Source organism: Saccostrea cucullata, unplaced genomic scaffold (genome assembly GCF_032062105.1).
Source record: "Saccostrea cucullata isolate Sc308-1 unplaced genomic scaffold, CSIRO_AGI_Scuc_v1 ctg15, whole genome shotgun sequence".
NCBI lineage: Eukaryota > Metazoa > Mollusca > Bivalvia > Ostreida > Ostreidae > Saccostrea > Saccostrea cuccullata.
The window spans coordinates 1-144179 of record NW_026938676.1 but is presented as its reverse complement, the minus strand read 5'-3'; the positions used below and the strand labels follow the sequence as shown (position 1 = coordinate 144179).

Genomic DNA, 144179 nt, shown 5'->3' with positions numbered 1-144179 from the left:
TCTACATTAACATAAACATTTATTTTTTCTACACTGGACTAAAAATAGATCAAGAATTCCCAAGAACTGAATGTTCACTCGCCTTAATTCTCAGGGGAAACTGCTCTTGGGGTAGTGTAATTTTCATATTGTCCTCAAAACAGCAATTATTGTATGATATTGCTAACTTTTTATATGAAGAAGCATGGTGAGACAGGTGAAAGGTAAAATGTCAATTGAGGTCAAAAATTTATCTTAAAAATAGAAGTAATTAAACAAAAATCCGTAATAAAAATCCTAAGTCATTAACAAAAATATTTTCCAACTTTCCTTGCATATTTGAACATTATTCCATGAATAAAAAAAAACTGTAATTTATTTTCTGCAAAATAAATCAGAATTAAACAGTTTGGGTATTTTACGAAATTAGAAAGTATAAGACGTCATTTTAATTGCCATTCTGAGTTAATTAACACATTTCAAATTTAAACGACTTAATTTTCCGTTTTAAAGTGATCAAAAAAGTGTTGTATTGTCATTTTACATAGTTGTACTACGCTCAGTAAAATATTCACAAATCCTTTCTCCTATGTATACGACATTAAGAATTAAATAATTTGAAGAAAAAGATGAACATCCGCCATTTTGAATCGCCATTTTGACTTTAAACTTACAGCTGCGCCATCATTCAATTGTAGAATAGTGAGATGCAGAGGGAAAAATACAAATCTGCAGTGTATGGACATTTGCAAATGTAAAATCTTGAAAAAGAAGAATATAGAAACAATAGACAAAAAAATCAGAGAAAATTCGAATTAAGTGTAGAAACGACTAAATTTTCTGAGTTAAACTAATAATGTTACAGATATTCACTCATTACTTCTCCATTTTGAACGACATTACGAGAAAATTAGAAAAATTGGATGTCCGCCATTTTGAATTGCCATTTTGACCCCTTTAACGCCATTTTCATGAAGGCCAGCATATTTTTTCGGATTCAGCATACTCGAAATAGGTTAAAAACTATGCTGGACCAAATAATAATTATTTGCCGTTAGAAGTTATTTCTAGCCTTCTTTTTAAAATTCAGGACCAGACTATAAGTACAGTGAAAAATGAAATCTGATGATAACGAACTTCTTGCCCAAATTCCAACTGCTCAGTAGAAATCAGGAGCAGAGCAATCTCGAAGGAATTGAAAACATCAGAGGTGGGAACAGGTGTCATGGACCTTCGACAACTTTTCAAGAAGTTTCTTGTACATTTTATATTATAGTCAATATCGCAAATTGAATAAAAACAACAAAGCTGGTAACCATCACCAATAGAAGTTTTATTGGTAACACAACAATACCAACACGTCGTCATCATTCTGCCATTATAAAATCAACGTGGAATTTGCTTAAGTATCACATACAAAAATATATAATTGTAGCTACTTCATTTTTTAGAAAGAAAGAGAAGTTTTGTCGACAAAAAAGAAATACAGAAAGAGACAGTCACACAGTTTTGATAGGAGAACAATCTAAGACTCATTAAACATGTACTTAATATGTAATAACATTAATTCTATAAAACATCGGGTGGGTTGGATTTCTTTTGAAAACACACAGAGAATCAACGATTAGCAATATCACAGCTCCTAACAGACTTAACTGGAAAAATGTATTATTTTTTTTTTAAATCGTGTTCCCTGAGCCGTTCTGGAATTCTTCATACCAATATTTTAATATATAAAATTCACAGCGACTGGTTCAGTAATCAGTCACGTAACACGTGCTTGTTGATCCAGTCAAGGTTGTGACGCGGGTAAACACACTGGGATATCCCTTTTGTTTGCAGTCTTCGGATCCCCACGAGACCACTCCCGTAATGTAATACTTCCCGTCATAATTACAAGACATCGGGCTCCCAGAATCGCCCTAAAAATAGAAAGGAATCAAACATAGGCTTTAAGGTGAGACATTTATGGTAATGAAAGTCAGCTTTCAGTTGGCACTTCACTTGTAAAACGGATTTATTAAATAAAGGAAAAAAATGTTTTCTACTGAAATAGGTGCATTGATTTTTTTTCTGTGGTCACGTAGAGAACATATACCAGAATTAATCTCAAAGGAATTGTCACTACAGCTATTACAAAGACATTAAACTATTCTTCCCGCCAAGTCAGCAAAATAGAGCCGATTTTGATGAACTGTAATCCGAGAAGATTTGTTCATTAAATACAATTCAGTTTTTCCTTCAAATTGCGCGAAACATATACTCCCCATGGATATTCTGACTAATTAGTCATTCTGCTACATGTATAAAATCAAGTTTGTTGACGAAGAATGCCTGGTATGGCGAAAACTATGATCATTATGCATGATTTGCAACTTATTCTAGTACAATGTGCCGTTCTTAGAATAAATCCATTTCGAAGATTAAAGAAACCTAGAACAGTATTTTGTATTTTTGATTCAAAGTTTCTATTAAGATCTATCACAGTTCGTTATCTTCAAATTTTGATGAAAACATAATGAAAGCATAAAAAAAAGAATTCCAAGGATCTTCCAATAAGTACTAGAATTGCAAAATACGGTTTATGATAATGATTTTAGGAAAAAAAGTTTTGAGGATCAAGAATATAAAGAAACGACTTTCACATAAAAAAATTTTATACAGAAATTTGTCTTAGGTTAAAGAATTTATTATGTAGACAGTAATCAAAATTTTTACAACATCTCCATGTATTTGTCCCATAGCTTGTAACGATGGTACGTAATAAACTTTATGCTCATATCAAATGTACATTTTTTTTTGAAATTTCAAATACCTGACTATTTTTCTGTTTTGATAATATACCTTGCATGGTCCATGTGTTCCGTCCCCAAAGCAGAGGGTATCGTCATCTAATTCAGTTTGCCAGAACTCTCTGCACTGAGTGCTACCTATGACGCTACCATGAACTTGGCGCAAGAGTGTGCGATCAGTTTCCCCTGCAATCAAGATAGAAATTGTTATTGTTCAGATAAGGTGTTAAATTAAGCTCAATATCACTGATATTGCTTTCATTCAAGTTAATTCAATGCATAGACCGAACAGAGGAAATGGTTATTATTAGATCTCTCACACAGTTTTATCATAGTTTGAGGTTCTTGACATTATAAGCGAAACAGCAAGAGAGTCGTATATATTATGTACATAAACATCCTGCCAAATTATTTTTCAACTGATAATACCAATGATAATTTCTAGGAAGAGTACAAATATTTTCAAGATGAATGAATGCAATGCATTACATCTGATGAACTGGTAGACGTTTTGGAATATTTTGAATTTAATAATTCCCCGATGATTATATAAAACATGCATAATGAACCTAACATTCATGAAATGAAAACGTTATTATAATTTCACTTTAACATAATTTTAAAATATATATTGAAATTAACAATTTATATGTAAATCATTGTGAAAAAAAGTGCAAATCGAAAATTGAGCAAACATATATAAAGAGTTTTCACTTATATTACAAAATAAATAAAAATTAAGTTTATATCAAAACAAGTTTGTTATTACATAAAAGCAATTCATTGTTAAGTCATAAACAATCTACGTAATTTTATAGTGACATCATCATAGGTGATCGACGTCTTCAACACATTAAATTTATATCTTTGAAGTTTCCAAAAAAGTATTTCATGAGTTTAGTCTTTAGTATATAAAGTTCGTCATTTTTGGCTACAACTTACCATCCCTCCCAGTGTATCCCCACCCAGTCACCCAGCACTGTCCCTTTCTCTCGACATCAAACAGATCTACTGTGTTGTCCTGCATGATTGGTTCCCTCTTGTCGAAATCGTTCCCAAAGAGAGGCTCGCCGACAGAGGGCAGACAGATCGGGCGTGTATAGGGAGATTGAACGTCAACGCCTGAGTCTAACTCCACTAAGGCGATGTCATGGGCATAACGTTTGTGAAGTGGAGTAGACTGGTTCTTTCTCATGTCTTCTTTTTCATCGTAGGCTATGTACAGAGGATGCTGAATAAAAGTTTATCAAAGATTATTTAAATGACACAATTCACTTGCATTAACAATTGTATTTGATCAACTTAATCTTGGTATCATTCTCATTCATCAGTAAGAATGTTTTTTAAAATCAAAGTAGAGTGTTACCTTTATAATAGATCTAATGGCGATGTCCTTCCTGGATGCCTCGTTTCCAGTCATATCATGCATTCCAACTGTCACCCGCCATTTCTTTATGTTGTTATATGCTCTATAAAATTTTATTTAAATATTCTTAAACAAATACTCATGATAGTTATCTTATCTTTAAATATAATATTATTTATTAATCAATGAATAATAAATAACACATTCTGTAATTTTGGTAAGTGAATTATTACCCTTTGAAGCAGTGGGCGGCAGTGAGGACCCAGCGATCACTGATGAGAGATCCCCCACAACCATAACCCCCACTCATGTACCGGAAGGACACCTGCCAGGGCCATGCACCTCTGGGTGCCACTGTCCCTCCCACGATCCTCTTGGCGCGATGTGAAAAATAGGGTTTACCACAATCTTGTCCTATGGGGTTCAAGATGAAAACTATTTTTGAATGATTTCAAGAACATATTTGATGATAAATATTTTAATATTGTTTATTATGAATAAAAGTTTTTACATAATTATTCACCCTATTCTCTTTAGAAAAGTACTCAGACTTACAACTGTGGATGTAGGTGAAAGCCTGTCCACTTCTCTAAAAAAATATTACTTGCCTTAGAAAGAGAGGGGCATTCACCTTATAATTTTATGGACTTACTTCTAGGGACTTCATTGGACATGAATCGGGGTTGGTCTAGTACGAGTAGGTCGATCAATGATTGTGTCGGGGCCGGGGTGGTGGTAGTGGTGGTAGTCGTCGTCGTTGTTGTGGATTTGCTCTTCATCATTTGCACTGAAATGTAGGTAGACAATGATTCAATGAACATTTCATTTGTTTGTAATCTGTATGAAACTTATTTCATCCAACCATTAGTAGCTCTTGTTTTTATTTTCAACGTTATTGATTGCATTTTGACTTTTAAGAAACAGGCTTAACATTGTCTTCGATAGTTTTTTGCACTTTATCATATGGTAAAGTGTTGCAGTATAAAATTTTACCCATTTTTCGTTCTTCACAATTAAGTTCTAAAGTACTATATCATGTCAATAAAAGCGAAGAAGAGTTTTCTCTTACTTCTGTTACAGCCTCTGACTTACCAACATTGTCTGGAGCACAACACTTCATTCCTCCCCCGGAACAGAGGGGTATTCCCCATTTGTGTATGTATTCAAACTCACACGTAGTGCCACAATATCCTCGTAAGTAGTCGCATATTTCTATTCCTCTTGTTAACGATAACACTGTAAAAAAGAATTATCAATTAATAATAAGCCACATTGCGTAGTATAATTAGTTCAGTTATATATCAGTCCCCAAGGTCAAGAAACCGACTTAGACTTAAGTCAAAATTTCAATCATCTATAAACATTTTAATATTTTTTAAATAGAAATCTTAAATTTCATATAATTGCAGTGTAATGATTCAAAATAATAAAGTTATTTTATTTTGTACTGCTTAACTTCTAAATAATCTTAGCACCATATACATTTTTTTGACTGAATCTTTAGATGCTTCATGATCCCGGGGACAGATTCCTAAAAAAGGTATGAACAAATTTTCTTTACAGTAACATAATAATGCAAGACCATTAAATTGTTTTTCTACAACAGTTGTTCCAGAAAACCCGCGTTAACAAACAATGAAAGACATCAAGATGAAGTTGGATTCATATCTGCAATGTCTGATTCCTCAAAAGGTATGAATAAAACTTCATAACAGTACCTATGATAATGTTGCAAGGTTAAATTGTTTTTCTACAACTGGTGTTTCAGAAAAACCTGCATTAACAAAGAGAGACATTATATCGTTTAAATTTTCATATGTACTTGAATTCATTTTCAATAAGAAATTGTTAATTTCTTTTGTGTAAGCAATACTTGATAAATTGTGTGGGAATGGAATACGAGTTATATAAACATGATTGTGAGATAAATCGCTGTTTATATAGAAATTTTCCTCTATGGTGAAATTTTCTGTGGGAAGGTGTTATAAGAAGAAGGGTTAGGTTGCTGTCAAAATGAGGACTTTGTGAAATGATTATTACGGATCTATTAAAGGAAATTACTTATTTTTAATTTCCTTAAACAAATTTACAAATTAATCATTTTTTTGTATAACTGCCTAATAACATTTATCACGATAACACAGTACTTTTAAAATATGAAATGCAAAAAATTTAAATGCTATGTATGTATGCAGAATGCATTGCTAATGTTTTTGTTTCCATGATGGAGTTTTCTCGGATCTGCAATCTACAATTCTGAATAATTATTCTATTTTGTCAAAATTATTTAAATCATTTTATTTATAAAGGGAATAATTTTCATGTTTCTTTTTTCATTGTTTTATTCCTTGATTAGCTTTAATTTATGACAATTAGTGTAGATTCCTTACTTGATTATAATTATGTGAATTGTAAGAAATTATGAGTTTTAATCAACGATACTTCAAATACCATTGATTTAATCTATCACTCTCATTAAATAAAGCACATACTTTTTGAAAAATCAAGATGTGTCTTATAATCAGTAAAATGAGTGCCAGAAATGTTGTGTTTTACGAGAAAAACAATTTGCTCCTAATTTACTCCTATGTTCTTATCAGCTAACCCCCTACAATGAAGGCTATCTCTGGAATCGATCTTCTTTGGAATTTCATTCAGAAAATGCTTCAGTAGCTAGAGCAATGTCTGAAATAACTCGTAGTGAAGGGGCTAATTGACAAGGAGATTCCACTGGATTTATGCAGTATTCCGATGTGTTTCCGATGATTCTATTAGATGACAAAGCTAGTAGATATAGGTTTACATCTGCGGATCCTCGTTTACAATAAAGATTGAACGAGAGAACTCCAAGCAATGTCACATCTTGTCTTTCTATTGAATTTTTCTCTTTTGGATTAATAGAGAATAAGAATTTTAGTAAATCTAGAAAGAATAACCGTGCTTATTACCATCTTAATTCTAGGTGCCTTATGTAAAAAGCCAATATTTCACGCATTTTTTCTCTTTTTCTTATAATTCTGCTAACCAATTATAGAATTTGAATTCATTATCGTCCAACAATTTGCAAAAGAATCCTAGTTATTTCCTTCATGCACATCTATACTTAGGAATGCCACCAAAATAACCGCTCTATCATCCTTAATCTGATTAGTTGATAAGGATTCTAAATTTTCCCCCAAGAAGAAACATACAGATGTAGAATGACCTTGGATGTTACCGCTATCAGTGGCGATATCAGCTGCCGGGGTTTTTGACATGTATATTACCTGATTCACGTCACCTTTGTAATTATATAACATCGAAAAAAATTAACAGTATGTCTAATCCATAATTTCTTAGTTTTCTGATATCTTAAATTGGAGAATATTGTTACTGGTAATACTAACTGCACTTTTATGCTATGACTTTGCTAATATGAAAGATGCGTATAAGGCTCGATACATACATTTTCCTGAATTAGCATTAAATTAATATCCTTATTTGCATTAGTCAAAAAATAGAAATTATGTCGCATGCATTGTTTTAAGTTTAAATTCGTTTGACATGTTTAGTTTTGACTCAATTAATTATTGATATTAATATCACATGGCTAACGTAGAAAAATGACTAACATTATAAAACTTACGGATGTACATCATTATTAAAATTTGTGGTTTTCGAAAATAGGTTGCACGTATTTTATTGAGTTAAATTAAACCATAATTTAGAAAATATATTTATTACGCTTTTTGTGACAAATGGACCAATTTTAATATTTATTAAGTCTATCTTTTTTGTGAACCGTACAATCATGTGATATTTTCTAAATTTTTTGCTTGTGTTTTGCTTTTCATAAATATGAAATTTATATAACTTGTCATGTGGCTTTTTTAAATGTCTTATGAATTAATGATAGTATTTATATTTATATACAGAAAATTTAAAATATAAATACTGTTTTGTTTTTTTTGTTTTGAACATATTTTATTGTATTAAACAAAAGGATTGGAAACAAGTTCTTTCAACTTACGAGTTCCTCTCCTTTATAAATTCCTTTATAAATACTCCTCCAGCTTATCAAAAAATTAAAGAATTTAGAATTATATTTAAAACGTTGCTATTGCCAAAAGAATTTTCTTTGAACATATGATCGAAAATACTTGTTCTCACTGTTTATTTTAATTATACTAATTGCTCGGCCATTATTTAAGAAATGAAATTAACACGAATTTCCTTATTTATCCGATCATGACAAAGAGCACATTACAGGTATAACCAATCGCCAGATGATGCTTTCTCCTCCATGACAACTGATCCCTTCTCTGAAGTTTTTGAGGTGCTTGTTTGCTATGCTCTCAACTTGTTTTGTTTAAATGGATTGTAAGCTTGACTACTGTTTTTTTTCTCTCTCCATATTCCATATCATATTTCAATTATCTGTTATAGAGCTTTATAATACTGACCGTCTCATTGGCTGGCTAATACATTTATTGGGACGATTTCGTTAGTATCAAATCAATGAAAACAATCTTAAATTGTCTCTCAAAAATACGACAAATTAGACAAAATAAATAATTATCGAGTGTATCAACTCAGTTTAAGTTAAGTTTCTCCCTTTTATAAATTGAACATCTTGATTCTTCCTTGGACTTTATTTATTTATTATGACATGAGTACATATTTTTTTCTTAAAGTACAATTCTATATTAATTGTTTAATACTGTTGTTTTAATGGTTCCTCGTGGACTACTTCTGTATAAATGATTGCCAATAACATATTGCCACTTGCATATATGTGAAGATTTCGTCTAATTTCAACGTTTAAAAAGTTACACGTACTTAAGATGAAGGGTCTCATTTGTGGAAATCTTCGGTGTTCAATTACAATGTGATAAAAAAAAATTAATAAAATTCGACGCATTATGTACAAGATCGTGATGTTAAGTGTTACATTTGTGTAATTGATTACACAAACCCACATATATAACTGTAATAAATTACTCTGTTATTCTGACAATTCACACCAAAGCTATACGTATATTTCAGGGGTTTATATTGATTAATATTAAGAACAGAATAAAATTGTGAAGAATAAAAGAGATAACCAAAAAAAAAAAAAAAAAACATCAAGCTTAAAAAGATATTGTTTCTGTTGCATTATGATAAATTTAAAACCAAAACTTCAGCAAGAACAAATGACGATGATACGAATTAAGTTAATGTCACATTCTCTACATGGTCTCCACAGGGCTATATGATTAATATATTTCATTAGTAATGTCGACTGTAAGTTTTACATTAGAATTCCTTTAACTTTTCAAAGTAGGTCAAATTATGATGCTTTTATGTGAATTTTGAGATAAAAAATATTATAATTAAATAATGTTAATGACAAAAAGAAAAAAAAATGGACATCTCATTCTCTTTGATGTGTAGCTAGATTCATTGACTTACAAGGTTACATCTCAAAATATCTTGACAAATGTCTAATTCAGTATGCAGTAGTAAATTCAAGATACTAAAATTTACTCACCAGATGAAATAACTGCAAAGGAAAGGATAAATTCTGTTTTAGTCATGGTGAGAAAATCAGGGCAATTTTTCTTCTCCTCTGTCGTCTTAATGCAAATAAATAGACTTAATTACAATTATATTCCAATTTTTATACACGTTTGAAGAATTTCCGCGATGCTAAAAACACTCCTCTATATCAAAGGAATAGAGAAGCCACACCTCTTTTTCCAAATACGGTTCTTGAAATTGTGAAGCACACAACAGGATTAATTTACATATCAATTTACATATCCATTGGTTAATTTCTTTTTAAAAATGCAAACACCGTCAATTTGTAGCACTGTTAAAGTATGGCGATTTCTCTGAGTACCGCTCTTGGCCAGTGGTGAGATATATTAGTTTTCTTAATATATATCACAATGAACAGCAAGATATTGATGAAATTCAGCTCGCCCAGCATTTATTACTCGATGCCTCTGCAAATCAAATACTTTATTGGATCGCAATTAATTTTACACTTATTTGTACTATTGTTTGAAATTATCACTTCTCTTTCTCACTTTCACCACAAAGATTACTCTGCCGTGGTTTGAATCAATTCTGAGTTAATGTGAATAAAATATGAATTTTACATTCGAAATTTGTTTTTCGTAACTAAGACATCATTATAAATGGTACTATCGAAAAAAAATCTTCAACATAAAAAAGCAGTAGGCATTAAATTAATAGGTTGTAAACATGCATCGAACGTATAATTATTTATTAAATATTGATGAATAAAACTGGTGGAAAAAAATATTAGTAAGGGACAGGATTCTAAACTACTAGTATTTGCCTTTCTTATATTTTTTATATTGTTTTTATTTTTAATTCACCTTCTTGTCACTTGACAGCACTAAATTTAGTCCTATATCTTCTATCGTCTGAGGACTTTGACATTATAACTTTATTGCGCCTTAGGCCTTTAGAAAAACCAACATTTTTGCATCAGTGTAAGTGAAAAAAATGACCCCCAAATTAGAATGTCAAGAATATGAAAAATGTTTTTCTTAAAAATAACATTTTCTACGATTATGTTATACAAAAAAGCTGTCGATGTGTGTGTGTGTGTGTGTGTGAGGGTGTGTGTGTGTGTGTGTGTGTGTGTGAGGGTGAGGGTGTGTGTGTGTGTGTGTGTGTGTTGTGTAGTAAGATTTTGAAACAAAACATAATGTAGGCAAATGACCTACAAATCAGAAATTGTCAATGTCAAAACAATCATACTAATAAGGCTGGAAACGGAGACATATTCATAGCAGCAAACATGAACTTAAACAAAGCTTCACTGTCCAAAAGTCTGACAAATTTAATTTCATTGGTTTTAATTGATTTATTTATTCTATGTTAATAAAACAATTACTACATAAAACATTTAATTTACAGACCACAAATTATGATAATTTGACAGATGATATGTTTGAAGATAGGAACAGAATTTATTGATTGCGTTTTTAAAAATTGTTGGATATATTTACTATATAAAATATTTTCAAATATCGATATCTTTAAGATATTTACAGCTTGATTATCTAAAGTATTTGGTAATCAAGATTAAGATCATTTACTGGTTAACCAAAGTATTTAAATGTTATCTTCCTCGTTTTTACCAGCTTCCGATTTTTCCTTACTTTCTTTCTTCGTTTCGTTGCATTTAATAACACCATACGGATTTCCCCTGTGACTTCATGAAAAAACAAGAGTATCAGATAAACGCAGTAATCTGTTAGTTTCCTCGTCATAAATATAGCTTTTCAATAGATACGAATATTAAAAAGCAGAAAAAATAGGAGTGGAGTTTGCACTCTACCTCTCAAAAATGCTCAGAATGTTTTTAAAAGGATGACATTCTAAAAAATCTACCTTTCGTCTGCGTTTAAGTTTTCTGGAATGAAATATCGGGAGATAAAGAACAGTATTCAAGCTCAAACGTTCATTAAACAATGCAAAATAGGTGCAGAGGAAACACAGACCTCCAAAACATCAGAGGTGGGATCAGGTACCATTTATTCTGGAAACAACGTACGATCCCTTTATTAGTCAAATAAGAAAAAGCCAGGAGAAATAAAACGAAGAAATTAAAAGGTTAATCAAGAAACTTCGATTTATTTTAGCCCACAGTTACTAAGAGTAATCTTTTTTTTTAAATCAAAATGCTAAGATATTCTTTTTGAAGAGCTACTATTTAAGATATGGCAAGAGAAGCCCCAACAATGATGACAAAATGGAACTGTAGCTATCAACATTTGAAAATGTATCGTTAACTTTCGGATAGATCAAATGTAAAACAGTAACGTACAGTAGTTATGTACACATAACTGTGTTAAGTGTTGATATCATATTTTGTGGTTTGTCTCCATTATATCCATATTCATTTCTATCCAACGACAGGCCCTTTCATTTCCCTAATGGAACGAAGCAGTGAATTTATTTTTTTAAACTTCAACAGACATTAGGTGCGTCCTTTTAGAGAATAATATCAGGCTTTAGAATTGCAGATGGATGAACCCCGTCTCTGAATAAACATACAATGCAAAATTTCGTTTGATTGATTAGCACATCAATGCTGAAATGTTAATTAAACATTATTTGATTAAAATCTTGTTCAATTTAATGATTAATAATGTTTTTTGCAATTTTAATGGTATGTATGGTGTCCCATAGGATAAACATGACCAATAACCTAAAACACAGTGTCACAGTGAAATATGGAAAGTACGAACAGCATTCAAGCTCAAAGTCCATTTAAACGAATTGGGAACAGTGCAAATAGGGACCTCCAAAAACATCAAGAGGCGGGGTCAGTAGCTATGGCGGAGTAAGCACCTCCTGTCGACCGATCACATCTGACTGTTTTGTGTGTGTGTGTGTGTGTGAGGGTGGGTGTGTGTGTGTGTGTGTTGTTTAACGTCCCTCTCAACAGTCGTTTACTCGCATGGATACGCCGTCGCCTGCAGGTGGAGGGCTGCAAATTTATATTTTCACTGCGCACTGATGGTCATTGAGCTGTGAGGGTTCCTTTTTCGTGCCAGAACCTACTACAGCACGGGAACTGGGTTCATGCGGTCTCATCCAAAGGGCTAGTCTCCACGTCTCGCAGAGGATTCAAACCCGCGACATAAGGATCAGCCCCTTACTCTGCGAGTCTAGAGAAGACCCGCTAACCACTGCACCTAGCGGGTGACCTTATCCGTCGAATGCTCCTTGTCAATGATTGATAAAGGGGAAAATCAGTTGAAAATTCAGTGTAAAAGTATTTGCTTACTAATATGTATGTGTAAAGTCATTCAGGATTTGACAATGATTGTTTTGCTCATAATGTCAATGTATCGACGATGCGACTTGCAAAATGATGACTTTATACGAGACTTTTGATCATGTTTCATCAACTAGTTGGTTAATAACTTGCCTCGTTTAAAATTGATCTAAAGGGTGTATCGAATCAACTGGGAGACTTTAATCGCATAGGCAGGTGATTATGGTCGATTTCTACCTAAGTAAGGGGAGTTAACGATTTTTTTGAAATGAAATATAGCTAAATTTTAAATATGAACATGTGTCAGACTATATTTAACTGTCGTGTTGAAGGTCACAGCGATTTTTTTCTTATGAAACAGTGTTTGTTTTTTTTAAATAAATTCTGTTCATATAAATGATTTGCTAATAACAGTACAATTGGTACCAGTTGGATAGTTAAATCAGCTTCTTTTAAATTATTAAAGGGCTGATGTCTATAATGTCAAACGGCCTGGACTTGATCGTGGGGTTGTATTATATATTTTGGTTGTAAATGTGGTGTTTCTAAGATAGTAAGTCACAACTGATTTAAACAACTTCTCGATTTTTTTTTTCTTTTCTCTTTCCATACTTAAGTATATTAGTGAGGAGTAAACAACGAGGCAGTATGAATTCTTTTTATGTTATTATGTGGTTTTTGATTTTAAGTAAATTTAAATCATTTTACATGTAAACTTTGGTCAAATCAGTTTCATATTCCAAAACAAAAATTTTTTTCAGGTATTTCTGTTATGCCTAAATTATTTTTTAAAGGTGACAGCAATGTGTCCCTGTACCATTTAGGTCTATTGTTATCACAAAACCTTAGTTACATTGATAGCATTGTAAACAGCTTCTTTTTGAAAAAACTATTTAAAATCGGCTGGACACACCTTTCAAAATTGTATATCACATTTATCAGGCCTGGACTTGAATACGCTTCAATTGTTTGGGTTGTATAATGAAGCTGTTGATAAGTTGTTCCAATTTTTGTTGAGAAATTTTATTGGTTGGCTAATAAAATTTTGTATACAAAATTTAATGGTAATTAAATTTTGACATTGTTCCAAACAAGTTTTCTATAATACCCGAATTTCTAAGTTATATAAAAGGTCTTTTACATCAGTGGATTTAAAAGACAACATTTCGAAAAAACTTTACTACAGAATAAAAAATCTGTTTTTCATTTGGCAAACGTTATACAAATATAATTTAAACTCAGACACAACTGTATACTTAATTATGATTTCTCAAAAGAAATATTATTAATAGCTTTATGTTCATGTGGAAAGTATATTTTACCATTTCTTCTTTGCCTGCAGAAATTATCCAAACGCTAGGAATAATCTTTTCAATCGCCTATTTTTACTTGACGAATTGGTCAATATTGACATAAGTTTGTTATTATGTGGTGATGTAAATTTGCCTGTTGAAACAAACACATATATTTTTGCTGCTGTGCATAAATTTATTGACGAATCTTGTAGATTTTAAATTGTTATATTTCTGAATATATTCCACTTGTATCTCTTTTGTATTTATATCTCTATGTACTACATGTATTTTTATTGCATGACATATAGTTATATTTAAGGAGAGGAACTTAACTTGTTTCCATTTTTGTTTAATACAATAAAATATGTTCAAAACAAGTAAATTTGTTTTATAAAATATATATTCCCAGCTATAACTGATTCTGTATTTTCTTATATGGTTTTAAATGTAAGCAGATTCTAATTTAATGATGACATTTCTAATATTAGTTTTAAGATCTCCTGTATATTTTGTATTGAATAATATTCATACAGCATGCAAAAGCATACTCGAAATGCAAATGATTGAGTGAACTTGATTAGACTACAACAGAAAGCAAACTGTGTATTGAATTACGCAAATGTGTAATTAACAAGACATTGACATTACATGCTAACATTGATTAGTAATATCTAAATCTTAACGAGGTCGTAAAAATATCGGAAATATAGAAACCTTACGGGATTTCTTTACTAAATAATAGAAGTGAATCAATTTTATTTACCCTTCCAAATTTTATACCCGTATTTTTAGTTGAATGAGGTGGTGACATAACAATGCCAGAAGTTGAACAGCATCTCATTAAGTCATAAATAAGTCGTTACCACTTGTATATGTACAAACAATCAATTCAAAGCTTGCTTCGGCTTTGTATCATTGCGGTATAGCAGTAACGAGTATTGGATTCTAATTGGACTGGACAAAGCGCTGCATAAGCAATTTTATAGAATTTGCTAAGACTTCAAACTTTATTTGATATTCGCGTTGATCACTGTCATAGAAAATACTCTTAATACTACTATACCTAACGTGTCAGCTTATACAAAATAGCCTCATTAGTTTTCCTGAGATATTTAATTAGATTAATCTCATTAATTTCCTCAGTCTCTGGTGTCGACAAAAAAAAGATAGCTTAAAGATCCAGATAATTATAAGAAATAAATTTCAAGTTCCTGTAAGATGTAACTTTAACTTGCATGGACATAGATTTGAAGTTTATATTTTCTGTGTAATATTACGACTTATATATTTTAATAGCATTTCACACAAAAATGTATTAAAAATTTTATTTCATCTAAAAGATATAAAAACTTCAAATTTTTAGACGGGTTTGATGACACATCCTCGGACTTTCACACATTATAATTGTATTATTAATACTAAGAAAAAATGTCAATCTTGTTGTGTATAAATGAAAAATATTAAAAGTATAATCCAGAAAATCCAGAGTAGAAATGTTCGAAAGCAAAACATACACACAGTATATTGTCCGTCCTTTTAGTTGTGGTGAGCAGACTTTTAAGAAATAAACAACAATGTTAAAAAGTTCTCTAAGAAATGAACTTTTAGCTGGTCACGTTATCAAATCCTGTGAAGCCCGAAGGCACGGCCAGGAACACGTTAAGTTCCAAGACAGTACCGTTGTCAGAAACATTTAAAGTTAAGCACTAAAAATGGCTCGTTGTCATGAAAATACAGGTAAGGTTATGACAAAAACTGTCCGGTGTCACTACTTTAGAAGACAGGTCGTGAGCAGTTTTTCATTTTTTTAAGGTAAATAATTTCAACCAATGTCTGAAATTGCAATGGGGAACAGGACTGACACCCCTTTTGGTGTTGTATGAATTTCAGCCGTTAAGATGAAGTAATAAAGGAGGAGTTTGCGTTGGCGATATTAAACCCTGGTGAAATCAAACGTAGATTTCATTCATTTTCCTTCTGAGATGTTATATTTTTTTGTAAATGGGATATCATATATATACCAATTGATGCAGTCAGTATCAAGACATGTTATAAGCATTTACGGGAAAAAATAAAACAAATAAAAACTGAAATATTTGATTTATTATAATTTATGTCCGTTGTCATGACAAGATACGAAAATTTAGTCCGTTGTCATCGGTCCGTTGTCGCTACCACAGGCACCTGAAGTATGGATAATACCCCCCTTTTTGAATGAAAAAAATGTAAGAATGTATAATATCTCGAAAAGAATGGCCCCATTCGGTATAATAAAATTTTTTATTATACCGAATGGGGTCATTCTTTAAACGTGAGAAAAAGTACAATCTGTTTGCATATAACGACATATAGATGTGTTTGACGGGGAAATTTTATATTTTCGAGGTATTATACATTCTTACATTTTTTTCATTCAAAAAAAAGGGGGGGTATTATCCATACTTCAGGTACCTGTGTCGCTACTTGACTGTACGTATACACTAGGAAGTAGGTCGAATTTAGTTTTTTAATCAGGCACGTAGCATCGTTTCTGAAAGTGGGGGGGGGGGCAACCTGAGAAAATTTTTTTTATTTACCTAAAAAAAGATGACAAGCAAAAAAAACGCATTTTTTTTCTTGTCCAAACTCGAAAATCCTATTTCGTGGGGGAGGGGGGGGGGTGGTAGTGGCCAACTTTTTTTCAATTTAGGCCAACTTCGTTTAATAACTTCCATTTTTTTCCCATATATCCTTGCTATGGATATACTGTGGTAAAAATTTGGGGGGGGGGGGGGGGGGCAACCATGTTTTCAACGGACATTTTCTATAGTAAAGGTAATGTTGGGGGAAAAAGTGGAGGGGGTAGCCCCCCCTGCCCCCCCTCCCTGTTGCTACGTGCCTGTTAATGCATTGATAAATTTCAAACATGCCTTCAATAAATGGATGAACTAATCAGTCATAAGAAGCTAAACGAATGCTATTTTCTTTATTTCATATAATGTTCAGCTTTTGTTTGTAATATGTATATGGGCTTCAGCCTTTTTTCTTAAAAAAACTAATTTCAAAGTGAAGGAAGAAATATGCTCGATAACTCTCGATTCCTGCCTACATTTTGCACTCATTTTGTTTAATATTAATGGCAATTTGGCCATAAAATCGTTTTTAATACAAAGAACAGTTAAGTGGTAATTGATGAATTGTTTTAATACCAGCACTATGGCACGCCAAATTCACAAAAATGAGCTAAACCTCATAAGTTTCACAATTGATAAACTAGGTTTATCGACTGTAAACTATAGTTTACAAACCGTAAACTATAGCTAACGATTCGTTAAGTATAGTTTTGATCTGTAAAACTATATTTAACGGTTGTTAACTATAGTTTACGAATGCTAATCTAAGTTTATCTGTCTGTAATAAGGGTTAACAATAGATTTTGTTGATAAACAAAGATTCACGTTTGTAAACTATAGTTTACAATCGTAAACTATAGTTAAGAGTTATTAATCATAGTTTCACAAATCGTAAAACTATATTTTATCAGATCGTTAACTATAGTTAACGGTTTACAAATCGTGAAACTGTATTTATCAGATAATCTATGATTACAAGTTACTACTACATGAATAAGAAAAATACAAATTTTGACCAGATTGCAAAATAATACAAAAATGAACCCATAAAAAGGATGGGTTGAGGGTTTTTCCATCGCACTAACAGGGTAACAGAAATGGCGCAACAAAAACAAAGATTTTTTTTATTTAAAAAATCCGTAAGCATGGTAACTATCCGACGGTTTAAGATCAAATAGATTTCTCATAGCGGCATGAATTGAATTATAAATGTATCTTTGATAATTTTTTTTTGTTTTTTTTTTTTTTGTTTTTTTTTTGTCTTTTTTTTTCTATAGGCCTAAACATATCTATGATAATATTGTTTTTGTCGTTTTTTGTCTATAAAGTATACAAAGTCCCGCCCCCCTTGAAACACAAAAAGCTTTGGTTTGAATTTTTGAAAAAAAAAGTCCATATCACCTGTAAAAAAATAATTTTTGTTCACGGGGGGGGGGGGGGTGTATTTTCCGTTTTTCGTTGATTTCTTTTGTGAAAAACAAAAGTTTTACCAAATCTTTATAGTTATCTCTCTTTGTTTTCCCAAATTAGTAATGTTTTATGAAAATTTATATAATAATCTAATAAAAACAATATTAAAAATCCTTCGAATATTTTAACTTTTGAAAATTATAACTTGGTTGTAGGCGGAAAAACAATATGTATTCAAATAGCATAGTATCTGTTATTATATATATTATATTATTTTTATCATTGATGAACTAATCAAAGATTTTATGCAAACGTTAATTTAAGAGCTTATATCTCAAAGTAAAAGATTCCCGGCAGTCATTCAAAAAATTCTTTTAGGAGTGAACATCCTCTGTCTATACCGTTTACACCTACTGTGTGCCCCTTGTCTTGATCGGGAAATGTACCGGAATCCGTCAATGTGTAAAATATGGCCTAATAATTACTATGAAAAACGTCAGTCAGCATTTGACTTTATGATAAATTGTATTTGCTGTCAAGATCATTGCTTCGACCACGGAACTTTTGAAATTATGACTTTCTAAAACAAGACTTTTGATATTCTTGTTTCAGCAACTTGTTTGTCAATAATTTAATATATACGTATTAAAAATTTCTGTATTTTTAAGTTCGTGTAGATCCAATATTTTATTTTTGTTTTACTGATAATATTTCAGGAATTGTTATACGTTTGCACTCTATATATTTAAGAACATCAGAGAATAGTAAGCACGTTCGGGTATATACACTACTCCTAAGACGACCCCCCAAAAGATTCAAAATTTTCTGCAAAATGCTTTCTCTTTCTTAAGAGTACATATACATTTGATCATTTTTGTTATACACGTATTTATTGATCAGTCTGACTAAATCCAGCCCTTACTATTTCACTTCTAACAAAGCGAAATAGGGACTAGCTTTAGTCAGACTGTTTTATTGATAAACTTATATGTTAAGAAAAAGACACCGGACCAGAAAAACTTAACATGTACTGACAACGGACATTTTGCTTTTAAATTGCGATTTCTTAAAGCCTGCTATTAAGAATAGGCTGTCAGTTGCCTAACACATGTAAAATTCAGTTTTTCTTCATATTTCAAAATTAAAGGACAATTTTGATAAACTTTACGTAATAAATATTGAATTTTCAGGCTGACGATCATGACTTCACACATGGGCATGTGATTGCCAACGCAAACTCCTCTTTTATTACTTCATTTTAACGGCTGAAATTCATACAACACCAAAAGGGGTGTCAGTCCTGTTCCCCATTGCAATTTCAGACATTGGTTGAAATTATTTAACTAAAAAAATGAAAAACTGCTCACGACATGTCTTCTAAAGTAATGACACCGGACAGTTTTTGTCATAACCTTACCTGTATTTTCATGACAACGAGCCATTTTTAGTGCTTAACTTTAAATGTTTCTGACAACGGTACTGTCTTGGAACTTAACGTGTTCCTGGCCGTGGAAGGGCTTCTCAGAAGATTTGTTCACGTACCAACTAAAAGTTCATTTCTTTTAATCTATTTTTTTTTTTTTTTACATTTTAACATTTCTTTTGAACTTTTTAACTCTGTTGTTTATTACTTATATTTACCTTGGAGACGAATAAAGTTCTTTCGAGTAAAACTGCATTTATTACACGAACGGGCCGCCGTATTGATATGTTGTGACGCGCAATGACCTAGAAATTGTTTGGTCTTAAAAAGTCACTACGCTTCAACATTTGAATGTTAACATTCATTTTAAGCAGTTCAGTCCAGGAAATATCTGTATATATATTGAAAGAACAATGATCGCTGCTAAGAATAATCTTACTATTTCATGACTCCTTAAAATCAAAGTCAAAAACGTTGGTATCGTCTGTTTTTGTATACATAACTCAAAAGGAATTTCGGATTAAAAAGGTAAGTGCGGTTTTGGGCTAGGATAACATCGTAAGAAGATTAATATTTTTAAAATATCCATATATTTTATTTATTTTACTTTTCTCATCGTTAATAACTTAGAAAAATTCCAAAACAAGTTGCACCGTGACTGACAGAAATATGTAGACAAAATATCACCGCGCTCTGTGATTCGGTCGCGCCATGACCTCTGACCCTCAAATAACATTCACTTAGAATTGAACATATTTTCTCTTTAATAGGTTCATCGATGAAAGATATTTGCAAATATAAATATTAACAATTGAACGCACCCGGTGAATCGTAAACATCAACAATTACAGAGCTCGTGCCCAATCGCAACTTCTCGGGCCTTTCCGACTAGCGAAAAAACGACCTCGAATGTATTAGGTAGACGCCATGACACCCCCCCCCCCCCTTCGTGATCTTTGAAATAAATGCATGGATACCTTTTAGTTGTGGAATATGGCGTTAATTTTAATCAATGTAATGATATAACCTAAAATATACTATAGAAGGGACTTCTAACTCTGTCTATTCTATATATGAAAAATCAGGAAATGTAAAAAAAAAATTAACATCCGATGATGTTTATATATACTTTCGAGGTTGTTCTTCCGACCTCTGACCGAAATACCCGAAATGATGCAATTGAGCTCTTGCCCTGTTTACATACACTGTGTACGTTTCACAGGTGTGATCAATTTACTTAACTCTGTACACAACATTCAGCGCGGAATGACAATACTTGTGAAGGGGTTTTGCTTTCTAACATTTCTACCCTGAATATAATTATTTTTCTGGATTAAATTTTTAATATTTTTCATCAACACACAAGATTGACATTTTTCATAAGTATTAAGAATAAAAGTAAAATTTGTGAGAGTGCAAGTGTGTGTCAATCAAGCCCATCCAAAAATTTGAAGTTTCAATAACTTTGAGATAAAATAAAAATTTTAAAAATATTTATGTGTGAAATTGTATCAAAATATATAATTCGTGATATTATACAGAAAATCTTAACTTTAAATCTGTGTCCATGCACCTTTCAAGTACATTATCTGACACATGCAACGACGCAAGTGATGTAAGACTACAGTGGCTTAGAATTAAGAAATATTATTTTGAAACAGGCTCATAACACAGTTAGTATAAACACCTCTCCTTCGAGGTAGGAATTTCAGTCTTTAATGTAAGATTTGGGCTGAAAGAGATTAATTACTTAACGGAAAATGAAACATGTACTTTGCGATTTGACCTTGACGATATAGAAATAAAAAATTTTTGACAGTATTATCAGAGAAGTGAAATGTAATGCACAGAATTGAATCGCAGGTATTCCGTTATTAATTATTCATTGCAATATCGATGCTTTATTTACCAATAAAGAAGATAATATTTTATGAAAGTTTAGTTATAATTAACTTATGCATGACAGTTCAAAGCTGATGAATGTACGATATACAGATATCTTTGAAATATTATTAAAATTTTGAAGTCAATGACATTTCTTTCATTATAATAAACGTCGACTATCCATTTGTTCTACTTTTCTGAACTTGACGAATATTATTTTTTTTTTCAGGTGATATAATGATAGCACTGACCTCAAGAAACAATGTTTTATGATATTTACCATTTACTTGATGTGCTGTATTTTTCAATAAGAAAATGAAGCAATGAATATTTATTTGGACTTACAAAACTAAATTTAATAGTTTTATTATTATGTAGTATCTAGTTAAAACAGTACCTTCCAACAGTATACAGATTAATACATGTTAATTCATATAATTTTTCGAACATTACTAGTACTCGTATATGCTGAAAAAACCATCGGTCAATTTTGCGCTTTGTTCCGGGAAAAGAAAAGTGGGTGTGTTTTGAGAAGGTCCAAACAAATTGAGTGTAGTATCAAATGAGAATGGTAGAAACACCAGCCAGTTAACAATCATTAAAAAAATACTTTTTCATTTGACAGATTTGAGAGATTGATGTTTTTCATAGTTACTAATTATTAGTTAATTATTTATAAACTAAATTCATGACGGATTTTTTTCGTTATTCCCCGATCATGACAAAGGGCACACGGCGGGTGTGACCGGTCGGCCGGGGATGCTCACTCCTCCAGGGCACCTGACCCCACCTGATGTTTTGGAGGTCAGTGTTTGTTCTGCTCCTATTTGGTATTCTGTTGTGGACTTTTGATTTTGAATACTAATCGTTATTTCCATATATTTAATAGAATCAACGCTTCATCCTTAAAAATCTTCATCTAACGTAACTAAGAATTTGGAAATAATACTTTGTTTGAAGGAAGGTTTTAGATTAATCTGCTAAATATAGCAAACTAATGTTATATAATTGTAAAACGTGCGTAAATTCAACTTTGTGCGGGGTATAAGAATGACATTTTCGCACGCTTTGTCATCATCCATCATTTTATGAAGTAAATTTCCTCCGAATTTTTGTTCCTCTAATTTACATCAATTCATGAAAACAATTTTTATGATAAGTTTTTTTCGCTTTAAAACTATTTAATTTGATAACAAGAAATATCTTCTAAATCCATAGAATCCTGTTTGCTTCCATATGATAAATTCACGTAGAACATAATTCTAACACTGTATCTATGCCACAGGAGAACAGATCTGATAGGAAACAACTTGTTTCCTATTGACATGAGGTGGGCACAGATTTGACGAATAGACAAGTGTTTTTTTCCACTGCTTATTTCAACTCTCTGCATTTAACACAGAATATCTAGTATGTTGATGGTTTTTATCTTAAATAGTTCTAAATATGAGAAGAATAATTAATCATTGTCCTAAATATATGTCCCAACTTATCTAGGAAAGCTAAATAAATCGTGCCTTTGTTGATGGCCTTAGAATTATTCAATCTATAATCGATATAATAGCCTCCTTATTCGTGATTTCTTTGACATAGCTTTGAAATGAAAAAAAAACAAATTAAGCATGTTATATGTATATACAAGCCCACTAATCTCTTTTTGTCAGATGTTCTTGTAGAATATACTTACAGTGATTAGTAAGATAACCTATCAATTTGAATTTTCTGGTGTTTATTTTTTATCCATATATCTGATCAATTAATTGCATTCACGGCGGATGAGGCCGCTAAATAGGGGATGCTTAAAGCTCCTATGCACCTGATCACATCGCTTGTGTTTCATGGTGTACATGTTTACCTTGTACACTTTGTGTTTGTTTTCTTTACCAGATCCGCCGAAACATGGCTGAAAAATTGCTGACTCGGCGTTAAAAAATATTCAGTCAATCTCTCAATCTTTACCAGATTTGTCACTATTTGTTAATCTCACGTACATGTAAGATCAACTTATATTGCAAGTGTTAAAAATATATTGTTCGAAAGTAGGACACACCCTTAAATATCGAATCAATTGTGAGGCATAAACTCCGTATGCAGGCAATGATGATATCTTGCTCAAAAATAAGTTAGTTGATGGAAGAAAACTTTAAAAGAAAGCAATTTTTTTTTTTATCATACCATCAAATAGTCTGACCTCTCTTATCTAAATACAATTATTTCCTTTCGATATTATATGTTTATATACTTCACTGACTCTTCTTACCTGTCCAATTTAAATATTTTATGCAGTTTTTCTTTCAAAACCAGTTTTTCCCTCTTACAATTTCTATAGGCACAGTGAGTACTTTGAAATTCATAACTTTCTAATACAAATACTTTTGTGTATCATTTAATTGTTTTTCGTATCAAGATACTAGATGGTAATTGGCACAAATAATCATTTTGATTTGGCATGGAAGGTCCGGGAAAAGAAATGGCATGTTATTTCCTGGATGAGTATCACGTTACTGTATAATTACCAATAATGGCCTATTCACATCAATCACTGATAGTATGAGCATTTGACAAGGGCGCCGATGACCTCCAAAGAATGATTAAAATTGGAGATCGCCGGGTTATTATGTTAAGAAGGAGGGAATGCTGTAATATTTTTCTTGTAAAATTTCTATAACAAGAATTGAAGTGCTTCTAAGTCATTGAAACTGTGATAACTATTATATCAGAATCAACAACTCTACACCAAGATGAAGCTTCTGCAAGGAAAAATTAACATTACATGAACAAAAACGATAATTGACGGGGCGTACTTTTATCTATGATATTATTCTGAAACATATGGAGATAACGAAAAGTTTTAAAGATCAAAAGTTCATAAAACAATACAGAATAAACGGAGACCTAAACATTAATACATACCATGGATGAGAATCCGCTGGACCATTCACACCCACGTGTGCTCTTTGTCATGAAAGGAAATAACGGAAAAATCAGTGTATAAATAATGGACTAACACTTTGTGTGAAAAACGTCATTCAGCATATTTGACTCAGTGATAAATTATATTTGCTGACAAGGTCATTCTATCGACCATAGAACTTACGAAATGATGACTTTAAACAGAAATGCTGATATTCCTGTTTCATCAACTTGTTTTTCGATAATTTACCTCGATTTAGAAAATGCTCATAAGTATGGCATGCTCTTGCAAATCGAATCAACTAAGATGTAAAACTGTATGCAGTTGATGAAGTTATATTGCTGCATAAGTAAGGGAAGTTGACCATAGAAAAGTTAAAGACACTAAGTTTATCATATAGCTTGGGTTTAAGATTACCATTAACGTCTTTTTCAAGTAAATTATTCAAGTATGAAACAACCGTGTCAGACTCTGTGATATCTTTTATCTCAAGCTCACCATGATATATCGTATCGACATAAGAATGGAAAAATACCATTGTTATTTGACAATACGTTGTCGATTTGAATGGCGAGTTGAAGGCCACAACAAGTGTATTCTTCTTTTCACACATAAGACTTTGCACAAATTATGCTTCATATGAATACAAAAATAGGTATGTTAATAACAGGGCGTAATTGGTATCCATAAAGAAATCCAATCCATTTTTGGAAGACCTGGTCTCTAAAAAACATAATTAATATTTTCAATCAGAAATTCAAGTCAAAATTTCAAATGTGTGTACAAGATAACTTTTGAAATATATTTTTTTGCAAATGCACAACAATATTTTCAACATATAATTAAATCTGAATATTATACAAACCAACAATTTTTTGTAAACGTATGTGTTATAAAAGACAAGTTATTCAAAATAAAAAAAAGTTTTTTTCCCGACTTAAGTCTGTGTTTGATCAGTTTATGGATCATCCTAAACATCTCCTGAGATATATCAATAATAAGGATTTTTATTGAAGTATATCAAGGTTATTTCCTTCAGAGTAGCAGCAAAGAAATATGACAACAAAGACAAATAAACATAACCTTTGATGTCGGGAAATTATCACAATTTGTTCCTGTGTGTATATTGAGAATGTTTTCAACAAAACAGTTTTGCAAATAACCAATGACAAGGTAAGTAAATATAAGAGTCCTCACTTGAGTTTATGGCTGAAAAAATATTGGTCATTATGAAAAAAATCCAGAAATACACCATGATCAACCATGACTTTGCTTTTCTTGAAAAAAAGATTTTTAAAGAATTTTCCTATATATTTCATGTAAAACTTTCACGGTACTTAAAAGTTACCATTCAAAAAGCTTATTTAAGAAAATTATGCATTTACGCAAGATTTTTTTTCCGGCTAAACAAACTTGTGTCTGATGAAAGGTTTCTTGATCATGTCCTAAAAATCACTATCTAAGGATGCTTCCAATAATATGATTTTTGGCTTTGTTAGCATATCAAGGATTTTTAATTTTTCCTATATTTCTATGTAAAACTTTGGTCAGCCATTGTGGCCCCGCCCTACACCTGGGGGTCATGTTGGTCTACACTAATGCTTCATATAAATATGACAACAAAGACAAATAAACTTAACGAGAACAAATTCAATTTTGATGTGCGGCAAATTATTGCAATTTGTGGTTACCTTATATAAATCTTTCAGCTTAACGATTACAGCAAGCTGCATTTTTTCTAATGTTACACAAAAGTCATAAAATATCTGAACACTTTAAAGGATGTTTGTGGCAAGTTTGTCATGGTTCAAAAGTTGAAAATGTGAAAAGTTTACAGACAGGTAATTAGGCATGAAAAAGAAAAAAGTCGATTAAAAAGTCGATTACATACATGAACGAATAGTGAGGGAAACTGAAAGACGAATTAGAAGGGAGAAAACAATTGATGTCTTTAATCTCTTAACTATCGTGAGGATGTACATTTAACATAAGACAATTTTGAGGTTTGTTAATGTCAAATGTTTGGTGTTTTTGAGATTATAATACCAGTTTGAACACATGAAAATATACATAATCAAGCACTATGAAATTTTTCTCCGCAGAAAATAAATAAATGCATTTCATTATGGGATTATTGTATAAGAAAAAAATTCATCATTTTGGTGAGTGTTAACTGTTAGAAAGATGGTTGAACAGGATCTTTATTAATTAGTTCATTTATTTGTATTTTTTTTAAAACAATAAACAATGAAAACATATATAATTATCCTTCAGTTCATGTACCATTGATCGATTGCACAAATATTTTTCAATTCTTTATTGCAAAAGACATACGTCTTATAGCATTTATACAATATAAACAAAAGAAATAAAGGAAATAATGGCTGGTCAGTTTGTAAACCCTTATGAAACATGCACATATATACATATAAACATTTTAGGTCTTTACAGTTCATATGGAGATGACATGTAATAAAGCAGATAAAGGTATATATATAATAATATAGGAGTAACAAATCAGCAAATGACACACCATTACATTATTAAATCATTTCTAAGCACGAGGGCTTTATATAAACTGAATTACATATTCTTTTACATTATTCACACTTAGCAACTGTATTAATTTGTACATAGATATACCAATAATATTTTTCAAAAACTTTGTACGCAATGTTGAATAAATTGAAACAAGTAAAAAATGGTATTGTCTTCAATTTCTGTTTATTTTAATTTATTCTCTTTTATTTTTTTATGCCTACCAGTTTCAAAAAAGATTATGAAACAACATATATACATTTTTTGTACACCTTTGGTTCATTTTTCTAAATAATATTGCAAGCAAAAATTGTCAATTAAATGTTTATAAATATAACATTTTGATTCTATTTGCATAAAAAAAAAAGAAGAACTCCAAAGTAAACCAAATTAATGCTCTTCAATGAAAAGTTTTCTATGTTAACGTTTGAAACAGTAAAACATAAAGTTTAATTATTGAATACAAGTGATATATTGTTACAGTGTACAGTATGAAAGAATATTTAAAGTAAAATGGAAAATATAACGTAATTTTGAATAAAAGTTCATTGAAACAATACAAACCTGAGCAGTTTAAACAGGGATCTCTTAACATCAGAATTGGGATCAAGTGGTATTGGGAAGCAAACACCCCCTGTAGACCGGTGAGTGTTAGATAAATGTAAAATAAATTCCCTGTTCTACTACAAAACATATTATTATTCTATTCTATATATATTTATTTTGCTTATAATTGTGATGAATTAATTTTAAAAACAATAGGTAGATGATGAATTCTTAATTAAGAAAACAATATTTGAAAAAAAATGTCATAGTTGTTAAAATAATTGCCATAGACGGCAAACGGTTTTCTGCCAGAAAATCATCAATGGGATTTTCTATGTAAAAAAGCTTATGCTATGAAACTTCATAAAATTCAGGAATCAACATTCCGCAATTATCCTAGATGCTTCTGCAATCGCTCTCTAAAGAAACCATTTGCTCCTGTACAGGATTAACCAATCGTGATTGTGTAAAATACTATAGCATTCAATAAAAACACTTTCACCTTAGATTTATATGCAAAGAAAGATAATCCATTTATTCACTTGATATTAAAGGTGAAAAAAAGGATTGATCCTATTAAAATAAACAATACGAAAATTTAAATAGATATTAAAACAAGGATTCCTAAAAATTGCACTTGTGGGATCAGGTGCCTAGTCAGAATTCTTTGTGGACATCTGGATAAAAAATTATGCTTAGAGTAAATTTTCTTGTCTAAATAATTTGTCAGTTAAGGGCAGATGATACAAACAAACTTTTGTCAAAAAATTGAAAATAACAACCTGGGTCATGTTTTGATAAATAAAATGAAAAAGTTTCACCGCGTTGTTTGTAATTTTTTATTCACAATTGCTCAAAATTGGAATTTGAAGTGAAAAAAGTTTGTATAGAATAATAAGGATGATTTCAGAAGGGTAGCATTTTGAATGTCACAAGGTTTACAATTTCTTTTTATTCTAGATATCTATTATTTGCATCAATTTAAATGAAATTATGTCAAAAAATATATACCAATCCAGGCATCCAATTTTTGCTTGTATCATCTGTCCTTAATAATAACAATCACCTTAAATTTATAGACAAAGAAAGGTAACCCAATCAATCACCTGATATTGGTAGAAAAAATGTCTTATTTAAGGTAACACTGATAGACTTTTTTTTTTCAAAATCTTGAAAAAAAATCTTAAAAAGTAATACGGTATTATTGATAGAATGTCATATTTGGTAACAACAGTTAGAAAAGTAACGTAGATTGCTGAAATTGGGGAAAGTTTTTTTTTTTTATCAAATGTAAAATTGCATATTTTGACATCTTAATATGCTGTTCCTTTTTATCTAACTCACTAGTCCACGTGGGTCTTCTCCTTTGCCGGTGGACCTTGTCGTCCTCGTTATTGTTGTCTTATAAACTTTTTTTCAACTCTCTTCTTGTTCTCAAAAAAAATGCAAAGCCAAATCTAACCAATCTGGTGCAGTTTGAGTAAAGGAAATTATTCAAGTTTATTCAAATGATTGGCCACACCTTCTATAAAGGGTGGATAATTTCTATAGAATCAAAATTTAGAGATTCAGTATAAAATCCCCGTGTGAAGAAGAACTGGGTCAAAAAGTTTAAACTTTTGTGAAAGATAATTTATAAAGCAAAGTTTCAAAGATGAGCCAATGGTACAATGAAAGATATGAAGATAAAGAACAGTATTCAATATCCAAGTAAGTTTTTCTGATCAAAATGCATCGCCCTGATCGTAAATATTTTACAGTTTTATCTTTTCAGAATCATTGTTTCAATTTTGATCAACCTTGATATATAGTGTCCTTGAATAGAGTTTGTTTAATTGAAAGACAACCTTTAAAAGACGTGTAATTTATATTTAAAGCTGAAAATAGTGTAGGCATACCCAGAAAATTCAATAACTACTGAATAATCAAAATATTATTCTAATGTAATATAATATTAAATTTATATAATATATAATGTTAAAATTGCCTTTGTTTATATTTTATTGCAGTTACGTGTATCTGTGTTTGTATACTGTACAGACCTGTACAACAAAATTGTAAGTTTCTTTGGCATCTTACTTTCCTGCATGGACAATCTACTGTGGATTTTGATAATTTTTCGTAAATTAATTTTTACTATTATAGCAGTGACAAAGTCCTGTATTTATTGTTTCAATAATTAAAAATGGCCACATTCCTTTTACGAATCATGTTTAGCTTTAAGGAACATAGTTTCTATAATATCAAAGGTTGGAATAGGTGCCACTGAAGAGTAAGTGTTAATAAATGTGCTTCTTGACATGACGGACAATAGGGAATCCGTGGACAATCTACGGTGTTAATAATTTCCTCACAATTAGTATGAAATACGATTTTTTTTTAGAATTTAAAATTTTATCAATCAAAGACAATTCTAATCTAAGTGATGTAGAAAGTTTTATCAAGGAATCGTAGCTTTTTGTGATTACAAAATTATGGTTCAAGTTTTAATCAAATTTAACTTAACGAGGCCGAGTCTAAATATTTCTACCCTATGGAATTTTGATAATTTTTCATTAAATAATTTTTACTATTATGCATGTATTTATTGTTTCAAGATTAAAAATCCAATGTTTTCCATCCTGATTTCTTAGGAGGCCATCTGAAAAGTTGTCCAGTTTTACTACTGGACCCTATGGGAATTCGATGAAAATGCCCCGAATTATCACATTTTTTATCAAAATTATGTCCTCTTTTCCAGAAAGATAATTGAAAAGGTCACATAATTGTGAAATTTAAAAAAGGTAAAAAAATAAAAAAAATAATAAAAGATTTTGTCAAAACAGTGGATAGGATGACCTTTGAAACCTGAAATTGGGACAATTTTAATTTTTTAATGTCAAATACCTCTAAACTCCTAATAATTGGCGTGTCACATTTTCAGATAAGTATGCGTTACAGATAATATTAATTTTGTATTCAAATCACAATCAGGCAGGATGGAATTGAAGTTAGAAAAAGTAAAGGGGTGTGAGGAGTTTGTAAAGCACTGGTGGCACAAAAGGAATGGATTCTAACGATTTTGTAGGGTAAAATGAGGTCTACCAAGAATACATAACAACATTTTGTAGACGAAACTGTGATTTACGTTAATTTTGACAATTTTAAGGGGGGCGGGCGCGCATCCCTTAAATGTGCCACTGACAATATTTCTCAAAGGTGTATTGTGGTACATATGACTGCATGAATTAAAAAAAGCTGCGCAAAGTCATGCGCGCTCGAATTAGAAGCGACCTCTTTATATGTATTAAGTCACTTAAGATATGAAAGACTGTCTGCCAAAAATAAAATAAAAACAAAAGAGCAAAAATTTGTGAACTTATCTAGGTGCCGGTACAATCTTTTTGACCCCTGCTAGATAATCAGAGAAATCGTGCTCAAACGCAACTATCTAAATTCTTATTCCATATTCTACAACCCGTTAAGACAAACTAGAAATTGATAAGCGGTGTCTTAAAAATAAGATTTTTTTCACAAAATCTTTCAAAATGAAGACAATTTTAATATTGTGTGCAATCATTAATGGATATCTTGCATTGAAGATAGATGCTGAAACTTCATGGATTGGACAGGTGATAGAGCAAAAGGTTAAGGAATTTGTCATGGTGGCACAAAAGGAATCTGAGGATAAAATTACCAAACTGGAGGAACATATTCGTAAACAGGACAGATACATCAAAGGCCTTAATGAAAAATTGGAAAAACTTGCAAAAAAGCTTTTGGTTGACGAAAGGGATGATGAAGCCAATGGGAATATGGGGACAAGTCCGAACAATACAAAGATTCTGAGTGAAGAAAATCCCAAGGAAAGGCCAGACGTAAGGCGTCTTATTAAACGCCAACCAGGTAAATAAATAGATGTTCTTCTTTCGTTATTTCTATATACACATATCATTGCTCAAGGGCTCTGCTTGCCGAGCATTAGTTTAAAAGCTTCTACCGCCAAGTTATGGCATTTTAATTTGAGTGTAGATATCTCGGGAGGGACATGAAATGAAATGAAAAGCAAATTACATTTTCTTGTAGTGCTTGCGACTGAGATTGCATTTACCGCCCTGTTAAGCAGTTGCATACAACATCCAAGTGTTGGCCACACCTTCATCTTTGACATAGTAAAAACAAACATTGGTCATGTTGGTTCAGGTTATAACAAATATAGTGGACACTTCATGGCACCAGAGGAAGGCATCTATGTGTTCTCATGGACAGTGGTGGCAGATTTTCATAGTTTTGTACGCTCCCAAATAGTCATTAATGGTTGTGAGTTTTCCTATATTATGACGGATTCAGATGAAATCCATGATATCCACAGCGCTTCAGGCCTCATTACTGTTTACCTTAATCACGGAGATGACGTCTACATCCGCACGCATTCAACTATTCCTGGACATGGCAACGTTTGTAGCGGAGGGATATACGGATTTACTTCTTTTTCAGGATGGAAAATTTAATAAAAGTTGTCTATATCTTTATTCATTACCGAAGTGCAATTCAATATGGCAGATACCTTTTACAAGATTTTTATTTTCAATCCGAAAAAATAGTTGTAGTATGTTTTGATTTTTTAAACATGACAATGAAGTGCAATAAAATATGACAAATATCTGTTACGCGATTATATAAGTTGGACTCTCATTGAGGTTGAATGCTTAAATTTATATACATGCTCTTAACATATTTGATAGATAAATTCAGTATATCTGCTTATGAGAACAACACATCAGGATATAACAAATGAAATGTGGAGATAACAAGGGTTATTCGAGCATAAAGGGTTACTCAAAGAAAATCGAATACCATTTCCTTTAATATTCCAAATTATCCTAATTTTTACGTGACAAACCTGTGTATAAAGTCGGTACCCTACTGCTATGTACTCTAAAAGATTTTTTTGTTTATGTCCATCACCGTCCAAAATCTTGTGCGTGAAAAGAAGAAAAAACTTGCTGTGCCATTCAACTCGACATCCAGATATATCGACGACGTTTTGTCAATTAACAATCCATTCTTATGACGATATATCGCTGTGAGCGTGAAATCGAAAATGCTACAGTCTGTCACACCTGTTATACCGGTATATTCTAATGAAATATATGAATTACGAACATTATTCAAGCTCAAAAGTCCAGTAAACATTACAAAATAGGGACAGAGCAAACATCTCCAAAACATCAGAGGAATCAGGTGCCATTGAGAACTGAGAATCCTCTAGTCCCGACTAGTAATACCCGCTGTATACCTCTAGTCATGATCAGGAAATAACGGGAAATTCCGCCAACAAATCAGTGTATACAATGGCCAAACAATTAGTATGAAAACTTCAGTCAGCATTTGGATATTTTACTTGAAAGAAACATTAATTGTAATTTAATAACCAATATGAATTAATTTGAATTTAATTTGTAATTTGAAAACCAATCAACTTGCCTTACTTATGCAGCAGTCATCACCTGCATATGATATTTTTCTCCCTCGGTTGATTAGATACATAAAAGCATGCTCTATGGATGAACGATTTATAAAAAGAGTTGAATTATTGACAAACAAGTTGATGAAACAAGGGAATATTAGCAGACTCGTGTAAGTCATCATGTCGTAAGTTCTGTGGTCGATACGATTATATTTGCCATCAAATACAATTTATCATTTAATCAAATGCCTACTGACATTTGTCAAACTAATTGTAAGGTCATGTTTTACATACAGAATTGCCAACGGAGTTTTTCGTGTTTTCCAGATCATGACAAGAAGCGCACAGAGGCAGTGACCGGTCAACAGGGGATGCTCACTCCTCCATGGCACCCGATCACTACTTGCTGTGCTTCAAATTTGTATTTTTAAAGGGTTTTTGAGATTGAATACTGTTGTGATCTCCATATATTTCATCCAATTGAAAAAAAAAATACTCTAGTATTCCAGTATTCAAAACCTTATTGATGGTACTATTTAAAACGAATAAAACCGTTCTGAAAGACAGTACTAAACATATAAAATCAAACTGTTGAAAGTTTATTGAAAAATGAAACCTATAAAAGTTCTGTATTACATGTCAGCATTAAACGAATCAAAAGAACAAGTCCTTTGTAAGGTTCACAGAAATCAGCAATACAATACATAGATATTATATTCTACCGGCGAGGCAAAACAGATCCCATGCAGAGTTCAGTGGAAATGTACATGCTTACCGAACAGATTTGCACATTTAAACCTGAAAATTTTAAATTCTACAAAGTTAACTTTATACAGTTTTTGGCAAAATTATTTTACAGCCAAATCCTCATCCCATTATCAGAAGAGAGAGCGTCAAGTATGCTACAAAAAGTATTTCACCTGTGATTTTTGAGAATTTTTGATAGTTGGGGATAATTTAAAATTTGGATTTAAACTTTTAATATAATATATATTTACCGTCTCTGTATCTGCAATTTTACGCCCAAAAGATTGGTTGTTTATTGTTTAATGCCGAGTAGGCAATATTTCAGCCATGTTTGAAGTCCAAAAGAAGATTAATCCTCGTATAATATTCAATTTTTCTAACCACAACTTTTCAGTGCACTCTTGGTTATTAATTAATCAAGAACGCATTTCTTTTCTATTTTGTTATTATATCTATTACATGTAAAAAATGTAAATTTTGAAACATCAGCCTCGATATATATAAATCCAAAGTTAAATGAGTCATACTTAGTATATAAGAATCATAACAGCACGTAAGGATAAGGGTTGCTTGAAAAGTTATTTGTAATAGTATAGTTCAATGCTAGAATTCCGGTCAAGGTTTCCGGACTTTCATTTCCACACTCATGATATCCATGAATCCATCCCAGTTCAGTCCATATAAATAATTGGACTGTCCAAACTGTCCGTTCAGGTTTGACCTTTGACACGCGTTGTGCCACCAGCCCCCTCGACTTAGTGTAGCACAGTTCCTCAGGTTCTGCATGTCATTGTCGCGATCTCTGGTCGTGAATTTCATTCCGTCGGCGCATTCTGTACAAGACCCTGTTGATGTTAATGGGTCTCCTGAAAGAGATGATGGTTAAAGACGACATCTGATCTTTATGAGAGGAAAAAGCATACTTGAATGGTTACTCGTGCTGGTATTGTGAATGAAAACATAATAAACCATAATGAATTTAGTACATCCATACAAGAAAAATATAGGATAATTAATGCCTTGAGACTTTAGCTGATTTTTATTGAGTGTCAAATAAATACTGTATTCTCCACCCGTTTTAAATTCGCCCAGTTACAGTTCTGTTCAAGAAATTACATTGTGTGCTTTGGGTTCGTTTCTTTTTAAATTTGCCAACCTGAAATGAGCGAAAATAAAATGGGGCAAAAATTTCCGTGTGAACAGTACTCATTTCTGGACTTGCAGCTGCACCCATTCCCATGTTGTACTTCCTAGGTGACTTGAAATGAGATATGAACTGCGAACAATAGTATTTTTCTCCCGCCTACCTCCAAGTCAATTTTCAAAGTTAAATATTCGTTTAATTTTTCATATTTCTATAGATATTTGTATGGATTTTTATAAAGCATTACTTATTTTGGAAAATAAAGAGAGATAAATCTATAATATTGTTAAAACTTCAACGGAAAACGGAAAATATTTTAACCCCCCCCCCCCCCCCGTGAAACAAAAATTCATTTTTACGTTAAATGGACTGTTATGTTACTAACGTTTTTTGTGTTTCATGGGGGGAACATATGTTTAATGACAAAAAAAAAAAACGACAAAAATGCTTAGGTGATGTACAACTAAAACACAGTATTTTATTATTTTATATATGTTTCATTTATTTGCGTAAATCCTATGAAAAAATATAAGAAACATTTAATCATATCTAAGTATATTTCAAAATATGGTGATGCTTGAAAATCAAATTTCATTGGAGAAAGACCCCCCCCCCCCACCTTATTTCAAGAGCTGGAATTAGAAATACCAGATAGTTCACTATTTAGCAATGGTGTTAAAATAATCTGTATGTATGTTTATTTTCGCTTAATTACGCGAGACAATGTGCCCGCGAAAATATGATTCTCGTGTTTATTAGTAGTCCTATAAATTATATAAAGCAATCACCACGATTCGTGAAAATTTTGTCTCGCTCATAAAGAGGCAATCACAATATCGCGAAAATAAGGTGTCGCGAAAATTTATTGATGTACAGTACGTTACACTGTTCGTGTACATGTAATATGTTCTTTAGAATAACTAATTACCAAATAAAGTATACATGTAATTTTAAAAATGATTGAAATCTGTTATGTATTCTCAAAAAAGGTCAGAAAAGAAGATAATACCTGCATGTTGCGAAGACAAAAGCTTTTTCCTGGTACTGCAGACAAAAATAATGGGATAAGACCCAAACATTCTGATGGAAGTATTAATATTTAATAATCACTTTATAGACAGACTAACCTCTGTTTCCTACATAGTTTGAGGTATGGAGACGATAGTCCTGACTGGCGTCATCCACAGAGAATGTATACTCGGCAATACCCACGTGACCTGAACTTGCAACCATTTCAATGCGTAGATGAATGTGTTCGTAAAGAGATGTCAGCTCGTGTATGTATTGGTTGCCTATGATTAAGTGGTATATATATATATATATATATATATATATATATATATATATATATATATATATATATATATATATATATATATATATATATATGAGTATACAAGACATGGTTTAAAGGTTGATAAAACATGCGATAATAATAATTATACTACGAATTTATGAATTTAAGAAAATATATCAGCTTTAAGTCGGTCACTTTTATTTTCGAAAATTTTATTTTGATATTTAGTCATAAGAGACAGACCAATCCAAAATTCCGATGTCAAAGTCCCGAAACCATTTTCGTAGTCAATCCAGTCTTTATCAAAGCTTTGTCCTCCGTTTAAGAATCTTCTTTGTATAACCTAGAAAGACCCAGGCAATAAATCTATTTATCAATTTCTTTTTTTGGCGAAGATTGAAAATCATCTTAATGAATCGTGAATTTGTGACACAAGAGATACATTTTCAACTCGGCGTGTTCCTGTTCAAGACAATGATCGCTGATACTTATGTACATTTGATTGTAATTGTTGTCTCACTTACCCTCCATTTGTTCAAGACAATGATCGTTGATACTTATGTACATTTAATTGTAATTGTTGTCTCACTTACCGTCCATTTGTGATTTTGTACCGCGTCCAGAATACAAAGAACAAATTTATTATTGCTCAAAATGAACTTTCTTTCACCAGACACCGAAGTCCCCGCCACAGTTAATGCGCAATCACACTCAAAACAAGCAGCTGTTGTCGTCTGTGATGTTGTGGTAACCTCTGCGGTGTTGTCAGTTACGTTAATTTCTGAACCTGCTGTGGTTGCTGAGTCAAGTAATTCTGATGTTGTGGTTGTTGCTGAATCTTTTGCTGATGTTGAGTCAGTTAATTCTATTGTTGTTGTTGATGAATCTTTAAAGGTTGTTGAGTCGGATAATTCTGATGTTGAGATTGATGTTATATTATTTGTCTGTGTTGTTGAGTCGGATTCTGATGTCGTTACTGCATCCCCTGTAGTAGAACCTGAAAATGTTGTATTTATTGATCAATTCGATAATTTTTTTTAGATTGCCTTGTCAATTGATAGAAAAAATTGAATCAAAAAATTTAATTATTATAATAATAAGGTATGACCTCTCAATATTTTCTAGAATTACATGTACTCCTCACAAAAAAGTTATTAGTACGATCACATTTGATAGCATGAAATTTATGGCGATAACTAACAGTATTCAAGATCACAAGCCCATAAAACAATACAAAATAGGATCAGAGAAAACGTGGACCTAAACATCAGTGGTGCGATCAGGTGCCATGGAGGAGTGAGAATCCCCTGTCGTACACCAGCAGTGTACTCCTTGTAATGATTGGGATGTAACGATAAAATAAGTCGACAATTCAGTGTGTAAAATAATGGCTTAACATTTAGTTTGCAAAACGTCAGTCAGCATTTGTTTCAATGATAAATTGTATTTGCTGACAAGGTCATTATATTGACCGTAGAATTTACGAAATGATGACTTTAAACGAGACTGCTGATATTCTTGTTTCATCGACTCGTTTGACGAGTTGTCAATAATTTACCTGGTTTTAAAAATTGTATTCTCTTGCGTATCGAATCAATTGAATCAATTATAAACCCCATATGCAGGTGATGAAGGTTTATTGCTGCATATGTAAGGGAAGTTGACGATTGAAAAATTAAAGTCATCACTTTTATCATAGAGCTTGTTTGTTACATTACCATTAACGTCTTTTTCAAGTAAAATATCCAAATATGAAACAGAAGTGTCAGACTCTGTGGTATCTTTTTATCTCAAGCTTACCAGGATATATCGTATCGTCATAGGAAAAGAAAAAAAACATTAAGTGACAATACGTCCTCAATGTTTTTAATTGTCGAGTTGAAAGCCACGGCAAGTGTTTTCTTCTTTTCAAGTGAAACGTACGAACAAATTGTTCTTCATATGAATACAAATACTAGTATAGGTCTGCTAAAAACAATCCATGGGAATTCCAATAGATTGTTGGAAGACTTGGTCTCCAAAAACCACATAGATATTGTCAATCAGAAACTCAAGCATCTTTTTAATGTCAACCTCAGAGTACATGTGTTTACAATCAGAAAGTTTTATATTCAAAATAATTTTGTAAATGACAAGGTAATTAAATTTACGACTTCCTTTTTTAATGCAAAAGCAGCAGTCAATGATATCGAAAAGAATGGACGTTAATTTTACGTGGGGAATGGTTGTGTAAGAATGGACGTTAATTTTATATAAAGATATACAAAAATGATCAAGTTTTAAAACTAAAATTAAATTTATTTTGCCAAATGATAGTTGACAGCTTTAAAAGATATCATAAATATGGGCTGGGTGGTTGTGGCCATTTTCATACTATTTTGATCTCCATATAAAGATATACAAAAATGATCAAGTTTAAAACTAAAATTAAATTTATTTTGCCAAATGATAGTTGACAGCTTTAAAAGATATCATAAATATGGGCTGGGTGGTTGTGGCCATTTTCATACTATTTTGATCTCCATATAAAGATATACAAAAACGTTATATTAAATTTATTTTGCTGGTGGTTAATTTGAATTAAGTTATATCTGGTCGTTAATTTGTTGACCGCCAACCTCCCTACAATTCATCTAGGGCTCACAAAGGGTATTATTCTAATTAATTGAAAGACAAGGAATGTTTTTACCTCTTTGGCGCCTAATCCTACCTGAAATTTTCAGGTTTTTTGCACTTTGTATTTCTTGTAGTTACCATCAGCAACTTATTGTCATCATCACTACATCGTATTTATATTTGGTCATTTTTGAATGTATATATAATCAAGAATCGAATAAAAATCTTGTTTTTCGGTTATTCTAATGTCAAATTATTTTTCGTCTCTCGCACTGAAGTAAGTGAGGGAATATGTCCTTTGACAGATTTATCTAATATTACCTTTTTTTCTGTTGCAATTATTGTAATAAACCAACCATGTATTGAAAAAGAGATTAAATTGAAATGTTAATATTAATACCATGAGTATTCACAAAAGACAACTGAAAATCGGTTTTCTTAATGTATTATTTTCGAAATATACCAGCAAGACAAAATTCAAGTTATATAGAACGAGATAATCCCTGTTATTTTTTTCTTTCAAGCGAATGGAAATAAAATTTTCCAAGAAAACAGCAAGACGTCAAAATCCCATTGAATCGGATTGTAAAGAAATATTCGATCTATAGACTGATAATATTAAAACTTAAGCTATAGAAAGATTCCCTGTCAGTCCGTCTGTATTATCACATCTTCGCTAGCCCCATAAATGGGGAGCGGAGTGGACCGAAAACCCTTGGCTAGCGAAGATGGTATTATCAATATTGTGCAGATTTAAAGAATTTCATCATAAACGAAAGAATCTCATAATAATTATATTTTATGCATATAAAAATCTTTCTGAAAAATCTTAATAAAAACATGAACTATGAACTACAGATTTTGAAACCACTTCTTGATTTCATCTTCGATAAGCTAAACACCAATTTTTATGCTATATGACCTTTACTGTGATTCAGGTCTCTCACTGAAATAAAGTTAATTATGTTGATAATGTTGACCTAGGCCCTGCCCCAAACTTCAATGGGCGTAAAACTCTGCTGTGTCTATGAATTAATCCTTACTCTCCTCTTCAAATAAAGGTAATAGAACTATATTATCTACTTACTACACACTACTTTATAATTAATATACAGATCTGTGTCTGTCTAACATACATAAGGTGAAAAGGGAATGGATATGTATACCTATACCTGCTTCATACTTGTATATAATAGTAATGTGTGTACTTCGAAAACTTGTTTAAAATCATTTAGGTCAGTGTCTATCTTATCATCACTTGTCTTTTGAGCTAGAGATTTGTAACAACATTGTCTTCGTTTGTAAGGCTCATTATATAAATTGTATTTTAAATAGAAGATCTTGGATTTAATTCTACAAGTGGTAATCCAACTTATACTCAAAAGTCCCTTTTAAGGAACAAATTCTTCAAAATCATATGTAGTTTTGAATATTTTTAATATCCCAAAGAAACAAAATTAATTTGAACTACCATATTAATATATTGGATTCCAAAACTTCATAAAAATTCTTACAAAGATACATAGCAGGTTCAAGTAAATGTTCAACCAAGCTTCTTTCTTTACTCCTCACTAAGATATATAAACTGTAATGAAGGAGAAACTTCAAGAGCACTGTACAACAATATATTCAAGAAGTGGTGTAAATCAGATATGGATGCTTAAAAAATCCAAGGAACTTTAAGACAATTTAATATCATAAGATTTTACCAAATTCAACAGCTTAAAAACTTACGACTTACACAACCATTCCCCACGATAAATTAAAGTCAAACTTTTCTACCATCAACTTCCCTTCCTTATGCAGCGATATATCTTCATCACCTGCATATGAGGTTTATATTTCTCAGTTGATTCGATATGCAAAAGCATGATCTACGTATGAACAATTTCTAAAACGAGGTAAATTACTAGCAACAAGTTGATGAATCAAGAATATCAGCAGTCTCGTTTAAAGTCGTCATTTCGTAAATTCTATGGTCAATATAATGACCTTGTCCGCAAATACAATTTATCATTGAGTCAAATGATGACTGACTTTTTCATACTAATTGTTAAGCCATTATTTTACACTCTGAATTGAGGACGGATTTTCCCGTTATTTCCTGATCATGACAAGGCGCACACGGAGGGAGTAACCCGTCGGCAAGGGATTCTCACTCCTCCATGGCACCTGATCCCACCTCTGATAATTTGGAGGTCCGTGTTTGCTTTGCTCCTATTTTGTATTATTTTATGGGCCTGTGATCTTGAATACTGTTCGTTATCGCCATATGTTTCATACCTACCTACTACACACTTGCACCTATCGGTATACTGTAGTTTTAGATCATACTTTACATGTCAATACTAGTTTAGATCTATACACACATTCTTGTCTATTGGAATAATTTTATATCATACTTTACCTCTTTTAAAATACTGATATAGATCTGTGCGTACCTACTTCGCCACAATTGTTTTGCAACGTATCCCAGTATCTTTCTCTGCAGGAATTGTTCTGAAAGTATACAAAATTGACGTGGATAGTGTATGATTCCCTTTTGTTTGTTTTAACTTTTTACGTTCTGTTTTGCTTTTTTGTGGTTTTGTTTTGCTCTATTGTTTAATTTTTAAATAAAATTACTGCACAAACTTTTTAATCAAGAAAACTACAACACAATTTAAAGTAAAGTAAGTCAAGAATGTTACTTATTATCTATAAAGAAATTGTAGAAAAGAGAAATATTCTTTAGCACATATACTAGTTATATCGAAAACCTACTCGTTGGAAATGAAATGTGGAGATACTAGTAACAAATAGCGATGACAATCGAAATTTCAGTAAACAGTACAAATCGTGAGGATCGAGACCAAACCAGCCTTCCAAGTTTTAAGTACATGTAGTATCAGGTGCCATGAGGGTGGGAGCCTCCCCCTGTCGACCAGTCGCCTCTGACATGTGCGCCTTGTCATCATTTAAAGACAAACGAAAAACAAAACACGTAGTCTATTCAGTAAGCGAATAATGGCCCCATAATTTGTGTAAAAAATGTCAGTCAACATTCAACCCAAAAGTAGATTTTTTCTGTAAATAATGTCATTTTAGGGTGAAATTCGCGGAATATGATTTTGTTGATTTTAAAGAAACTTGTGTCGACTTGGAAACGTTCGCTCTTGCAAATCATCCGGAATGCTTCAAATTATGATTATGGTATAGTGCGACAAAATAAGGCATATTAATTGAAAAAAATTAAATTGCATGATCACAAATATCGTAATGTTTCATTGTTTGTTTGTCTTTTTTCCAAAAATATAAAACACATACCAGTATATCGGTTATTCGTAGTGTTTTTTTAAATTTATTTCGAGTTCAATTGAAAATATCATAACAAAATAAACGAAAAAACTTTTTTTATTATTATTGAAGAATAAAACGTCGTTAATTGAAGTCAAGATCAACAATTAGTGATGAATCAGTTATTTTTGTAAGTAAACATTTCTTACCATGAGATATCTCCGACAGGTGCTCTCTGGGGAAGCCAAATACGTCCCTGGGTACTCTGTGGTTATTCTACATATCTGTTTACTGGTGCACATTTCTATAGCAATGCAGTCTAAATCCTCCAAACACTGGGCCGCACAATCTTGTTTTGATCTTGTATATGTTTGGAATTTTACGTGAGCGGAATTATTGTAAGGTATTTTGCCGAAAAAGGTAAAATGGGTAAACCTTGTGTCCCCAAATACGACAGGAAATGAAGTAATAAAAACAAAAATAATTAAAAATAGTTTCTTCATTCTCAGAAAACAAGAATCGAAATCATTCAATTTCAAACAGAGATACAAATGTTACATTTACAAAATAGAAATCCAATATCTACAGAAGACACCCTCCAAAGTAATATTAACCAATGATTTAAATGCACGTAAATGCATTACATTTCTCTTTCTAGCTTTAATTGCACATTGATCAAAAGAAATTTATTCTAAATCAATGTATCGCTTGTGAGAAACTACTATAGAGCCTTGTCGTTACTCTTTGGCCATTGGATGAGTTTTTATTAGTTGACGCATTCCTGATTTTAAAACTGATCCAATTTTGCTATAGTATTCCTCTAGCAAATGCTTTTTTGTAATTTTACCTTTCGATTTTTTTTAGGCGGAATCAAGCTCACACGAAAAAGAAACTCAGATTTGAAACATTTACGCCCACACTTACCCTCAAACACAGCATCATGTACACATCCATAGCTATATATGTTGATGGTTCTTGTGCTTTTTTTTTTTTTTGAAATCGCATTTTGCACTACATTTTGAAATACCTTTATGAGACATGATTCCTTTCATCTGTTTTAGACGAACGTTTGACTTTATATACTTGTAAATCAAAAAGAATTCTTTTTATCGGTTTTGATTACGGCGTTGCCACCTCTCAAGAAGTAGAAATTTCTCTATGTTCTCTAAAATGAATTATATGCGTATAACAAACAGTATTCAAACTCAAAAGTCCATTAAACAATACAAAATAGGAGCAGAGGAAACACGGACCTCCAAAACATCAGAGGTGGGATCAGGTGCCATGGAGGAGTGACAATCCCCTGCCAACCGGTCACACCCGCTGTGTGCTCCTTGTCACGATCGGGAAATAACGGAAAAAATCCGTTGTCAATTCAGTGTATAAATAATGGTATAATAATTAGTAAGAAATGTCAATCAGCATTTTACTTCATGATGAATTGTATTTGCTAACAAGGTCATTGTACAATAGAACTTACAAAATGGTGACTTTAAACGAGACTTGTTTCAGCAACCTGTTTGTCAATAACTGACCACGTTTTAGAAATTGTTACGTAGAGCATGCTCTTGCGTTTCAAATCAACTGAGAAATATAAACTCCGTATTCAGGTGATGAAGGTATATTGCTGCTTAAGTAAGGGAAGTTGACAATTGAATATATCAGACTCTGTGGTAACTTTTATTTCAAACTCACCGGGATATATCGAATCGACATAAGAATGAAAATATTAATTAACCATTGTTAATTGACAATGCGTCGTTGATATATTTAAATGGCGAGTTGAAGGCCACAGCAAGTGTTTTCTTCTTTTCATGTATACAATTTTGGACAAATGCAATCCATTCTGACAAAGTGTCAACGTCTTCTTTTTCATCTCTGGCCCTTTACTTGGCGTAATCTTCTAAAGAATCCATAATTCCTTTGTTGACATATTGAAGTTTAAAGGAAAAAACGGATTGCTTTAGCTGCATTTTCTTCAGTAAATCGCAGGGGTGTTAAAAGCGTATAATTTGCAATATCCATACCGGTAACCACAGATTCTAACCTATATTCTGGTGTCGAGGAATTTCTTACATTTTTCAAGAAGATTATTTAAAAGTTTCAAAAAAAAGGAGTAATGTTTGGTGCGAATATGATGAAAACCTAACTGCTGCTTTACATAAAATTGTATTTTTAAGAAAATAATGCATCATAGGTTTATTTTAAGACCGATTCCCATGACTATACGCTCACGTCTCTGAGTATGGTTAACAGATTGTGCCTCTTCCAAAATTGTAAACTTCATGGCCCCAGGGCGGGGATCTAAGGACTGTGTAGTGAAAATGCATGAATTGATTATTGAAAATACATTTGTTTTTTGTTGCTCTACTCTGACTCTGGGTATTTAGTAATGAACACAAACCAAATTCATCTGTGGAAAAGTTGTTCCATAATACTCAGTTGATCTATAAGGCCCGTGGGCCTCTTGTTTTCTTTGGATTTCTTTTATGAAAATTCTTAAAAATGCTAAAAACAATATATTTTTTGGCCGATCTGATGCTTTGCGTCAATTAAAATTATAACGGTATGAATTACATGTAATACACAATATATATATATATATATCATCATGATCATGAAACATTTAAATTAAAAAAAAAACTTTTTTTAAAATAAATGTACTTTTCAAACTGATATATTTATTTACTTATGCTTTTTCTTCTCTTTTGCTTAATCATGATGCATTAATGAATCATAATTAAAAATTTAATATGTTCTTACATTAGACTTTTCGAGTTATAGGACTTAGCACATAAATTTGAACTCGTAAGAGTGTCAACATTAAAATATCACTCTATTGATTATTATTGCATGTCAGAAGCTTCAATATTTAATCTCTTCCAGTTGTGTTTCTTCCATTTTTAAGTCATTTGAGTCACACAAGTGACCTTTTGCTAACTATTTCTGTCCGTCGTCGTGCCTCGTGCGTTAACATTCGAACAAAAATGAAAGTAAGCTTTTTTCTAAAACCCCAGAACCAATTTCAATCAATTTTGGCATATTGCATCTATACGGGTGAACACAAATTGTGAATTTCATGCTCCCTGCCCCGAAGGCGGGGCGATGACCACTTCAAGTAATGCAATCTTTAAAAATCTTCTTTACTCCTGGACATAAGCAGTTCAAGTGTTAGCACAAATGTAATAAGCGTTGAGAAAAGTTGCGCCCTCCACTTACTGTGAATTTCCCGGCCCCTGCAAGGGTCAGGTGTTAGGTATTAGGTTGGGGCTCTATTGATAATAATGTGAAAAAAATACATTTCTTTTAAAATCTAGCTTCTCTGTCCCTGTTTATTAAGCCGTTGAACTATGTATACGGTTACGATCAGAAAGGGGGCCTCTTCCAAAATTAAGAATTTCATGGCCCCAGGATCAGGGGTTTTAGTGTTAGGATTGGGCTCCAATGATTATATAGTGAAAATGCATGAATTATTTGGAAATCTTCTTTGCTCCGTCCCGCGTGGCGCAGTGGTTAGACCGTCTACTCTAGAGTCGCGAATAAAGGAGTTGATCCTTACGTCGCAGCTTCGAATCCCACAGTGGTACACAGAGACTGATCCTTCGGATGATACACCGTCCCATGTCGCAGTAGATGCTGGCACGAAAAAAATCCTTAACTGCTCAATGGCCAAAGTGCCGAGTATATTTAAAAAAATTTCAACTTTCCACCGGCAAGTCTCCATATCAGTGAGAAAATCTCGAGAGGGACGTTAAACAAAAATACAATCAATCAATCATGCATGCAATCTTCTTTGCTCCTGGGTATTATGCCTATGCTCTGTCTACATGTACATATATAGTTATGATGAGCAATGGAGCTTCTTCAAGAATTTTGAATTTCAAGACCCCTGAGTCAGGCCAGTGCTTCTGATGTTTCTGGTGTTAGACGGGGCTCTAATGATTATATACCGATAATTCAGTATTTTAAATGTTTTTGAAAGTCTTCTCTGGCCCTGGGTATAAGACCAATGAACCATGTACATATAGTTCGATGTAGATATGATGAGGAAGAATGCATTTTCCAAAATGAGTAATTTTATGACCCCTTACCAGGTAGGAAGGTCTAATGATCAAAAACTGAAAATGAATTGATGCTTTGAAGTCTGAACTTTGGCATCAATCAAACAACATTATTATGCATGGTGAGCAAAGATCATGCCTTTTCACGCACAAATTGCGAAATATGGGTTGCATTTCATTTCTTTTTTTCTTTTTTTGTAATTTATCAACTTTTCATTTCCGACATTTAAAAAAAAATGTCCAATGAGCCCCGGCGTTGAATATTGGGTGGAAAGGGGGGGGGGGGGGTTCCTGTCCACATTTGTACCGATATGTGTCTTGTACTGGACTGTTTAACTGTCTTAAATTTGTCCGCATTTTTTAACTTAAACAAATCAATATGCAAACATGTGCATTTTTTGAAGAAAATATACAAGAACAAATTAACAAAGCGACTTTACATATGGTGAGCTAGTAGCTACGACACCCACCCACCCTAACATTTGACCCACCCCACCCATCCCCCTTTTTTGCTTTGTTTTTTTTATTTTATTTTATTTTTTTTTTTTTTATAATTTATAAAGAATACACTTTCTTATCACGTATACAAAAAAACTTTTAAAAAGGAGAGAGAGAGAAAAAAAAGGAGGAAAAAAGTTGATAATTAAAATCTGATAAAAAATATATAAACAGTCTGTTGAAATCCAATGTAAGTTATGCCATGATTAACCCCAGAGCATGTGCGTTCAAAAACAAAAAGTATTTTAAAAAAAAACTAAGATTAAAAAATAGATAATAAAATAACACATAGGGTTATTGAAAGAACAAAAAACATACATGAGAAAAAAAAGTGTCCGTGGTGAACTTTCAATCCCAGCAAGTCACGTGACAGGAAGTTGATATTATGTTGAGAATCAAGATGGCGACTTATTGTCGAAAGAAATGAGAATGTAAGATAAATTCAACAGAATGAAGGTATTCGTGGATTTTTTCTAATAATTTGTTACATTGTAATTTTAACTTTTCCTAAAATGTCACATGATGATTTTCTTGATTACGTTATGTAAAAAATTCAGTGATTAAATCTGACTTATCAAATCGCAAGATGATAACATCAATTTACAACAAAACCCAAACTAGTCGTGATCTTAAAAGAAATATTACGGGAAGTCAATTTCATGCTATAGAAAGAATGTGTTAGAATGATTTATTGTGTTATATTTTCTATTATATGAAAATTTAAAACCTATCATGCTTATTGGTATCAAACCGGTACCATCGTGTTCTTGTTTTATCATGTTCATTGAGACACTATCCAGTTAGCAAGTTTAGGAGTGGAACATCTCTTTCCCTGCTGGAGGTCTAGAGTAATTTTTAAAAAGAGGGACTTTCTTGTACAAAACACTATGAGATGTATTTTTTTTATTTTTAAGTACAGTATCACTGGCATACTGTGATACATGTCAATTGATAGATCTAATGATTCCATTTCAGACAGGAATGAATGAGTACAGAGACTACTGGTGAGGAGTTGAACCATGCTGGAGTTTATTAATTGTCATACAGTAGTATGCTGGTTATTTGTTATTTGGAATCTTACAAATCAACATGTTATAGGTAAGTCCTATATCAGAAAATATTTAATATACTGTGATCATGGTGATATAAGCTTTGATTTATATTAGGAGTGAAACGGTTCACCATGGTATTGTTTCACTGCGATATTTTTTCTCGGTTCTCGGTTGAAGAAGGCATATCGTTTCACCCCTAATTTATATTACCTCTAATGGCTTTATTGTCTTATGAATTCCTGTATAAACCTGTATACTGCTCAGTGAGAAATCTAAGGTCAATGAATTTTATGGGAATGTGCGAGGGAGTTACTTTTATTGCCCATTACACAATGTTAATTCATAAAATGATGTAATGTTACATAAAGCAGTCCAATATTGTATATACTACCTGTATATTGTCTGTTTATTGGCTTAATTATGAATGCTGGAGATCCTTTATATAAAATTTATTTAATCAGTGTTGTATCTGTTTTGTCAACTTATTAATGGGAGTGTGTGCAAAGTTATATTTTTCACATATGCATACTGAATGAGTTTAGTGCTACCGTTGTTATTGAGAAAAAGGTAATCATTATTTAACACTCATTGATACTGTTTGTTCGTGAAATATACAGTGTTTGTGAGAGTAAAATAGCCCCACCCCCCAAATAAATGTTTGGCATATATTAGTTTATTCAACACATATATGATAAGTGATTGTTACAAACAAATTATATACAATAATATCATAAATATCTTTAGATTATAATATCTTTTTTGATATCAGATGAATAAGAAAATGTGGGACCCGAATGTTTCTCATTCATAATTAATGCTTATTGCTGTGCATCATTATACATGTTATAGGAACATTGAGATTTCCCATGAATTATAGATAAAGAAGAAATTATTCTTCATAGGAAATCTTGAGTTTCTTCATGTTCTTTGTAGCTAATATAATATATATGGGAAAACCTGTTACAGTGCTTTCATAGAGTTTGTAAATTGTCAAACAGTGGTTGAATGATGCTAACTCGAGTAAAGTTTTTCTTTTTTCTTTAACTTACAACCTCAGGTCATATGTGTTAAAAGATTTAATTTTTGACACACTAATAAATTAATAGAATAGAAAAGTACCCCCCTTATAAAATGACAATGGGAATTAGTTTCATGACACTTGGACCATCTGTTAGTACAGTGTATAACACTAAAATTTTGTGGAGATCTATAATTCTTGTTTCAGATTGTTGGATTTTGTGCAGTCTTTTCATTTATTGCAAATTTGTGTGGATAAAGATCACCTTGTAAAAGGAAAAGTTTATAGACAACTTTTTTTGGTCAGAAAACTTGTGTTTTAAGCCCTAAACCATGTTGACTATAATGTACTTATGTACTTCACTGTCCTGAGAATTTACTCCTTAATTGTGAAAATGAAGAATTCAAACAGCCTGATTCGGTGACCGAGTTGTTAAATAAGACTCCGTTCTTGTTATTATATGACAGTACAATTTATTATCTCAGTGTCAAATTTTGGTACCTTTACAGAAGTCATATAAACTTGAAGGTCATGCACAGTACAAATATTATATGATCTACTGACATATCAAGAATATAGGAACATTTGAACATTTGGATGAGACTAATTTGGAAGCAGGAAAACACATGCATTAATTTCAATCATGAAACACATGCTGTAATCATGGTCAAATAATTCTTGTGATTTCTTTTGGTCCTCAAGAATTTAAAAAAAGAAAAAAGATGTCATTCCTAAAGCAGTAATTACACCGAAAAAGAGTTTTTATTTTCTATTTAAACTAATTCTATATAAACATGGTTAAGTTTAACAAACTTTAAAAAGGAGGTTTAAGCTTTTGAATTTAATAGATATATCGAGAAGTGTTTTTGATCACAATTAGATAAAAGGGGTGTTTTGAAGAGGAACCTGTCTTTAGATAAAGTCAATTATATTGAACTATGGAGATAATCTACTAAAGTGTGCAGTAATTGTTATAAATCTCACCAGGTGTGCTCAGTAATTACCGTGACACGCGATATATTGTCGACATACATTGTCGTGTAATAAGACACCACGCTAAGGTGTCGCTAACCTAGTCAGACATTGCAGCATTTTTGTGGTTTTACAAAGATAGAATTACTGCCAAAGTAAACAAACACTGTCCTCTTGTGTTAAAACCTGGAGAAATACGAATTAATGCATCCAAACTTCTTTCTCAGTAATGCAGTAAAAAATGTGTGTAGGAGTGGGGTATACATATATCATAGGAATTTTATACATTAGACATTATTCAATTTTACTGTCACTGTTAAATTTGAACTGTATATTACATAAAAATAAACAGGTGTAAACCTATTTTGATTTTTTAAAAGATGCTCTTCAGCCTACTCTTGTAATGAATACTATTCAGTGATGACAAAGATTTTTTTCGGATGGGTTTTTGTTCTATATATACTTCTTTCTTCAGGTCATTAACATTACATGATGAGTAAATTGAGAGATATTAGGGTAGATGAACTATGATGAGCAGTGAAATGGATGCGATTTTTTTAATGGTGATTGTGAGGGCAACATTCTTCAAAGTGATGAGCAAGATCAATGAAATTATGTATATCTGTTTTGTAATAAGTTCAGAAATTCACACATGGCCTTAATTTCTACCTCACGTTTTTAGGCCATGTGGATTATTTCAAATGGTTTCCTTAATGCATTTGAGAAGTAGAAACTCTCTCTGTAACAGTATCAGAATGATTTGTCTATAAGAAAGTGATATTCAGTTCTAAGTCTCTACAACAAAACTCTTACAGAATGTTTGCACCCCTCCCCTTCTTAAAAAAAATATGGATTTGACATTGCCGTATTTAAGTACATTGAAACACACTTATTACAAAGTGTCAGGGAGGGTCAACTTTGCTTCATTAGACATGTATAATTTGTGGTATCCAATAAACTTACAATTATTTTAAAGTCATGGGAAATGAAAATCACTTCTGTATAACATGTTCCTTATAAGCATGAAAGTATCAATTCATTATAAATGTGTTTTACTGCAAAGGGAGATTTTGAACTAAATTATTAGTATAAAAATTATAATTACTGACATTTTGGAAGGAAATCTCTGGCACAGACTAATTTGCTCTGGCTCAGTAGGAACCGACTCTCCAAAGATAGAGCAGTATTGATTTATTATAGAGAGGATTTCAGTGATGTTAGGAGAAGAGGATTAACTGTCCTTAGGAGCTTCTACAACATCACACAAGTGACCTCAAAACACATCTACAGAAACTCATTAAGCACAATCTGACACTCAATAAGTGACCAGAGAGATTTTTCTTCCTCAGTGGCTGTATAAGTGAAATAAGCTAGGCTGAGTCATTAATGCAGGGAAAAAAGTCAATTAGTCCTTGGGAAGTGACACAGTGTCCCTGGCTGAACTCTTCACCCACTCTGTGTATTGATTGTACGGGGATCATCCTCTGAGGTACAATGAGACAGAGCCCCCAGTAACAGTGCTCAGGGTATCAGGTGCTAGATCAAGGTGTCCTGGCTCCTATATATACAGCAGCAACTGGGTGACTCTGTGTATGACATTGTCAGTAGTGTATTCCTTGTCTCAGGTTATCTGATCTAGATAGAAAAGCTTCTTGTATCATCATGATTACGAATGTTAAATGTAGTTCATAAAGAAAAAACTGAACTTCGAAAATGAATGAAATAACATAAAAGAGGATGATTTTGTAGCCATTTGTGACAATATTGCGCAACAGAACTTTTATGCCACACATATCAAAAAAAAAAAAATCTGGAAAATATAATTAATTTTACAGTTTAGAAATTTTTATGGCGTCGGGCTTGCCCGATCGTCATCTAGCGATCAGTCAGGTTTACGCGACCGCACATGTCAGTGGATGCATCCGCAATAGAAAATAGCAACAGCTGTAAACCAATTTCTTTTAAAACGTTCACAATGAATAATAACTTGAATATAAAATTAAATCAATTGTATCTTCAATAAATTCTACTACATGTTGCGGTTGTTGCGGATGTATTTCTACAGAGAGGGTGTGCCGAATGACATGAATCACATTTTGGGACTGATTAATGTAATACAAACAATCCTAAATACGATAAAATAATTACAAAATAAACACGAACACAACAAGACTATAAAGATTGAATTTCTTAATCTTAGCTTTACTTTTACGATCTTCAATCCAATTTTATCCGAACAACCAACGATATTGACCAGTTATGCCAGTATTACTGTATTTATCCATTTCCTCCATTTGTTTACCGCGCCCTATCGGAAGTCGATCGTAACATTAGAGTCATGGTTGTAGTTAAGATGCAATCACTATACAACACAACGCTCTGACAGTGGCAATTAATTAAAATAATTTATGAAACCCTTCATATGTCTTCGATTGACTGAAAAGAAATTAGATTGATATAGAGGATGGACATTTCTGAATTTTAGGACACAAGGCTATCAGGCCCTATACTGTATTTGTGTTAAGACTTTTTTTTTTATTATTATTATGTTACCGGAGTTACTCACTTGACCTATCTGCAGATCTTTTGAAATTGTTTTTCTTGTTCGACGCCATTGAAGCCTTTCAGGCTTTTGATTTTTAGATTTATAAGGAAAGCCCAGGAAACAAAGATACCCTTGGAAATATGCTGATGATAAGAAATGATTAATTTTATAGATACTCATGTGACAGAGGGTTAATGAATGCTTATATCATTTCAGTTCAAGGGCAGGTAATCACCACTCCAACAGCAGAGAATGCCAGTAGCATCCCCAGCTCATCCCCTACCCCCTCTCCAACAACCCCAGCCCCACCTAAAGTCACCACCGAAACTGTCCTCACCACAAAGCCAGCCCCCGAACCAGTGATCCCACTAAACATTGCCTATGGACAGGTGGGTCAGAATGCTTCCGTGCCTTGCTTCATTGATGCATTGGACATGTACCCAGACAAGATGTTGTCCACTACATGGAAGAAGAATCATATGTTTATTGCTAATGCTGCCATGGGTGCGGACGGTAAATTGTCGCTGACGTATCTAGACGAGGAACTGAAGAAGAAATTCCAGGTGGAGGAGGACTACAGCCTGGTGGTGACGGAGCTGGAAATGAAGGACTCCTCCAACTTTACCTGTACCGTCATCAAGTTCCAGACAGACCAGCGATTAGTACAGGATGTCATTTACACCAATGTCACCTATCTACTGGTTCAAGGTCAGAGAGTTTTTGTCATGTACTTAACAAAAAGGCATATCATAAAATTTGTCTACTTTCCAGACTAGTAGCAATATCTTAAGGTCTATAAAACTTTGAAGAGAGTTATTGAGATAAAGTCACTTCATGGATCTACAGTTAATTCTCGATAAACCGCCACCTTTTGTAATTTAGAAATCATGGCGGTATAACGAATTTGGCGATGAATCGAATTTTCCATCTTTTAGAAAACAAGAAATAGAGTTACCGTTCTTAGAAATATCATTTAGCGTTCCTATTCTTATTATTACATGTACATGTATATAAAAACATATTTCTGATTAAAAATACTTCAAGTTATTTTTTTAATGTACAATTTCGCTAAAAAAATGTGCAGTTATGAATGAAAGACAAGTACATGTGTATGTATGTAAATATGCACGTCTGGTATTGAAAAAAAACCATGCTGGGTCGTCGTCGTGATATATTGCCGATAGAACGTAAAATAAATTCTTGAATAAATTTATTGTTTATGGCATCATTATTAATGAAATGTTCACAATTTATACCGTATAACTATATTTTCAGCAAACTTTGCATTGTTTAAAACAGAGATCAACGAAATAATATCGTTATCGGCGTACTTTAACAACGACCCCTTTCATGGCGAAGCTGTGATTAAATGATATTTATTAAACAGAAAACAGAATTATGATAGTTCATCTTAAAATTATTGTTTATTTAATTCTTGTTTAATTACTTAATTGCATGTACCTTTTCTGCCTTTGCATGCTTTACAACTGGGATAGCCGTCAACCAATTAGCCGCGCTTCACTGACCACATGCACCTGTGGCGGTATATCGAGATAACCGACACTTAAAAATGGACGTTTGTTGTGAAAACAGGGTGGCGGATGGCGGTATGCGAATTTGGCGTTATAAAGAGAATTTTATATAGCAGGAAAAACGTTCTTGGGAAATCATGGCAGTATTGCAAAAATGGCGATGAATCGAATGGCGATAATTCGAGAATTGACTGTGTGTAGCTAGCAGGCTTCCCTGTTTTTTGTTTGTTTTTTTTTTATATAATGTAATTCTGGTTGTAACACTGTATTTGATTTGGATAAAAAATTTACTTTATATCAAATAAAATGGGTTGCCTACGTCACAATGACTTGCGTCAAAAACGTATCAATCTGCCTGACGTTACATTCAAATTTTGTACAAACTGAAGTCATTTTGTTAGAACAATCATCTTTTTTTCTTACATCAAATGAATGAAAATTAAATTATAAGCAATGAATTTAATAGCTACCCATTTTATATGGTATAAACTGTGTTGGAACAGTTTACGCTTTTTTATAAACCACTTCGCGGTTTATAAAGCGTAAACTGCCCCAACCCACTTTATACCGTATAAAATGGGTAGCTATTAAATTCATTCCTTAAATAAATTTCATAGTGATTAGTAAAGGTAATAAAATTATATGCATGTATTTTGTAGAAAGATCCTAATAATATTCTCTTTTATAAAGTTGCAGTACTTGAAAGTTTTTTTATCTACAACAAAATGGACGTATTGAATGAATGTTTTAACTACAGTGCTTTAAGCAGTTCCGGATTTTAAGCAGTTCCGAATAATTTTAATTAAATAATTAAAATTAAGCAAACATAAATGTTTCTGTTTCTTATGATTCTTTACATAAATGAAGCTTTATGTATTGTCCATACTCTGGATGACATAGCGAGATCAAGAACTCCGTCTATCTTACCGTGTCCAGGCTTTTTGTTTACAACCGCAAGCGCTTAAGTGACGTTGACCGACATTAAACACGTGCTTTCTTGAAAGTAAAGACGTGCTCTGAAACTGTGGTAAGGTGTGTATTTCATTTAAGATATGTGAATGAAACATTGATGTATCTTCTATCTCATGAAATTTCGGTTTCGTTAAAATACGGCGTAAATCCAAAATAAAGAGCAATATTCACAACATCCCATTTTAAGCAGTTCCGAATGAACCATAAACGGGGTTGTCTCAAAAGAGCTGGTAAAACAAACAAGAGAAAATACGTAAACAAAAAGTCAGAAACATGAATTTATTTTACATTCAGAGTTTTATCATAAATTATGTTGATTTTAAAAGGCTGAGAAAGTATTATTAATTTCAAAGTCATGGCTTTAATATTTTCTCTCTCCCCCATATAGCTTCTTCTCTCTCTCTCTCTCTCTCTCTCTCTCTCTCTCTCTAACACACACATGCTGTTTACAGAAGATACTACAAATTCAAAGATCCTTAGAAGAAAATACATATAAACAAATTAATAAAATTGAATCGAGAAACTGTAAAGAATGAACAGATCTCATTAAATATTATACAATGTAGAGTGTATTAATTTTTTTTCAATGTTTGCTATATCTAATATATCACTGAGTCCAAAGAACTTAAAGTAGTCAAGGGAAAAAAAAAGAAGAAAATGTCCTAAATCAAAAGAAAGCAAGAACTTTATGAAACCACCAATGAAACCAAAAGAGGGTTACTGCTAATTACAATGTATGTAGCAGGCCTTCTGATAGCTAGGTCATCAGTGTGCTGAAAGTTTTATCAAATTCTTTTTAGACAATCCTGGATTAAAATGGAGAATTTTTTGCAGAGGTTAATAATGTATATTACATGTGTTTGTTTCCGTCATCTGTCCTTCTGTCAATCTGTGACACTTTGTGTTAAGCCCAGTTTCAAAGAAATTTTTCAATTTTTATCAAACTTCATTTGCTGACACATATAGTGAGAGGTATTCAACTGCTTAAAGATTTGTTTTTACCTTGACCTCACTTTTTTTAAATTTGCAGCTTGCTAACTTTCAAACCAAAAAAACTATTCAAGATATTTTTGTAACTTATACATAATTTTAAATTTGGTAAGAATTTATCAACTGTGTGTATTTTTTTAAAAACTGACTTCCCCTATGGCCTTCAACTTTCTCATCTACTGTGTATAAAAATGATTTATTTTGAAAGTACATGTACTCAAGTTTAACTTTTTCTTCAAACTTCACACACTATATAAAGCAAAGTTTCATGTGCATTCAAATTTTGAACTGGTGATTATATGTTGGGCATTTATGTCCTATTCCTCGTTTTTTGTATGAAATGAACAACAATTCCTTGATTAATTATATTATTTATTTTGATGATTTTTTCTAGTTTTTTCCAGTGCAATTTTCTGATTTTTATGGGTTTTTTTTATTTTTTTAAAATATTTGATAGTTTATTTTATCGTTAATAAAGTTGTTGAAACATGATCTTTTCTTCTTTATATATGATATAATTGATATTCCATTTTGAGCTCAAGTCTTTAAAAAAGTGGGGGAAAATATTATTGTCCCTATTAACTTAAGATCTGATCGTTAAAAATGAATTTTGAGACGACCTCTGTTGTTACAATTATAAATAACAACGATAGGTGGCGAAAACCGGAACTACTTGAAATCATCTAAACTGCTTGAACTCCAGCATATTTTAATTGGAAAACTTCGATTATAAAGTATAATGTTTTAAACAAAATATTAATGTGGCTTGAAAGAGTAAATAAAGGACTACTTATTTCAATGTAGAAATCAAACACAGGTCCTGCATAAATAATTTACCGAGTCCCGTTACGATCCGGAACTGCTTAAATCACTGTATTATTCATGAAGTAAAACAGTACATGTATTCAAATACTGCCATTTTATGTTCTCAGGACATGAAATTCTCGACTTCTTTAAAGCAATTTGCTGTCTCTTTTTATACTTGTTTGATCCTTTGAATTACTTATAAATCACAGCTTCAGGCCTGTTGTTGTACAGTTTTTGATTTTATTTTACAGATGTGCCTTCCCCTCCAGGGCGCCCCAATATCTTAGAGAAATCCTCCCGCACCGCCAAAATCAGCTGGGCCCCGAGTCTTGCTGACAACAACAGTCCCATAATGCACTATTCTGTCAATGTCATGTAAGTCGTAGTACCTTAGATATCATAAGTCGGCATTTAGATCATCTCAGAAGAATGACAGGGATTTCCTGTCTTTTATCTAGAAATTTTAAAAAACTGAAACTTTATGAAAGTTTTTTCAAAGTGAAGGATTTTAAATGCAGGCATAATACATTTTAGAAGGTTGGAAATTGATGCACTCAAAATGAAAAAAAAATTTGAATGGAAATTGTTTGTTATCAGTGTCACTGTGTCATATTTGTTTCACAATGCATGCTCTTCTTTTAATATTTTCACACTTTGTTTGCCTTTGCACTGAGCATTTGATTTATGATTAACTAGGAATGGAACTTTGATAAATCAAGGCAGTAGTCACTTTTCTTCTAGACACAGATGGTAATCAAACTAACTGGGAAGTGCTTCCTAATACAGTTTACATGCTATTTGTTTTGGAAGGTGTAGTCTGGAGCAGAAAAATTTGTCTATATATAAAGCTGCTAGCTCTGAAGAAATGGGGCATGACTATAACCTAGAAAGCAGGCATAGCATTTTATTTTATCTTAATGAGTCTTAATAAATAGAAACTCTTCTGATCAAAAATCCCTCTGAGTGTCTGTTGTTATATAAAATCATCTGTAATACTTCACATTTTGATTTCTTCTCTAGACGACCAAATAACGATAACTGAATCACCAAATAGTCTTAATACATTCAAAATTATTCATTGTTTACCCTTCCTCCCCCCACCAAAAAAATATTGCTTGGTTAAAAGAAATAGATTCAAGGTTTTAAACATGTGTAAACCTTTATATTCTCTATACAGGGACATTCAGAAATATGTAGAGAGAAAACTTTACTTTTTGTAAATGGAATTAAACTGATGTTAAAAGCCTATTTGAGCTATCTCCCCCCCCCCACCCCCGCCCACTTCCAAACATATTCTCAAAATTCCTAGCCACTACATGGCTACAATATTTTACATTAATAAACAAGTACATGTACAAGTTTTAAACCTATGACCCCTAATGGGTCCAAAATTTATGTAGAAATGCATATATAAGTTTATAAACCCATTAGTTTTTAGCTCACCTCTAGGAAGTTGGGGGAGCTTATGTAAAACCCTCGGCGTCGGCGTCCCAGGTTAAGGTTAAGTTTTTTGGAGCAGTTTTCTTTTTAAGTACTTCTGTGTCCTATATTGATTAGACATGCATGGAAGATGGTTCTAGTGTGTTTCATTGTACCAGTCATAGTTTCAGATGCTGCAATTTCAGCAAAGGAATGACCAGGTTAATTTTTTTGAGCAGGTTAACATTTTTGGTGCAGTTTTTGGTGTAGGTCTCATTTCCAAGGAACTATGAGCCTTATGTTGACCGAACTTGCATGGATGGAACATCAAAGGATGTACATTACCAGGCTTGCTTCGGATGCTGAATTTGACCTACATTTTCTGGTTGAGTGAACAGGTTAATGTTTTTGGTGCAGGTCTCATTTCCAAGTAACTATAAGCCCTATGTTGACCAAACTTGCATGGGTGATACATCTAAGGATGTACACTACCAGACTTGCTTCGGATGCTGAATCTGACCTACATTTTCTGGTTGAGTGAACAGGTTAATGTTTTTGGTGCAGGTCTCATTTCCAAGTAACTATAATCCCCATGTTGACCAAACTTGCATGAATGATACATCTAAGGATGCATATTACCAGGCTTGCTTCGGATGCTGACTCTGAGCTACATTTTCCGGTTGAGTGAACAGGTTAAAGTTTTTAATGCAGGGTTCATTTCCAAGATACAATGAACCCTATAATGACCAAACTTGCATGGATGGTACATCTTAGGCTGCATACTACCAGACTTGCCTCGGATGCTGAATCTGACCTACATTTTCTAAATGAGTGAACAGGTTAGAGTTTTTGGTGCAGGTTTCATTTCCAAGTTAAAATGAACCCTATAATGACTAAACTTGCATGGATGATACATCTTAGGATGCATACTACCAGACTTGCTTCGGATGCTGAATCTGACCTACATTTTCTGGTTGAGTGAACAGGTTAATGTTTTTGGTGCAGGTCTCATTTCCAAGTAACTATAATCCCCATGTTGACCAAACTTGCATGAATGATACATCTAAGGATGCATATTACCAGGCTTGCTTCGGATGCTGACTCTGAGCTACATTTTCCGGTTGAGTGAACAGGTTAAAGTTTTTAATGCAGGGTTCATTTCCAAGATACAATGAACCCTATAATGACCAAACTTGCATGGATGGTACATCTTAGGATGCATACTACCAGACTTGCCTCGGATGCTGAATCTGACCTACATTTTCTAAATGAGTGAACAGGTTAAAGTTTTTGGTGCAGGTTTCATTTCCAAGTTAACTATAATGAGCTCTTTAATGACCAAACTTGCATGAATGCTGACCTACATTTTCTGGATGAGTGGTTAAAGTTTTTGATGCAGGATTCATTTCCAAGTAACTATGAGCTCTTTAATGACCAAACTTGCATGAATTATACATCTAAGGTTGCATTCTACCAGGCTGGCTACAGATGCTGAATCTGACCTACATTTTTCTCTGGATGTGTGAAGAGGTTAAATTTTTATGCAGGTTTCATTTCTAAGTAACTATAAGCCCAATGTTGTGCAAACTCGCATGGATGACACATCTTAGGATGCATACTAATGGACTTGCTCTGGATGCTGAATTCGACATACTTTTTCCAGATAATGGACCAGGTAAAAGTTATAGGTGCAGGTCTATTACCAAGAAACTATAAGGCTTATATAAACCAAACTTGCCCAAATGATGCGTCATGGGATGAAAACTCTCAAACTTGCTTCAGATGCTGGATTTTAATCACATTTTCGTGATGAAGAACTAGTTTGAAGTTTTTATATAGGTCTATTTCAAAGTATCAGATCAAAATTGCATAAATTTTCGCATTTTTGGATGTACACTTTTTGTTGGGTAATTGTGTGACTTTGCCTTAATTAAAGACAACATTCGTTGAGGTGAGCTCTGTAATCTCTGATTACCTATGTTTTACCATGCAAATACCTTTTGAGTGGAAATTTTTAGTGAGATGCGAGTTAAGCGATTTGTTCAATGCCCTTAAAAATCAGTATTTGAATTTTAGTGTGAGCTAATTTAGCAATTTTATGGTGCATGGAACATGTAAAAAGATTAGGGATGTCAACGAGAACGTAAAATGTTCATTGCATTTGGATGTATATTTTTAAATATTTCAAGCTTAATTAATGCATTAAAACATTGGTTTTAAAACGTAAAATGTTCATTGCATTTGTACATACAGTAATTAGGGTTTCCTATGCCTCTAAATGACCGTTATTGCCAGTGGCAGTGTTTATACAGTAATTATCGTGACCAAACACCTGATGTACCTACCCGGGCTTTTCTCACCTTCGACTGTCGTCTTCCCTTACATTTAGTTTGCTTTAATTATTTGTTTTCATTGAACATCGTTTAAGGTCCATTATATTTAAACAAATTAAATAATTTTGTCAATTCTCCAAAAAGCCGTAAATTCTCGGGAAAGAGACAGACGATATTGCACGTGCGATTGTTGATTTGGATGCATTTGATTACATGCCAATTAATAATGCAAATGGTTGAAGGCAAATGCTTTAAAAATCTTATGTCCATCGTTGCTCCAAAGTACAACATACTGTATCGTAATTCTCACAGGTGCTTGAGGACAGGACCCCCCCCCCCTTAATACAGACCCCCGGGCCTGTTAGACTTTTTTCACATAAATTATATATGGATGACATATTTGTGATATAATCTATCCTATCAATTCAGAAAATTTGCTTAAACTTACATTTTATAAAAATATCTACCCTCTCTATATATGATTATATAGGGAATGTAGGGTAGATTTAATAGAACGTTTGTTTTAGGTAATTTTTCGAATTGCTTGTATAGATCTTATCACAAATATGGCAATGAAAGATTTTTTATAAGAAAAAAATAGAAAAAGCCCAGGGGTCTATATCGAAAGGGGGGGTCCTGTCCTCAAGCACCTGTGGTAATTCTATGAAATCTAGGATCAAAAAGTGTATGAAGATCGTATAAATCTGCTCTATTATAGGATAACTTGATCAAGATTATACCGTACATATAGCTCAGACAACTTATCACTTGGACATCAAATGCACCAAGAGTTACATTACAATTACGGAACAGATTATTTTTTAAACAAAAACACTGTGAACCATTTCTGATTTTATTTCTCGTATTTATCTGATAAATAAATTGAACTTAAAAAAAATGTTAGATTAAATTTCATCGGTTACAAAGTGGTCATAATTGTTACAACGCATTTGCAGGTAACCCCCCATCGGTTGTATTTCTACAAGAGTTTACAATGTTTTAACTTGTTCATATTTATATACACTTTTACCGAGTACCCAGGTACTCGATCGGAAAAACGTCCGAGTAACCGAGTATCAAAAATTGACCGATTTGACATCCCTAAAAAAGATTAAGGGTAAACTCTACCTTAATAAATTATTTAGAGATAGTAATTACCATTGCTAAATGCCAATTGAAAATTGAATCCCTGCACTAAAATTCTGCTTTTACAATATCATGGATATGCAAGCATCAATTTATGCATTATATAGTGTCTAGATTAAATTGATAACATTGCTTATATTTTGGTTGATTCATTACTCCTTATTCAGAGATTTGTTTGAGACTTGGGTGAGCATTGTGTCCTTTGTCATTTATAAATTTAACATTTGTTGTCTTATCTGGAGAAATTAACAATAATTTTAAAAAGGTTGCTCCATTTACCAAGTCTGTCAAGTTTTCTGTCTATATAACATAGCTAATTAATAGTTGTCTAACATGATTTAATACTTGCTTATTGGTATTTTCTATACTGTGAATTAACTAGCTGGACTTTATAAAGGTCAAGGTAATATGATTCTTGAAGTCCACAGGTTTATATCTGAGAAGAGTTTGATGTTTGCAGAGAGATGTAAAACCTGAGAGTGGTGCGTCATCATGGTCATAGGCCTAGGTCAAAGAGAGGAAACAAATTGATATTCTGCACTTTGATCTTTACAGCTGTATGCTTAGGGATTTTACTGTTTTTTAAACAGATTTTGTTTTTACTTGCACTTATTTGGATTATATTAATTGTAGGAATAATGCGGGTATCAAAGTAAAACAAGTTTCTGTGTTCACCAATGAAAATCCTTCTGCTGTGTTAACTGGTCTCCGGCCCTACACAGCTTACCAAATCACTGTTTCTGCTGTCAACAAAATAGGAACCAGTTTAGAAAGTCAGCCTAGCGATATTTTCTACACTGACTCTGAGGGTAAGAATTTTGCTTTGTTTTACCACGAAAACATGTATGAAGTTAAGGTATATGACATTACTATTAGAAAAGTAATTGGAAATAAATGTTTGATATAATAAATATTTAAACAAACTTCAACCAAGTGAAGGAATGAAATTAAATGTTAAATCGAAATACAAAAGCGAAACTTGTATGGTATTTATCATTACCCAATGAAATCAATGTACATTGTATTTAAAATAAAAAGGATCACTTAGTGTTAATAAATTTATTAACTTGAAAAGCTTCAGTGCATCTGATGTGTCATATGGAAGTTAAGAAATCCCTATTCCTACTTCCACACAGTGAATGTTAAATGTGTATGTGTGATTTCAGTTCCTGAGGTGGCCCCCCAGCACCTGGTGGCTACTAGTAACATCAGCAGCAGAATTCACCTCTCCTGGGACCCCCCACCCAAAGACAAGTGTCATGGGAACCTGGAGGGGTACAGAATACAGTATACCTCACAGAGAGATTTGATCAACAGAGTCATCACATTGGAGGATCCAAAGAAAACTGTAGGTGTATTTTGGGACTGAATACAATAAAATTATGGGAGATAAGACTTAAGTATAAATGATTTTATGATTCATGTGCTTGTGTTACATCTTGTCTGAAGGGGTTTTAGATCTAGCATATACTGTGCTCTTTTAAACTATTTACATGTGTATTTACTTTGAAATCACTAATGTTGGTGGGGTAGGGGATGGGTAATTTTTGCTGTTTTTGAGGTATAAAGAGTTATGAAGAGGTTACATGTACATGAAATTTACATCTATTATGCAAAAGGTTACATGCATATATTTTACACCTAACCATTCTCTCAAATTAGTGAAATGTGAAAGTTAAGGTAGCAATTGAGATTTTGCTTGTTGTTTCAGAGGATCACTTTGTTTGGGTTACAACCCTTTGAGGAGTACGAGGTGGCAGTGTTAGCCTTTAACAATGTGGGGGAAGGACCAGCGGTGAAAAAGCTGATACGCACAGCCGAAGGAAGTAAGATCTCTTATTTTGTGAGAATCAATTTTAGTAGTAGGTGTTTTATTGAATTTAGAAAATATTCAATGCCATGTAGAATTTCAATGTGTTTTATATTCATTCAAAAAAGTTATAATTTCATATACACTTATAATGTGTTTTTATGTTGGGGGAAAAACCTTTTTGAAAAAGAGTTGGATAAAACGTGTGTTATGGTAGAGTATTAATTAATCTCACCTCTTAGTCCCAGGTAAACCTCTGATGATCCACACAAACACACATCCTATGTCTACGTCATTCTTTGTAAAATGGCTGGCTCCAGATCGGGTGAACGGATTTATCCGGAGTTACGAGCTCCGCTGGCAGCGAGACAACGTCACAAAGACAAAGGTCATCTCCAAGTATCTCAGTAACCCCATGTCAGAGCAGGTCACCAACTTAAGTAAGTTATAAAAAACTTTAGAGAAATATGGTAATAGTGAACATGCTTATAATGAATTCATGCAGTGAATTTATTTTTCTTCTCTGTGGCTGTAAGTGAGACTATACATCATAATTGCAACTGTTTTATTAAAAATTATGGTCATTTATCGAAATTTTAATCCACTTTAGCTAACCACCAGTACAGATTTCTTGTGCATTGGAGATAAAATTTAATGAATATAAATATTGCAATATAAAAAATATTTTTATAAAATCAAAATTGTTCGTCCATGGCACTTTGTTAAAAGCATGTTTACTACATCATTTCCATAGAACAAAACAGAAAAAATTTTCAGTAAGCATACATTTTTTTAGAGAAAATTTATATTTTATAATGCAATCTGTTTCTCTGGGAACTCTGGGACTGATTACTAATTAAATTTTGTTTTACACAGAGCCATTTACTCAGTACAGAGTACAAGTAAGGGCCATAACTGGTGGAGGAAAGGGGGAGTTCAGTGATGTGTATCCTGTGTACACAGATGTTGCTGGTAAAAAATCAAGATATAGCTTCTGTTTATCAATAAAAATCTGACTATTGCTGCTCCTAAAATAGAGTTTGATATGACATTTTCTCTGAATGATGCAATACTATATTTTGCAGTTCTTCAGCATCTAATGAGTGATGACATTTAACAATTGCCACACACTGGAGAAAAGTAACCACATTTTGCCATACTGTATTAACATTTTTTCAATGTTTGTGTGTTAAGGACCAAGTCCACCAGAAATAACCAACTTGACGGTGCTGGGATCCCGCAGTATCTATCTGTCATGGGAGCCTCCCAAACATTTCTACAGAACCATAGACCACTACTACATCCAGATCATAGACACCTCTTCTTACCTCCAACAAAGAAGAGCTCTGGAAAATAATGAAAGAGAGGTTTGAAAAGGAGCATTCAATATCAAAACTTAAGTCAGAAGTTGAAAATTAATTCATAATTGTTTATTGGGTGATCTAATTTACTGTAAACATGTTACATTTGGCGATGTATTCTCTTTAGCGGCTTTGGCGGGACGCAGCAACTGCTACATCAAGTACAAAGCTAAATGTCTTGCACATACACACATGAATAAGAACGTGAAGAAATGCGCTAAATCAAATCTACGCTAACTTATTCAAAAGTCAATTTCCGCCAAATATCGTACACGCTAAATATTATACATTTACAGTATTTCAACAAATTTCATTTAAGCATTATTTCTATGCCTTGTTGGTAATTTTTAAAATTATGATAACTGGGTTACTTTTTAAACTATTATTACACGTACATGTTTATAAGAAAAATAGATTTATTGCCTATTGTTGATTTTACTGCATTTAGACTAAATTTATACTTTTTCTTTGAAAAATGCATTAATATTTTGTTAAGTCATGTATAAAATTAAATATTGAAGAGACTGAATATTTTACAGACCATAGTAACTGGACTTCCAACCAACACCGAATACTCACTAAAAATAGCTGGGGTGACCAAAAGTCTACACTCTAATATGCACTACATAGGAGAATTCTCTACACCCTGGACATTTACTCTCTCAGGTGAGGAATTGTTTGGCTCATCACTGTATAGATATCTGTACACCTGTGTACCTGGCTATGTAAAATCAGAAAAGTTATTTATGCATATTCATATAATAGTCCTCATAATGCATATTTACGAACACATTTACATTTCTTTTATAGTCACTGTGCAATTTACCCACATACCATCTTTCCAATTTTGTATTCAAAATAAAATTCCAATTTTGCATTCAAAATTTTTACAACACCTGGTAAAATGGGGCAGAACAATTTAATGCACTTAATTTTGGAACATTTAATTTCAGTCTTTTTAAGACAGAGATGGATTCAGTGTTATTTGCATTTTCTAGGAAGTATCATATCTGTATGAAATATGAAATGAAAATTTGGTTTTAGATAAATACAACAGTACAACTATACATTCATCAGCAATCAAAATTTCATATATTTTTTTCAATCTAGAATTTAATGTGAGTTTCTTTTATTTTCATTAATTCTTTACATCTGGTCATGCTGTATGTTAAAAAGTGCATGAATTCTACTCATCACTATAACATTCATAAGATACTTTAAACATGGTAAATGATCTAAAGTTATAACCCTTTTCTGCATTTGGGGAAAAAAAATTATTGGACCTCTTCTAATAGTTTTTCTTCTTTCCTTCCTCTTTTACATCAAGCTATCAGATTTTTCAACCTTTTTCAAATGAGTTCAAGATGATGTTTGTGTGAAATAGGATCTAAAATCAAGCATATTTGGGACTTAAGCAATGTCTTTGTCTGCCTGCCTTACATTACATTGTAAAAGTCCTCTTATAAACACAATCCTTATGTTTTCTGTATAGAACATTCAGAGGATGGTGAGAAAATTATTATATTCAGTTGAAAATTTATTTTCTTTGCATGATATCAAATAACCTTTTTTTGTCTGTATGTAACTTTTTTTTCGTAATAATTTTATGTAAATATTAATTTGTGGTGAAGATATGAATATGAGTAGCTTAGAGAAACTTGAAACACAGATCATATATCTTGTATGTGTGATGTTCACAAGCATAATCTTTATGTTTGGGAGTTTTGTAATAGTTTCCTGTATATTCTCTTTGTTTTGGGGTAGATGCAGCAAAGGTTGATAAAATACAAATGATTTATAAAAGCAGTGTTGATGTTGACAGATCATTCAATAACACAAAATGGCATGGAGGGACTCCAGAGCATAGACACTTGACGTTACATATTTTTCTTAATAAAAAATGTAACCCATGCCTAAAGTCCTTCAGAGTAAATAATTTGCCACTGAAAGCATCGTCTTAATTAAGCAGTATCCATCACTCAAAATGTCCTGGATTTAATGGCAGAAAATAGAAATACTTATAACTGGTCATTGAATTGTCTGAATTGAAGAGCCTTGTTGATTCCTATGGCTTTCACATTGCACACAGAATTAGATTTGATATGAACTGCACTACTTTTGATACTCAAATTTCATCTTTTGCAAGTTGGATTAAAAAAAAACACACAAACAAAACAGAATCTCTTTAACAGTATGATTTTACAGGTAAATTTTATCATGATTTGTTTGATGGAGCATAAATAATATAAGTTGTTATGAACATGCACATGTGTGAAGTTCAATTTAATTCTGCAACACATCTTTTATTCAGTAAACATAACTTGGAAATTACATTTACCATTTTAAGTCCTTTCCTTGCTATAACTGTGTATAGTATGTTCATATACATCTTACATAGATATAAAAGTACATGTATACCACTTTAAGCTAACATATATGTAGAAATTATATATAATTATTAAATATATCTGTTATTTTAACTTTTAACATTTTTTGTTGTTGCATATAATTATATTTATGTTACTATAGTTACTGAACATTTAAGGGGAGGGAACTTAGCAATTTATCTTTCTTTTTTCAATCATTGCTTTACTTTATGATTTGAATTAGGTTGAAATAATAGAAACCTATTTCTCAAGCTAATAAAAAAGAACAGTGCATATAATTGTTAAGAAATGGCAGCATGTACATGTTCATATATTTAAAATTGAATACTTCAGTTTTATTTACCCGGTAATTGTTTATATGAAGATAATTTCCTAAAAATTAAATTTTTAAATGTGATTTTAATTAAGATATGTATAATGTTATAAGCAGTGAAGTAAGAAAGGCATTGTATTGTATAAATATTTTATGAGATATAAAATTGATCTAGGAAAGGTAGAATATACAAGCTACAACTCTTCATCTTTCTATAACTACTGTAACAGCATATTATATGATTTCTTTCTGTCTTGAAATGAAGATCTCATGCTTAATCATGTTAATCATTGCTAAAAAATATCTATAAACATATCCAATCAAAAAAATGCATAGATTTCAGAATCATCATATTGAATATTCATTATGCTCTCTTTATTATGATAATTGAAATGGCTAGTTGATAATCTGAATTCTGAAGTAATGTCTTGTATGTACAGACTGCTCTGTCTATTTGACAGTTCCCCTCACCAATATGTCCAGGAGCATTATACACCTTGCTAACAGCACCAAGACTAATAGCTACATATATCATAATGAGCCAGGTGATACATAGTCATTCTTAGTTGTATTTCTGTCTGGCTTCTTTTTTATTTGGCCTGCTCTGAGTGCTCTCGTTTTTAAGTTTTGTGAAGTTATTAAGATTTCATGGAATGTGACTGTAGTACCGGTACATAGAAGATAATGCATTTGAATTATACATGTACATTACTTTTTATTTTGATGTAAACTTCAGTCAGATGTGGTGATAAAAACAGCAGTTCAATGCAAATGTTAATCTCAGTATGTATTTGAATTTCAAGCTAAGAGAGAATACATATGATAATGTTGACCTTTTAGAAAAGACACATTTACCGGTAACCATTTAGATTGCCATTGTTGATTTCTGTGTAAAAGGTTATTTTCGCCCCTATTATTTTTGCCCTTTCATGCTTGCAACCATTTTTGCCCTGATTTGAATTCGTTCAGACACAATTCTGTTTTGGAGATAAAAACCTTTTTTTGCCCCATCTGCAATGAGGGCAAAAAATTAAATGGGAGCAAACCTTTCTGTCTGCAGTATTTCTATCCATTTCCTAAATCTGTGGATTTTTAATTTCTTTTCTTCAAACATGTACATGTAAATTTCAAACAACTTGACAGCTTGTCCTTATCATCATGATCATATAGTCATTATATCAAAGTACATTGTGATGTTCACACCAATACTTTGCTTTTTTCATGTATGGGGGGAGAAGTGGACAAGATTCTCATAATATTTGTACAGATTGAATTAAATTCATTATAAGACAAGCTTAGAAAACATTTTCAGTGATTTATTTTTAGGTAAAAGTCTTCTATTTGGATGTAAATACCAAGTGAATATTTATTAAGTTTATTTTAGTATTGGCATGTAATTAAAAAATCATTTTCTGATTTTTAAAGTTTTGTTGGGCCCTCATCATTTCATGTATTTTAAGTGTATGCTTTTAGTGTCACATTTACAGTCTGCTCATGCTGAAGCTTATCAAGATGGTATCTTATCGTTTTACATTACTTCTACCTGTAAATGTATTTTTTTAATTTATTCATCAGTAACTATGGAAACAGAATTTTTTATGGTGTTTATGACAGATCTTATTTCAGCACATGCCATGTACTTCTGGTTAACTTAAAGTTTATAAATATTATGAGGAGTTGAGGAGTGTCTCATAACAGCAATAAAAGTATCATTTCAAACTCAAAAATTTAATGTATTAAACAAACAAAAAAAAAAATAATAAAAACCATTTCTCAACAGCTATAATCACTACACATTCACATTAAATCTCAAATAAAAACAGTTTTAGGGGAGGGGGGGGGGGGGGAGTCCATTGGTGGATGATGGGATGGGGTCAAAATATGTGCTTTGTTGATAAAAGAATGTCTTTACATTTGTGGTTTTGGGACTTCATTTGCAAAATTAAAAAAAGAAAGTATGCTTATGTCACACTTCATTAACTTTCGTCAATTTTATGCTTATATCTACCTCAAAGCTTTGCTTCTCATATTCTGCATGTATTATATATATATTCATTCATATGTCATCTCATTATTATTAACACCACATCTAGTATATGTAATGTATATATCATTGGTTTACATTTACTAACATGTATTTTCAGAAAGGGAAGAAGTGCAGAAATATTCACCAGGAAATCATTCCATTGTCAATTTTACTTCTTTTCCCACTCGCCCACCACCCGAAAATCAAGAACCCATTATGGAAGGTGATTGAGCAACAAATTCTGTAAAATGAATGTTTTGATCCGTAGTGCTCTTTTGTTGTTCGTAGGATTACCCCCTTTTTTTCTTCAGTTAATTCTTGATTCGGTTATGTTTTCGCATGCAGACTTCACAGATAGCATGAAAATTCATTAGTCACTAAGAAAACCAGAGACTGATTTTGAATGTATTTCTCCATTGTTTACCAACCTGACAAAAAGTTATTTGTTAAATATTAAATACCTTTAGTTTGCATAAAATTTACATTTCAGACAGATAACTTTTAATTGTAATGTTTATATATAAGGAAAAATTTCCTTCTCTGAATTAGCACCTCTCATCTTTATTGTTTCATTCTTCTTTCTTTCTTTTTTGTAAAAAGAATTTTTGTTTTTTCAGTCTTGTAATATTTTATGTTCATGTTTACCTGTAACTACACACCACCCGAATGCTCTCATCATTTAGTCTCATTTCTTTCCTCTATATCACATTTCTGTAGTCTCCCATGTATATTTAGTCAACATCTGATCATAAATCTTGCACAAAGCATGCTGTATGTTTATGGTAGAATTGAGTATATTTTTAGATAATTTTACATCCAAAGGGTTGAAGTTTATGTAGTAATGATCTTACTACAAAGTTGAATTGTTAAATAAAAAAAACATAAGGGTGCATCCTGGTCCATTTGACCAGATATTGATAAGGACAGGTATTTCAAGAAAGTCCACAAGTGTAATCGCTATAAACTTGTGAATAAATAGAGTTTTGAAGAAAAAGAATTAGAATTTGTTCAACTGTAGCATTAGGTGGCTTTGAGTTTTTGTTGATATGGTATAATTGCTATTTTTCAGACCCTACAGCAGTGAGTCAGGCTGATGCTGAAGTTGTAAATGCTGGGATAGTAGCAGGGGTCGTGTGTACGATCATTTTCATACTACTCGCAGTTCTAGGATTTATTGGCTGCAGGTAAACTCAACAGAAAACTAGCTTCCTGTAGGTGAATAGGTGAATAGGATGGTTAGAGAAAGACAAAGAAAATTTTGATAATTCTTTTTATCTGTGTTTTAGGTCTCTGACTTGTCGGAAGTATTATCAGGCCGCTTATAATTATCTGGCTGTTCCAACAAATAACAACTCTCCCCCATCAACAGTTATTGTGGTGGCTGATCAAGCAGGTATTATACATCAACATTTTATGAACAGTCAAACTCCATTCAGGAATATAAAGAGATCTTTAAAATTTATATATTATTGAGAGTAAAGGAGAGGTTAGTTAATTGTTTGAAAAAAGGGATGTTATTTGTGAAATTTGTATGATTACAAAGTAAAGACCTTATTGTTCATTTCTTTAATGTGTATGTATATGTTTTGCCATAGAAGAGAAATCTTTCAATGCCCTGAAAGAAGACATAGAGTTGAAATTCCCCACCATAAGGAAGGAGGATTTTCTACAGCATGTCCAGTCCCTGCACGCTGATAGTGACGTGGGGTTCTCACACGAGTTTGAGGTGAGTTTAAGTAAACAGGTTATTTGAATATAGGTTTGAAAATACTTGCAAGTTTTTAGTAGATAGTAGATAAATGATGAGTCACCATGACCTTTTTTTTTACAGGAAATTAATAAACTGACCTCAATCACACCAAGAGCGGATGTTGGAGCTCATCCAGAGAATAAACAGAAAAATAGATATGTCAACATTCAGGCTTGTAAGTTCTATAGAAATATTTTCTATTGGCTGAAAAAAGATCTTGATGAGTATTGACTCGTAAAAATATACCTAAATACTGGATTTAAAAGTTTTTTCTCTCTACTAAAAGTTAATTCAATTTATAATTTTCTTTCTTCAGATGACCATTCAAGAGTCGTGCTTCAGAAATCCATACAAGGTCGACAGAGACAGTCCGACTTCATTAATGCCAACTATATTGATGTGAGAATGGGTGGAAAATTGAAAAAAAAAAAAAAACATGTTCATTTTTATAAGAAGTGAACGTGTACAATGAAATTTAGTTCTTGGGTCATAAACTTTGTAAAATGATTCACATCCAAAAAAAAATATTCCATATCAAAGTTTTCTGGGTATTAGTATAATTTACTGATAGTTTATTGATTTGTTAATTAGTGTAAAAAAAAGCCAAGTACTCAGTAATGCATTGTTTATTACTGGTTGATTGATTTGTTTACAGGGTTAAAGTTTTTGGTGCAGGTTTCATTTCCAAGTTACTATGAGACATATAATGACCAAACTTACAGTGATGATACACAAGGCCCCAGCCTTGCTTCGGATGCCTACCTACATTTTCCGGTTGAGTGAACATGTTAAAGTTTTTGGTGAAGGTTTCATATCGAAGATACTTTGAGCCCTATAATGACCAAACTTGCATGGATGGTACATCTTAGAATTCTGTTGTCATAGTGATGATCACAAAACTGGTAGAAAGGACATGGGTAAGTTTATGGTGCAGGATTTATGTTGATATAATGACCAAACTTGCATGGATGGTACCAAAAAAGGGCCTTTGAAATCTGTTACATTTTCTGGATTAGAAAGGTTAATTCTTTTTATACAGGTTTCATTTGCATAACAAATGTTGACCAAACTGCATGGATGGATGCACACTAATGGACATGCTGAATTCGACATCATTTTCCAAAATATTATAGGTTATATAAACCAGTTGCACAAATGATGCATCAAGTGTGTCTCAATCTTGCTTCAGATGCTGGATTTTAATTACATTTTCAAAATTTAAATATAGGTCTATTCTATCAAAATTGCATAAATTTTGCATTTTTGTGTACACTTTTTGTTGGTTAATTGTGTGACTTTATTTGCCTTACTTAAAGACAACACACGTTGAGGTGAGCTCTATAATCTCTGATTACCTATGTTTATAAGAAGTAAACGTGTACAATGAAATGCAGTTCTTGGGTCATAAACTTTGTAAAATTATTCACATTCAAAAAAAATATTCCTTATTAAATTTTTCTGGGTATTAGTATAATTTACTGATAGTTTATTGATTTGTTAATTAGTGTTAAAAAAAAAAGCCAAGTACTCAATAATGCATTGTTTATTACTGGTTGATTGATTTGTTTACAGGGTTATAAGAAGCCCAGGGCTTACATAGCCACACAAGGCCCGATGCCTAACACCTTTGCAGATTTCTGGCGAATGGTCTGGGAACAGAATTCTGTTGTCATAGTGATGATAACAAAACTGGTAGAAAGGACAAGGGTAAGATTTAAGGGAGCTTTATGTTGATTCCTACCGTCCAAAAAAGGGCCTTTGAAATCTGTTATAGATTTATAAATCAAAGTACTGAAAATGCTGGGAGTCACAGGCATCACATCATCAAAATATTAAGGTCATTAGCTGTGTAACGAATTGCATTTATTTTGTCAAAATTTAAAATTCTTCTTTTGATTTCTTTGTGCTATATCTTCAGATAGGCTATGAGATATAAATGTATTTGTTGTTTTTCTTCCAGAGAAAATGTGACCAGTACTGGCCAGAGGATGGTATAGAGACGTATGGCTGTATACAAGTCAAACACGTCAACACCTTCTCTAGAGCCCATTATACTGTTAGAATATTCTCACTGAAAAACGTCAAGCTTAAAAAGGTAAGTAAGAAATAATTATTGTGTGATTAAGAGTTCAAAAAGCCATGTGATACACAAGTTTGTGACATGAGAAACAAGTTGTAAGATGTGTAAAGAATAAATGTTGTACATGTTTATCAGATGAGTGAGATACTGCACTTGTGCATGGATGTCGAAATATTTAAAAACTGAATGAGATTAAAAACAAATTTAATGATACTGTCAACAAAATTGACCAGTGTTTTAGCAAAATACAAAACTAAATATGAGATATAAGTGGAAGCCTACTAGATAAGTTCCTTTGATTAAAAATCAATATTCAATCCCTGCTTTATTTTTTGCAGCAATTTTCGGAGAGAATAGTTCACCAGTTCCACTATACTGAGTGGCCGGACCACGGGGTACCCGATTTTACTCTCCCTGTTTTAAAGTTTGTACAGAAATCTGCAGCTCTGAATCCTATAAAGGCAGGCCCCATAGTTGTACACTGCAGGTAAACATACTAGGGGCTTTATACCATCATATGCTTTACACAGATGTGCCATCTTCATGTATTATTAGATTATGATGTAATGAACTTTAGCATGCACATGAGACCAGGGAAATTGATACACAATTTTAAAGTACACAACTTACACCATTTTAATTTATAAAATGTTATTTGATTATATATGCATCTATTAATGGTTAATTTAATTTTTTCTTTTTTTGAATCTGAAATACATCTAAGTGTTTTTTTCTATTAGTTTTATAACAAAACAAAATAGCAGATGTACCAACCCAATAGTTAAAATGAATGTATAAAATAAAACATCTTGTTGGTAGTAATGTTTTAAGCAATAATAATTGTAATAGGCAGATTAGTATCTGAAATATTTTGGTTGAAGGTGAAATCAGGACTTGAAATACTTTTGATAGAAAGGAGGGCTGGATTTTTAAGAAATGGGGATTATAATTAATGTGCACTGTATTTATGCTCCTGTTTTATAGAGTCATGTATTAATTTTTACACATTTACGCTTTACATGCATTAGTAATACATGTAACATGAAAATGTATTAATAATCATATTAAGAAATACATCTTTTAATATTCATAATTTAATACACAAATTATTATTCCTATTGGTTTTCTTTTTCTCCAGTGCTGGTGTAGGGAGAACTGGGACCTATATTTTGATTGACAGCATGATTGAACAAATCAAAGACCTTGGCACAATTAATATACCCGCCTTCTTATTACAAATCCGGCAACAGAGGAACTTCCTGGTGCAGACAGAGGCAAGTTTAGGAATCTCCTTAAATTCAATTTCATTGACATATAATATTGAAATGGTTTTATTTTTATGAAATGGTTTTAGGAAAACACTGTAAAAAGAAATCTTTCTTACATTTTTTAGAAAAGTACTTGTAGTATGATGTATTGAATTTAGAATTCTTTTGGCAGTTATGTAACATGTTACATTGAGGAATTATAAACTGCATTTGAAACTTTTTTCAATGAAAGCCTGCTACATTGTATTGGATTTTTTTCAGTCCTTGTAGGATTTTGAATATAAAAACATTAAAAAGTAATCTGAGACATTATTGATATTGACAGGATCAGTACATGTTGATTCACGATGCTCTGGTGGAATACCTCCTCTGTCCCACCACAGAAATCAAACAATCCGATGTAAAAGTCTACACAGAAAAGCTGGCAGAAACCCCACTAGACATAATGCCCTCATTACTACAAAATATATTTCTCGTAAGTAAATATATACAATTTGTTTAGATTGTTTTGAAAGAAAGAAAGAAAAAAATTAAGGGATTCAAAAAATAACAGTTGATTTGAAACCTCATTATCTTAAACTCTAGGGGGCTGATAAAAAAATTGAGATAATAGAGGATTCAGAGGGTATGAAGGGTAAAATAATTGAAGAATAAGTAGTTAAGACTTTCAGATTACTTATCCATGGTATTAAAGATATCCTTGGCATATAATATATTAGTGTTCAGCTGTCATGTATATAAAATTCTTGCATTGAAGAAGAATATGAGATATGTTTTCTCTGTGAATTTTTCTTTATTTTTCCCTCCTTCTAAGTATGTTTAAAAGTTCACTACACTCTATTTGACAGATTGTCACTGCCTACAAACCCAAAGACTCTGACCGGTCTCTAGCTTTGGCTCCACTAGCCCTGGAGAAAAACAGAAACGCCAACTTCATTCCTCTCTACCCTAAACGGGTCAAGCTACCCTTTCTACCCGGTGTGGAGGGATCAGACTACATTAACGCAACATATTTACAGGTGAGTTGTTAGTGAATGGATGTAAATGATTGCATTAACAATTACGTGTAGCTCAGGCATTGCTGAACTTTCAAAATGAAATGTAAGTTCAAAAATTACAAAATACATTTTTTTTTTCATTGAGGCTGAAGGGTGCTACCTTAGTTTGTACTTAACATATTATGAATCACTAAATGTCTTGATTTGCCATAAACACACACACACACACATACACAATAAGTTCAAAATTAAAAAAAATACCTACATGTAAACCTGTCTTTTTCTGTGTGTTTACAGGGTTATAACCACACAGATGAGTTTATTTTGACCCAGCACCCCCTGGAGTCTACAGTGGAGGATTTCTGGAGGATGGTGTGGGACAACAATAGTTCTGTTATAGTCCTCCTCTCCAGGGTCGACGAAGAGGTAAAGAAAGGAGAGTCACTAGCCTAATGTAATATACAGTAAATATGGGGGGAAAGTATCATGATCATAAAAGGGAAAATGTCAAACAATGGAGACTGGCTCACTACTGGACAAAGAGATTCTTAAGAGAAAAACATGAGGAAATTTATCATATGGGCTGAGTAATAGGATTTATAGAGATTCATAGAATTAACAGCAAAGGAAAATTCAAGGAAAAATTGAATCAACATTGGAAAGGGGATATATTAAAAGATAGAGGATTCTCATAGGGAAAAAATCATGAAAAAGGAAAGATCTCTTGGAAGTGATGATACAAAATCTTTAAATATATCAGAATTTTAACTATCACTATTAAGGTAATCTACAAGTGTTCAGATGATACTAAAACTTTGTTCTGCTTTTAGGAGTTCAAGAAGTTTTGGCCGGATGAGACAGACACGGTAGGGATGGATACAGCCAACTTTAAACTGGTTTACCAGGAATCAGAGGAAGGCAGTAATTACACTGTCCTCACCTTCCTACTGGAGTCTACACAGGTAGGTCAAGGTCAATTTAACTTCAAGGTAACATTTCATTGATAACCTACAGTAATCAATTTGTAAACATTGTCACTATTTGTACATGCATACAAGTCAGTAACTTCTTAGAGAGAAGTAATTGTTTAAAATAGGTAGCATAATTATGAATAGTTGGATTATTAAAGGTTATTTTCACCATTTACTTATGTTTAACAGAGCTGTTGCTGGGTATGAATCAAGAGTTCATGAGATGAAATTCCAATGCACTTTTTCTTTTTATATTGGTCTTTGCTGTGCAGTATGCAGTGATTTGTGTATATATTGCATTTATTGGTGTTGGATGATGCAAAAGATTTTATAACTTGAAATTTCAACCAAAATGAAAACAAAATGTTTCCATTTTTCTTGTGATGAAAGGGAAAATACTGCATGCCACATAAGTTTCATTATACAAAAAAAGAAGCAGTGTCAACAAGATTCTCATTAAGAACCAAGGCAAATGGGATAAAATAAGAGGCGAGCATATATAGATTTTCACCCATAAAGTACCTATATATGTATATAATTATCAAATGTGGAATAATAGTGGATTAGATGACTACATGTTGTGTATCATATCTCTCAGTCAAAACTTAATATTTGGAAATATCAGCCCAGTATATTTAGTAACTTGTATACAGGTCATTAGGATAAATTCACAGATCTATGAAACTTAATAAAGTAGGACAGGAAGTCACATTGATTCAGTTAAAGATTTTTGCAACTTTCCTTAGTTAGAGAGTGAATTTAAAAAAAAAAGATTGTCTTTTTCAAATGTTCGTATTAAGTGATTTACAAATTGTATTTCAAAACTTATTGCTAGATTTAAAAGTGGAAAATCCACCCATTTTTTCTGCCACTGCAGATTTATTTCATGCACCTTTTAAAAAAAATACTTAATATTAATAGTAGATTAACTATTTCTTTATGCTTAATGGGAGATGGCTTTAATATGGCTGTAGTTTTTGTGTGTGATTGAAGTTAGGGCTCTCTTTATTTACATGTAAATGGATTATATATTTTTAGGTCACCTGAGTAAACTCAGGTGACCTATTGCTATCTGTTTTCGTCCGTCGTCGTGAGTTGTGCGTTAACATTTGAACATTTTCAGCTTCTTCTCTGCAACCACTGAACCAATTTCAACCAAATTTGGCCTAAAGCATCTATGGGTGAAGGGGAACAAAAATTGTGAATTTCATGATCCCTGCCCCCCTGGGGCCTGAGGGGTGGGGCCAAAACCACTAAAATTAATGCAATCTTTAAAAATCTTCTTCTTTACTCCTGGACATCAAGCAGTCAAACTGTTTGCATGATTGTAATCAGCAATGAGTCCTCTACCAAAAATATGAAATTCATGGCCCTGGGGTCAGGGGTTCTAGTGCTAGGGCAGGGCTAAATAAGTAGATAGTGAAAATGCATTATTTCTTTGAAAATCTTCTTCTCTACTCCTGGGTATTAAGTAAACCAACTAAGCACATAGTTATGATGAGCAAGAGTGCCACTACCAAAATTGTGAATTTTATGGCTCCAGGGTCAGGGGTTCTGGTGTTAGGGCGGGGCTCTATTGATTATATAGTGAAAATACATGAATTCTTTGAAAATCTTCTTCTCTGCTCCTGGGTATTAAGTAAACTAACTAAGTGCATAGTTATGATGAGCAAGAGTGCTTCTACCAAAATTGTGAATTTTATGGCCCCAGGGTCAGGGGTTCTGGTGTTAGGGCGGGGCTCTATTGATTATATAGTGAAAATACGTGAATTCTTCAAAAATTTTCTCCTCTGATCCTGGGTATTAAATAAACCAACTAAGTACATAGTTATGATGAACAACAATGCCTCTACCAAAATTGTGAATTTTATGGCCCCAGGGTCAGGGGTTCTAGTGTTAGGGCGGGGCTCTATAGATTATATAGTGAAAATACATGAATTCTCTGAAAATCTTCTTCTCTGCTCCTGGGTATTAAATAAACTAACTAAGTGCATAGTTATGATGAGCAAGAGTGCCACTACAAAAATTGTGAATTTGTTTGGCCCCAGGGTCAGGGGTTCTGGTGTTAGGGCGGGGCTCTATTGATTATATAGTGAAAATACATGAATTCTTTGAAAATCATCTTTTCTGCTCCTGGGTATTAAATAAACTAACTAAGTGCATAGTTATGATAAGCAAGAGTGCCTCTGCCAAAATAATGAATTTTATGGCCCCAGGGTCAGGGGTTCTGGTGTTAGGGTGGGACGTATTGATTATATAGTGAAAATACATGAATTCTTTGAAAATCTTCTTCTCTGCTCCTAGGAATTAAATAAACTAACTAAGTACATAGTTATAATGAGCAATAATGCCTCTTCCAAAATTTTGAATTTTATAGCCCCAGGGCAGGGGTTCTGGTGTTAGAGCGGGGCTCTATTGATTATATAGTGAAAATACATTAAATCTTTGAAAATTTTCTTCTCTGCTCCAGGGTATTAAGCAGATGAACTACCTATATAGTTATGCTGGACAAGGGCCCATATCTTCCAGAATTGTGAATTTCAAGGCCCCAGGGCCAGGGGTACCATAGAAGGGGGGGGCTGTACTTATATACTGAAAATGAATGAATGGTTTGAAATCTGCTCCTTTGTATTAATCAAATATCAAGGCCTAAGGGTCAGGGGTTCATGTGTGGTAGGGGCACTACTGATTATTGCTGAATACCATATAATCCCTATTAACTGCCTCTATAAGCGTCCCCTTAAGTATTTTGTCTGGAAATAAGGGCCCCCTGTTCAGTGATTAAAATTATCTAGAAAGACTAGTATCGTATCAAAAGTTTGCAAAAATTTGAATGAATTGAAAATGAAACTTGTTTATTATCCAATTTCTTGATGGAAAATGATTCATTTAGCACACTCTGGGTGGATGGTCTTCTTTATTTTGGAGATTCTTTGAATTTATTTTCTTTTTCCAAAATATTTTTGAAGTTAAAATATGATATGAAATATTACTAAGAGAATGCCAAAATAACCGCCCCCTTTTCACAATTTTCTAAGCGCCCGGGGCGGTTACGGTAATAGGGATTATACGGTGTTACTGATTAGTTGAAATGCATTTTTTGTTCCCTTACCCTGCATATGGGTATTAAGAAAACAAACTAAGAAACTGCTAAGTGTATTGTTATGATGATCAATGGTGCCTCTTTCAAAATTGTGAATGCCATAGCATCTGGCTTAATTGTTAAAACATGAATCAAATTCAATCACTGGAAAGTTGTTGCATAATGCTCAGGTGACCTATAAGGCCCATGGGCCTCTTGTAAAAAATAGTTACTTATCTTTTTTTTTAATTGACCTTGACAGATTGGCACATCAATAGTCTTCCTGGTAAAAATGAAACATGTTCAAATGCTTGTAAGCATTCTTTGTCATTATGAAATGCCGACATGTACATGTTAGGGTATTCCAAAGTCTATACATAGATGAAGTAAATCCTATTGTTTTGACCTATCTAGGATGACTACGTGTTGATGACCCGCATCATCTACTGCCCTGATTGGCCCCCAGCTGACCTTCCAGAACACAAAGCATTTGACCTTGTGGAAAGGGTCAAAGAACTGCAGGCCCTTAAGGATGGAGGACCCATCATTGTCGTAGACAGGTGAGGAAGAATAAAGAAAGATGTATTTTCTCTGCTATTCCTCATTATGCTTATGTCAATGATTTAGTGAGTGCATTTGCTCTTGGATTCATTAAGTATTTTTACCAAGTAATGTTTTGACTTTGGTTGGGATTGTCAGGTTTGGTGGTGTAGAAGGAGCTCGATTCTGCATTCTGTCTTCTCTGTTGGACCAGCTGAATCATGACAAGACAATCGATGTGTACCATCTGTGTAAGCTGTACCACAAGAAGCGACCAGGCGTGATAGGGAGTCCGGAGGACTACCTCTACATCTTCCTGGCCATGAACAGCTACATTCAGGAACAGTACGATAAAGAGGTGGCCTCTCTCTCACATCACCTACATCTACGATCTTCCTCTGCCAAGAAAAATGGCACCTTGCCGCGTAGCCCCACTCTCCAGGCCAAAGTGGAGACTACAATCTGAGATCTGTGAAATAAATGTGTTAAAGCACAGTTGGGTGATTAAGAAACTGCACTTTTTAAAACAATCCTTGACCTTGCTGATATTATGTGTTGTAAGTTGAGTTAATAGCTCATATCCCAAACTTGTCAGAAAAAACAATTCATGAAATCTGCATTGTTATGATGCTTGTATAGAAACTACCATTTGTTTGTCTTTTCTAATATCCAAGTATAGGAAAACCATACACTCATCCATATTTGAATTATACAAGTGCCAATGTCATCTGTTGTGAGTTTCCTTTGTAAGTTTGTGTGTGGCGAGACATTAATTCAACACAGGAACCAATGGAAAACTCCAATAGATATTTTTTAAAAAGATTGTTTATAGATGAGTGTCGGTATTTAATGTGACTTCTACGAAATCTACGTTGTGATATATACAAACAATGGATCTAAGTTTTTTGAGGACATGGACCCTACTTTTGGCCAGGTGATGGCCAAATGCTGGATGGACTTAGATGTTTTATCTTTTTAAAAACAAAAGGTTGTGTGAATATTACCATTATCAGCTGTTGTAAATCATCTTACACAATGAAGACTTGATTGTTGTGATGTTTATTAATGGTTTTTTTTTTGTTTATATTTGTATACTTGGTGTTATGCTGCCATTTCAGTCAGAGAAATGACTTGTTTTACTTAATTCAAGAGGAAAGGTTTCAGACACAAGCAAGGTATTCCACATTGTAGTAGGACTTTAGGGAGGGACCGTTTTGTAGAATACCCACCAGTGAAACATAATGTCCTAATGTATCTACTCATTTACCCTCAGGTAATCTCATTTTGGACTATAAAGTACAGTGTATATCCAGTCCACAAATTGAAGGGGTTTTGGGGGTTTTAAGCAAGGATTTTGCTTAAAAAATTGATAGAGGGCTGGGGTGTCTATTTTTATGTGAGAATCACAAATTATTGGTTAAGGACATTATCATGTATCATCTGCTAAACCTGTACTGACCAGAGTTTGTATACAGTATATTGCCTTCTGTATCCACCTGCTGAGCTTGTATACAGTATATTGCCTTGGGTATCCCTTTGTGCAGTAAAAAGAAATGGTGTTATCCTTGGAATTATTGCTTTGTGCCGCCATTGTGTTCTGAGATATGTTGTGTATAAATCCATGTAATGCTAAGCTCCTACATCTAGTCTGTGTATATGAAAGTCCAACCTGTTGAAAAATTTTCAATAATGGTACAATTCATTTGAATAAAAGAATTTTTATAGACTTTTATTATAACTATTCTACTACTCTTGGATAATCTTTCTTTGAATTTATATAAATTATTTAATTTGTTTTAAATCACAAATAGTGCTCAAATCGTTCATTTCTAGAATTTCTTCTTTCTTACACAAGAAAACAATGCAACACGACTATTTCCATTTGTTTTTATGAACTTGAGCTTAATTTTTTATTTTATTTCAATTCATGACTTGATTTGTTTATCAGCTGTTCAGAATTTCTGAAAGGTTGTGGCGTGCCAAAAATAGCTAGATCTCGTAGTAATGCTTTTTGTCTGTTTTATTTTATACCTATAGCGTAGAGACAGCTGTGTTGTAGATTATTTTATATAGCCAAACCTGAGCTGTATTTACACTATCTTTATAAATGTATTACATGTATAAATGTACCATCTTTACAAAAAATTCTAAAAAGTTTGCTTCAAGTTTTATTAGTTAAGGGGTTATACCAATAATAATGCTTGAACCATTCATTGAAATAAATGTACTTGATTGTATTAATGTGAGGTAAAAGTATGCACCAACATGATCAAAATGATTTTTTTTTAAGTTCCTTTAATTTTTTAATAGGTAGATACAGAATTTTTGTTAAAAAGATATAATGGATATTAAGATTTTGTTTTATAAACTAGTTTGTATTTACACAACAGGAGCAATTTAAAACATAATTTATATTACATTCTCGATATTGTGCAAAAAAGCATTTCTTGAAAAATGTAGAGTTTAATTATTCAATAATTTTCTATTTTTTCATTTTTTTGTCATATATTTACATAAACATGTATGTGCATAATGCATTACAACTGCATGATATTGTACAACTTAATCAATTTCCCATGAATTTGAACAGTAAACAATGTCTGCATACATGTATATATGTAGAAATTTATGAATTTACATGTACTGCAGATGAAATATAATCAAAAGATGTTAAGAATTATAAGTTCGTAACAACATTCTCAACTTTGCCATTTATCAATTGTAATTTAAAAAAAAAAAAAAAACAAAACATTTTGTATGCCATATGTTAGATATAAAGAATATTCATTTTGCGGGGGCAATGGCACTTAAAATTTTGATGTAGAAAAGCAAAAAAAGGGCAAAATTAGATCACAAATTCAATAAATGACATTCTAAATTGATCATGCAAGTTGCAATGTATATTGAATATTGATCTTCTTAGTTGTAAGAATTGTTTTGTTGCTGAGTATTGAATATAAAGCAGAGAAGGCTAGTCATTTGTTTAACTAGTAGGATTAATAGGTTCAGTTTTGTAGATATTCATATCGTATAGACTTAAGCAGACTGAGAGATCTATAGTATGTAACTTGTAATTCAGATCAGTGTAGATATGGGTTCCATTATATTGTTCTATATGTTCTTTGAACAATTTAAAATACTTTGCAAATTAGAACCAGCTTTAAGGAAAAAATAAAAAAAAAAATTCTTTACAATAAGTTTTTTTTTTTTGATATCTCAATAAAAGGGGAATAGGTGCAGAATCATCTATATACAAGTTTTTTGAAGGCATCAAAACACATTCATAAAGGTACAGACAATAAAAATGCATTGTGAATCATACAAGACTAAGTGTATAGTACCCATGTTGTATGAACCCTTTTTCTATGTCTATTATTAAATTATCATGTTTCTATGTTAACTTTATTATTAAGTTATTACTTGTATAAGTATATATTACATGCAGATACACTTATGTTCCTATTTTTATATATTTTTCATCCTAGTAATCAAATATTCATCACATTTCTGTAGCTAGATGAAAATTTTATTCTTGTGACAGATTTTTTTTTCAATGACAATAAAATCAGATTAAATGATTTCAATGCAAATAACCAGTTAAAGTATTTTTATCAAACCTAATGGTGGTTTATTTATACCTATTCATTTTCATTGCATACATAATACATAGAGTTTGATTCATTTAGAATGATATTTGAAATTACTCTATACATATGTATCCATTTTATGGTTGTAGCAAATTAAAATCATCATTATACTTTTAAATAGATTTTATTTGTGTAAATGATTTCTAATGGGAAACGTGTTTGCTGGTACTTTTAAACTGGTTCCCTGTGCTTTTAGCATTTTATTTTGAGCAGGTTGTCTAAGAAAGTAGGTTGTATTTAAATTAAGTTGTTGTCGTCCAGTTTTGCACAATGTTGTGCTTGTTGTTTTGCCGACCCGCTGTACTGACACTTTACCCTTGTGCGCAAGTTTTACTCATTTTAAAGGGTCTTCTTGTTTTCATTCACAATTCATACAATATGATTTTGTATTTTGTAATGCATAACCTTTTTTATAATAACGATTAAAAGAACCATAAAACAATTGATAATGTAGTGTTGTTTTCATTTCTTCCTTTAGGAAAGTTGACTGTTATTAAAGGTTAATGAAATAACTGTTATACATGTAAATATCAGCTATTCATCAATAAACTTATCAAGCTTGGATAATAAATAGTTTCAAAAAAAGAATATGAGAAAAATGTACCAATGGTGCTTGTTTATAAACAGACCTATTTTTATATGCATATGAAGCAGATTTTGTTCAAAAGCTTGTATACAAGAATAAGGAAGCACTCAACATGAAGATACTAGTATATATATTGATAATGTATAATCAATTAACATTAGTTATTTCCATTTTGACATATGATGACTTGATATATTCCAGTGAATTTGAAATAAAAAGAAACCACAGTCTGACACATCTATTTAGATAATTTACTGAACAAAGACAATGAGGGTCAACAAACAACTAAATTTTATGACAAATGAGATCGATGATTCCAATTTTTCCATCGTCAACTTTCCTTTTTTGCTGTATATATATCCAACTGTCATCTGTATATTGTGTTTACATCTCCCAACTTATTTGATACTCAATAGCATATTCCGAGTACGATCAAATTTTAAATCAAGCAGGCTACTGGCAGATAAGTTGATGTTACAGGGATTTTAAAAACCTCACTCAAAGTTGGCATTTCGTTATTTCTTTAGTCATTATAATGGCTTTGTGAGCAATAATAACCTATCATTGGGTCGTACATGTAGTTTTGGTACTTTGTTTCATATCCATTGTTAGGCCTTTCTTTTCAAACTGAATTTGGCCACGGAATTTACCGTCCACCTGATCAATACATCTCGTAGGGTTCTCGGCGGAAGTGACCGGTCAACAGGGGATACTGGAGTATTTACACCTCTTACGTACCCGATCTATTGCCAAAAAGAAACATTGTGAAATAAGAAGTCCCAGTTTGTTTGAACCGTGAAAGTGCATAGGAGATATTATGACCCACTGAATAAGTACATTATTCATTACTGAAACCACAGGCACCTGACGTTACCTATTTTTCTTTTAATTACAAAATATACCCCCTACCTAGTTTCAAATTCAAGGGGGTGGGGGTGCCGGACATCCCACCCCGACCCCTCTAGATCCGCCCATGTATTCCTTTGAAAAATTTATAAATTATGAATAACTTCACAAAAATAAATATTTATATTTTGCATAAGTTTCATTTCCATAGTCGTGTCTTGCAATTTATTACACGAAAAAAGAAGTACCATGAGTATATGCTGTAATAGATTTACTAATTAAGAAAACGGGAAGAAGAAATGTCATATTGTTTGATCCATCTTTACATTAAAAGATGACCATATTTAGCGCTTTATTTCACAGGTATTTGATAGCATAAACATATAAACATTTTTTTTTCTAATAACAACAACACAATCCATTTGTATTATAAAAGGCCTATTAAGGGAATATTTATTAACTGTAAAGCATGTTTCGAATGTCAATTACTTGTTCCATATTACTGAGTTATGCACACAATGCATCCTCTTCTTAAACATGCTGAAAAAATTGCAAAAAAGTGACGGGATTCTTTTTTATGACGCAAAAAAAAGTACGACCATCGCCCAACTGCATGAAGAACCACGTACATGTAGGAATTTTTTAACCCTCAAAACGCATCACATATGCATTCTTTTCTTAGTACGTGAACGGATATTATCAAGTACATGTGGGTAGCGAACATGTGTATAAAATAAGTCACAATATCGGACCACATCGAATTTGCTTAATAAGTTTCAAAACAGCTCAGAACCTCAAGGAGAAGTGAGTAAAACTGCTTATTAAGAATTGTTTGTTTTTATATAAACTTTTTAAAACAAGCATAAACTAGTTGTTTACTCCAATCTTCCGCCGCTTTAAGCCTTGGAAATGTCTCTACAAAACGTAAGTAAATTCTTTTTCTTATTTCAGTATTTTCAAGAAAATGGATAGATTTCACGTTTTGTGTTTGTTCATCCTTTCTACTGTTTCCATTTGCATCGTAAATGGCTGCATGTGCGACTTTTCCCGTCGTCCAGATAAAGTATGCATGGCGGATTTCGGTGAGTAAGAAAATATTTGTAAAAAAACAGCATTTTAAGCATGCATGATATTTTTTGATTCCTATGAAATCGAGTTTTATAAGCAGAGAACCCTATATAAATTATAGTGAATATACATGTATACTCATAAATTCATGACATCTTTGTTTATAACTTTGAATCACATTTTTAAAAAAGATTTATAGGTCGACAATATTGCAGATATTTTTTCTCCACAAATTTGCTGGATTAAATCTTCTCAGGTTTGTCTTGTCTTTCACAGTTCTAAAGGCCAAAATCCTCAGAGAGGATTTAGATTTTGGTGAATATGGCGATTTCCCAATTCAGAAAAACTACACGGTCCTGTACAAGAAAAGGGGTATTTTCAAGGTATAAAAATAAATAAGATTTATAAGATAATAATAACTACGAATTTATATAGAAAAATAATTATTTTCAAATTTTTAAACAAAGGTCTTGTCTGACAATATATGGATCAGTGCAATATAAAATTCTAGTTAATAAAAGAGTATTATAAATAGTCAGTTACACTATTCAGAAGGGATTGAAAATGTCTGTACATGCACATGTATTTCTCTCTTCTCCAATAAAGGGAAGCCGTCTCCTTGGTTCTGGTAACACTGCGGTGATCCAAACCTCTGGGACGCCTTGGAACTGCGGAACAACATTTGAATTGAACAAAAAATACTTAATTTCAGGTAAAAATAATCAACACCGATGCTTACTTGGATCAAATCATATGATAAAAATAAAGTTGCTTTTAAATAAATATCAGAGTTGAAATTATTATTTTTAATTTTTAAGGTTTTGAGAGCGATGGATCATTCTTCACAAACATTTGCCAGTGGAACCCCGAATACAACACTGTATTATCTACAAGAAGACGGGAAATTAGAAAGACGTGTCGTGACCAAAGTGGACTGCGTGAAAATGATATCTAAAGTGAAATAATAAGTTAATAATTGTTTATCTCTTACATTGTGTATTGTGTATTTACTGTTCGTATATGGAACACTAAAACAAAAACTATCAGTACATGTGGAACTATCTTTAAATATGATGGAATGTCTACTTGTTCCAAAATATGCTTGCCACAATTATATCATTTTCTTTCAAAATGCTTTCATTTTCCGCAAAAGCATTTTTAAGAGGCGATATTACTGACATTTTGATTGAGTTAAACTGATGTCAAATTAGCAGACGATGAAGCTTCCAACAATTGTAACACAAGTCTAATTTTTATCGTTTTGCTATTTCCTGGTGTGGAATCTTCTGTTCTCGAAGACCACTGTTTTGATATTATGAGATTTTTATACACTTCAGATATATTTTAAACTTTTTGACATTAATTTAACTGGATAATTATTGCTTTACAAATAAATATGTAGTATAAATTATATGTAGTATAAATTATATATTTTAGTTTAAGAAACAAAAACAAAAGATTCTGAGAAGTGTTACCTATTTCTATGATGTATTGGGAATGTAATAAATGCTAATTCTGTTTATAAATAATAAACATGTATATTGACACTACCTGTGAACCGAAGTCAGACCGGTCGGCGGTTTCACAAGTTCAATTGCTTTTCCTATAAATACATCAATACCACTTGCATTTATAAGTATTCTAACGTACAATGTTTTACTGCAAAATATCGAATGAAATCCGGAGAAAGGGCCTACATTACACTGTATTCTTAATCAATCTCCCCACTTTTATTATCTGTATCAAAAATACTTCAAATTTACCCCTCGTCCGGTAAATATTAGTGCAGGGGCAGAAAACATGACTTACAGCTTATACACCCGTGCTTGTATAAAATCTTTTTTGTAGTGAAATAAATGAATGTACATTCTTTGAGGCCTTCGATCGCTTTATACACTGTTATATATTTAGTTGACTTTCTGTGCTGGGTCGAAAAAGATCAATCTCATTAATTCAATGAATCATACGAAATGCAAACATTGCAAATCACAAACCTCCGGTGAACCAGGAGCCTCCAACGAGTAAGAATCCCCTGTCAAACAGTCATATTCAAGGTGACCTCTCGATCTCTATAATATTGATCAGATTGTTCAGATAGTGAAAGGTATGAAAACAGTGCCCTATATATTTACGGCAATAAGGTAGATCATGAAAAACGACCGAAGTGTATGACCAAGCTGTCTGTAATTTGAGTTATTTGTCAGTATAGCATATCTCAGCCTACGGTTTAAAACTGGTCATACTAGGAACTTAAGTGACCGTGCTTACAGAATCATAGCAAGAGTTTTCAGCATTCTTGTTTTGAAGAATCTTGAAAATAAATCATATCTAAGATATTCTAAAATAAGTTTGAGACAGAGGTAGCCTACAGAAGCACAACCAGAATAAACTCTCAAGGCTAACAAGTTTTCCTCCAAATGAGTTAAACTCTAGAGCGCTTTACTTGGGAACTGCTACGCTTTTGTTGGAAGACATAAAAAATATATATATCTCTAACGCCAATTAACATAGATAATTCACTTAAGACTTTCGATCAGCATCATTTTAATATCAATATATTACTATAAATTAATAATTTCAAAAAAAAAAAAAAATAAAAAAAATCCATAAATGTCTTGACTAGCAATATACTTCAGTAGTTTATAAATAGGAAAACTAAAACAAAATCATACGTTTTCTGATTAGGTTTATTTATAAATGTGATTTTAATGATGTTTTAATCTGTGAGAATCCACAATTTTATTAACACGGTCCATTATAACACTAGACTAAGAACATGGAGAAAGTTAAAGATTGTTTTTAACCATGTTAACTGAAGGCCTTTTTTGAACATTATCGTTCACAGTACGGAATCAAATCCGATTTTGGTTCGACGTTTCTTTATCACCAAGCGTCTTTTTAACATTGATGTAGAAGCGTCAGGCATGGCGGTGGAAATCGAGTCTGCAGAGTAAGCTTACTTTTTCTTTCTATTTTCGCATAAATATTAGCAATTATACCTCTGGAAAAAGTGATATACGTTTTCTTGAATTTGAAAAAAACTGAATTTTTAATGCTTCTGATTTCACATGAGATGTAAGAAGTGCACAATAGGAAGGACAATATTGACATGCCATGTTATTGTTAGTCAACCACAGGCACTTGTTTCTTATAGCTACAATAATTTAGCCCTCACCGATATTTTTAATGTGATATTTTCTGGAGAGGGCTTTAAAAACATAGCATCTCCTAGCTGCAGAACTTTAGCATTATGGTTTTATATATTTGTGACGCGCCAAGCAAAAACCTCCCTTATGTCTATTATGACGTAACGTCTAAAGACGCGTCTAAAGTCAACAAGGTAAATGAGACGTAAAAACGCTCCCTTCGGAGAAACTCTCCCCAGCAGAACAAGGGATGTTGTTTTAATTATATGGCATAAGAAAGATGTTTGGGTGTGGTTTGAATGTAGTTTATTCTGTACGAAGTTAGTCTCCGTCAAGTGTCTGTGTGACCTATATCCTTTTCAAAATTATTATTAATAAGTGTATACATATTTTCTAAAGATGTCCAGTGGTGGTTAAAAAATTCCCGTAAGACCGTTTTTAAAATGAAGTTTGTTTGCCCTCTTTCTGTTCAGTATAAAAATAAATTGCTTCGGTAGTTACATGGAATATTTTGAAGGCATTTGAAATTAAAAAAAAAAAAGTTGTTGATTGGATGAGAAAATTCCGGAATGAATAATTTTTAAAAAGATTAGTCGGTTCACCTTAAAAGGTCTTATAAACAAGTTTTTAAAGATTTTTTTTTAATTCAAGCTGCTAATTTCCAGCTGTTTTATCGTGATGCACGTGCAAGAAAAATTAAACAGGAGCATTAAACTAGAAAAGGTATCTTTTTTTAAAAAATTGCGATGCAGTGAAAATTGACCTGAGTTACCTCTCTTAGCTACCCAATTTATACGAAATAAACTGAGTTGGGCAGTTAACTCTGCGGTTTATATATATAAAAAAAAAATCGTAAGCAAACAAAGTAGATTTTAATTAAAAATCACTTCAACAGTTCAAATTGATGATTATAATATTTCAATATTGAAATGTAACGTCAGGTGGATCGATATTTTTTTATGCAAGTGATTGTGCAATAAGGAACACAATTTATATGTATACATGTAGTGAAGTTTAGTTATAAAATGTAATTCTCTATAGATACGACACAGAGTATTTGACTTGGCCACTTCTTCCAGAATTAGCTTTTAGCCGTTGATTTCAAATAAATATTATGAAGAAGGGGCTTTTGAGCTTCTCAATTAATTTTGCTATTTTTTACACCTTTTAATGTTGTGCGCAAAAATGTAGGAAAAATTCGCCCCCTCTCTTTCTCCTGTGTCTGCTCTATCTCTTTGGGGACTTTGTGCAAATTTTGTCGTGAATATATACAGTACGGATGCTCGCATACATTGTAAGTTACAGTCCCACTTTCTAAGATATTTTATGATTGAGAATAAAACAGATTGGACATATGTTTATCGACATTTTCCGGGGAAAAAATGAAACATGCCGTTATTTTGCTTCACTGTTATGTATTCATTATCCGTTTGCTGAGGTTACAGTGTATACACAATACATCGAATGTGAAACTGGCGAACATGATCCATCGATAAAATGTTATAAGTAATATAAATTGATACAAATTGTTTGAACACTTTTAAAACATTTCAATATATTATTATTTTGTGCAAAATTTTTCAAGCAAAGAAGAAAAAATAAGGTGAAAAGGTGATTTTTTATAAACGTTTAGAAAACAACAAACTGAAACGCAGTCTCCAGTACTTATTCAGCCTTTTGAACTGAGGATAGAATGAAAGTTTACATTAAACATTTTAGAGTTATAAATTTTCATTTTGGTGATTTTATTTTAACCTTCAATATTAAGGATTTATTTTACCTGTAATAATTATTTCCCCGACAAAGATTTGACTACCAACATTTTTTGATTTCACATCTACCTTGGAAAATAGTAATCTTTTTTCCTTCTGTTGAATTGTAACATAAAATGAATATCTTTATGCATTTCAAATTATTAAAGTTTGCTACGGATTACACGTAATTCAATAACAAATTAAAACAACTTCAATATTTTTCTTTTTCTGCGAAAGTCGCATTGTACATTCCTACATGTACATACATGCACAGCTATGGGGAGTTTTGTGCAAAATTAGCAAAACTAGTACGGTAAAAATCTGCTCAAAATATGAAAAAAAATCAATGATCGAAACGCTCTATGTTTAAGGAATCACTGTCTAGTTAGTATAATATGCCAGGGCATCAACAATAGTGGGAAACATGGGATAATTTGCATAACGGGCATACTATACTAACTAGACAATGATTCCTTATATTTCCATTTCATTGTGAAATAAAATTACAGATGTAGACTTTAAAAATGCAGACATAGATTTATATTACACGAGGATTCCCATCCCAATTTCAATAGTCATCGCCCACTGATGTCAAACACAACAGTAGTCGCACGAAATTTCCATGCATGTTTGGCCTCTTAGCATCAGACTGAGAGACAGATGCACACAAGATTTGCATGTATATTAGGCCTCCTTAGCTCCTGACCTATTGACCTGCCTAATTTACATTCCGGTAGAATTATTAAGAAATTAACTCTGCTAACTTTCAAAGAGTTATCACAGAGAGAAAAATTAGAAATGGAAATATTTAAGAAAAAGGACTTATCGAACATAAAAAATACATGTTGGTCGACTTGAATATTGCGTGCTTGTTCAACTAATCCATATATATAGCTTTCTTGTTATCCCAAAAAAAATCCTGTTAGTATAAATTACATCAATTAATTAGAAACCCCCCCCCCCCCCCCCCCCCCCCCCCCGTTTACTATAAGGGTAGAATATTAAGAATGTGTTACCCGTTCTCTTACTTTTTGTTTCAATTTTTAACATGAATGTTTTAAACTATAATAAAAAGTAACTAATATTTGATATGATTAAAATAAATCATAATGTGTGCATGAACTTTCTCAGGAAGGTAACGGTAAAGTTTAGGTTAGAACTTGTAGTCTTTGTCTAGAAATGAATGTAAATGAAGTTGTTGAGTGTGTTACTTGTGAGATTCATGTATATTCTGGTATTGTGGTTTGTTATTCGGTCAGTATACAATATATCGATCAAAATTAATTCATGATCAACTTCATACATGTTAATAAATTGCGTAATTTTTTTTTTCAAACCATATTTTAAAAAATATACATATATTTTATTGGATGGGGTTGGGTGTTACATTCTGATTCACTGAAAAGTATGCAAACGCATTTAGTTACGAAATAATTCTAAACGTTTTTTTTTCAATAATTTAAACATAAATGTAAAATAGGAAACGGAGGGCCAGGGAAAATTAATCAAATATTTAAAGATTAACCAGAAATAATGGTTTAAACTTTCATTAAACATTTTAAAATTTGATGCATCTAATCTTAATTGTTTTGATTTGAACACGCATTTATTGAGATAATTAAGATTGGACACAAGTTTGACAACTTACAAGTTCCTCATTTGAATTTAAAAAGACCGATTTAATAACGATATCCAAATAAAAAAAGAGTCGAACTCTACGACAATATATCTCTACAAATACAATTTAATCCAGGATGCGGAATGTCTTATCAATAAGCCAAAAAATCGTCAGAGGTGAGGCATACTTATTTCCCGTATTAAAACATTCGAAACTAAAACATGTAAATATAGTAAACGTGATAAAAGAAATGTGGTATCCTTTAGATTAAAAAACCCTGTCGCACTGTTTAAAAATTCAAGTATTGAAAACGTTAACTATATCTATGACAAAACTTTTTTTATGCTGTGTATTATATAGACTTTTAATGCCCGGGGGGGGGGGGGGGGGGGGGGGCGCTGTCTCGAACATTTTTAAGATAACTACTTTGATAGTGTAACAGATAAACAGAGACAATGAAGTGCCTCTGCGTCAATGGGGTTGACCCGAGGCCTCTGGCTTACCAGTCCAGTGCTCTACCACATGAGCTTAAGGTAAATCTGCTTGGGCTAGCAGTAAGATGTGCATGCATCGTTCGTACTACCACAATAGGATTTTTTTTTCATCTAAATGTTGCTTATTTCCTTTTACTGTTGCAGTGATGTAGACTGTGATGTAGACTGTAGCAGTGATGTAGATTTCTGCCATTTTTCCCTTGTAAATCATTTCGATGCCCCCCCCCCCCCATTTCGTTTTTCAAATAAATAGTTTACAATGTTTATTTTTATTATTACAAAGAAAAATCTTAATTATTGATAAATTTAAGGAAATCAATTCAAAAGTTTGAAAATATAAATATCATCAAATTATTACGTATGTAGCTTCACGTTATTTTACGATTTTACGTTTTGAAAATTCATGCAGTTACGCACGCGTACACTGTACGTCAAAGTAAATATTCCGTCTTTGTCATGCGATATTTTATACATTTATGCACAGAAATATATGTCATGTTATACATCAAATGAAAGAGAAAGAAAAACTCTACAAGAATCAATAAAAAACTGAAAATGTCAAAATTCTTCGTTAAGGGAGGTTTTTGCTTGGCGCGTCACATTTGTCTTTGAAAAATAACGCTACAGAACCGGAATCGAACCCGACCGTAATGCCAAAAAATATGCGAATTACGGAGCAAGAATTTTTTGCGCACTGTTGGGTAGAATTTCTCCAGTTTCCAGCATTGGTCAATCAGATTCCTTTCACTCCCAAATTTTAGACACATTCTAATATATTGATGGTGCGATAGTTATATATGACGAGCGCAAATATTTCCTTTGTAATAATTTAGTTCTGGCTCATCAAGCCGCACATGCCAATTGATGCGTCTAGACTCTGACATCACATGACATTGTTTGTAAGTTACATCATTAAAAACAAGCCTGAACAGTGCTGAAAGTAAATGAAGAATGTTTCAATTCATTTACTATTTATCTTCTATATTTATCCATTGAATCAATGTGTGTTAACTTTTACTTGAACTTTTGCTGCTATTCTTACAAGATTGTAGCTTTAACAATCAACGCATTAGGAGTCCAGAGTTACTGAGGAAAAAAATCTGACAAATGAATGTGCAGTAGTCTGAATTTTCTCTTCGCATGTTGCTTTAAGAGCTCCCAGTGATAAGCCTCGCTTTGCGATGCTCGGTGCACTCACTTTTACCAATCTGTGTAACTATATATCATGTATATCCACCTCCCAGTCCTAACACTGTAAAGTTGTCTCTACCATGTCTACATGGGATAAACTCGCAACAGACATTTCAAATAAAGCAGGTTTATCACTGGTATAGATTATTAGAAAGGGTTGGGAGGTGAATAAAACACACAGATTGGTTAAAAAAATGTGTCTAAAATTAGGGAGTGAATGGTACAATGTAGTTGATTAAGTAGTGCTGGAAACTGGAGAAATTCTCCTCAGCTGTATGCAAAAAATCTTGTGCCATAAATTGCAAATTTTTTTTTTTGCAATAAGGGATCTGTAGCATTGAGGTCGAAGACAAATAAAATCATAATGCTACAGTTCTGCAGCTAAGCATCTCTGTAATGATGATTGTAAACATGGTAAAAGCACAGTGACTTTGAAGTTTCCTAAGAAGTATCTTGAAGAGTGATTTAAAGGGATATTTTCAGGGAAGATTCAAGAACATCAACCATCTTTGTATATCAGAGCTCCAGATAATTTTTTGCCCCAAAGTGTATTTACTCCCTGATTTTCAAATCAATGCAGATTTTGATTTTCAGCAAAATGATTGAAGAGTATTTTGTTTATATTGAAATGTTTTGGCCTTTATTTTGAGCTTGTAATCGAAGTATGAGTTTTTGAAGAGGGAAAAAACTTCAAAAGTCAGTTCCTGTATTTATTTAAATAAAATTTGTAAATAACAACAAGACTTTTAACTAAGATTGGGAAGCATTCTTTTTTGACAAGGAAGATTATACAGTAGGTCAAGGTACACTGTCAGAGACACAGATAACTTTCTGTTCATTTAAGATATCGTATCAAGAGTAAACTGAAAGAATCTTCGTTAACATGGTAAGTTGAGAGAGATGAAAAATTGGCTATGAACCTATAATAAAAAAAAGTTATGCCTAGTACATAGTCTCTCTACATGGAAATTGATTTTAATCTAAATCTCCGATTCTTCCTCCCGAAATGGAGATCGTCGTCGTCATTACTAGAATATTCCAGGTCACTAAAAGGCTTTTAAATCTGTACTTCGTTTTGAGAAAAAATCAAACACTGAGTTAACCTCAATTCATATCATTTATTAAGTAAGTCGTACGTACCTGTATTCTTCAACTTGTACGCAGTTCTTTCGTGGTGTAATGCGTATCTATGATTGCTAATGCGTAATTGTACACTCTATTTTAATTTTCAATGCATATTTTGTAAAATTTGATGCGACTATTTCTGCAAATACGCACCTTATCTGGAGCTCTGGTATATTAAGATTTATGTCATGGCAAAAATAAATTTTTATTGTTTTGCAATTTCCTTTTCAGTGTTGTGAGATTGATAGAGCAGTACCTAAAGGAAAATAACCTGTTGAGGACCTTGTCCATCCTACAGGAGGAGACGGGGATTTCCCTGAACACCGTGGACTCAGTAGACGGCTTCATTAGTGATATCAATAATGGTCACTGGGACACTGTGCTACAGGCCATACAGACACTCAAACTCCCAGATAACAAACTCATCGACTTGTATGAACAGGTGAGATTAATTAATTTTTTTTTAGATTTGTAAGTTTTCTTATTATCAGTTATATCAATGTTTTTTTTTTTTAAATTAATTATATCCATTGGTCTTGAAACCCATTCTTTATCAACTTATATCAAGTTTATTTGAATTTGAGAAATATTATAGCCTTCCTTAAGATGTATGCAATTCATAAAAGAATTAATCAATCAAACTGACATGTGGAGGTTTTCTGGACAAAAAGCAGTTTAATCAAGCTATAAAGACTGCTTCAATTAATTAGGGCCCCGCAAGGATTTGCGGGTGCCCTATAGTAATCACTCTGTCCGTCCGTCTGTCTGTCTGTCTGTCTGTCTGTCCGTCTGTCACTCTTCCGTCCACAAATTTTCTGTTTTTTTCTAATAACTTTTTTTATGGTTGCCCAATCAAGTTCAAATTTGGTATGGTAGTTCAGTAGGCAGAAATACATATTTTGATGCTAAGTTTGGTTCTCTATGTCCCATGGTTTGGAGCTGGGGTGGTGGGGTAGATTCCTTAACTATGCATAAGAATGAACGGGCAACTTTTTTTATGGTTGCCCAATCAAGTACAAATTTGGTACGGTAGTATACATATTTTGATGCTAAGTTTGGTTCTCTATGTCCCATGGTTTGATGCTGGGGTGGTGGGGTAGATTCCTTAACTTTATAAAAGAATGCATTGGCAAAGAGAGATAACTGCTGAAGATGTTCCCATTGTAAACTGAATGCTGCTAGAAGTCCCTTGGGATTAATTAGCTTTCCTCCTGAAGAAAATCCAGAGCATTATCTTTATCTGTCACATTGAGATTAATTACCACCTCTGTCTGCAAATGAAGTTTGTTTTGAAGTTAAATCAATTTGGAATGCTATGAACACTCTGAAATGTGGATTTAAATATAAATTTTTATTATTTATTTTTGTTTGATAGTTATGATTTCATTGAATTCTAAAAAAAAGAAAAAGATTGAAGAAGATTTTTTGATTTACTATTTTTTTTCACTTTTTTCACTTTATTTTTAAATGTATTAATTCAAGAATATTATTAATTTTTAATGTAGTTGTATAAAAACCCCATTCTATCATTAATACTGAAAAAGTTCTTATTGTAAATTTAGAAGAAAATGATGAGAGAGGTACAATTAATCCCTTGGGATTAATTATCTAGCCTGCTGCAGAAAATTTAGTAGGCTTTTCTTTATCTGTCACTTTAAGATTAATGAAAACCTTTGTCTGCAACTGCTGTTTGTTTGAAGTTAAGGTCAAGCCTTCATGATATTTGCATTCATTGAAGGCTGGCATTTTATAACACAAGCTTCATAATTGTTTAAATATACATTCAATGTTAAGTTGTTCTTTACTGCCTAATGTAAATACAAGGATATTATTTTCAGGTTTTTGAATATTCAGGAATTATCTTGAAATTTTAAGAATACAGTTGCTGTTGCTTATTCTTCGTACATTTATTAATCATTCTGTAAGCTGCACCCTTTTAATTCTACCCCATGGCGGGGCCCTTGCTGACTGGTCAGTTTTCTAGTTTCTACATTATTTATCCTGCATGTGTCTGTGTTACAGATAGTTTTAGAGCTGATAGAGTTACGGGAGCTTGGAGCTGCTCGATCACTCCTCAGACAGACAGATCCAATGATTATGCTGAAACACAACCAGAATGACAGATTCCTTCACTTAGAGAATATGTTAGCTAGGTCATATTTTGACCCTAGAGAGGTAAATTTATTGGGGGATTGTTACATTAACAGCAATTGAAACTTTATTAAGAGATTTACATCTATCCAAAGCCAGAAAGAGCCTATTTTGTTAACAGTTAGTTGATTTAATGTAATTAATGACAGTAAGTAATACTAGTAACAACAAATTTCCTTTAGGCCTACCCTGAGGGCCAGACAAAAGAGAAGAGGAGGAATGCCATTGCTCAGGCGTTAGCAGGAGAAGTCAATGTTGTCCCTCCCTCTCGTCTCTTAGCTCTGCTAGGACAGTCCCTGAAATGGCAACAGCATCAAGGACTACTCCCTCCAGGTCAGAGGTCATATTAAAGGTCACAAGCAAACATCTTACAAGACTTTCATTTGAAGGGTTTTCTGCATGTTTGTTTTTGCTTCATAGGTACGACTATTGATGTGTTCCGAGGTAAAGCTGCAGTCAAAGAACAGGAAGAGGAAAAATATCCCACACAACTCAGTAAAACAATCAAGGTAGATTTACAAATTTTGAAATATCTCACACAACTCAGTCAAAAATCTCTTAATTTTTGGAGGTTTTTTATAAGTACTTTCAAATAAAAAATTGTTTATTATTCCATACAAAACCTGTTATCTTTAATATTTTTCTATTTTAGTTTGGTCAGAAAGCCCACATAGAGTGTGCCCGGTTCTCGCCTGATGGTCAGTTCTTAGTGACCGGCTCAGTGGATGGATTTGTTGAAGTCTGGAATTTCACCACAGGAAAAATCAGAAAAGATCTGCGTTATCAAGCACAAGTAAAACTTTAACAGTATTTGTCCTCCATCCTTTGCCAAGTTTACTGGAGTGATTTGAAGTATGACGCATCTGGCCTTGCAGAATAATTACTTTGGGTTGTTTATTTATTTTTCAGGATAATTTTATGATGATGGATGATGCAGTTTTGTGTATGTGTTTCAGTAAAGATTCTGAAATGTTGGCTACAGGGGCACAGGATGGAAAAATTAAAGTAAGATTTTCAAATGTAGCTATGTTCAAGTTCATTTTGTGGTAGTGAATTTCTTTAGGGAAAAATGATTAGAGACTTATTTCAAGGTTCCTCTCAATTCTATATATAATAAACTTGAGACATTTAAATAAGCTATTTTTTTCTAATTACAGGTATGGAAAATTTTAACAGGACAGTGTTTACGAAAGTTTGAAAAAGCACACAACAAAGGGATCACATGTGTTAATTTCTCCAAAGATAATAGCCAGCTTCTCAGCGCTTCATTTGACCAAACAATAAGGTAACATTATCCAGTGTTAAGCTTCATTTGGTTTTGATTATGTGTTGAAGCACTCTGATCTTGAATTGAAATCTCATTGCAGAATTCATGGATTGAAATCGGGTAAAACTCTGAAAGAGTTTAGAGGCCATACTTCCTTTGTAAATGATGCAGTTTTCACAACAGATGGACATCATATATTAAGGTTAGATTATTTTTATCAGAATGGTAATAAAGACCAGGTCTACAATTATTATTATTTAACTGAAAGGCAAAGAGAAGGTTGTTCTTAGGATCAAATAGCTGAAGTGATCAACAATTAGGTCCTCTTGAAACCAAACTTGCTTTTCTTATAAGGGAGTTTAGAATGAAGGGGCTACATTTTTAAAAAGATGAAGATATTTTTTCTTTAATATGTATTGAAATTCTTTTATACAATGTTTTCCGCAATACAAAAATTTTCTGTGTATGGTTGATACAATGATACTGTATAAGCATAAATTTTAGCACAGATTCAATTTTGGCATTTTTAGCGATGGTGCTGAAACCGCTAAAATTAGATATTGCTAACAAATTATTCTGCATTGTGGGTTACAGTTATCTTTCTGTGCACTATAAAATGGCTTAATTCATTAAATACTTTTTTTATTGACAAATAGTGAATACATGTATGTGTCTCATTAAAAATTCCACTTATATGATATATGCAGAAATCATTTTGAAAGGTAGCTTTGTTGCTAAATATGCCATCCAAAAGAAAAGGCTTTACACTGTATTATAATTGTATAACTTTTATTACAGTGCCAGTTCTGATGGAACGGTGAAGGTTTGGAACGTAAAAACGACCGAGTGTCAAAACACTTTTAAGTCCCTGGGGGGTACGTCTGGAATGGACATCACTGTACACAGTGTTCACCCTCTCCCCCGACAGACAGAACAGTTTATAGTGTGTAACAGGTCCAACACCATCGTCATCATGAACATGCAAGGACAGGTCAGATATAACCCATGCTGTTTATTAATTTCTCAATATCCTAGTACCAAGCTGGTAACATTTTTTGTATGTACATGTACATGAACCTAAAAATGTATTGAATAAACCTCATCTCAGACTGACTTTTGATTTCCACTTAATTAATTCACTAGATGACAGCAAAAAAACTCGCTCAAAATAATTTCACACAATTTGAAAATTTATTCATGCTATACTCCTGAGTAGGACATATCTTTTTGCTTACACAGAAAGTGATGAACATGTACATGACTGTGTAATTTTAATTAAATTGTTAGATTTCATTATGTAATCTGATAAAAAAAAGTACACATATAAATATAGTTAACTGATGTTGATGTTGTAGATTGTGAGGAGTTTCTCCAGTGGTAAGAGAGAGGGGGGAGACTTTGTGTGTGCTGTCCTGTCCCCCCGGGGGGAGTGGATCTACTGTGTGGGGGAGGATCTGGTGCTCTACTGCTTCAGTGTCACCACCGGTAAACTGGAAAGAACCCTCACGGTAGGTACATTATAAGTTATTATAACTACACTAATACTAATCTGACAGTCAGTATAACATTGTACCTACACTTACAGTAGTACTCACGCTGAATCAAAAAGGTGAAGATAAACAGTGATCAGTCTAAAAAAAAAACATCTGTAGGCAAAAACAAATCTGTGAACAGGGCATAAAATTGGGACCTTTGGAAATTCAAGAAAATGGATCAGGTCCCCAAGAGGAGTCAGGCTTGGGGGGGGGGGGGGGTGCACAGCCATATTCTTTCAATTAGGGACACAATTACTTACCAAAAATTTCTTGACAAGTCCCCCCCCCCTAAAAAAGGTCAGTCATTTTAATTGAGGGGGCATGAGCATATAGTATGTATATTATATTATTACGTGTACTACATATTATCTGTAGTATATTGTTTGTTTCCTTAAAATATGCCATTTATAGGTAATAATTGGGGGCATAAGCCTCATGTATTGATCAGGAAGAGAGAACATCCATAGTCAGTCAGTAAAAAGGAGAAGTTCATAATTGATATGAAATGCAATACGAAAGAAGATAAGTTATATTTGCTTACAAGGTCTATGAAATGCCATAGAATTTATCAATTGCTGACTTTAAACTGACGTGTTGAAAATCCCTGTAACATTAACATTTCTGTCGGTAACCCACCTCGGTTAAGTGATTTATGATAGTACTCTAAGTGTGTTCAAGCTGGGAGAAGAAAACACTATAAAGAGACTAGGGCTGGGACGATACAACTTTTTCTATATCGATACGTATCACGATATTTGATCCACGATACGATATGTATCACGATATGTTTGATTGCTTATAAATTTTTTTTTTGCATTGAAATAAACAAATTATTTCTTTGCAAATGAGAATAATTTGTTCAGAATAGTTTATATGTTGTAAAACAAAAATATTTTACTCAAGTGGTGTTAATTATTATTAATTTTATTTCTATATTTATATTTAACTTATTTATTTCATATATTAAACGCCAAATGTTAAATAAACAAAGAAAAACAGAAGTCAGATTTTTTGGGCGATATTTCGATATTTTTTCAAATGTATCGATATGTGTATCGTCCTCACATATATCACGATATATCGATATCTCGATATATCATCCCAGCCCTAATAGAGACAATGAAATTTTGCCAAGAGTAATTGCACAAGTTAACTTAAACTTAACAATGATACTTAAGTTATATTATGATTATAACTTCAGTCGTCAGAAATGGAGGATCTCAAAATGTTCTAAGTACTCTTCTTTTTATACTTAATTTCTACTCAAAGAAATTGCGCAATATTTAGATCCAGGATGCTAAAATGAAGCGTATTTAGTGTTTTAGGACAAGCTTATTAAAGGAAAATTAAAAATTTTAAGAAATTAAAGGCAAAAAATTCTTTGTGTGCTATAACTTCATTTTATGACCATAAAAAATTGATAGGTAGGTTGAATATATCAATTGCACTTATTTAATTTATTGAAATGTATATTTATTTTCTGTATTATATTGAATTTTTTTTTTTTTAGATATACCGTATATTTGTTATGTTTTCTTGTGTATCCAATTTCCGCTTTTTGTAGTAGTTATCAATCGCGGAAATAGTAAAATTTGCGTAAATTTTTACAAAGTTTTCCCCTTGTAGTAGAATTATTTCCTTGCTATATTGTAGAATATAGAAATAGCTCATCAAATACAAGTTTGAACAAAATAGGTATAAGCCCGTATTGTTTGTTTACTTTGACAAGCCAGGTAAAAATGGGTCACGTTCCTATATAATCTATAAAAGTAATTATACCTGTATTTGCTAGTCAGTTTCAACAAAATTAAATGAACTATATGATTGTTTAAATCTTAAAAAATAATATCTGGATTTGGGAGTTAGAACGCAAATAGATGTAAAAACAGCTGAGCGGGTCTTCCAAAATTGACGAGGTGAAGGTCGATCAATCTATTTCTCACCCGTATGAAGTAACTCAAGGTTAATGACTTTAAGTGTTTTAGGATCAATTCCTTCATATGAAAATTAAACAATTGTCTAATAATAAATCACTGTGTGCTACTTTGAAATTAGTGAAAAAAAATTCGCGTAAATATATCATACTGATTTAGGCTCTGAATTTTTTGAAATGTATATTTATTTTCTGTATTATATTGAATTTTTTTTTCGGTATACGTACATTATATTGTAACAATATTATAATGAATTCTTTGTTTTGACAGGTTCACGAGAAAGATGTGATAGGAATCACCCATCATCCCCACCAGAATCTGATTGCTACATACTCAGAAGATGGACTTCTTAGAATCTGGAAACCATAACTGAATAATTGGTTCTACTGATAACTGACTTTGTGCTTTATGCAACTAAGTTGCATGCAATTGACAGCATGTTACATGTTTCAATCTGGGAGGGTTTTTTGTCAGTTTAAAAACTTCTGATTTCAGAAGTGATGAAATTCATTGTGATGTATTTTTATCCAAGTTTTTTGTCAAAATCTGATATATCATGATATAAAATTATGAAATTAAATAAATTTGTAGAAATACAGTCATGTATACTTGCTTTTTATTTCGCACATAAATATAGAGAAGGCAAATGAGTAGATGGCTGTAAAAAAAATCCTTAGAAGACTTGAAATATAAAATTTAGTACTCGGCAACATTTGTGGAGCTATTTAAAAAAGAATTGTGTCCATTGGACATGGTTCCTATTTCCCCATCTGCATTTTTCTTCTTAAAACCTCTACATATTCCATATATATATCTTTTTTGTTAAATATGAAGAAGGAAAATAGTAAGTTTTATTGTCATCAAAAGTTAATCTTCAACAAGCTATTTCAGAGAACCTGTGTCCCCATACTTAAGGAAAAAGAAAAGCAAGTGCATATGTGGGGAGGGGGAGGGGGTGGGGCACTTTAAGAAGGGCAGGTGGGGTTGGCCATATAGAGTAGTAGTATAAAATTTCATTGCAAAAGCTTAAAAAGTTTCGCTGGAAATCAAAGTTTCACACACACACACACAATGTATGAATTTACGACCTTTACCTTTTGACCTTAAATATACTTGATCATGTGATCAAGTTTGAGCAAATCAGACGGCTTAGAATAATAGAGAAAAATAATATATATATAATCAAATATCCAACTAGGAAACAGAAAAGCCAGGCTGTGATAACTTTTATTTCAAGCTCACTGTGATATATCGAGTCGACTTATGAATGGATTCAACGGAAGTAACTTTTGTAAATCGATAATATCATCGACATACTGGTATCTGAATATCGAAGTGAAAAACAAGTGCATTTTTTCTCTCTTGTATATTATTTTGAATAAATTATGTTTAATATGAATACAAAACCAGGTCTGCTATTATAAGCAATTATCATCAATAATATCGGGGCGCAATTTTTTGTATATATTACAAAGTGAAAGTTACAACCGCTTTTATGTTTTTGTTTGTTTGAGCAAATCAGACTGCTTGGAATAATTTTGAAAATTTTTCACTTACATAAATTAAAAAACCACCACTTGCCATGCAGTGGAGGCCGGCTGGGCTTTAAACTGAGACCAGTACTGGACAACTAGGGCCATTGCGCGAGGGAGGGATTTTTTTTCCGAGCCAGCACATACCTCCTCCTGCAACACAGGACCTCAGTATACCTATAAGTTCTCATTCAAAGGACTGGTCTCTAATTTCCGCAGTGGGATTCGAACCCGTGACGTAAGGATCAACTGTTTCATACTTGGATATTTTACTTGAAAAAAGCATTAATGGTATTTTAATTTAACAATCAAGCTCTATGATAAACGTGATGAATTTTTAAACTTTTCTATCGTCAACTTCCCTTACTTATGCAGCAATATACCTTCATCACCTGCATGCGGAGTTGATTCGACACGCAAGAGCATGCTCTATGTATGAACAATTTCTAAAACGAGGTAAATTATTGACAAACAAGTTGATGAAACAAAAATATCAGCAGTCTCGTTTAAAGTCATCATTTTCTTTGGTGGATACAATGACCTTGTCAGCAAATACAATTTACCATTGAGTCAAATGCTGACTGACGTTTTTCATACTTATTGTTAGTCCATTATTTATACACTGAATTGACGACGGATTTTTCCGTTATTTCCCGATCATGACAAGGAGCACACGGCGGGTATGACCGGTCAGCAGGGGATGCTCACTCCTCGATGGCACCTGATCCCGCCTATATTGGAGTTTCAGACAAAACTATAAATTGAGAAAAAGAAATCAAGCTAGCTGGCGGCCGATGGTTACTTTGTGTTTTAATGGGTATTGATATGTTTTTCTACATGGGAAAAATATGTGACGTCAGGTGCTTGTGAACAGGTGAATGTACAGTCACGTTAAGACCGTATAGCTTCCTACCACAGGCACTTGTTTCGGAAATAAATTTTAACCCATAATATACATATTATGTTATTATTATACAATGGTTATGTCCGAAACAAGTGCCTGTGCTCGCTACACCTTAAGAAATTAATCTCCATTCCTAACCGAAATGTTCCTTTTTATAGTTTTTATTAACCAATATTAAGGGCCATCGTGGGGGCAAAAAGAAAGACTTAGTACATTTAATCTTATATAATTATGTACATTTAGGAAATTGTTTTATAGGTATGTATATATACATCATATATATGTGCATATATTACTAATTCATGTACTTGAAAGTATTATACCTTTACATAATTTTCATGATTAATTTGAAAAATGATTAACAGTACTGAAGAGATCACGTATACTCATACTTTCAGTACTTTGATTTTTCCGGAAATGAACTTTGCTTTTGGAAGTCATGAAGGACCTAAATATACGAAAAGCTTCGTCCAATGATTTCGAGGCAATTTATAGTTTACTTAAGGTACGTTCCTTTAATATCAGAGTGCGGTCAACATTGTAGCGACTAACCTAGCAACTAGGTGTATATATCAGCTGTACTGAACGGACAGCTAGCTTAGCCGCTAAGTGTCAGATGTCAGATAAATATTAATATACATGCATGTTTCTGTAATATAACTTATTTTTGGAACAAACAGAATTTATTTTTACTGCTACGCTGTTAAACGTACCCCAATAACAGGTCGAGAGAGAGAGAGAGAGAGAGAGAGAGAGAGAGAGAGAGAGAGAGAGAGAGAGAGAGAGAGAGAGAGAGAGAGAGAGAGAGAGAGAGAGAGAGAGAGAGAGAGAGAGAGAGAGAGAGAGAGAGAGAGAGAGAGAGAGAGAGAGAGAGAGAGAGAGAGAGAGAGAGAGAGAGAGAGAGAGAGAGAGAGAGATTTTCAGTTAAGGGGGCCGACTGGGGTTTTATTGTGTGAAAACTACAATAACAAAACTATACCATATATAACTTACATTAACTATAGTGTACATGCCAAGTTTGGGCGAAATCTGCCGTCCAGGTATTTTTAAGGGATCGTCTCAAAATATAGGTACATTTACTATAATTAAAAGTGACAAATTTTAGCATTTAAGGCAAATTATACTAATACTACAATAGATTACCATAATATATAATGAGTAATACTATATTGTACATTATGTGAAAGAAACACAAAATTCTACCGTCTTGTTACCAGAGAGGGCATCTCAAAAAGGCCGAAAATTAAAGAATTTTCCTGTTTTTTTTTTTTAGAGTACTACAAAATATGAAGGGCACTAAGGTGTTATATGAAAAACTGATAAGAATAATTTCTCAAATTTCTATGTTTTAAATTTCAAAGCGTATGTTTATTACTTTTTGTTTAATAACATTAACTTTTATTACCCCTTCAGCTTATCATAACGTAAAAACACACTATAACGACGTCAATCTATCTAGATGTACCTATCAGTTGCAAAATCGCTTAAAATTCAGATATATAAAATTGTAATTACATTTTTAAACCTGCATTTTCTTAATTTTGTTTAACCTTATTAACCAAGTGAACAAAGTTGCTTTAAAACAGTAAATACGCTTCATTTTACTCTGATGCGCGAAATATTGCGCAATGAAAACGACAGTCGACCCCCTCAAATTTATTACAGACTGGATTAAGAAATCGATTAATTTATATAAAAGGTATAACGAGCAGTGATCGATTTAGAAAAATCCACAAAACAATACAGTGCCAGAGTCTTCATTTCCGGGTCGTCTTCGGTTCCGGGTCACTCGTGTGTATTTTATGTCATATTGTTAAAAAATACACTGGTCATGAAGAATTGATCTTTCTGTCTGTAGTTAATTAATAACAAAAATTTAAAATCAACTTTAAGAGAGCCCGAAAACGAAATTATGAAACGCGCACTGAAGACAGGATGTTTCTGCTTCGTTGACGGGCTACCTCAGAACTTGCGTTTTTTTTTGTTCGCTGTAGCTATCTAATTTGCATGTATAGTTTAAATTTATGTGTGTATTTCTTTTCTTTGTTTATATCAATTTTATTGGACAGGATATGCGAGAAGAAGAGGGCCGTCAGGCGGCATTAATACTGACGTGTGAAGGTACGTTAGAAATATAAATTAAAATCCACCTGTGACGTCATTCTTTTGTTTGAACGCTCCATTATTTATAAGGAATGGAGCGTTGGAAAGTAGGTCAACCATTGTTATATTTAGTATAACACAATAACTTTTGATAATTTTTATTTCAAGCAAAATTACTTCACTTTTTATTAAATGAAATATTTACAGACTTGAAAATCGGATCCGGACTTGACACATTCACAGTGGCTATTGTTATTGATATCAATATCACTGTCTTTACGTCCTTGGAGAATTTCACTCAAATTCCTTTTTTGTGCTGCGGTTGTTCGCTTGTAGTTCCGGATAGCATTCGATCTATGGCCAGTTACCTCCGAAATAAGCTGCTCATCCACGCCAGCGTGATACAGTTGAGTTGCTGCTTAAGCGCGTAACGAGTGGTTTGTTCTAAATCCATGTAGTCCTCCCTGTTTGCACAGATCAGAAACAACATTGGCAAGTTTATGCCTACCAATGGGCTGAACAGAATACCATTGTTCCTCAGTTGGTTTTGCAAGTGGGCGAAGATGAAACGCGTCACACACTTTTACATCGGGACACCTACTAATATATTTCTCACAATATTTCACTATACATCTGTTAGGCATTTGCTTATTTTCATATGCTTGGACAGATTTTTTGGAAATTTTTCTATGTTTTAATCCACCTTGATTACTCTTTGATGTGTCCTCCGTATAACTAAGAAATTTCCCCTGAGCGTCCTCAGAAACAGATAATATTGTGAACGGTCTCCTCTTCTTAAACTTCGATGCTCTTGTCCCCCACGTAAAGCGAAATGAAGGCCAATTAGATAGAGTAATGTATACAGAAGCTGTTCAGGGTCGGTGTCCCCTAGAATACCTTTAGACCACAATTAATATATCTTCCTCGTCCTCTGTAATTGGTAAAGCCTGTTTTTTTGCGCCACCGACTATCTTTGGCCTTTGATTTCATAACATTATCCAAGGTGTTTTTTATTTGAGAAAACTCATCATCAGTTAAGAACTTGTAGTTATATCCAAGGGTATCCATGTACAACTGTAAACAGATCACAAAACTATACAATGTTTCTGGTTTGAACATATTTTATTGCACAAAATATATACAATGGGATTGGGCACAAGTTCTAAAAACTTAAATCGCCCTCTCCCTACATGAGATATTATAACAGGATGAATTAGAAGTGTTCAACAGTTTGTACAAAATAAATAACAAGTAAATTAAATAAACTCTCATTGTAGACATATAGAGACTGCTACATTATTGTATATACAAATAGTTTTAAAAAATGTGTACAATCAGTTAAATCTACCAGAATGCTGAATATAAGAATGTACTATAGAAAATAGATATTCATTTTCAGCAATACTGAGTGATGTATCCCCCCAAAGTAAAGTCTGAATGTCAACAATATGGACTTTATTAAATCTCAAAAACTTATCGAAAAACTCTTTCCTGGCCTCGTTGTAGTTAGGGCACGAGAAAAAATAATGATGCGTATTTTCTACCTTACCGCAGGAACATAGTGGACTAGATATTATATTACATCTATAAAGATCAGCGTTTAGCACGCAATTGTGCCGAAGCCGTGTATGCAGTATATTGTTGCGTCTTTTACCAAAATTAAAATATGGCGGAGCTTCTGTTATTTTTTGTTTAATTTTACTTTTGAAAACAGACAAAGAGCTCGAAAGTCTGGTATTTAGCGGTAAGGATTTCCACTCATTTATTACAGTTGGTACAAATGATGATTTGTAGGTTTGCAATTTACATACAGGTATACTATAATTTTGTGAGTTTCTTGTTGTATATGCAGAAGCATTACATCGCATATCAGGTATAATCTCAGATAGGTAATCTGGTACTAAATCATTGTGAATTTTGTACATGATATTTAATCTTTGGATCTTACGTCTGTCGCTGAGTGGTTCCCAGCCTGTTTCAAAATACAAAGAGTCTCTAGAGGCAATCATAGTTAGTCCAGTAACAATCCGAGCTGCGTGTAGTTGCAATTTTTCTAATTTTTCAGAATCGATGGATAGACAACCACCCCACACAACTGAAGCGTACTCAAGTTGGGGACGGATAAATGAAGTATACATAAGTGAAAGGCTTTTTCGATTTATTTTAAACTTAAGTTTTTTCAAAAGACCTAATTTTTTGTATGCATTAGACAGCAAGATTTCAATGTGAGATGACCAACTTAAGTTGTATGAAAACGTTACCCCTAGATGCTTATGAGTTTGAACATATTCTAATTGGCTATCCTGGAAAAGGAGTTTTGGAAATTCTTTGTTTTTTCTTGTGTTAAAAAATACAACCTTAGTTTTAGAGGGATTAAATTTTAGCAACCACTTTTTAGACCACTCTTCCAGAGATAAAAGATCATTATTCAGATGACCTTCTATAGATTTGACACATTTAGATGCATACTGCAAACTGTTATCATCAGCAAAAAGTCTACAAAAGCTTGACATCTTGTCAGCTACATCGTTCACATAAATTAAAAATAACAATGGACCTAATACAGAGCCTTGTGGAACACCCGCATAAAGGGATTCAGAAGGGGATACCAGGTTTTTGTATATCACTCTTTGCGTTCTATTCTCTAAATAGCTTTTTAACCAACTATACATATCTTTCTTTACACCATACATTTTTAATTTAAATAAGAGTCCTTTGTGCCATACACGGTCAAAGGCCTTAGATAAGTCACAAAAAATCATACAGCAGGATTTGCCTTCATCAATATTTCTAACAATGTTATCATATGTTTCTAATAACTGATATACAGTAGAGTGACCAGGTAAGAAACCAGCCTGGCATTTATAAAAAATATTGTTAGAGTGAAAATAGTTGTACAAGTGTTTAAATACAATACGCTCCATCACTTTACTGACACAGCTTAACAATGAAACAGGTCTATAGTTAGATAAAACTGCAGGATCATCTTTTTTAAACAAAGGGATTACATTAGCTAATTTCCATTTTTTTGGAAAAACACAGTCTTTCAATGAACGGTTAAACAATAAGCACAGAGGTTTAACAACAGATAATTTTGTTGATTTTAACATTTTATGGCTAATACAGTCTTCTCCAATGGCTTTATTGACAGGTAATATAGATAAAATGTCAATAATTTCTTGTTCACAAATAAAGATATTGTCAAAAACACTATTGCACTCAATGTTTTCTTTAGGTAATTCAGACATTTCATCATCAACACATGTAATTGAAGCAAAATAAGTGTTGAGTACATGTATCTTATCTTCCTCAGAAAGAGCAAACTTAACATCACCTGATGCAGATGTGTACTGTAAAGGGGGGATGTCTGTGGTTGACTTACTTTTAAAAGTGTCTCTTAGAAGTTTCCAGTAAAGCTTAGAGTTGTTTTTACTTGAATCAATTAGTTGTAATTCAAGAGTATTTTGATAATTTTCAATAGCATGTTTTTTCATGTTATTAAATTTATTTCTTATATGCTTAAAATTATCCCAATCACTCTGTTTATCACTTTTTTGTGCTTTTCGTCTCAATCTATTTTTTTCCCGATGGGTTTTCCTTAAAAGTGAATCAAACCAAGGTTTGTCTTTGGGTCTTATTAATACTGATTTTTCCGGTACACATTCCCTAACGAGATCTAGATATTTGGTTGAAAAATTTTCGGTAGCTTCGTCAGTTGATTCTGCATTACAAATAAGATTTTCCCAGTCAGCATTTTCTATAAGGTTATTAAGTTTTTCTATATTAGCATTTTTGTAATCCCATATTTTCCTAACATAAGGTTGACTTTTGATGATACTAGATTTTAAAAAAACATAAGTTGCTTTATGATCAGTTAGTGTACTGTCTGTGTTTATCACGCCTGAGTGGAGTGCTACAAGGTCTGAGCTGATCAAAACTGGGTCAATAAGAGTATTCGAAGTGTATGTAGTTCGTGTCGGTTCGCTGATTGTGTTTGTCAAGTGATAATTCAGCATGATGTCTTTAATAGGAAGTGTGCGAGTATTGTCAAGGAAATCAACGTTTAAGTCACCTACAATTATAAATTTGTTGGATATATCTGATACTTTTTCAACTGACCATAAAAATTTGTCCCAAAAGGATTTTTCGCTACTGGGTGGACGATATACAGTATACAACAAAGAAAAAGATTACAGGTAGGTTCACTTATTTCTATCCAGACGCATTCGATTGATATGGGTTCAAGGTCAATGCGACGAATAGCACGAAAACATGAAGAAACATAGATAATGATACCTCCACCATTAGAATTTCTATCTTTGCGAAAAATTGTATCATGACCTTCAATCATAATGTCACTATTACAAATACTTGAGTCCAAGTGTGTTTCCGTGAAACATAAAATATCAAAATCCGTGATTAATGCTGTTACATTTTCAATCTTATGTCGTAAACTTCTGATGTTTAAATGAAAGATGTCCAATGTGTGTATTTGAGCATTTGTAGGTCCCGGATTTATTTCAATGTCCCCTGACAAAAGATGCAAGAAAAAAATAATTTGAAACCAAAATTGCAGATGCAGAAAGTTTTGAAAAATACCACACATTTTTTGTAGTTTAAACCATTTCTTTCTAGAGTTTATCAAATATAAATGTAGATTTTTGACATCTAAAAAAGGAAAAAACACTTTTTGGATCGTACATCTGCTATTGCAGTAATAGTTGCCAATAGCGGCTCGATATTGCTCGATAGAATTACCTATCTTTGATTAAAATATTGATACATTTTTCTTTAAAAATAGATTGTAGAGCCGCAATGTATAATATGTGAGAGCAATATCGCAAATAGGGCGGAGCATACATACAAGACTGTGAACACATGAAAATGGAGAAAAACAAACAAAAACAAAAGAAAATGGGGGTAAAAAGACAAAAAAATAAAGTACAAAACAAAAATGGAAATCTATGTGATTCAGTCATAAGTGACATATGTACAAAAGAACGACCGATCACCATGAACAAAAAGAAACCAAATGACATAATCAAAGGAGAGCAAGTGGGTGAATAGTGCTATATTTACATAAATGTAGTGCTTAATAGCTACATATAATACAGACCCTAAACCGTGCTACTACACCACTTGCACGGTACGGTTCGGTACGCTTTGAGAACGGAACGGTTCGCTTTGTTCACGGTACGGTACGCTTTGAGAACGGAACGGTTCGCTTTGTGCACGGAACGGTACGCTTTGTGCACGGTACGGTTCGTTTCTTACACGGAACGGTACGCTTTGTGGACGGTACGTTTCGTTTCTTGCACGGAACGGTTCGTTTTGTGAACGGTACGCTTTGGAAAACGGTATGCAAATGAAGTGGGCGGAGCCTGTTAGCTTTGGTCATTGATTGGCTGCTAAAAAATAGTCCATTTTAAACGAATTTTGAAGATCGTTATGCACGTGTACAATTTTTTCCGTTATTAAAGAATGTATTATTTATTTTTCATGTTAATTGAAGTATTAATGAGTTTCTATTTATTAGGTATGTTCAAATGTTTTATTACATGCACATGTATGCTATTGTGTTTATCATAGTCTTATATGCTATATTTCGGGTTCAATTTTAAAAATTAATTTACACTGAAGCAGAGATGGAGGAAATAAGAAAATAAAAGGAAAGGAAAAACATCGTCCCACTGATCTTTTTGGCATTTGTAAATACATTGATATATAGGAGGTAAATATTTCTGTACGTATTTTAATTTTACGTATGCCGAGGCTGTGTCTTAAATAGAAAAAAATACACACATGTATATAATAAATTTTCATTCTAGAATAAAGCTTTAACATAATTGAATATATACTTGTTCTATATTTAACACTATACACGTATATAAATTATTTTCAATTGATTGATCTATAGATAAAAATATGACTATTCGTGCTTTTATTTTTAATCTTAGTAATAAGAAATGTAGATTGTTTCTCATTTTTAAAATTGTTTGATCTTTCGTTTAAATGTCTGCCTTAGAAGAGAAATATCAGTAACAAAAAATAAATTTATTAATAAAAAATGTTGAAGAAAAATAATTTAAAAAAACTTACAGGGCATAGAATACTTGCTTGTTTGTTTTTTTTCTTTTTTTCTTAAGTAAATCTTTATTTAATCTGAAAATCTTTAATTACTGTGAATTTAGATACGAAAATCAGAAGCAGAAACTCGGAATCAATGAAATGACTTCCGATCGCGAAGAAAACATTTCTTTTCATAAACTAGTATTATGTTTTTAAAAATCCTTTCAGTCTAAGTAATTATTTAAATATTAAGTTTTTCTTCATTTTGGTAAGTTATTCTTTTCTTGTAAAATGTGTAAATACTATGTCGTGAAAGAGAGAGAGAAAGCGGGAGAGATGCAACCCCGTTACATGATCTGTAAAAAAAAAGAAAAACCTTGAATTTAAATGTATCTCATTCTTCGTTTTATTTACATCGCCAAAATCACAGATGCTATTTAATTTCCACAACTTTGGTTCAAACTCAACCTATTTACAACCACGGTGCAATGCATTCATTCTCTGCACATACATGCTGTACGCAGGACATCCTTGTGCATCACCTGTCAATCAAAATCGCATGACGATAGGTGACCTTGAAAGTCTGTTTACGCAAAAAGAATTTCTCTTTGATTTGAAACATTCTGATGGTCAGTTCAAAATTCACACCTTTTAAAAAATATTGGGTCACAGCCAGAGGGTCGGGGTGCCGTGTATTTAACACACCTTTCAAATTATTTAGTTTTGACTACATCAAGTGTACATGTATTTTTAAAACTCACTCAACTGACATTCAGCGAAACTCATCTACTTCTAAAATGTCCCTTTTCAGACACAGTTAGATAAGGGTGTATCCATTAATTATCATTATAGCGTCACATAAATTCGCAGACTTTTGATGAGTTTTAACTAGCTAATTAGTATCGACTTCTAGAAAGGGGGGGGGGGGGGGGTAACAAACATAATGTGGCTTGAAAGAGGATTGAGAAAAGTCATTGTCTTTTTAATTTTCATTTTATTTTGTAAGTTATCCTTTTTTCAGACGCAAATAAGCATGTATCCTGTAGACTATGATTTTTATTGGTCAGATTATATCCGTTCAGTAGAAATATGAAGTCCCTGTTTACCGCATTTAATATTTAAATCCATATTAGACAGAATTGCTGATTTTCACTGTAAGTCTAACTGCATCAGGGATTCGCCGATTATAATTATCTGAGCAGAATTAATAAATATATATATGAGTCTCATACATTTTTTTTTATTTTACTCTAGCCAAACAGTTCATATTAATATGTTTAAATTTCTTACAAAATAATTAATTAGTAAAATCAGGCATCTGATATGAACTACATATGAATGAATACTTACGGCAAAAACGATCGTGTATCTGATTCAGCAATTGAATTGGGCAAAATTAAAATCGAAATTAAGTCAAGTCAACAAGGGAATTAGTTTAAACATTCTGTATACATGTAGTTAAATTACGAATATTTAAGTACAATAAACAATTTTTAAAAAAATTTGATTCTTAAATAAAGAAAATGAAAATATTTATTATCAGTTCCGTAATGGGAAACTGTTATATACCGTGTTACACGGTGTCCATCGCTGACTTTCACGGTGCTCATGTTTTGCGGGAAAAACTCGTGGCCTGTACTGTACCTTTGATCACAAACACAACGAGTTGATCTAAATTTTTGCAAATAAGTAATCAATGTAAACTCTGTCTAGTTTTGAATTTTCACAGTTGAAAGCCCAGATGCATGTTACTTGATAATGGTGTTTCAAATAGCCAGACAAAACCTCCGTCCTCTTTCGTGGGCGCTATTGAGAGAAATAAAGCAAAATGACTTATTTGGTCAAAGCACGGTTCAAAAATCATTGGGGGCGTGGTTTGCATAATTAACCAAAGAACGGTACGGTTCGTTTCTTACACGGAACGGTACGCTTTGTGGACGGTACGGTACGCTTTGAGCACGGAACGGTTCGCTTTGTGCACGGTACGGTACGCTTTGTACACGGAACGGTTCGCTTTGTGCACGGTACGGTACGCTTTGAGAACGGAACGGTTCGCTTTGTTCACGATACGGTACGCTTTGTGCACGGAACGGTACGGTTCGTTTCTGAGGTGTAGTAGCACGGTTTAGGGTCTGTATAATATGATACGTAAATTGATATTTTGTGTCCTTGGGATTGTAAGTGGCAGTCTTGATGAATGTCTCACATGTTTTGGTTATTTATAATTCTTTTACCCGTTAAGGAGATTTTCAAGATCCTCGAATGAACGTACTTCGTAACGGTGTCCCTTCTTTTCAAAATTAATGAAAATTCTCCCGTCGTAGGTCCAGAAACTATGGACGATTTCTGATTTTTTTGCTTGTATGATTTTAGAAACTAAGGCTTGTCTATACTTGGTCAAGTCTTCCGTCACAAAAATTTTATTGACATTGTTTTTCAATTGTTTTTTTGCGCTGTAAACTCTGTTTTTGATCTTCCAATTTCTAAATCTGCAAATGATTTGAATTTTATTTTGTTTTGGGCTACCAATAGGATGAGATCTATCTATATCATCAGGAGTGATAGTTACACCCATTCCTGCACAGATCTGGATAACTGCGGATTCAGTGTCGAGTGGCTCCCATGTCCCATCCTCGCCTGGCTCAGGTAACGGGACATTATGGAAGCGTAGAGAAGGTCTGCGCCCATACTGCTCTAGGTTGTCTAGCCCATATTCTAAATCATCTACTCTACGTTTTAATTCATCATTACTCTCTTTTAAGGTTTTTATTTCCTCATTTTGCTCTTCTATATCTTTTTGCTGTTCCTTAATTGAACTTAAAATGGGCTGGAGACAGCTTTGAACGATAAGTTGGATGTGGGGAGTGATTGCAGATGCAATAAGTGGAGCAAATGCCCCCATGAAAGCCTGACTATGAACGGCATTAACAATTAGTTCATTTATGGCAGATGTTTGTATCTCCCCGTTGGAGTCAACTATAGCTGTTGAAGAGCCAGTACTTTTGTTTGGGTCAGGTGATGAACTTAAGACTGTAGATGTTGGGGTCAAAGGAGAGGATGATGGGATTTTTGATTGACTGTTCTCAAAGTTAGTGGCCATCTCGGCTGACAGATTAGAAATATCTGGCAAGGATGAGGAAGACGTGATACGTCTTCGAGATGATAAGTGTTCAGAGAAACTTAATTCAGAAGACCTGTTACGTTTGGTGTCCTTAGCACATCTAGAGTCCGACATTGGTTGGTATCGTGAGTAGAGTTCATTGGACCAAACGACACAATTAATTAAAAATTTTGTCTATATTTGATGAGCAGCTTCAAAATCACTAATATAAGAAACTATGGCATATTATACGATGACATACTTGCCAAGAGACAATACACACACACGTATCTTCAATGCACCCACTAATTCTCTCAGAGCTTTTAACAGCCTACATCTTACACTAATGGCTGACAAGAAATAATGTTTCTGGGGGGTATTCCGATCCGTCTACTTTTTTGGCTTCACATATAAAACGTGACACTGTGTAATTCAACTCATCCATTGTCATTTTATCAATATCAACAAGAATGGGACTAATATCCGATCGACTTTTCGATATTTCATTCCGAAATCTTTGCCACTCTCTGAATGTGCTGACGGCCCACCGTATTTTCAATCTAGTTGCGGGTGCAAACCTGAAATGAAATAATTTTGAGTAAGAAAATAATCATCATTCTAAATTTGATATTGGATCTTGTTTTCATCTTCGATCCTTATAGTAAATTATCCTGTTCTATAAAACATGCTTTTAAAATAGAAATATACATCTGTAAAACTTGAAAACTTAACTGTTTTATTTGTAGTTCTGAAATTTCCTTGTCCGTTTTTAGATCGCCAAAGCGGCATTCTTTTTCCACCTTTTCTGCCGTCAGAGCGAGTAAATCGTCATCTGCATCGCTAATATCGGAGCATTGAGGCGCATATGGCTCATTTTGAACAGGTTTTTTGAGATTGGGCTGAACTTCTTCTAATCCTAGTATATCAGATACTAAATTATCAGTCCCTGTTTGTAGTATCAACCTTGTAATGTTGCTGAGTCAAAAAAAATTCATCATCACTGGCTAAATGCTTCCATATTGATATGATAAAGAATCAGTAAGGTATAGACTTTTATAGTTGATTTGTTTTAAATGACCCCTCCATTACTTTAACAATAGGTCACCCAACTCTTCCTGTTTTTCATGGTTGAGTTGGTGCAAATGACCTCTCCATTACTTAAACAATAGGTCACCCATTCTTCACATCATTCTTTGAATGACCACTGTCTCCATTCATAAAAAACAAGGGGCCCAGTAAAGGTGGATTTTAAGCGGGTCAATATACTCGTAGCACTCCATTCCTTAAAAGCAATGGGCCTCGGCCCCTTCGGGGCCTCGGCTCCATTACTTTTAAGGAATGGAGCGCTACTCGTACATTAACCCTTACGTCCAAGTCTTTACAAACTTAAATCTAAAATACGTTAAACCCCGTGCGGACTCATTATATAACATAAACTAGATGTCTATACATTGTCTACATGTGTAACATCGTAATAATTTCCTTATAATTTTGATGCAGAAAGATAAATTTCTTTTCCCTAAATGAAAGATCTAATCAGGTAGGAATCAAACTTTGATATTATTATATTTCAATTATTTCAGAGTTTAAACGTGATGGAGAAGATAAGCTTTTCGAGGCCCATGTCGTGGAATTGAAAGACAGTAAGTTTCGTTCGAAATAAAAAAAAAAAAATGTTGCATACGGAATTTTTTCCTAATAATTTTGATTTACAAACAAGTACAGCATCAATAACTTTCATGAATCATAAATATGATTTCTACATCAAAGAAAATTCTTATTTTTGTGTTGCTGATATTAAAGTTTAACCGTTCAAAATCAATAAAAATCAGTTATCCATACATTTCAGAGAATAGTTTATTATTTAATACATTAATAATTTATGAATAAATAAATTAAAACAACGAATATTAAAATGCTAAAAATTAAATAACAGTTTATCAGAGTATGGTCTACTTTGAAGTTTCCTTAAGATCCAACTTTGTCACAAATTTCCAATTAAAAAATACAGTTATTCTACTGAAAGTCATAGATGAAATTCGAAATGAGTGTATTGATATTGTATACCTGAGACAGGTGCCACTAGAGAAATTATTATTATTTTTTATGAATCGATCCGCAGGTAAAGAAGTGATTGGATTCGCCACGTACTTTTTTGGATTTAATGGAGATTGTGGGAAAATCTTATACTTAGAAGACATTTATATAAAACCAGCACACAGATCTAAAGGATACGGAACGACGGTGTTTAAATATATAGCAAAGGTAAATTAGATTGGTGTACATGTACTAGTACGTGTATTGACAGCGTGCTCATAGAACGCGGTGAGGAAAGGGTGGCTAATCCCACTTTTTAAAATATAGACTTTCGCCGGAATTCTCATTTTTAAATTGCCCGCTTTTTTGCCTCTGGGGTAATTTCATACTTACTGAGCAAAAGTTCTCATACTTCATTAATTATTTCTCGAGAGTTAATCATATCAAGAAATTAAAAGGCATTGTATATAAAGCAGGTAGAACAGTTTTCAGTCAATTTTAACATTTATCCATTTGATTGTGATATCTTACAGGTTACCCTTGAGAGCGGGGCTCGGCGTATGGAATGGTGTGTTATGAACGATCCATCGTGGAACGCGAAGACGATCGAATTCTACAAAAAGTTTGACAGTATCGACGAGAATTTAAAACAGTTGTATCTTCAAGGAGATGTGTTAAAGAAATGTGCAGAATTTTGATATAAGAATATAAGATAAATTTAGTGTGACTGGCAGACAAGATATTGGTTATAACCCCGTTCTTTCTCCTGGTGTGCAGTCATATATAGTTGTGTACTAGCCTATATACCCTGGTGTCAAGAAAGTAAAAAATATACACATAACTTATGTTTTCTTTTCTTCTTGCATATGATTAATGTTTAAATGAATCTTTATGATAAAGCTTATAATTACCAGAAGGCCTTATTAATGTCCCTCTGATCCCTCTATTAATGATTTTTACTAATCACAAATATGTTAGATTCAAATAAAGGAAACTGATGCTCTTTTTTTCCCAAAAATTAAATGCATTAATCTCATCATGTTATGAAGAAAACTGGAGGCAGTATAAATAAAGATAGAAAGAAACATAAAATAAAAAGATATGACGAAATATGAAAAAAATGTATTAAATTCATATAAGAAAAAATATACAATGAAACGAGGCCAACTGTCAGAATATCACTAATCTCCTACATGTATGCTGGTTAATACTGTGTCCATCTGAGAGTAAGAGTTATCATTCTTAAATTCTTTACCCTTTAATTTTCCTTAAAGAAAAATAAAACTGTCTAGTAATAAGAATATTCTACTGAGTCCACTGTTTATAATATAACTTTTTAAAAATGTTCTTATAAAATAATAGAAATATTTTATTTGCTGACAGGAAAATACCCGGTATGAAAATAGACGCATGTCATACTCTTTTGACATCATTATTAAATAACGAGAAAATCACCCTGCCCCTCCAGCTCGAAACACCTACCCTAAAATGTTTAAATTGTTGGGAATTGTCTTAGGAAAGTCTCTTACCCCTTTCCACTAGAATCGATTAAGTACATGTTTTGTTTTGCTTGTCAGTTTGATAAAAATACTCATATAATCATAAACTCATATACACGTACTATAGAGATTGTATACAAATTTCCTTTCCCAAAAGATTAAAGCTCTATAATTGTAAATTTCAAGCATTGTGAAATGTAATTTATCTGTTACATGTAGTAGGTGAACTGTGTAGATTGCCATCCGCACCCCCCATTTCTCTCCGTGATGACCCAGTTACTAACAAAAGAATTGTACGGTCGCTGAATTTTTCGAGTGAAACGCGATATTTTGATAATAAACATGATACAAAGTAATGTTTGCATCAAAATGTTTCAGTAGGGCGTTTCTCGAGGTTAACACGGGTTAAGGTAAGTTTTCTGGATTTTTTGTTTTTGTAGGTAATGGAGGTTGCACAAGACAATGCATAACTAATTATCAGAAACGAAATTACTTATACATATTTCAAACTAGTTGGACAGGAAGTTCTTTTTATGTTAACAGCTGTGGGTTTTAAAGTTACTAGTACTTCACCAGGCTCTTAATAATATGCATATGCATACATTTATTTCCGTACCTTCTGTGGTAATATTTTCACAGGTTGTAGATTAATATTACAAAAATATCGATTTTCCCTTCAAAAAAGTACATGTAGATATGTTTAATCTATATAAGCCAAATTACATCATATGATATCACATTTATTTAACAATAAGTATTTTTGTGCACCAATCCATTGACCATGTTGAAAGAAAGAAGTTGGTTAGTTTGAAATACCCCTCCTCCTTAAAGCAACAACTTCGAATTCTATCCACATTTCAATCGTATATACATACGATGTAGCAAAAGACACCAGTAGGAAATCTTACATATTGAAGAATTATATAGAGATACATAAATCATTATGCTGTTTTCTTTGTGATTAGACATGGCGTACTCAGTTTTACTATGGCCAATGATTGTGGCGGCAATTTGTGCCCTGCTGTGGATAATGTCGGGAATAGTCATAATGATTGTGCTGAACTCGGAAAAGAAAAGAAAATTAAAGCATTTAAGAAAAGCAGGTATGTTTTTACAACATGTACAATGATATGCCTTTCTGTATTGATACGAGTGTGTGTACCCAGTAGAAAAGAATTTAGAAAAGACTAATATGTTATTTAAATCACAGCCAAAAGAAGAAAGAAGGCTATGGCAAAAATGGCTATGGGACCAGCTATGTACCCCCCTCCCCCTCCAGAAATGATGGTCATGCAAACACTGCCGAAAATGAGAGACACCCCGAAAGTCGTGCCCCTGGAGGAAGACATTATCTATGATAACAAACGAGTGAGCAGTGAAATACGCCGAGGCAGTACTGATATCCGCCCAGATCCATTGTAATACACTGAACATTATGCACAATGAATCTATTATAATTAATATTAATACAAAATTAAATTGTAAACAAATGACATCAATAATCTCAACCGTCCATTTCTAGTTCAAATATTTTAAGTCACTTGAAGAAAATGTATTGAAATTAAGAGGTAGTCTTTAATACGCAAGAAATTTTTGTGTACAAAGTATACTTTATCAAAAACAAGAAGATGAACAAAATGTTAACATATGTTGAATGGTTTGAAAACACTGAGTCTTGTTTAACTTTAATGATCAAATGATTGAAAAAATACGGCGAATGGTACTGATCTGAAGATTGAGAAAAGAATATATTTGGAAAATATAAAATACTCATTAAAATTCAATTATCTATTCATGTAATGCAACAATAAAATTTAAGAACTCTTTGAATGTATGTTTTGAATTAACTTACTATAACTTTTTTTTTAAATCGATGCCCTATATTTATGCCTGCTAATCTGATCTAAAATGAAAAAAAATATTGCAATCCGATTTTTAAAGTAATTGTTTTCAATGTAAAAAAAACTGCATATTATATTTTATACAGAGATACATGGAACATAGGGAAATAACAAACTGTATTCATGTCCATAAAACAATACAAAATAGAAGCAGAGCAAATACGGACCTTTAAAACATCGCAAGTGGGATTAGGTGCCCATGGAGGAGTGAGCATCCCCTGCCGACCGGTGACACCCACCGTGTGCTCCTTGTCATGGCCGGTAAATAGCGGAAAAATCCGTCGTCAATTCAGTGTGTAAATAATGGGCTAAAACTAGCATTAAAAACGTCAGTCAGCATTTTGACATTATGATAAATTGTATTTGCTGGCAAGGTCATTGTATCGACCAAACAACTTACGAAATGATGACTGTAAACGAGACTGCTGATATTTTTGTTTTATCAACTTGTTTGTCAATAATTTACCTCGTTTTAGAAATTGTTCATACGTAGAGCATGCTCTTGCGTACCGAATCAACTAAGAAAGATAAACTCCCTGTGCAGAAAATGAAGGTAATTATTAATTGCTGCATAAGTAAGGGAAGCTAACGATTGAAAAGATAAACTCATCACGTTTATCATAGAGTTTGGTTCAACATATTAGATTGCCATTATCGTCTTTTTAAAGTAAATCTCCAGATATGAGATAGATGTGTCAGACTTTGTGGTATCTTTTATCTCTTTTGTCTCACCGGGATATATCGTATTGACAATAAGGATGAAAAAAAAAAAAAACATTGTTTATTTACAATACGTCGGCGATTCATCTAAATGTGTTGAAGACCACAGCAAGTTTTTACCTTCTTTACACGTATAAGATTTTGGACAAATTCTACTTCATATGAATACAAAAATACTAGTAGGTCTGCTAAGAACGGGGCGCAGTTATTGTCAATCAGAAACCCAAGCGTCTTTTTGATGTCATCTTCAGAGTACTTGTATGTACAATCAGAATATTCTTAAACAAAACAATTTTGCAAATGACCAATGACAAGGGAAGTAATTTTACGAGTTCCATTTTTGTTGAAAAGGTAGCTGTCCGTGATATCATAAAGCCTGGACTTAAATATATCGTGTACAATGGTTGTGTTTATAGTTGAAAAGTCGTAAGTTTTTAGGCTGTTGATTTTGTAAAATCTTGCGATTTCAAATTTTGCAAAAGTTTCTTGGAATTTTTAAGTATCCTTATCTGATTCACACCACTTCTCATATTATAATGTCGTGCAGTACACTTGAGACTTCTCCTTAACTACTGTTAATATCTTAGGGAGGAGTAAAGTAAGAGGCTTGATTGAACATTTACTGGAACCCACTATGTATATTTGTAATGGTTTTTAAGTAGTTCAGAATCCAAAATAGAAATGGTAATTTAATTTCATTTTGTTTGTTTGGGATATTAAACATATTCAAAACTGACATTTGATTTTAAATTAAGAATTTTCTCTTCAAATCAAAAAGGGAACATTATACATTTATTGACTGATTTCGAGGGCAACGTGTGTTTCGTCGACCTAAGAACCAAACTGTCTGCCTGAGGCCGATAGGCCGAAAGCAGACAGTTTGGTTAGAGGGTCGACAAAACGCATTTTGCCCGAGAACACAGTCAATAAATGTTTTGTTATACATGTACCTTTAATTTAATTCTTTTTAACATACATGTATTTTGTACTGTCTTTCGTGATGTAACATCAGTTCCGTCACTTTTGAACACAAACAAATGAAAATGAGATTAAGCTCCGCCCATTCTGTGACGTAACTGTTCCATCATCTCTTCGACTGGTCCAACATTTCGTTCAGCGGTCCAACATCGATTTTTTTATGCCCGCTCAGCAAAACATTACAAATTTTAGATTTTTTCCCGTATAGATTTGTATTAGAAGAAATTTTTAAAGGTATAACAAACACATGTATATTTACATTTATATACACGAAGATTGAATAAATACAGTGTATATATATAGTGTTTGAGCTATACATAATGAATATATTTCATAAATTTATAAATGTTATAAAGAAAATGTTGGTACGTCAGTTTAACCCCCTTTACCGCAGTCACGCATTTTAACACATTTACCATTTCCTATTTCTAACGCAAAATATATCATGTAGTAAATGTATTGCGACCTTTACAAGACAAAACATACTAATCTTCATGATACTAACAAAAATGTTATATGTACAATAGATTGCTAAAGAAACTTCTCGAAGGAAATTAACAAAGTATAGAATTGGACATTGGAAAAATTGCTGCGGCATTCCAAGATTTGACCTTTCTCTGCCCTTTATGATGACGTCTTACTCCGCTGTCGTGGTAGGAGCGTAGATTCCTGAATAAAATGTCACACGGGGGAATCTATAATTAACGACAAAACTCTAAAAGAATGACATTAAGAACCACTGAGAAAAAAGTAAGGTATTACTAGGAATGATTATTAGTGACTTAATGAAGAAGATATAATTATATATAAATATGTAAATCTGTATTACTGATATTAACTTTTACAGTATAGAAAGCAATGAACATAATGTAAATGTAAAATAAACCAATCCTTTTTACCGTCTGTATCTGATGTCATCAAATGTTGTGTTCCTGCAGTTCTGCTTCTTACGGCAAGTGCAATGGCGTGTCGTCTGCGATATATAAGAAACAACATAATCAACATGACGACTGCAACGCCAATTCCAACTCCAACCGCTGTCATTGTTGAAGCTGAAGAACAGAAATGTTTTTAAGACTACAACATGTACAACAACAAACAACCATTAAATCTAAGGTTAAATACATGGAATGAAGTTAAATATGAAGATAACGAAAGATATGAAGTTAATGAACAGTATTCAATCTCAAAGTCCATAAAACAATACAAAATAGGAGCAGAGCAAACACGGACCTCCGAAACATCAGAGGTGGGATCAGGTGCCATGGAGGAGTGAGCATCCCCTGCTAACCGGTCACACCCGCCGTGTGCTCCATGTCATGATCGGGAAATAATGGAAAAATCCGTCGTCAATTCAGTGTATAAATAATGGACTAACAATTAGTATGAAAAACGTCAGCCAGCATTTGACTCAATGATAAATTGTATTTGTTGACAAGGTCATTGTATCGACCATAGACCTTACGAAATGATGACTTTAAACGAGACTGTTGATATTCTTGTTTCATCAACTTGCTTGTCAATAATTTACCTCTTTTTAGGAATTGTTCATACGTAGAGCATGTTCTTGCGTATCTAATCAACTGAGATATAAAGACTCCGTATGCAGGTGATGAAGGTATATTGCTGCATAAGTAAGGGAAGTTGACGATAGAAAAGTTAAAGTCATAACGTTTATCATATAGCTTCGTTGTTATATTACCATTAACGTCTTTTTAAAGAAAAATATCCAAGTATGTAACAGATGTGTCGGATTCTGTGGTATCTATCATCTCAAGCTCACCAGGATAAGGAATTGAAATTACCATTGTTAATTGACAATACGTCATCGATATATCTAAATGTCGAGTTGAAGGCCACAGCAAGTGTTTTATTCTTTTCACGCATAAGATTTTGCACAAATTCTACTTCATATGAATAGAAAAATAGGTCTGCTAATAACGGAGCGCAATTGGAGCCTAATAGATTGTTGGAATACCTGGTCTCCAAATAATGTTCCAATTCTAAAGTCCATTTAATCATTATAGTACAGAAACAGAGCAAACATGGACCTCTTAACCATGGTAGGATAAAGTGCTTTCATAATGGAAAAGTAAGCACTCCAGCCGACCGGCCACACAAATGCTCCTTTTGTCGAGGAACCAACGGAAAAATCCGTATTTCAATTAACTGTGCAAAAGTGGCTTGGTAATTAACATGAAAAACGTTGTTCAACATTTTAAGTAATGAAAGATTGCATATACAGCTGTATTTGCTGATAAGGTCATTGTATCGATCATAGAACTTGGGAAATGATGACTTTAAGCGAAACTGCTCAAATTCTTGTTTCATCAGCTTATTTGTCAAAAGCTTGCTTTGCAGGTGGTATACTTGTTCATCATCTATGATATACTTAAAACATTTTTTAGCTCTGTCTTTTGAAGTTTTTCGTAGAATTTGATGACTACTTACATTTAGAAAGTGTGCTAGATGTTGTGGTTGTTGTCTTTAAACGGAAACTGTTATTGATTAAATTAGAGGGATTTTTGAGGGTAAGTTGTACCGCCACATTTTTCCTGTCACCACAGAACTGTGTGGGTGGAGTTTTACATGAATAGGAAACCTTGAAAAATTGAAGAAAAGTTCTTTTAAAGGCAAGTTGAATATCATACTGAGTATAATTATAGTCATTACTATAAAAACTTTTCGCAGAGTTCAGATAGATAAATTTCAGAATAAAAGGTTTTCAACTACCTTGAAAATAAAACAATGTTAGTAAATATAATGGAGTCTTTTTACAAATATTATTTTAGCCACGTCAAACATTTGCTGGTGAAGGTAATAACGTACCGTATCCGGGTTCTCTCCCTCACTGTACGTAGAATACGTCAGCTGAACATCGCAGTCCCTGACTTGGTAAGTAACCACCTCAATACAAGTTTTCTGGTTTGCTGGTGATGGTTGGAAGATGATTCTGCAGTCCCTTGTAATTTTCTCTCCACTCCATTCTACATTGAAGGCTACTTCTCCTGAGACTGAATATATGTTCTGTACGTTGTGGCACGTGACTTCATTCAAACTAACTAAGACGATACAAGAAAAGGTGTCTTTGTTACAACGCACGTTACAAAATTACACGCTTTGAATTTGGGTCCAAGTTAAAACGCACTTTGAAAAAAAAAGATCTTTTCAAAGTGCGTTGCCTGATTATGAGTTCCACTCACAATAACACACAGATTATTCTTAATGAAAGTGTAAGGATATTTACTTGTTCCCGTGTAAGCTGTCACTGTATTCAAGAAATAAATAAAGATGAACACTGACATCCAAAACCACATTTCGAAATCCATCTTCGGAGAATATTCTATCTAAAAATTGAGAAGGGAATGATCACACAAGCATACAACGTTGATACAGTGGATTATTCTAAAACGAAGTAATTTTCTTTTAATGTTTTACAAATTCTGAAGTTTCCAAAAAATGAAATGCTGTCACTGAATGGAGTTGACAAATTATATAACAGACTGTGTTCTGAAAAAAATGTAAAGAGTTATTAAAATTTCACTTTATCATAGTGCAAAATCGGAATGGGCTAGTTTTTATGTAATTGATGTTTTAAACTTAAATTTATTATAACAATGACCAATTAAAACGTTACGTAGGACAATTACAAATTATATAGATGCTTCTATTACTGAATAAATCAGGACAGAACTTAATTAAAGTCATTTTGAAAAAAAAAGTTGACCTGCTGCGTATTATGTAGGTTCTCTCGATTATGTACAGTTTTTTCTTCACAGTTAATACTGACTGGTTGGTGAAGTATTTTAAGAGCCTTCAGTTGATTTATTGTTTTTTTGAATCCGAGGATAGTATACAGAGTTGATTTTTAGTCAAGTATTGACCCTAAAATGCAAGATAAAATGTGGCATCTAGCTTTAGCCTTTTGAGAATAAATAATACACTGCTAATTTCTTACATCAGGGACATAGGTAAAAACTTTGACTTCAAGATTATAAATCAAACCTGTATGGAATGCAAAGTGCATGAAAATATCTCTAAAAAATAAGTGTGAAAGTAACTTGAAATTCTGTCCATCTATTGTACGGAAAAATTACTTTAAAACTATAATATGCCTAGATAATTAATGTCATAGGTAGACGAATAAATTAGAAAAAACAGAGAATGTTAAAATGTCAATAAAACATTTTTAAAAATACATGTATTTCTTACAAATTTCTTTTTCTGATAAAGAGTCCAGCTTTTCAACAACATTTCTTCATTATGTCAAGAATAATTATTCATTTTATTATTTTTCTCTAAACACTGCTATTTTTTTTTAGCTTTTTATTTGAGAATTTTCATGGTAATATAATTATAGCCTTAAAATCTAGAATCTGTCACCAATATTCTCTTTTAATCTAATTTTAAATAAAAAAGCTTTTTTGATATTATTAAAAAAACATTTGAATTTTTATAAAAGGATTTTAATACAAGCCTTAACTTTTTCAATCAGCAGAGAGAGAGAGAGAGAGTGTGTGAGAGAGAGAGAGAGAGAGAGTTCGAGTTCACATTATTAAAAATCGACCATGCAATACCGTTTAGTTAAAAGAATAAACGCCAAAGAAGATATGTCAGCTTTTTGTCACAAATTGATCTTAACTTAGTACACAGATTAACAAAATCTCGAAAATATCTCATATTTTAAATGCAAAATCTTTACCTTACACTGTGACAATGCTCCGCCTGGACCAAAACTCATGAAAGACTTTTCAGGGACTAAGGTTACACATACATTTAAAATTATCTAATGTTGTTGCATAAGAACTCTTTTAATGTATTTTTTAATGTTTCATAATACAATGACTTAAAAGAATACCGAAATCATTTTATAAATTATTTATAAATGTCAGTTTTATCCAAAAACGCCAAATTGTTTTATTTTACATTGATTAAAGGTTAACACATGTAGAACAAAATAATAAAAGATTAATTTATGTTTTAAATATGAAACTATTACAAAGCAATAAAGCCTTTCAAGCGTACTATATAACCTAGAAATGATGAAGCATAGACGAAATTGTCTTCTTTGTTTTTTAAAATAAATTTTATAGAAGAAAAAATATGTGACAAAATGATGATCTGCTAACTAGTAGAGCTAATTAATTATTCCTCGGAATTTGATTTGAATGCACATAAACAGTATCAGACAGCCGGAAGTCGATCTTGACCTTGCTTGTTTGTTACATGCAAAAATTCTTTGTAAATGGATGAATTTGCATAAAATGCTCTCGAAAGGCGAACAAGAACATATTCATCATATTTTTTGTCCATATATTCGTAGTGTTAAGGTGAGACACAACCATGCTTGATTACATAACCAGGGAATACGAATCAAATTTTCAAATCCATTTTACATTTCCCAGTTTAATTGTTTAAAATTGTTTTGCTAAAGAAATTTGAACGAGAGAAAGAGTTGGCTAAACTGAATTATCTTAAATTAAATTACTTCATTTTCATAAGTTTGCTTAAATTCAAAAGTTAAAAAAGAATCCCTTTTTTTTTTTTTACTTTAATCCAACATTAATTTGAAGAAGAGGATATCCTAACTTTGTCTAGTAATCAATACTTGATGCGAAGAATATGGTTTCAAGATTGCAGAAAATTGATTAACCTGCGATAGCAAGTTACATGATATTTTACTGCAATGGATGTTACCGTTATTCCTCAGATAACAAAGAAAGAAACTTTTTATTGATATTATAAATAGTTCATTGGTATTAGTTACTACGAGGAATAAGCATCCGCTATCGACCGACCACATCTGTAGTGTGCTTCTTGTCATGATTGTTCAAAGTGTCAAACTGAATATAAGATAAGAAGATAATTAAGTATGGAAATCATGGCCTAAAAGATGTAATAAAACGTCAGTCAGCCTTATAATTTGCAAAATGTTGACGTATCAAGACTTGATATTTGTTACTCAGTTTTTGCCTCGCTTTTTGCCTCGTTTTAGAAACTGTTCGTAGAACATATTCTTGCATATCGAATCAAATTGGAGACAGCAACTCTAAATACAGGTGAAAAGGATAAATTGCTTCTGTAACATTAGATGAGTACATAGATAACAATAAACACTGATTACAGATGAATAATGTCTTATATAAATTTTACTTCTTATTTTGATAATTTCCTTTTTATTTTGAACAGCCAGGTTGCTTTTTAATTTTCAGAATGACAGTCACAAAAAGAAAAACAAGTAAGGCCGCACCAATTTAATTTCTTGTTCGTCGGACATTTGAGGAAAAAAAGGACGAGCGGACTAGCGGTTAAATAATAATATTATTACTTTTTTGAAGACAATTTTTCAGGCGGAGCGTGAAAAAATTTGAACGGACAATTATTTTTTTCTGATTTGCAGATTAAAAATACGATAGATAGAGCGGAAATTGAACAGAAAATGGCACAAAATTCTAATGGTGCGGGAAATTTAAATTTGATATTATTTGTATAGTTCTGTTTAAATACGAGCGCTCGGGTCCGACGAACAAGAAATTTTATTGGTGTGGCCTAAGTGACAATTTTACATGTATGTCATTAAGCATGTGCACAATTTCCCTCGAATAATAAGACAAATAAAACCATTACAAATCACTTTCAAACAGCTTCTATAAACATTGAAATCTAAATATACTGAAAAATAAAGGTACTGTGAGCAATGAGCTCACAAAATGAAACCCCACCTCCCATATGAATATGATGGCAGTGTCCATGCTTTGCTATGGGAAACCCAAAATATGTGTTGGATCAAAAAGTAAAATTGAAGATGCACAATGGAAATATGTAATAACGATTCTGTGAAAGTTTCATCAAATTTCATTCAGTGGTATGAGAGGAGTTGTGGATAAGAGACGGATATCCCAAAGCGTAAAAAACGGACGGACGAACAGACGGACGGACATCCCGTTTACTTTATACACTCCCGCTTTTCAATAAGGGGTATAATAAATCGGGATAATAAAATGGTAGCTGTAGAATTGTAACTCCGAAAAAAATACACATTGACAGACCAGAGAGCTACAATGCCACCAATTGTATTTATTTCACCCAAAAAGTACGCTGTTTCGAGATTTATTTCTCTGTGTTTTTGAAACCGCCATCTCAAAATATAGGGTTCCTACCATATAATCTATTGTACTATTTCCACAACAAAACATTCCTTATAACTGTTGTAATAGCCATCCTGGGCCTGAAATGGAAACCATGAAAACTTGCCTATGTTCCACTGCCATTTTGGACGACATGATAAACTGGTGAAAGTCATTTCCAGCACACATGTTATATTAGAGTAAATTTGGTAGGGGACAAAGCAATATTTTGAAACAGTTGTAACAGAAGTAAGAAATCCAAAAATGAGTGCAAATTTTTATGCGGAACAAATATGTAGTTTTTTTAATGGGTGTGTAGCATGGATGTCACTGTAACTTCTGGCCACCCATCCTTCTTTTCCAGAGAAATATAAAAGTAGATCAGAAGCTAAACAAAATGGATGTTATTAGTGTAACAATTGCAGAAAAGACACTACTATTTGGGGACTGTTATTGCCGGATTAAGCATATTATAAAATGATAAATACTTTCTTGGCTAACACATGGCTTATCATGCTAGTTACAAAGTAGAGGTACTTCGAGCAATTTACTCACTAACTGATACCCCTGCCTCCCATATTTTATAATGATAAAGTCCATGTTTTGCTCTGGGATAGCCAAAATAAGTCAGATCAAAAGGTAATATAGGAGGTGCACAATGGCTTATGTAATAAAGAATCCGTGAAAGTATCATTACATTTTATTCAGTGGTATAGTAGGAGTTGCGGATAAGAGATAAGTAATTTTTAATATTTATGAAAAAGTGGTCCTGTCCATGTTTTGCTTTTGAAAACTAAAAAAAGGTGTCCGATCAAAACTTTATCTGAGATGCACAATGACACTATGTAACAAAGATTGTGTAAAAGTCTCATTAAATTTAATTCAGTAGTAAAAGAGAAATTGCGGATAGGAGATGGGTACCCTAAAGCATAACAGACAGACACACAGATAAATGGACAGACGTACATCCCGATTATTATATACCCTACCACGTTTTAAGTGAGAGTAAAATAAATGGCTAGCCACTATGAGATTTAATTATTTAATGATAATATAAAACAGGCGAATCAAACATTCATTGCAACACTCTTGTCTGTATTAAGGCCTTAAGTATCAACATTGAACAAATAACAATTGATTAACACAATCTTTATCCGTGTTTATTTGGAACAAAAGTAAAGCATTTATCCCACAACTGGATTATGTCTAGAAATTGGTGACAAAAGGTATCCAGAAAAGGTACAGTAAATTTGATCGGTGCTACCATAAAGATAAGAGCCACGGTGTTGAATATCGAGATACACGGTATCACCGACATCCAACTCGAGAGCGGCGGAGTTACTTCCTGAGCCAAACTCTCCTGAAGTATGGGCATAGAGAGAATTGATGTAGATGTAGTTGTGGTAGAGCTCCACCCATTCCGCTTTGTCTTGTTGGGCTAGGGCGTGGTAATGGAAGACATAAATACCGGCTACCGGGGCAGTGAAAACCCCAGTATTTGCGTTGAAGCTTAATCCATGATTAAGAAAAACCCTGTCAAAAACTACTTTGGAGGATTCAGAGGAAGTCTCGTGATGGGTAAGACCGGCGGAGAAAGCTATTTCCTCTTGTGTTCCATGACCTATTTCAAGGATTAAAAACAAAATTGAGTCAGATCAAAATAATAAGGAAGAACGGTAGTGCGACAAAACATACATTTTCTTCATAAAAGATAAAAAAGAAACAAATAGATTGAATAGAAAATGACATTTCCAAACTAGTGCTAATTGTACATGTAACGGGGACCGTTACAGATGTTCCCCACTCGCTCCCCAAATCCCTTTTTGTGCTTAATTCCTGTAAGACATTTTAAAAAATATTATGAGTATCAAAAAATTTCATCAAAGAATAATAAAAGCTACAATGATATCAACTATATGTCATTTAACGCATTGTACGTGCACGCACGTGCACGTACATGCAAGATGATCATGGTATGTTGTCTAAACAATTAACATATCTATATATCGTGAGAATGAATAAAAAATTCTTTACAATATATATTTTAATGTTTGTTTTAAAAATTGGCCATTTTGCTTATTTCGCGCGTGCATGTGCATGAATGTATGTTCGTGCATTCAATTTTGATAGTACTATTATGTAGGAATCCATTATACCTATTCATATTCTAAATTTATTTTATCCCGTTTCGTTGAAAACTAAGAAAGTTATAGGCATTTAAATTTTCAGCCAATCAGATTGCAGCAATCGTGCATGCGCATGCTTTTCATGATAATACTTATACACAATGCTGTAGACCTTCAGAAAGTATAACATTGTTCAAAATTTCAAAGGATTTTGTTGAAAAACACTAAAGATATTGAGACTTTAGTTTCAGCTAATCAGAGCGAAGTACACGTGCATGCGCGTGAGATCTTGATATTTTGACCATGTCCTCTAGTCTATGCTTCTAATATATCCTTATATTATAAGTTTCAAAACATTCCATCAAAAATTTAAATAATTATGTCTATGACAATTATATTGGACATTTCTGGCGTTGCACGTGCGCGCTCTTGCAAGCACACGTGCATGCACATGCTTTCATGACAATTCATTTATATCAGGCTGTAGATCTCCCTAATGTATGACTATATTCAAAATTTCAACAGATTTTGTCTATTGAGACCCAATCAGAGCGAAGCGCACGTTGCGCGTTCTTGCTATTTTGACCCTGTCATCACGTCTACACTACTAATGTATACTTATATTATGAGTTTCAAAGCAACAAAAAATAGAAAACTTACGCTATTATATTGGTGTTTGCACTTGCACGCTCTTGCAAGCATGTGCGCGCAAAATGACCTTCGCTCCGCAAATCTACATAAAATGCCTACTGACCCTAAAAAGGTTTCACCTTAGTCGGATGTGTAGTTTACAAGATCACTCGCGGAAAAGATTTTCCCAGGAAGAAGAAAAATAAAAATAATAATAATAATAATAATAAGAAACAGAGTAAAAACAATATGTTCCCCAACTTCGTTTGGGGAACATAATAATGGAATACCGCAATGGGAAATTACCACTGAGTTTTTGAACAGTTGGTGACAGAAGCGCTCCACAGAATGTGGTGTACAATTCATTAGAGGCTCCATACAGCCTGGCAGTGGTGCCAAGCCTGGCAAATCCTGAACAGCAGTGTTGCCTGCGTCAGCGTAAGATCCCTCAGTATATCCAAAAAAAAAATTGTGTTTTCGGAATTTAAAATCTTTTTCATCGTCTTTTTGTCAATGTCTTAGAAATAAATGAACAATCCTCAAATAAAGATCAGACATTAAAAATAATTTTGAGGTGGTCATTTTTCAGTACTGTACGATCTAAAAAAAACTCTTAACTGCTCACAGTATTTTCATGGGCCAGTGCATGGAAGTGAAACAAGTATGTTCCCTCAACAGGGACAGTAAATGTTCCAGTGGTTGTGTTGTAGCCACTCCCAATATTTGTGATGGTTTTGTCGTAAAGTACAGCTGATCCACCACTTACAGAAGCGTGTTTGGTCAGGATTGCTGAGAATCCTACAGGACCATAGAAGTTTTCTACATCTAGTTCTAGAGAATTGTGGATAAAACATATTTATCATGTAGGGCGGACAAAAGAATCTCGATTTTTTAATTGTAAAACTGCACTTAAAACATATAGTTGACAAATTGGTAGTTGATATCAATGCAGAGTAATGTGTGCAATTTGAAATATCAATATTAAGTATGCACAAAAAAAAATGATAATAAAATTATTGCATTTAAAATTTATAGTTGATTGAAAAACAATTCTCATCAACACACATTGATATGTGAACATGGAAATATTAACCATGTTTATGAATTTATGACACCCAAACAAACTTTCAAAATGGGCATCGTATGTCTTATATTCAAAATATTCTTTAATTGATCAACATCTTGGAACTAACCAATATTGTCAGCAAATAAAAGTTCCCCAGTTATAGTGGTGTAAATCTGATCTGTCCGTCCAAACAGTGCATGGTTATAATTATTGTGGGCTTTCACGTACACCTTGTCGCCGGTATTTAAATGTACTATTGCTGCATTTCCAGCGTCTGCATAATCATTTTTGGTATGACCAAAGACTGGAAAAAAGTAATTTTTATAAGTTAATCAAATTCAATTCTTTGTTTAAAAAAATTACGAGCTAACCTTCATCGAAGGTTCAAGCCGAAGGTTCAAGTGAACTTTTCTGATCAAAATTTGTCCGTTGTCTATCGTTTTAATAGTTAATACTTAACTTTTAATATTTTCGCCTTATTTTCAAGAATAACTGGACCATTTTTAACCAAACCTGGTATAGACTCTCCTTGGGTAAAGGACATAGACTCTCCTTGGGTAAAGGACATTCAAATATTTCAATGAGAGGACATGCCCTTCATACAATGGAGATAACTATATATGGTACGACAAAGTGAAACTTTTGTGGGGTATTTAAACCACTTTCGCAAGAACTACTGAAATTTTGTCAAGAAAAGTAATGAAATGATTAGACATAGTAATAAACAAGCAGCTTTAGATAGTACCTAGATTGTTCAAATCCTGACCCCAGGGTTAAAAATGGTTCATAGTTGCATGATGAAAAAGTAAAAAAAAAAAAATAAAGAAAAAAAGACTTAGTATAAATCTTAAAAATCTTCATCAAACGAAATGCAAAAGCCGCTCATGCAAGGCATATTCAAACATGTTCAAATATTGTTAGCAAGGGAATCGAACGGAGCCACAATAGGAGATAAACATATAGCAAAATTCTAAGGCTAAAGATTAGACATATGAAGTGAAATATGCGGAGATAACGACCCATATTTGAGCTCAAAATCCCATTACAAACATTAGAAAATAGGAGAAGGGCAAACACGGACCTCCAAAACATCAGAAGTGGGGTCAGGTGCCATGGAGGAGTGAGCATCCCCTGCCTACACCTCACACCCCCTGTGTGCTCCTTGCCATGATCAGGGAATAATAACAGAAATCTTTTGTCAACTATTTCAGTGTATGAATAATGCCTAACAATCAGTATGAGAAAAGTCAGTCAGCATTTGACTCTGATTTTTAAAAACATACTGAATTCGGTGTTGATTAAGGTGTGAACAATCCAACCCACTATTTCTTGACGGGAATGGGTTTGTATTTGATCACTTCTATATTTAGTCTTTTCAATATTAAAATGTTTTCTTTTTTTCAGCCAAGTTGATCAAGTGAGCGATGTGGCCCATGGATCTCTTGTTCTATGCAGATTTGTAACTTACTTGAAGCTATTAATGCATCATTTTTCATCATTTCGAGCCATAGACTTGAATCCTCTGCAGTGAGTCCATAAAATGTAAAAGCATATAGACCGGGAGTCTGACAGACAAAGGATCCCTCTGAATCAAAGCTAGCTCCGATCTCAGTAATCCTTTTATTATATGGAATTTTTTCACCGTTCGACACATGTACGTCTGTTGTTTGTCCTTTTGTAAATGCTGTTGGAGCCTGGGTGCTTCCGACAGAACTTTGCGTTTGAGCAACTGAAAGTTAGCGAAGATGTAATGAACGAAAAAGCAAGTTAACAATTCAATTAAGTATGACTCTTTTTAAAAAGTTTGTTTTTTTTAGATTTCAGATCCACCAAGTGATTCAATTTTTAAACCTATTGCTACAACAAGTAATATGTCAATCCACGTTGCAGACATCTTCTACCTGCAAAGAAGAGTAGAACTAAATTAATGTTGAAAATAAAAATTGTATGAACGCTGAAAAATTCTAGTAAAACCTCAAAGATTTGTATTAAAGATTTTAAAGCTTTGAACATGTTCATTAAGAGTTTTAAAACTGGTATCAAGAAATTTGAGTGTGTAAGAGACATTTTATTTACAGGTACATTTGAATCTTTTGTCTTGACTCAATTACTATGTAAAACAGCAGCATTCGGATTTCAAAAAGAAAAAAAAATTAAAAAAAAAAGATTGAACATGTCTTTGACGAACTGTTCTCTTCCAATGTTCTTGATTTAGTCAACATTGATCACATGTTATGAAAACAAATTTTAATAAATGAATAAAAAAAAAACGAAAAGAAAACATTGTCAAGCTTAATTCTTCTGAAAAAATACAATTGAGAAGCATAGCAGACATGAATTTTTTAAATATCAGAGGGGCAATTAGGTGTCATGGCGGAGCAAGTATCCCCTGTCGACAGTTCTCATCTGCCGTGTGCACATTGTCATGATAAGTCATGATCGGGAAAAACGGGAAAAATCTGTAGAGAGTTCCGTATGAAAATATTGACTGAACCGCTTGTATGAAAACGTTAGTGATCATACTCGATTTAAAAATACTACTAGTTTATATTTTGAGGTCATTGTACTTGCATCGAACACAAAATGTTATTAAGAATAACAAAATAGTACAGTACCGCAAACAAAAAAGCGATAAATTATGCCTTTAAAAATAGGATTTCACAATCAATAATTTTTTTTAGGGATTAAAATTGTTTACAATTAAATGATTGAATAAAATACTTTTATGTACTAATACTCACAGTTCACCTTGTCTTCAGAGGACTGACTTTTGATATTTGATAAGATCTAAGGTTATTTATGTCACTTAAACAGGTGTTTTATATACTAGTAGTCCCCCAAATTGTGTATGATTGATATAATGTTTCCTTATCTTAAGTAATACACTTAAATTCAGGCTAGACAAAAGAAGACAGCGTAAATATCAAATGTTTATTTAGTCAAAAAATTACTTTTTTTTTTTTTACTTTTTTCTTCATGTGTATCCATTTGGGTACTTTTATTCTCTTAGATATACATGGTCTTGTTTAAAGTCAACATTTTGCAAATTGTGTGGTCGAAAAAAGGCCTTTCTAGCAAATACAACCTATAATTAAGTCAAATGCTGACTTAATGTTTTCATACTTTTGTTAATCTATCATTTAATATACTAAACTGACTTTTAGATTCTTTGTTCATTTTTAAAATAGTAAAGAAATCTTATCGACAGGGAATGTTTACTTCTCCTGGGTACCTGATCCTACTTCTAATATTTCCATAGGCCAGCGAATCAGCAAATTAATGTTGACTGACGTTTTCATACTATTTTCATACTAATTGTTAGACAGCTATTTACAAACTGCGTTGTTGAGGGATTTTTTCCGTTATTACCTGATTATGACAAGGAGCACATGGCAAGTGGGGCCGATCGACAGGAATGTTCCTTCTTCCATGGCACCTGATCCCACTTCTTATGCTTTAGATACCTGCTCCTTTTATTGGATATCAATAAGACGAAGGTGTCAAACATGAGTGAAGGCGGCCATACGCACTATTAATTTTGTAATCGCCTTCCAAGTACCAGTGTCTTTCTAACGTCCAACAAATGATGATCTTTGACGTAAACACAAAACAATTCCGCATTTGTGTATTCAAAACATTTTTTTTTAATTTTGTACTTTAAATAATGCTTTACGTAACGCACAGTTTCTTTTTCTGCTGGCATATAATGAACAGGTCCAGGCTTTTTGTTATCGCTGGCAGCTGCTTCTTCATTTACGCGAAACAGAACTCGTAAAGTTGCTTATACAAAAATAATACATAGATTTACTTTTAAAACTTGTCATTCGTCATTTGCAAAAATTTTAAAAAAACATTCTGACTGTACACAAATTCTCTGAATTTGACATTAAAAAGTACTTGATTTTCTAATTGACAATATCCATGTGCCTTTTGAAGACCAGGTCTTCCAACAATCTATAGAACTTCCCATGGGTACCAATTTCGCCCCGTTATAAGCAGAACTATTTTTGTATTCATATGAAACAGAATTATTCAAAATTTTATACGTGAAAAAAAAAGAAAACACTCGCTGTGGCCTTCAACTGGACGTATAGATATTTCGACGACATCTTTTCAATTTAAAACAATAGTTATCTCCATTCTTATGCCGAGACGATATATCCCTGTGTGTTTTAGATAAAAGATACCACAAAATCTGACACATCTGTTTCATATCTGGATATTTTAGACGTTAATGGTCATATAACAACCAAGTCTATAGTGACTTAAATTTTTCAATTGACAAGTTTCCTTACTGATGTAGCAATATACCTTAATCACCTGCATATGTGGTTCATATATTTCAGTTCATTCGAAAAGCATAAGCATGCTCTACTGCATGCACAGTTTTAAAACGAAGTAAATTACCGACGAACAAGTTGGTCAAACAAGAATTCCAGAAGTTTCGTTTAAAGTTATTACTGTAGTTCTTAAATTCTATGGTCGAGCCAATGACCATTTCAGCAAATACAATTTATCAGTCAATCAAATGATGACTGAGGTTTTCCATACTTATTGTTAGGCCATTATTTACACACTGAATTGACGACCGATTTTCCTTAATTTCCCGATCATAACAAGATTCACACGACGGGTGTGACCAGTCGGCAAGGGGGGCTCATTCCTCCCTGCCACCTATGATGTTTTGGAGGTCCCTGTTTGCTCCTTTTTTGCATTATTTTATGGAGTTTGAGCTTGAATACTCTACGACCTTACATCCATATATTTCATTTATCCTTCTTACACCTTAATTCTAACCCCGTAATTTGGTTTACTTTGTGACTTAAAAAGGAAAGTTCAATTATTTTGCTTAACTAGTTGGTTTCCATTAATTTATCCTTTCCATCGCTCCTATTTCTCCTATTTTTAATGGATATCTTGAGTTATGTCAAAGACACGATGTAGTTACGATATCGACACATTACTTTTTTATAGTTTACTTTAATATTTCTCCATCTTTGTGTGTTTATTACAATACTTTCTGTTTTAAGAAGTCTTCCTTACTGTCAATATCCACGATATCGTGCCGATATCGAATCATGATTGTTCAAAGAATTATGGTTTCCATCTACAATACTAGTATTGTTACTTGAAAACTATCTTTTATAAAACTTTCCCTGTAGTGTCGATATCGACGATGTCGCTTCGATATCGAATCATGTTTGCTCAACTCTTTGTAAATACCGTCCCTGTTACTTTGTAAGTGTATTTATGTTTAATTATTTTACTTTTACAAAATTGTACCTGCCATCGATATCGTCGATATCGACGATATCGTATCGATATCGAATCATGATTGTTAAAATATATTACTTCACCAACCTTCACCCTAATACAAAAATCTTTATTTTTAACATATTGCATAACAATAAGATCTGTTTCTTCATGCAACGCTTGTGCATATTTACTTTCTGATTAATTAGTTTACCCTACTGTCGATATCGTCGATATCGACGATATCGACAGTATCGATATCGAATCATGATTGTTAAAACATATTTAACAACTTTCACCCTCACCCAACATCATACTCTAAACCTAATCCAAAACAATAACAACCACTAACCCTTTCCTTATCATAATTTAATTTCATATTCATGCTAATAATGAATGAATTTAACATCACTTGTGACCTTGTAAAATTATGTTATACCTCACTGTGAAAATAAATTCTACAAATAGGATCGATATCGATACGATATCGTCACGGTATTGTCGATATCGACGACATCGACATAGCACAAAGTCTCATTTCTGGCACCAAGTATTTCAAATCAATAGTGCTCATCATGGTCGATATCGATACGATATCAACATAATATTGTCGATATCATCGATATCGACATCGAATTCGTTCTTGGACATGTATGGATATCTTGAACAATTTTGTTTATAAATTGTCTTCCTCTCACTTTAATTTTAGTAGTTTTAATATTTCCTAAACGCTCCTTTTTAACCAGCATATTCTTGAATATTTGTTTTCATATTGAGATTTGTAAATCATCCAGAGTTTCCGTTTTTTCAAAGGCAAGCAGACTATTCAAATTAGAATCTACATGCATTGATTTTAGTATTAAAACTGTAAATAAGTTATTTATTTATATTCTTGAATGAAACCAGATATGCTCATAGAGGACCGGCCGGTATATTGTTTTAGCAGTAGAGTAATCGATTTTGACTCAATTAATTAGACCTTCTTCAAGACTTGTTGTTTACATTCGTCACCCATTTACTTCAGAGATTCAAATATTTTTTTTAAGTCTGATGCAAGGAAAGTGTAGCTATTATGTGTCTGAGTGGACCAGCATAAATAAAAGATATCATGTCCATTATTTATACACTGAATTGACGACGGACTTTTCCGTTATTTCCCGATCATGACAAGGAGCACACGGCGGGTGTGACCGGTCAGCAGGGGATGCTCACTCCTCCTTGGCACCTGATCCCACCTCTGATGTTTCGGAGGTCCGTGTTTGCTCTGCTCCTGTTTTGTATTGTTTTATAGACTTTTGGTCTTGAGTACTGTTCGTTATCTCCATATCCTTCTGTATTAGAAAATAAAATTATAGAAGCTATAATGAACGTTGCTCATTACGTCTTTATCATAGCATTATATAAGATAAAATAGTAAAGTAAAATATTGAGATTCAATTTTTTTTTCATTTAAGAAATATAGGAATTCATTTACGATATTACTCTCTCTCATTCTCGACTTTAAGTTATTTAAGATAACTAGACAAGCAAAGGGATCCTTAAATGATTGATCTGCTCCTCTTTTGTATTGTTTCATGGACTTTGATATTGAATACTGTTCGTTATTTCTATATTCAGGAACATCTGTTTCATGTCTAGATATTTTACTAGACAAAAAGGTAACTTAATTCATGATCTTTTTATTAAACCTGACGAGTCTAACTTTGCAATTGTCAATTCCCCTTTACCTATGCAGCAAAATACGCTTATCACCGGCATATTGGGTTTGAAGATTTTAGTTGATTTGATATGTAAGACCATGCATTTCGTACGAGCGATTTCTAAAAGGAAGTTAGTTATTGACAAACACGTTGATTAAACAATGATATAAACATTGTCGTTTAAAGGTCATCATTTCACAAGTTCTATGGTCAATGCAATGCCATTGTCAGCAAATATAAAATATCATTAGGTAAAATGCTGATAGACTCTTTTCACACTAATAAGACCAATATTTACACAATGAACTGTCAACGAATTATCCCATGTTTTCGCAATCAATACAAGTAGCACAAGACAGGTAGGGGACGCTCTCTCCTTCTTGGCACCTGATGTTTTAGAGTCCCTGACTCTGATTTATGTTCTTTGAATGAACTTACAACTTGCACGAGTATAATACTGTAGAAGTACTTTTTTCCGCGTGGTATTAATTTACGCTATGTACGCGGTCACAAATTTTCCGCGGAAATTTGTCCCATCGAACTTAATATTAATATAAGGCATATATAGAGAGTCTTAAGATATCCGCGTAATTTTCTACCAGCGGATTGAACAGAAATAGAGATTCCGCGGAATTATGACCCCGTGGAAAAAAGTACATCTATAGTATTCGTTTTTCATATTTCTTAGTATCCACAATAATATTAACACGATAAAAAATTTCATAAGATTGTTGAATCATTTTCAATCTACTTTTAAACAAATCTATTATTAATTGTTGAAAACTATGGATCTGATTTACATGGTATATGACTAAAAATTGATAACATCCCACCAGTTTAATTCGGTTACTTAAATAAAAAAAAAATAAAATTATCATTCCATTCATTATATTTTCTCACTGGAATATAACACGTTGAATAATTATCTTTCACAAACTATACATTAATATTTGAAATTCCTACAGACCTTGTAAACATAACTAAAGATATTGAAAGAAAACACTAGAAATAATGTAGAATATTGTATTTTAGCAAATAATAAAGAATAATCTATCCAAGGACTTGGTGAAAAAAAGCAAAAGTGGACATAAGACTGAAAGAATATTCCATAAAGGAATGAAAGTAAGAATATCACACAAAATCAAGTTTTAATTTTTTCCTAACTTTCGATTTTCAGGAAATAATAGTTGATGTACTCTGTACCTATCGTGTTCGATGGGATGAAAATTTCAGAAGACGGTTTACTGCTTGAAACACTCTTACACCTATCTTCACCTATTCGAATAAATTCGATTTTAAGCAATGAGCAACTACCTTCATGAAAAATATAATTAACCTTTGCACAGTATGAGTGACTTTGTGTATAATTGCGTAAGACTGATACAAAACGAATCATAGTCTTAAGCTCGCTTTTATTGATATACTTCTTAATAAAGAAAAAATAATATCATTTCTGACCTCAAATCCATTTCCAAAACTGCAGAAATGATTCTATTCACGTTTCTCTATCCAATAATTGGATGACTGACAGCAATAGTTGACAAAAGATAACCAGAAAAAGTTGCATAAATACGATCTCTCTCTCCATAGAGGAAAGAGCCATGATGTTGAATATCCAGATACACCGTATCTCCGGCAACAAGCTCAAGAACTGCGGAGTTACCTCCAGGCCCAACATCTCCGATAATGGAACCATAGAGTGAGTTGACGTAAATATAGTTACGGTATAGCTCCATCCAAATGCTCTTTCCTTTCTGAGCCGTTGCATGGTAATGAAAAGCGTAGATTCCAGGTACTGTGGCAGTAAATATTCCTGTGTTAACATTAAAGTTTTGTCCAAGATTGACGAAAACTCTATTGAACACTACGTTTGGACTATCAGCTGCAGACTCCGAATGGGAAAGTCCGACAGAGAAAGCTATTTCATGCTGTGTATTTGAACCTTAAAGGAAAAGAAACAGAAAATGAAACTCTACGAATACTATCATACCCATAGTTCCAAATATACAAATGTATATTGTGTACCATTTTGATCTACATGCCTGAAAATAATAATTGTGAAATATGTAGCATTTTGTAAAATAATGAACATTTACAACCACAGAGACAAGAAATTAAGAAAAAAATCGTATTACACGCACCCTCTTCATGAAGGGATGGTGACAATAAGGCTCCACAGAAGGAGGCGTAATATTGTCCAGAAGCCCCATACAGCTTTACATCAGTTCCACGCCTAGTTTTGATCTTTACAGTGTCTGCTATATGAAGTCGAAGTACTACGGTATTACCGGAACTCGCATAAGACCCATTGGTATATCCGTATGATGACACAACGTATTGGTTGTTGTGAAACAGCTCAATCCATATGATCTTCAATGCAATTTGTCATGCATATATCATTTCTGACTTTAGGTTTGACATAATTTTACGTTGACATTATTCAGAAAATGAAAAAAGAGCATTAACTAGGAGAACTATATATAGATTGATTAAAATTATTAGTAATCTTCATATACTCGTATGTATGATAGGTTTTCATAGAAAGATCTGTATAACTCAAGGAGTCACTAAAAGCTTACGCTGTTTAAAGATGCCAGTGCATAGAAGTGGAAAACGTACGTTCCTTCAACAGGTGCTGTAAATGTTCCAGTGGTGGCATCATAGCCACTGCGTATGTTTGTAAGGATTTTGTCGTAAAGGACTACAGATCCGTCACTCTTGAAAGCATGTTTGGTCATAACTGCAGAAAATCCCACAGCACTATAGGTGGTGGCAATGTTAGGTTTTCCTAAAACAACGTTGAACGGCATTTAACCTTATAAGTGTCTCAAACATTGTTACTATATAGGCCTTCGTCTCGAGATACGAGGGACGTTCAATAAATAATGTCATCGGTTCTCGGAAAGAAACAAAAAACGCTTTTCTATGATTTAGTCTTAAAGATTAAACTAAAATTTTCTCTTTTAATTAAAACACATGTCTGTGACATTTGTATTCAATTTATAATTGTTGTAGAACACATTTTAAGTATGACCCTTCGTATACTGGAATATGGCAGATCCTACATT

At 32.8% G+C, this 144179-nt stretch overlaps 11 protein-coding genes and 1 pseudogene across 17 annotated transcripts; 6 read left to right on the top strand and 6 right to left on the bottom strand.

Moving 5' to 3' along the window:
- Window positions 1–1291: 1291 nt before the first annotated feature.
- Window positions 1292–9810, bottom strand: LOC134250857 (transmembrane protease serine 9-like). The gene is given in 9 exon segments (XM_062733198.1): window positions 1292–1778; window positions 1781–1901; window positions 2824–2957; window positions 3714–4002; window positions 4138–4240; window positions 4371–4551; window positions 4790–4924; window positions 5230–5373; window positions 9650–9810. Coding segments are annotated over 9 exon segments (1191 nt in total). The 5' UTR covers window positions 9696–9810; the 3' UTR covers window positions 1292–1740.
- A 21232-nt stretch (window positions 9811–31042) lies between these two features.
- On the top strand, window positions 31043–32034 carry LOC134250866 (uncharacterized). Its single transcript, XM_062733211.1, has 2 exons — window positions 31043–31429; window positions 31610–32034. The coding sequence occupies exons 1-2, from the start codon at window positions 31072–31074 to the stop codon at window positions 32032–32034; spliced, it is 783 nt and encodes a 260-aa protein (XP_062589195.1). The 5' UTR covers window positions 31043–31071.
- A 2262-nt stretch (window positions 32035–34296) lies between these two features.
- Window positions 34297–41737, bottom strand: LOC134250864 (angiopoietin-related protein 7-like). Its single transcript, XM_062733210.1, has 5 exons — window positions 41677–41737; window positions 36775–37178; window positions 36425–36524; window positions 36012–36176; window positions 34297–34606 (listed from the first exon to the last, which is right to left on the bottom strand). The coding sequence occupies exons 1-5, from the start codon at window positions 41735–41737 to the stop codon at window positions 34356–34358; spliced, it is 981 nt and encodes a 326-aa protein (XP_062589194.1). The 3' UTR covers window positions 34297–34355.
- Window positions 41738–47008: 5271 nt separating this feature from the next.
- On the top strand, window positions 47009–84100 carry LOC134250861 (tyrosine-protein phosphatase 99A-like). Of its 6 annotated transcripts, XM_062733201.1 has the most exons (30): window positions 47009–47088; window positions 47608–47730; window positions 52436–52927; window positions 56772–56895; window positions 57217–57270; window positions 62052–62227; window positions 62585–62766; window positions 63130–63244; window positions 63471–63668; window positions 64105–64200; window positions 64423–64595; window positions 65129–65255; window positions 66082–66096; window positions 67751–67834; window positions 69434–69538; window positions 70385–70499; window positions 70602–70708; window positions 70911–71041; window positions 71147–71240; window positions 71382–71464; window positions 72638–72772; window positions 73026–73160; window positions 73484–73632; window positions 74284–74419; window positions 74739–74888; window positions 75262–75432; window positions 75709–75837; window positions 76242–76373; window positions 79879–80024; window positions 80164–84100. In XM_062733201.1, exons 2-30 carry the CDS (start codon window positions 47652–47654, stop codon window positions 80468–80470), a joined length of 4140 nt encoding a protein of 1379 aa, XP_062589185.1. In that variant the 5' UTR covers window positions 47009–47088; window positions 47608–47651; the 3' UTR covers window positions 80471–84100. The 6 variants fall into 6 exon arrangements, with proteins under 6 accessions (XP_062589185.1, XP_062589187.1, XP_062589188.1 ...); XM_062733203.1 differs by lacking the exon at window positions 57217–57270; XM_062733204.1 differs by lacking the exon at window positions 67751–67834.
- A 1937-nt stretch (window positions 84101–86037) lies between these two features.
- LOC134250851 (metalloproteinase inhibitor 3-like) lies at window positions 86038–87121 on the top strand. The gene is made up of 4 exons (XM_062733192.1): window positions 86038–86165; window positions 86428–86534; window positions 86758–86863; window positions 86970–87121. The coding sequence occupies exons 1-4, from the start codon at window positions 86048–86050 to the stop codon at window positions 87104–87106; spliced, it is 468 nt and encodes a 155-aa protein (XP_062589176.1). The 5' UTR covers window positions 86038–86047; the 3' UTR covers window positions 87107–87121.
- A 1895-nt stretch (window positions 87122–89016) lies between these two features.
- On the top strand, window positions 89017–102945 carry LOC134250855 (WD40 repeat-containing protein SMU1). Its single transcript, XM_062733196.1, has 12 exons — window positions 89017–89101; window positions 95711–95921; window positions 97502–97654; window positions 97813–97963; window positions 98051–98139; window positions 98283–98423; window positions 98540–98635; window positions 98788–98915; window positions 98998–99099; window positions 99696–99888; window positions 100253–100405; window positions 102637–102945. The coding sequence occupies exons 1-12, from the start codon at window positions 89076–89078 to the stop codon at window positions 102733–102735; spliced, it is 1542 nt and encodes a 513-aa protein (XP_062589180.1). The 5' UTR covers window positions 89017–89075; the 3' UTR covers window positions 102736–102945.
- Window positions 102946–105226: 2281 nt separating this feature from the next.
- Window positions 105227–118952, top strand: LOC134250859 (uncharacterized). The gene is made up of 5 exons (XM_062733199.1): window positions 105227–105307; window positions 106872–106923; window positions 117658–117717; window positions 118197–118339; window positions 118645–118952. The coding sequence occupies exons 1-5, from the start codon at window positions 105242–105244 to the stop codon at window positions 118807–118809; spliced, it is 486 nt and encodes a 161-aa protein (XP_062589183.1). The 5' UTR covers window positions 105227–105241; the 3' UTR covers window positions 118810–118952.
- On the bottom strand, window positions 115205–116209 carry LOC134250852 (uncharacterized). The gene has a single exon (XM_062733193.1). The coding sequence runs from the start codon at window positions 116207–116209 to the stop codon at window positions 115205–115207; it is 1005 nt and encodes a 334-aa protein (XP_062589177.1).
- Window positions 118953–120558: 1606 nt separating the features above from the next.
- LOC134250853 (uncharacterized) lies at window positions 120559–121440 on the top strand. The gene is made up of 2 exons (XM_062733194.1): window positions 120559–120713; window positions 120821–121440. The coding sequence occupies exons 1-2, from the start codon at window positions 120578–120580 to the stop codon at window positions 121030–121032; spliced, it is 348 nt and encodes a 115-aa protein (XP_062589178.1). The 5' UTR covers window positions 120559–120577; the 3' UTR covers window positions 121033–121440.
- A 2304-nt stretch (window positions 121441–123744) lies between these two features.
- Window positions 123745–127971, bottom strand: LOC134250862 (uncharacterized). Of its 2 annotated transcripts, none has more exons than XM_062733209.1 (6): window positions 127912–127971; window positions 126457–126552; window positions 126039–126271; window positions 125661–125811; window positions 124109–124261; window positions 123745–123904 (listed from the first exon to the last, which is right to left on the bottom strand). In XM_062733209.1, the coding sequence occupies exons 2-6, from the start codon at window positions 126536–126538 to the stop codon at window positions 123891–123893; spliced, it is 633 nt and encodes a 210-aa protein (XP_062589193.1). In that variant the 5' UTR covers window positions 126539–126552; window positions 127912–127971; the 3' UTR covers window positions 123745–123890. The 2 variants fall into 2 exon arrangements, with proteins under 2 accessions (XP_062589193.1, XP_062589192.1); XM_062733208.1 differs by having other exon boundaries at window positions 126457–126556; window positions 127912–127970.
- A 3503-nt stretch (window positions 127972–131474) lies between these two features.
- Window positions 131475–136383, bottom strand: LOC134250850 (uncharacterized; annotated as a pseudogene).
- A 6233-nt stretch (window positions 136384–142616) lies between these two features.
- LOC134250860 (complement C1q tumor necrosis factor-related protein 4-like) lies at window positions 142617–143894 on the bottom strand. Its single transcript, XM_062733200.1, has 3 exons — window positions 143691–143894; window positions 143253–143481; window positions 142617–143053 (listed from the first exon to the last, which is right to left on the bottom strand). The coding sequence occupies exons 1-3, from the start codon at window positions 143847–143849 to the stop codon at window positions 142617–142619; spliced, it is 825 nt and encodes a 274-aa protein (XP_062589184.1). The 5' UTR covers window positions 143850–143894.
- Between the last annotated feature and the right edge of the window lie 285 nt (window positions 143895–144179).

Excerpts from the sequence above, each read along its gene's own strand:
- LOC134250851 (XM_062733192.1), top strand. The coding sequence starts at position 86,048 with ATGGATAGATTTCACGTTTTGTGTTTGTTCATCCTTTCTACTGTTTCC. Across the intron at positions 86,166-86,427 it reads AGTATGCATGGCGGATTTCG|TTCTAAAGGCCAAAATCCTC; the intron begins GTGAGTAAGAAA and ends TGTCTTTCACAG. Across the intron at positions 86,535-86,757 it reads AGAAAAGGGGTATTTTCAAG|GGAAGCCGTCTCCTTGGTTC; the intron begins GTATAAAAATAA and ends TCTCCAATAAAG.
- LOC134250866 (XM_062733211.1), top strand. The coding sequence starts at position 31,072 with ATGAAGACAATTTTAATATTGTGTGCAATCATTAATGGATATCTTGCA. Across the intron at positions 31,430-31,609 it reads TCTTATTAAACGCCAACCAG|TGCTTGCGACTGAGATTGCA; the intron begins GTAAATAAATAG and ends ATTTTCTTGTAG.
- LOC134250860 (XM_062733200.1), bottom strand. The coding sequence starts at position 143,849 with ATGACCAAACATGCTTTCAAGAGTGACGGATCTGTAGTCCTTTACGAC. Across the intron at positions 143,482-143,690 it reads CACTGGCATCTTTAAACAGC|ATCATATGGATTGAGCTGTT; the intron begins GTAAGCTTTTAG and ends ATTGCATTGAAG. Across the intron at positions 143,054-143,252 it reads ACCATCCCTTCATGAAGAGG|GTTCAAATACACAGCATGAA; the intron begins GTGCGTGTAATA and ends TTTTCCTTTAAG.
- LOC134250862 (XM_062733208.1), bottom strand. The coding sequence starts at position 127,950 with ATGAGTTTTGGTCCAGGCGGAGCATTGTCACAGTGTAAG. Across the intron at positions 125,812-126,038 it reads AGGGAGAGAACCCGGATACG|GTTTCCTATTCATGTAAAAC; the intron begins GTACGTTATTAC and ends CAATTTTTCAAG. Across the intron at positions 124,262-125,660 it reads ATCTAGCACACTTTCTAAAT|CTTCAACAATGACAGCGGTT; the intron begins GTAAGTAGTCAT and ends TCTGTTCTTCAG.
- LOC134250852 (XM_062733193.1), bottom strand. The coding sequence starts at position 116,209 with ATGTCGGACTCTAGATGTGCTAAGGACACCAAACGTAACAGGTCTTCT.
- LOC134250864 (XM_062733210.1), bottom strand. The coding sequence starts at position 41,737 with ATGTCAGAGGCGACTGGTCGACAGGGGGAGGCTCCCACCCTCATGGCA. Across the intron at positions 36,525-36,774 it reads TACAAAATCACAAATGGACG|GTTATACAAAGAAGATTCTT; the intron begins GTAAGTGAGACA and ends GGGTCTTTCTAG. Across the intron at positions 34,607-36,011 it reads AAACTATGTAGGAAACAGAG|GAGACCCATTAACATCAACA; the intron begins GTTAGTCTGTCT and ends CATCTCTTTCAG.
- LOC134250853 (XM_062733194.1), top strand. The coding sequence starts at position 120,578 with ATGGCGTACTCAGTTTTACTATGGCCAATGATTGTGGCGGCAATTTGT. Across the intron at positions 120,714-120,820 it reads AAAGCATTTAAGAAAAGCAG|CCAAAAGAAGAAAGAAGGCT; the intron begins GTATGTTTTTAC and ends TTTAAATCACAG.
- LOC134250859 (XM_062733199.1), top strand. The coding sequence starts at position 105,242 with ATGAAGGACCTAAATATACGAAAAGCTTCGTCCAATGATTTCGAGGCA. Across the intron at positions 105,308-106,871 it reads CAATTTATAGTTTACTTAAG|GATATGCGAGAAGAAGAGGG; the intron begins GTACGTTCCTTT and ends TTTATTGGACAG. Across the intron at positions 118,340-118,644 it reads TGTTTAAATATATAGCAAAG|GTTACCCTTGAGAGCGGGGC; the intron begins GTAAATTAGATT and ends GATATCTTACAG.
- LOC134250861 (XM_062733201.1), top strand. The coding sequence starts at position 47,652 with ATGCTGGAGTTTATTAATTGTCATACAGTAGTATGCTGGTTATTTGTT. Across the intron at positions 70,709-70,910 it reads TGTGGTGGCTGATCAAGCAG|AAGAGAAATCTTTCAATGCC; the intron begins GTATTATACATC and ends GTTTTGCCATAG. Across the intron at positions 80,025-80,163 it reads CCCATCATTGTCGTAGACAG|GTTTGGTGGTGTAGAAGGAG; the intron begins GTGAGGAAGAAT and ends TGGGATTGTCAG.
- LOC134250855 (XM_062733196.1), top strand. The coding sequence starts at position 89,076 with ATGGCGGTGGAAATCGAGTCTGCAGA. Across the intron at positions 98,636-98,787 it reads CACAGGATGGAAAAATTAAA|GTATGGAAAATTTTAACAGG; the intron begins GTAAGATTTTCA and ends TTCTAATTACAG. Across the intron at positions 99,889-100,252 it reads TCATGAACATGCAAGGACAG|ATTGTGAGGAGTTTCTCCAG; the intron begins GTCAGATATAAC and ends TTGATGTTGTAG.